Source organism: Gigantopelta aegis, chromosome 14 (assembly GCF_016097555.1).
Source record: "Gigantopelta aegis isolate Gae_Host chromosome 14, Gae_host_genome, whole genome shotgun sequence".
Lineage (NCBI taxonomy): Eukaryota > Metazoa > Mollusca > Gastropoda > Neomphalida > Peltospiridae > Gigantopelta > Gigantopelta aegis.
Window position 1 is genome coordinate 34,958,900 of NC_054712.1, and position 142,334 is coordinate 35,101,233.

The following is a 142,334-nucleotide window of genomic DNA, read 5'->3' on the forward strand; positions in this document are numbered from 1 at the left end:
GGACTCTCTGGCATCCCAAGTTGAATCAGATTGTGGTTGGCTGTGCTGATGGCAAGGTGCATCTGTTTTATGATCCAAAGATAAGTCAACGAGGAGCCATGCTCTGTGCTGTGAAACAAAAGAAAAAGTCGAAACAGGTTCAAGTTATGGCCTCGCAAACCATAATAACACCTTACGCTTTACCAATGTTCCGAGTCTCCAGACCTTCTAACACAAGGAAACATGAAGAAAGGCTCAGAAAGGATCCAGTTAAGAGTCACAGACCAGATCTGCCCATTTATGGGCCCGGTACTGGAGGAAGAGTTGGTGCCAAGGGCGCCACTTTGTCACAGTATGTAGCTCAGACTCTTGCTAAAAGAAAACCAGATGTGTGGGAGAATGATCCCCGTGGTGCTATTTTGAGACATGCAGAAGAAGCTGCTAAAAACCCATACTGGGTAGATCCAGCTTATAAAAAAACACAGCCAAATCCGGTGTTCCAGGAACCAGAAAAAGAAAAAAAAGATGATGACTGTGCTCCAGTGTGGAAAAAGATGAAGAAGACATAATTTTATTGACTGCTTAATTAGGACATCATTAGATGAAATTAAAAAATTGGTGTTTTTTATGATGATGTAACAACTGTTACCATTTGTTTGGCACCAGTATTTATATGCCATCCAAAAACATTTATAAAAATTTGTAAAAAACATTTGAGACATGTTCTATTTTTAAATGATGAATGTGTCAATGTATATGATATAATGATAGCACAGTAATAAATTTATATTCCAATCTACAGTGTAGATATGAAAAGTTCAAAACATTATTTTGTTTTCTTTCATTGATGTGCATGCAAGGCAGATGTTTAACTTGCATGTTTTTAAATGTATTTTTAAATTACAATACAAAACAGGCCTTTGAAAATTGTGTGAAGATTGTTTCATTCTTGCATTACTCATGCAAAACTTGATTTTTCATTTACACATTAAGTTTAGGACATCATTTATATGGACATTAGGAGCGGCACGTAGCCCAGTGGTAAAGCATTCGCTTGATGTGCAGTTGGTCTAAGATCGATCCCCGTCGGTGACCCTATTGAGCTATTTTCCGTTCCAGCTAGTGCACCACAGCTGGTGTAACAAAGGCCGTGGTATGTACTATTCTGTCTGTGGGATGGTGCATATAAAAGATCCCTTGCTGCTAACTGAAAAGAGTAGCCCATAAAGTGGCAACAGCGGGTTTCCTCTCTCAATATCTGTGCGGTCCTTAATCATATGTCTGATGCCATATAACCTTAAATAAAATGTGTTGAGTGTGTCGTTAAATAAAACATTTCCTTCCTTCTTTATATGGGCATAATGGTTTAATACTGGAAAAGGAAATGGTTAACCTGAATAAATTGTTTGCAAATGTTTAGATCTCCGAGGCCTGCAAAAGACAAACATGATAATGTTGTAGGTAGCAGTTTTTAGGTTCACTATGTTGTTCATCAGTGGATTTGTGCATGGTCCGTTCACTTTTCTCATAACTAATTATTTAGGACCATTCATGAATGGATCAATGATTCTACAGGGCAGTTTACCAAGAGGTTTTATTGAATCGTTCTGAAATTGTTACATTTATTCTAGTGGAAAGTCTCAACAAACTAACCTATGTTTAACAAAAATTTAATTTGTGTTAAAATTGATTTTTAACATTGAATATTTTCAAGTCTATCTGCTTTGATTGGATCCTTCTGAAACTTTTTACTCGCAATCCTTTGGGAAATCTTCACAAATTAACCAGTTTTTTTTTTTTTTTTAATCATTAAATTAAAAATAAATTAAAATTATTTTTAACATTGAAAATTTCAAATTATTAATTTATGAATTATTGAAGTTTAATAAATTAAAATTGAAGTTTAATATTAAAATGTCTACTTCCTTCATGAGTTTTGATTGGATCGTTTTGAAACTTGTACTGTCTACGATAATAAATAGGCAGTGGGCTCACTTATGGGAATCGATTCCATATTGACCGCACATCAAGTGAACGTTTTACCACTGGGCTATGTCCTTCCCCTGGTATCTTTTATATGCACCATCCCACAAACAGAATAACACATACCATGGCCTTTGATCTGTACATGTCAGTGGCGAATCCCAGTGACAGGTGGAATGCCAAGGAACTTTGGGGGAGGTTTGGAGGAAGATCGTAAAAAAATAAAAATAAATTAATATATAATAGAATTATAACTATTGCAAACTTTAGCGCGCCCCCCCCCCCCCCCCCCCCCCATTTACAAGCATGGGCGCCATTTGCTGAAGAAAATCGGTGGTGGTTGGGGGCTTATGACAATTATTTTTGTTGAGCAACCTCTGTTCACCCAGAAGAAACATGTCTGGTGCATTCCAGAGTTGTAGCTGGGGGTGGGGGGGTGGGGTAAGGAAGGCAGTTCCCTACCCCCCCCCCAAAAAAAAATACATTGGGTAAACATAATAGAAATTTTCGTTCCAAAAATTCATCTGCCCCCCCCCCCCCTTAAAAAAAAAAAAAATCCTAGCTACGGCCGTGCATTCTGGTTGCAATACATTACTGCGTAATAATGTTATTTATACTAAAATACATTGTAAACTACTCGAAATTAACATTTAAAATATTTTTATAATTTGCACAGATTTATGTAGGCCTATATATGACTTAAATGTAGCATTATATACTATTATCATTGTGACGCAAATGCGATCTTTCATTTGTAACCGGTATTTTTAATACATGTGTTCAATATCTGTTTTCAAGTAAAGCACAGATATATCATTTGTATAGATTACAGTGGTTGAAAGCCATATAAATAAAATAAACAGCATAATTACAATAACTGCTATCATGTCACCGTTTTATTTGGAATTTTAATTAGACAACTCGTGTTGTAGGTATATAAGAGCCCAATGAACATAATTTATAGCTTTCCAAAGGGGGGGGGGGGGGGGGGGGGCATATGTTCCCGTCCCCCACCAAGTGCCACCCACTCAAAGTTTTCAGCTTGGCATTCAAAAACAATATAAATACAACACAATAGCTTATATAATGATGTGGTGCTTTAGTAAATATAATACTACCACGTACATACATACACAACGGGGCGGATGCAGGAATTTTAAGGTTTGAAAACGGCACCTACTGCAGAGGCGGATCCAGAAAATCCATTTAGGGGGGCCCAATGACATGAGGCAAAATGCCAAGGGAACTTTAGGGGAGGTTTAGAGGGGGTCGTAAAAAAATGAAAATTAATAGGCCTGTATAATAAAATATATAACTGTCGCAAATTTTAAGGGGGGCGGGCCACAGCCCCCTTAGATCCGCCTCTGTACTGTACTGGGAGTGGGTTGCAAGGTTTTAAAAGGGCACCTATGAATTTCACAAGTTTACTGACGACTGGGAGGATTCGGCCCTGCAAGCCTCATTAGTTCACTATTCTTAGTAGCCCGAGTACTCTGCCGTTGGAGAGCTAGACGGATAATGGGACGGTTGTGCAGGCCTCTGAAAATTGAGAGAACGATCGTTTCGTTCGCGCAGGTATAGTTTGCGTAACCCATTTTTTCGTTCTCGTCAAAATAAATAAACAAATTAAAAATGTTTTACACTATCATTTGTCACTATTCACATGATGATATATTTGTAGGCCTAACTGTTACGCCAAATGAAATGGGTTACCTGAAGAAAAAAAAATGCCTGTTATGATTGCTCTCAGATGGTGAAAAGCTACCTACAACCGGGAAGGAAAGATTCCCGTCGTAATACAACAATAGCCCTGTTTGACGCTAAACACCATTAAATTTATCATCTTCTAATTCGCTAACAACAAATATTTCACATATTAATCACTAATACACTCACTACAGGAAGAAACCCGTCGGCACCTGCGTATTTAACCGGAACATTAATGAAAGGGTGTGCTGTCGGGTTTCTTCCTGTAGTGTGTGTATTAGTGTATGAAATATTTGTTATCGGCGAACTCGAAATTATAAATGTAATGGTATTTAATTGTTGTATTAAAGCGGGAATCTTTGTCTACCCGGTGGTAGGCAGCAATTCTGTGTTTTTGCTATAGAGTTATCTCTGGCTTAGAGAGCGATCATAACTGTCCAAAATGTTCGTCTAGCCCTCGAATGACAGAGTAGGCCTACGTTGGATATATTTTGCTCAAAATGTGTATTTTATTATGGTTTTGGCGAATTTTTTTATTCTGTAGATTGTGTCTTCTGTAGGGATATATGATGCAGGGCTGGTTATTGATACTGATGTTTTAAGTATGTAACCTCCCTGGAATGGCTGCAAAATTGTATTTCAGAGCCTCGTTCGTTCCAAGAATTCATGTGTCCCCTCCCCTCCCCCCAAAAAAATCCTAACTACGGCCCTGTGATGTTTACACAAAAGTGGATTTGAACCATATTAAATGAACTCTTGTTCTTGCAAGCTAGCTATAATATAATACACACGGTCTTTTCCGATCGTTCTGACCGCTTCTCCTCTTTTGATGTGTACTGCTGATAGTCTTCTTTGTATTTACCCGATGTCGCATTTCACACGGATCATGTTCACTCAGTTCCAGTCGATTATCTAACAGTTACACACGTGCTAAAATTTAATATTGCTTATAAAAATGAATTCCATAAATACAACCGTAATGGAGGCCGCCATCTTTGATACAAGTTTAACACAGAAGTAGCTTTATACATGGCGGCTGTATAAGAGGGCTGGCTATTTATTCGGCGGTTTGTTTGTTTGTTTTTTTCCCCTTTTGTGTGTGTGTGTGTGTGTGTGTGGGGGGGGGGGGGTTTGTGGGTTTTTTGTGTGCTTTTGTGGGGGGGTTGGGTTTTTTTTTTGGGGGGGGGAGGTCCCCAACTCCCGTCTAACCTTTCCCTTGTTCAGCTACATCAATGTGCTCTAGTGGCGTCGTTAAATAAAACAAAAGCTACATCTTACATTATAGTAACAGAATGATGAATTAATAGAACTGTGGGTTGAGATCTTATAAGTCGTTATAAATCAAGACAGGTCTGAAACATATCCAATGTGTTAAACATGATATAAAAGGCGGTATCCTACTTTCTGAAAAAGAAGAAGATAATTAAATCTTCAAATAGTTGACAAACTTTGTAATACGATTTTACGACTACCATTATACAAAATGAGTTCTTATACTTCATTTTCAAACCTCCCAAGTAAAAGAGTGCTGTGTCTAATTTTCACGTTCACAAACTTGTATGTTTATGTGTTTGTTTAGTTTTTGTTTACAGTAACCTTGGCGTAGCTGGAGAAGGGAGGAAGGGGTCGTGTGACAACGACCCACCCCTCGATCACATATCCCCCCTCCAACTTGTATACTGGCCTATCTTAAATCCTAAACTCTTTCGAAGTTCAAACATGCATGCCATGGGTGATGGGAGTGGTGAATACACACACACACACACACACACACAAACACACAAACTAAAATATAGCCTGAATACTCTGCCATTCGAGAACTAGACGGATGTTACTCTATAGTGAAAACGCAGAATGGCCGGACTACCACATGGTGGACTGATACCTGCTCTAATACTGAAAAAAAATTTCTAAGTTTGATGCTAAATACCTTTACATTAATCATTTTTGAGTTTGCTGATCACAAATATTTTGCGTATTCACCACACTCACTACAGGAAGAAACCCATCAGCACCTACGTATTTAACAGGAACATATTGAAAGGGAGTTCTGTCAGGTTTCTTAATGTAGTACACTGTCAAACCTAGAATTTTTGTCATATTAGCAGTGGCATAGGAAGGTGCCAAAAAGTGTGTTGGGGGGGGGGGGGGGGCACACTTTTATATTTACACCCCTTTACACTATTATAAAGCAAATATAAAGCAAAATATCTGAAAAGTGGGGGCACGTGTCCCCCTTGCCCCCTCCCCAGCTTCCTACGCCAGTGATTAGAGCGGAAAACTTTGTCTACTGTGTAGTAGTTGGCCATTCCATGTTTTTGCTATAGAGTAACATCTGACAGAGAGAGTGATGATAACCGTACAAATGACTGTGAAGCTCTCAAAGGGCAGAGTACTCGTGCTAGTATCAATATAATCATGATTATAATAATGGGGGGGGGGGGGGGTGTGTAACTGTTAAACAGGTGCATATCTTTTCCATATTGCAACTACAACAATTGCCATCATTAAGTTTAAGCCCTGGTTTTTACTAATTCCAAATTTCTGCTTTCATTATAAACATTTTTAAAACCCCAAACAGAATTAGTTATATAGTTTGAAAATTTATAATTTTTTCACCTGTGTGACACTATTTTAATTTTCCATATTATTTTTGTTAGGGTGAGTGACTAATAATTGCATGCACACTTAGCCTCACAGAAATTGAACATGGGCATAATATATACATGCATTATGAGTATAATATTGTAGAAAAATAAACCAATCAATGAAAATACACTTCGATATATAGTCATAAGGCTCATAAAGCCTGGATGTGGCATGTGTTTGCAGTCCGACTGTTTCGTCTTGTGTGTCTGCGTCTTGTGTTTCGGGCACATACACCATATACAGTTATTTCATTGTGGCTGGCCGCATGCGTTTTTAGAAGCACGTATCCCATCTGGATGCTGTCATTGAAAGTAATATATTTTGTTTTATTTGTTGCCACACTGCACACAGGCGCCACATCCAGTCTACATGAGCCTATATTCATTTAGTTGGGGGGTTTTATATCCTGGACGGAGGAGCCGGCCGAGGCCAGCACTTGTGCCCAGGACAGGCATGTGCTACAAAAGCTTGCTCTGAATGTCCACGTTAAACACTTTGGTCTTGGTCTTGTTTTTATATATATATTTTTTATTTTACAGATCAAAAATGCATTTCCCAAGGATAAGCATACTGCAAGCTGTATCTCAGCATGTGACATCAAGAGGCTGTTTTCGTAACCATCACAGCAGAGTGTGCTGTATTTCTCTGCTTGAATCAAATCGCCACAAACCTGGACCACGAGAAATTAATATGAGACAGTTGTGTACTCAGCCTGGCGTGACTTTTGCCTCAACTAATCCTCGCAGAGACATCATTTCTTTTACATCGGGATGGACAAAACGAACATTCTGTTCCTCCAAACCGGAAGTGGATTCTATAACAGGAATGCCGTTCCATGATCCCGAAAAGGGGAAATTAATTTATGGTGGTCCTCTTGCACAAATGATCAAGGTGGTGAAGACATTTTCTATAACGACGAGCGCCATTGGATTATGCCTGCAGCCGTATTTACTCCTTCACTCTGAAGGTCATTCTATCATAGCGAAGGTTGCCGTAGGAATAACACTCAGTTTCTTCGTGTTTGTTACGCCATTGCTGATTCACTTCATATCGAAAAAGTATGTCACGGATTGTTATTGGAATAAGGATACCAACGAATTTAGGGCCACCACTATCAGCCTGCTGTTGCGACGGAAGGTGTTGAAGTTCACGCCAGAGGACGTCGTGGTTCCAGACGTCCCAGGAATGTTTACGTCCATCATCATCAAGGGGAGACCACTCTTCATGGACCCGAAGTTTTTTTACAGTCGGGAAGCTTACATCCAGATGATGGGTTATGACAAGCCGTTAGAGTGGGAACTCCCGAACACAGATGAAAACCAGTCCGCACAGAAACCTGAAAAGTCTTGACTCATTTTTTCAGATGTTTTGAAAATTGAATATATGCTAAGCGGCAAAAGAAATGTGAAGGGCAAAATAATAATAAAATATTTTGCTGTAGACAGTGGGATGAAATAGAAGAACATTGGTGTAGTGGTTAAGCTATTGGGCTTATGGCTGGTAGGTACTGGGTTTGCATCCTGGTCCCAGCTTCCTTGCTGGGTAAGTTTAACAACTGATTGAGTAGGTGTAAGGCCATTACATCGACTTGTCTCTCACAATCCACTAATCCACTATCCTGGACAGACAGTTCAGATAGCTGAGGTGTTTGCCATGACTAGCATGCTTGAATCTTAAATGGATATAAGCACAAAAATAACTATAAATGAAATTAATTTGGCAGTTTCATGATTTCAAAGTAATAAATTAAAAATAATATTTTTTTTTTTAATATATTTGAAAATTAACATGGTGATTATGTACAGGATGTATATATTTTTTTGTCGCTCAGTATATTATTTTGCATTTATAATTGGTGAAATAATAAACATGTCTTCATGACAAACACAATTTCTTCATTGTAATCATGAGATATACATGTATCTCACAATGGAAAGGAAAGGAAATGTTTTATTTAATGATGCACTCAACACATTTTATTTATGGTTATATGGCTTCGGACATATGGTTAAGGACCACACAGATATTGAGAGAGAAAACCCACTGTCGCCACTTTGTGGGCTACTCTTTTCGATTAGCAGCACAGGATCTTTTATATGCACCATCCCATAGACAGGATAGCACATACCACGTCCTTTGATGTACCAGTCTTGGTACACTGGCTGGAGCGAGAAATAGCCCAATGGGCCCACCGACGGGGATCGATCCCAGACCGACCACGCATCGAGCAAATGCTTTACCACTGGGCTATGTCCCGCCCCATTATTTCACAATGGTTAAGCGTGGTCAGACCACAAATCGGAGAGCAAAAAGACGGGAAAGGAATGTATGTTAACGACAGCTTTGCACATTTATTTTGACCGTTTAAAGCAGTCATAAACTGCCACTTAAAGTGGATGACAGTCACTCTTCGCACCCTTGTTTTGGCTTCTTACCATAATTTCATTTGAAATCCGTATTTCATAAAAAGGTACAATTTATTAATCACAAGATTTTCTTCAAATATATTACCATTATTACTGTTGGATATGTTTTATTTATTGTGTACAAATCCAAAACAAGGGTGCGAAAAGTGACTGTCGGCGACCTTAATAACTAGTAAGATATTGCTTGTCATGTGACCAGGCTCAACCTTTTTGCTTTGACTACATGTAGATATTCAATTGTGTTGTGGTGAATGTAACAAAAAAATTATATTTATTTATCGTAGAGAGGAAACCCGCTTCATTTTCCCATTAATAGCAAGGGATCTTTTATATGCACTTTCCCACAGACAGGATAGCACATATCACAGCCCCTGATTTACCAGTTGTGGTGTACTGGCTGGTATAAGAATTTTGAATTAGTTATGTGAAATGAAATAGCGATTTATCCCTGGACCTCAAACATGCTTGTTTGTTTATTACATCTCAACACAAAGTTCAATCTGCGGCCATTGGGTGTCTGTAATAGTAGTTGCAGCAGTATACAAAATACAAAACTGGAAACGAAACCAAGGGTTTAGCTCAGTCGATGGAACACTTGTCTTATGGAATACATTTGTACTTGTCTGATGGAAAACTTGTCAGATGGAACACTTGACTGATGGAACACATATCGAATGGAAAACATGTTGAATGGAACCCTTGTCCGGGGTGCTTGACTAGAAGGATAAAATCACCTTGTTTGACACATTTTGTTATTGTTTTATTTCGGTTTGAGATCGATCCCCGTTTGTGGGCCAATTGGGCTATTTCTCGTTCCAGCCAGTGCACCATGACTGGTATATCAAAGGCCATGGTATGTGCTATCCTGTTTGTGGGATGGTGCATATAAAAGATCCCTTGCTACTAAAGGAAAAATGGAGTGGGTTTCCTCTCTAATTAAGACTGTCAAAATAACCAAACCAATGATTAATAAATCAATGTGCTCTAATGGTGTCATATCTTTCATTGGTCCCCACCCCCCTCCTAACCAGTGCCTCACAACTTATATATTAATGGCAGAGGTACCGTATGTTTTGTGTGGTGTATTGGAAAATGCATATAAAAGATCCCTTGGTGTCAGTGGCAAGTTTCCTCTAATCATGTCAGAATTACCAAATGTTTAACATCCAATAGCTGATGCTTACTAAATCAATGTGCTCTAGTGGTGTCTTTTATCTTTCATTGGTCCCCACCCCCCTCCTAACCAGTGCCTCAACTTTTATATTAAAGGCAGAGGTACCATATGTTTTATGTGGTGTATTGGAAAATGCATATAAAATATCCCTTGGTGTCAGTGGCAAGTTTCCTCTAATATCATATTAGAATTACCAAATGTTTAACATTCAATAGCAGATGCTTACTAAATCAATGTGCTCTAGTGGTGTAGTGTGGTGGTGTTAAACAAAACAAACTTGAATTAAAAAAAATTCAGCAACTGTTTGGATGTATAATGGCAGCAAATGAAATGACTATTTGTATGACATGTCTGTACACTGTAAACCATGGCCATTTGTGTCCAGCAGTAACGTATGGCTATTTCTTGCCCACTGGACAAGGTTATCCACCTTTTGCATGGTGCTAGAAAAATCTGTCTGACCCTAGGGCTAGGTCTCACTACACAGATGTCATCTGCCATTGAAACCCATGTTACATTGCCCAACTTCAAACGAAGATTGCCGATAGAATGGGTTCTCATTGGCACTAACAACATACACCATTGCGAACATACATTATATAAGCATTTATTTTCATTCCAAAATTGAGAACATTTCCGTCTCAGTTTTTTGCTATATGACTGCATCTGGCTGTAGTACCGGTCCGAACAGGTGGTTCATTAACCGATTCACTCCGGCTGTCTCTTGCGCTGTACACCCATGTCCCAAAAGGTCAGTATTACAAAATAATATGGGTAAAATACAGCCAGTACAGCCAGAAGGCTTACCATTAAACATACATATTGTTTTAATTCTTCACCATTTCCTAGAAGTGAATATGTGAGCCATAACATGTGTCACAATTAGAAACTATAGTGGACCGTGATCAATCAATTCTCACCCGGAAGTGATCTGTGTAGTGAGACCTAGATAAATCTGTCTGACCTGAGGACTAGACGATTTCTACATACGCTTGACGTCATAACTCATGTTTTACGACAATTGACGTCATAATTCATGGTTTTCAAAATTCTGTTTGCCATTTCACATTGTATCATTGTTTTAAAAATATTTAAACAAATTAATATTTTCATCTTTATATTTATTGGCAAGTTGTTACATTTTTATGATGTTTTGCTACTGAAATTAAATGGGCAAGAAAAAGAATCAATCACTGTTGTGAGGTATAGATAAGGCAATTCCATCCCTCGGGGCAAAAAACATTTTGTCCCTCGAGTTGGAATTGCCGTATCTATACCTCACAACGGTGATAGATTCTATTATTCAATACTAGGTACATAGAAACAAGCTGCCACTACATAGGCTAGTCATCGCATAGCAACAAGGTATCTTTTATTTCCACTTTCTGGTATACAGAACAGGGTCCAATTTCACACAACATCGAAAGCCAAGTTTTGTATGCAAAAAAAGTTTGTTTTGTTTAACGACACCACTAGAGCACATTGATTTATTAAGAATCGGCTATTGGATGTCAAACATATGGTCATTTTGACAGTCATAGAGATTAAATCTGCTACATTTTTCCATTAGTAGCAAGGGATCTTTTATATGCACCATCCTACAGACAGGATAGCACATACCACAGCCTGTGATATACGTGGTGCACTGGCTAGAGCGAGAAATAGCCCAATAGTCCCCCATCGATGGGGATCGATCCTTGACAGACCGCACATCAAGCGAGCATTTTACCACTGGGTTACGTCGCGCCCGTACGTAAATCTGACTAAACCACGATTTTTATTTCTATTAGCAGTACAACAAATATATTTTGAAATAACTTTTTTTTTCGTTTTTTGTCCATAAAACACTCCACGTGGTAATTTTCTATGTGATATAGATGGCCCAGTATAACTGCTAGTTGCAGATGTAAATTTATGATGTACTGTGAAACGGACTCCAAAACTGGTACATTCAACAACAGTCATCTGGCACTTGGTTTCGATAGAAAAAAGAAGAGAGAAATGTTTTTACCAAGAGCAATCTCCTCTCTTGCTCCCACCCATGTGTACTAGACACATGATGATGATACATGTCTGTAACATGTTTTCCCTCCGAAGAAATACACATACAGATATCATGCACCTTGTAATTTTGGTAAGAGTGAAAGCTTGCCTTAGATTGCGATAGGGGGCTGGATATATCATGTAGCCCAATGGTAAAGCACTCGGTTGATTTGGGATTGATCCATGTTGATGGGCCCATTGGGCCATCTCTCGTTCCAGTCGGTGCACAACGGTCATGGCATATGCTATCCTGTCTGCGAGATGCTGCATATAAAAGATCCCTTGCTACTAATGGAAAAATGTAGCAGGTTTTCTAAGACTATATGTCAAAATTACCAAATGTAGCCAATGATTAAAAAATCAGTATGCTCTAGTGGTGTCGTTAAACAAAACAAACTTTTATCTCCTTTTTTTTTTTTGCATCCGCACCCAGTGTCCATTGTTCATCAAATTTGATTACACTGTGTAAATGTGCGGAAGCAAGGGCAGACAAAAGTTTTATTTGGATCATCCCACAGGCAGGACAGCGCATACTTGTACCACAGCCTTTGATATACCAGTCGTGATACACTGGCTGGAATGAGAAATAGTCCAATGATCAATCCCAAACCGACTGTGCATCAAGCAAGGGCTTTACCAGTGGGCTACGACTAGGCCCCCAGGGGCAGACAGGTCTGTTTTCTCTAACTGACAACAATAAAATCAAATTTGACAGACAATGGATGTGTGAAATAGGTGAGAATGCCAAAACAACACACACACACACACACCAGAATAAATCTGATTGTGGCAGACTTGAAATATCTGTTCCTCTGAAATACTGGACATTCAAAGTACATACAACAAAAGCCAAGATTTATTAATAAAGATTTTATTTTCAAAAATGAAAAAAAAAAAAGAGAAAAGAAGAGAAGACATCATTAAGGTACATGATCATTTATTGCCCATAAAAGGCATATCAACAAATGATCTCACAACCAACTTTTATTCACACACATACGACTTGCACAAATGAAAGGCTACAATCTACTGAAGTTGATCAACACTGTCAACAACAAGTTGTTGAGAAAGTACTATTGTCACTGATATGTTATATTACTAACGATTCCCACAGAGGGTTATGGGCAGGGTGCTTAGCTGGCGCCATTTTACACTGTAGTATCTTGTACTCTGCCATTGTACACTCGCACCTTTCATTTTGTGGCACCATGCTTTTTAAAAACATTTTTATTTGTGGAAGAGACAGCCTAGAAAAGTGATGCCGAAATAAGTGTGAATGTACTGATGGCATTTAACAAGCTCGCCTCGATCCTGTTTCGTTACATCAACCCTGCCCATTGCTCTACCTTATGGGGAAACAAATTCTGGATAATGCACCATATTTGCAGATATGTAAGTGAGCTACTACATTTGACCACACGATATACAGCATGTTTAAAGCAATAACTAGCATTGAGAACAACATTGCATTGTTGTAGAAGTGAACCGAAAATGGGTTTTGTACAAATTTTAGATTTTTTTACTGTTCAGTTCTACCCGTAACTATTGACAAAAAAAGATATATTGTTAAAATTATTAAATGGCCACAAATATCATTATTCAAATACTGAATTAAAAATTTTTAAAATAAATTTAATGCAGTTTCTGCTTTTCACATGTTTTCATTCAAAACAGTTTTGATGAGCCGTTTCTGTGTCCTAGATTACATTTTACGATAAAGTTTTTTGGGGGACATACACACAAACCGAACATTTAACATTAAATTAATTAAACACTTATCCAAACCTTCCATCCTAATTTTATTTAAAATACATGTAGGATGTGTTAATTTCTGTCAATTTTTTGTTTTAAATATCACAAGATTATTTGCATTACTGACATTCTTAATTCCTCTGAACGTCACAATATATCTTGTCCAAATTAATGTAGGTTCAACAGGTGATTTTGAATCAGTTACCCTACAAATAAGATTGACTTCCAACACAATGATCATAAAAATATACAGGTTTCACAGAGACAACTTCCAAAACAATAGGATTTTATCTATACTGAGCAACAAAAGTAAAAACTCAAATATGTTTCCCATAATCCCGAGTATAAAGCCCATAATCCCGAGTATAAAGCCCATAATCCCGAGTATAAAGCCCATAATCCCCAGTATAAAGCCCATAATCCCGAGTATAAAGTATCATACATTGTTAATTAAGATAGAATCTCTCTCCTTTCAAATGGTTATTGTCTTGGAAATACAAAATAGGAACATTTGATGTTCTTCTATTTCATATTACCACCTCAAACAACACATATATTAAAATTATTCTTTTGTACCACAGGTTTCTTTGGTTGCTCAGTACAGTAAAACAGTTAAATTTGGATATATCACAAGAATTGAGAACCTTTATGCAAAAAGGCTTTTGCAAGTCAAGTATGGATGGATATTTCTGTTATTCCGATATGATGGCATGCTGGTATAGACCTATATCTGATGGTTCTACCGACCAGCATAAATAACAGTAGGTGATATGGCATTTCAATATTAGGCCTGTTCATTTATTAAGAGTAATGCATTCACATTATTACAATAATCTTTTTTTCTTCTTAATTCTTTTTTTTCTTTTTTCTTTTTGTAATGTGTGCCGAAAACTATTTTCATAAATGTTATATTTGTACTTATTTTTTCTTTGAAATAAGATTTTAAAATATATTTTAAAATAAATTTCATGTATTTCATACAATCACTAATGAAGCTATCGAGAGTAACTTCAAAATGTTTTAGTATGCATCATCATGTATATATTTTAAATGGTTTAGCAATGTATATTGTGCATTCAAATGAAAACGAAGTCGACTCCCACAACCTAAATTACAACACCACTGATTTGATCATAAAATGAAGAGACCGATATGACTGGGCTTTAATACACAATGACATGAAACACGCACGCACCCATGACACAATAAATTAATCATAAAAACAAGATCATCATTAAATTAATATACAAGTCCCATCACATGACAAAGGTCACTGGTAAAATCTGCTTGCTAAAACAATTGCTTAATTTGTTAGTGAATGAGCCTTTAATTGATTTCTTAAATTATTTAAAATAGGAGTGAGGAAGAGGCAAAAAAACTTCAAATATTCAAACTATACTAACAAAAAACAACAATGTAGTACAGTCTTTTCCAACTACTGTGAATATTATACGATAAATATAAATAAAATTATACATTTTTGATTTTCACTAGTACACAAAACAATTACTTTAAATTAAAAGGATGATAAGGAAGATATGGTTCTGCTTATGTATGATACACCAACTTAAAAACAAAATCATTAAAAAAAGGGAAAAAAAGTTACATATGATTTCTTAATCTGGTGGGACATTTTAAATGATAAAAAACAAAAAACCTTGTCACCTCAATTCTATAAATGGTAATTGGCTGTGCAGCCCATCACATCTCAGGAGAGTGCCTCTGTATAACCGAGTTTTAACAGTTTAGTTGGATGAACAATTAAGGGTTCCAGGTGGTGCTTGGAAATTACTGACATTGCAAGAAAACAACAACATGCAACTAGATAACTTCATCATTTTATTGTGTAATGTAAGTTAAAAACACCAATTTAAGGAACAAAAATGTAAAAAGCTTTTATTTTTTTATTTTTTTTTCATGAATACACTTAACCTCACCTCAGACCTGTGATAAGAAACCATGGGACTGAGGTCAGGTTAAGGATAAAAAGACATGTAAATTCAACTGATATTAATATTACCATGCTTAGTCACATCCTGATAAGATATTCAGATGGCATAGGCTTATCATGGTCTCAACCTGGTGGGATGGTGGTGGTGTGTATGTATGTGGGGGGGGGGGGGGGGGGGGGGAGGAGGTCGAACACGAACCTAGAGGATCCATTTGTTTACAATTTCCCTGGACACCTGTATGGATAGTCTAATTGTTAAAAATGTGTTTTAGCTCCCAACCTAAACCTGTGGATGAGCATGATATGTATTGAGAATGACAAGTTGTGTTTCTCTTACTCACAGAAAAAAATAAAAGGGTGAAGATAATGGTCTTAATTTATATACAGCCAGCATCATTTTATTCAAAGCAAACCACTTTTTTTCGTCACCGTCTATAATTATATATTCTGCCAATCATACTTTATAAACTATTTTATGAAAACTATCTAAAGCTATAAATCTATGTGTGTAGTTTCTGCAGTAACAAAAGACATAAGTAAAGCAAAACTAATATAAAAGGCACAACCGCAAACAAAAGTTTGGCATGATATGTTGTCTTTTTAAGTGTGGCTCAAAATAAACATGCATATACCTTTAGTATGATGGTGGTGACATAAACACAGTGCTGTAAAAAATAAAATCATTATGTCTGATTTGAATGATCTATAATTATTAAGAAAACCAATGATCTATTCAGATTTCACAATATGAAACTCTGTGCTTATATATGTATATACACAAACACAATTAGAACTTGATGCTTGAATTTCTTCGTAGACTCAAGCTGCATAAAATTTGTACGGCTTTAGACTTGGACATCTCAACACAACTCCCTAGATTCTAAGAAAAACATACATATAAAGCAGACCAGTACCAAAGTATGACTTCAGTAAAATCATCACAACCTTTTCATGACTAACATCCTAATTAAATTAGATCTAAATAAATTATTAATGTTATGATAAAATTATTAAATTAAATCCAACATCAGAAGTTAAAAACTATATTTTTTTTCATATCAAAAAACAAAAGAAGAAAAAAAGAAGAAGATATAAATATGGGACTCAAACATACACAGCAGGGGAAATGCATCTACATTTCCAATGGCAATTATTTCATTTGACAATCAAAAGATTGTGAAATACCTATCTTGGACAAAAAGTTTCAAAAACATAGTCACATAAATCACACCAAAAAAGAGAAAGAGAATAAAAACAGTAGAACCTGCAAGTGATCTCTTTTCTATATACAGCCATTAAGGTAACTGAGGTGAGGTTTGTAGTGAATAGTATGTAAAAATTTGACAGTCTTTCCTTATTATTTAAACATTGAAAATTACACCTATACATACCACAAAGTGGACAAAACCATTACGGTAGTTGCACAAGAATGTATGTGTCAAATCCAAATAATATTATGTAAATATGATTGTATACAGCAATAAAGACTGACCAAACCTAAAATTAGTTAATAATAAATCAATTATCTTTACAATCTGACAAATTGAAATCAGAAGTTATTAATATAATGTTTGTATATATATATTTTTTTTTTTAATTTTCCATCAACATGCATAGCATACTTTTTTAATGTCTAAACCAAAATGGCTGCTGTATATGTAATATTATTGCTTACATCTTGCAGGTCATGTTTAGAATTTAATTATTTACAAATATTCTTAAATAATTCTAAAACAATAAAATACAATCCCACATATATAACACATCTGTATACGCAAAAGCAAGCCTATCTGAAGATTACAAGCACCGTATGCCTTCAAGTAATAAAATAAAACACATCAAAATTACAAAAATAAATCATTAGATTTTTAAAAAACCAGAATCAACTGGTTTTCTTGTCGACATGTCTAGCATGCTCAAAACAAAAAGATGTTTGAAAATGTAATAAAAACATAATGCAGGTGACTCCATGCAGACACAAATTTATGTATAGTTGCCAATAATAGTAGATAGTGTGTATATAGACAAACATATCCAAACAAACAATATTATCATAACAATGTATAAAATTATTACAGAAAAGTAAAGAAAAGAAAATCAAACTCTTCAATATGATAGTATGAACAGAATGACAAGCTCATGTGAAATATTTGTATTTTCAGTTTAGTACCAAAAATAGTTTGAATAAATGTCAAGGTCAACTGACATAATTATTGTGATCATCTGGCAGTTCATATATTTGTTCCAACAAGTATCAAAATGCTGTTATTTTAAACTTTTCATAAAATAAATGCCACAAGCAAACAAAAATAAAACTCAATTTAATTACTCAATAAATCAATATTTAAAAAGACAAAAAGGTAATAAAACTACATATATGGCACCATGACATTGCAGGTTGATTCAAGCACAATGAAACAGCAATGACTTTTAAAAAGTGTGTAGGTAGTCAAAATTTTAGATTTAAATGTACGGTACTAAAAATGTTTCAATGACAAATAATTAAATGGAAATTTTGAATATTTTATCATTATCCTAAGAGGTTAAAACATTACAAAAAAAAGAAGAAAAAAAAAAAAGTTGAGCAAACTTAAAGGTATATTTTTTGTAGCTTCACCTCTTAAGGCCCTGCCACACAATACGAGTGACTCGTACAAGTGACTCGGTCCGATTCTATCGTATTGTGTAGCAGGGCCTTTAGCTATTTTAAGGAATGTGCTAATTCTGGACTGAAATAAGGAAAACTCCTGGCCTATTTAATAAAATATTTCACACAAGCTTGTAAAACGAACATACATGTAGATTTATGTGTGGTCCACGGTCGTTACCAATGCATATAAGTTGTAACACGGGTCATCACCATGGTAGTAACTGATCAGACCAATGACCCATGCAAGGCCACCTAACTTGGAAGAGAGGTCAAATCATCAACAGCTTGAGCCCGTTGTTGAATCAGATAAATCAGTGATCCATCCAAATGCACATCACAAGACTAAAGTTCTATAATTAATTAGTTAACCACACAAACTTCTACAACTAGTCACTTGACAGTACAATATGCAGTTTTGAAATCAACTACTAGATAAGTGTAAGTAGTTGTTCGATAATCAAGAAACTTTAAACTTGAAAAAAAAATTCTGTACCATGTTGTAAAAGGTTAACGTACCTTTAATGGTGCAGGTACTGACAGTGCTGTGACAACTCAAAATGAGACAATTTCACTAGGTTCTCACTTTCATGGCTCACTCTGAAAATGTTTCCTTTTACATGTAGGTCATTCGACATCGAAGAAACTTGTTAGAAGAACAGTCCTGAGTTTACATCCACTGTAAAATGTTTCCGACCAATAGAGCCTTTTCGATGACGTAACAATCAAATTAAATACATTTTCTTAGTTAAAATATCAGTGTCTGTATTTACAAGGTGTTTGCAGACGTATACTAATGTTTATTATATACCTATTCAATCTTACTATAGTGATAAAGACATGTTCAAATCATGTGATAAATTTATCTTGTATTGCACATATGTGCAATCTGGACCGAAACTTTTAAATGGGGAATTCCCTTTTTATCTTTACCGGAGTTAGTGCTTTTTTGTTAGTGACATCATATATGATTTACAAATTATGTCACATCATATTTGAAACATTACACAAGATTTCCGCAGAGTAAGATTCTTAATGTTACATAAATCCATGAAAGGAGTTTTGATCATAATTAAAACCCGTCTTTGTAAAACATAAAAGAAGGTATGTAATAAATACAGAACTTCACATATGTTGTTTTCGCTTCCTATTTACTGCACTCGTTTATTTTGCGAAAGAACATACCACTTGACAGCTATGCGGTCTCATGGTATATATTCTTGTGCAAAATAAACTTGTGCAATAAATAGCAAGCGAAAACAATGTATGTGAAGTTCTGTATATTTGTAGCACTCAGTTTTCACTTTAATTCGTGAAATATATTTTTTCGTACACACAAAATTACTGGGAGGTAAAATCCGGTTTGGGCTACTACAAGCATTGGGACAACAACAAACACCTTGTAAATACAGACACTTATTCTATATAAGAAAATGTATTTAATTTGTATGTTACGTTATCAAAAGGCTCTATTGGTCTGAAACATTTTACAATGGTTGTAAACTCAGGACTGTCCCATTTAAAAATTATAATTAATTAAAAAAAATTGGCAACTGGCATGGTGATTTCTTGGCAGTTCATGCTGATTTGCATAACAAATTATAGTAAACATGATATGTGATGGAAAATTCTCTTTCGGCCAACGTATTTGAAAACTGGTTCAAATAAAATCAGTGTTTATTCCCTATGGACCAGCCAATATGATATACGAAAGGGAATCCAGATAATATATTTCACCAAAATGGAATGTGTACATATGTTTGTTGGAAACTGATGGCAAAATTTAACCATGAAAAAAAGAACCCTAGAAAACATTCGACTAGAATGGATCACTGTAATCATGAATATGTTTGGAAAATGAATATAATAAACATGAAGATTTAACCAATACAAATCATACAAATTATTTTGTTAACCTTTTTGTTTTAAACTACAAGAATAGAACACAAATCTGGATGCATTTTATTTTTTTTGTTTTCCAAATATCTTTTTCACCCCAACCCCCCCCCCCCCCCCCCAAACCCAAATAACACTTTCTTTAAAATTACTGCTGCATAGATTTAGTTCTTTTCAACATTGCAAATTATACATAGTAGATGCAATTTAGGCATAATCAGAATATTAATATTAAGGATTTATTGTTTCTTCATAAAATGATGCTCATCGAATAGAAGTCATCTACACATATTAAAAAATTAAAACCATCAAAATATTCATGATTATTCAGTAAAAACAAACTTACAAAATTCATGGTACATAGCAGCTGGTACATATATATATTCCACTTAATATTCCATAGTGAAAACATTGGATGACACTACTGTTATTGGTAATACACATCTAGTATTGTTGTGTATTCACCACAATTCGAATATTCAACGACAATGCCATGCTCATCTAGAATTGTGTATCAAAATTAGGATATCCACCAACACTCATACTATTCATACACACCTACTTCTATCTTGTATGTGTTAACACTGGGCTATTCGCTGGCACTGTTTTACAGTTCATATGCATCTAGCGCCATATCATACAGTTCATATGCATCTAGCATTGTATATAAAAAAAAAAACTTACGATTTTCATCAACTCAGTTGCATTGTTCATACATGTCCGGTATGTTTAGTACATATAAAAACTAGAATATTCAATGACACTGTCATTTGTGTCTAGCATTTGTTTCCCACATATATCTCAGCACTGGGGATATCTAGTGACAATGTCAAGCATATATGACACATCTCAAAACTAGGATATTCCTCAACACTGTTAAACATGTCAAACATAGGATATGCAGTGACAATGCTTTACGCATCTAGCATTCCATTTGTCTCAAAATTAGGACATTCATCAAAACATTTCATACATGTTAAGCATCATTTAGCGTATATCTTGAAACTAGGATATCCATTGACAATGCTTGATGTGTCTAGCCTTTAATTTGTCTAAACATTAGGATATTCACAACACTTTTCATACATGTCAAGCATTATTTAGCACATATCAAAACTAGGATATCCAATAACACTGACAAATTTGTCTAGCGTTATTTTTTATATGTATCAAAACTAGACTGTCCACTGATACTGTTCCTAAATGTCTAGTATCACATTGTATGTATCAAAAGTGGAAATATTCATTAAGCACATTATATTGTTCCAATAACGGTCATGGCAAGTTCTGCCTGGAATAAGGTAAAAAATAATCAATCAGTCTTACGCTTCCCATTAAATGGGTAGTCAATGTTTCTCTTTACTGCCGCTTCAAACAGATACACAACAGATCTCTTTGTTTGTTCCAATGTACAGTACGTGTACCAACAATAAAGTCAACTGGGCACAGATGGTTGGCTGGGTGGTTTCCAGTCTTTCACTGAATTCATGGTGTTAATAGTGTAACCAAGAGTTAAAGGTCTAACAGTTTTCTAGTCTTTCACTGAATTCATGGTGTTTATAGTGTAACAAGGATGAAAGTCTTAAAGGGACATACCCTAGTTTCAACCCGAGAAAATTAACATTAAGTTAAGTTAATCTACAAACCTGTAACACATTTGGATAAAATTACAATTGAGTGAAACATGAGTCTGTGACTTTGAAATGGTGAAATACCCTTAAAAACAGACTAAAACTCTACTCCATGACCATTACTTCTGAGACGCACATGTATGCGTTTTCAAAAATATGAAACTTGCATTTTATGTTATTAGAAACACCAAGATGACCAGAAACACTTCGGTTGTACGGAAATGGATAATTTAAACAATAAAATATAAGTAATGTTTGATTTCAGTGATCATAAACGGGTCTATTAGTGAAAAACATGCCATAATGCTTATAAACTAAGGTCTGTCCCTTTACACAGTTTTAATAAGGCAAAACCAGCAATGTTTCTAGAAGATGCTCGGTAACTAACCAGGTTTTAAGGTTTTATATTTGAAATTAAGATGCCATGTGAACAAATCTGGCAATAAGCATGTACGGAGTGCAGTGAAGTGTATAAACTGTAAGCAGGTGACAGTAGAAAGTCACAGCAAAATTAAAACAAAAATAAATTCTGCCTATTAATGAACACTGTATTTTGTTACGCATTGGCCATTATGGCCAGACTTCGAAGTTCAATTTAATATTAGTGATGATGTGCAAGCCCACATATGGCATCCTTTCACATATGAACATTATTTTTTCAGTGTTCAGTCCATGTTTAAGAAAGTGTCTAGCTCTATGTATTATAGTAAGACAGTTGATAATTTCCACTAGCCCAGATAAACAAACATTCACTACATGGGACCAACAGCTTGTGTCAAACCCTATTTTATGCATTTATAAACTTTTAAAGCAAAAAATATGTGTGCAAAAGCTATACTTGTAACCCTCAATGTGTCTTTTGTCAAAAGATTAATTCAGTGGTTTAAAATACAAGAAAACCAACTATCGGTGGCCAGTTGACATTACTGTTGTGTCAGATACTGTAAAATAAGTCATGATGATTTCTGTCATGTATGTTTTTTTAGCAGCAGATACACATTGGTTTAGTCTTCCAAGTGTGATGGTAATGACATTGGTTTAGTCTTCCTCAGCCTCTTGGCCAGCTCCGTACATGTCTGCGAGCTTGGCGAACTTTGGCCCCCAGTCATTGAGATAGTCGTAGTCCTGGCTACGCGTTGATGATGTTGTGTTCAGGGAACTGAGGGACCCAGCGTCACTGTCGCCACCCTCATGCGCGAACTCTCTCACACTGTCGTGGGGTGGAGCTCCGCCATCTTGGTCGGCGTCGCCAAGGCGATCGTTGATAAAGTTTCCCACATCTGGGGTCTCACCAGGTGCATCTGTTGAAGCAACAAAAAGAGTTTAGTTAATTATATTAATTTGTACACTGGCCTGGTGCTTATAAAACCTTTTAAGAGTCTGAGACTATACTGTAGAGGCACTGATTTTCCATTTTTCCGTTTCAGTATTAAACAAATTCTGTTTTTGTTTCACACACACACACACACAGTGACACACACACACCGCAATTAATTGCTGGTATAAAATAAATATGCAATGAGGCAAAACATGTCAGTAGTTTGTATTTATTTTTGGTTTAAATTTAAACACAAATATGCCACGACACAGACTTCGGACATTTTCGGTTTTCTTTACGATATAATCGGGAAAATAATTACAAACGATTACACTAGTGTCACTATAAACCACTTCCCTTGTATAATTTATTTTGAACAAAGCCTGGCATACAATATGCAATTATTGCATTCCTTTGTGAGATCGGAAATATGGCAATGCCGCAAATGTTAAAAGTTAATAAGCAAACATAACATAATATATCTTTCACTTGAGTAAATATCAGACAATTTTAGCTCACAATGTTCGGTTTTTCCCGTTAAATCGCCGGGAATAAGCGAAGAAAACACGACAGGTAAAACGTCTAGATACTCTACATTAAACATTTGGCGCAACATACAAAGGTACTAGTGTCGTAGTGTAGCACAGGCAGATGTCGGTGTCCATAGTTTCTAGTTCGAAAAATAAATTTTAATTAATCAAATGCGCTAATTAAAGTTAAATAATGTTTTGGAAAAAAATCGGGAATTCCGTTTCAGATAGGTATTTCCGCGATTCCGTCCGCGATTCCGCGATCGCGGAAAATCAGTGCCTCTAATACTGTCATGGCATACAAACTGCATGCATGTGACATCATTTTAGATTGAGTCTGGACTCTAAAACGTTTTATAAGCATGGGCCCTGTTCATAACAGTTTTGTTTCAGAGGTACACAGGTATTCATTTTCATATAACATTAAACCAACTTACCTGTGAATGGCACATCTCTGTCAATGGGATTAGAGGGCATTTATACAGTGATTGTGATGGTAATGACATTGGTAAACTTATTAGTGATTGGCACATTTCTCTACAGATCATGGGGTCAAAAGGAGGTTTATAAAGAGAGTGTGATGGTAATGACATTGGTAAATTTATTTGTAATTGGCACATCTCTTTATAAATCATGGGATCAAGAGGTTGTTTATAAAGAGAATATGATGGTAATGACATTGGTAAATTTATTTGTGATTGTCATATCTCTCAGCAAATCATGGAGTCAAGAGATTTATAGAGTGTCTGATGGTAATGACATTAACTAGTAACTTACTTGTGAGTAGCACATCACCTTAGTATCATGGGATCGTGAGGTTTATAAAGTGAGAGTGATGGTAATGACATTGGTATTATTAGCTAGCAACTTACTTGTGAGTGGCAGATACCTTTGCATCATGGGATCATGAGGTTTATAAAGTGAGAATGATGGTAATGACATTGGTATTATTAGCTAGTAACTTACTTGTGAGTGGCACATCCCTTCGCATCATGGGATCATGAGGTTTACAAAGTGAGAGTGATGGTAATGACATTGGTATTATTAGCTAGTAACTTACTTGTGAGTAGCACATCACCTTAGTATCATGGGATCGTGAGGTTTATAAAGTGAGAGTGATGGTAATGACATTGGTATTATTAGCTAGCAACTTACTTGTGAGTGGCACATCCCTTCGCATCATGGGATCATGAGGTTTATAAAGTGAGAGTGATGGTAATGACATTGGTATTATTAGCTAGTAACTTACTTGTGAGTGGCACATCCCTTCGCATCATGAGGTTTATAAAGTGAGAGTGATGGTAATGACATTGGTATTATTAGCTAGTAACTTACTTGTGAGTAGCACATCACCTTAGTATCATGGGATCATGAGGTTTATAAAGTGAGAGTGATGGTAATGACATTGGTATTATTAGCTAGCAACTTACTTGTGAGTGGCAGATCCCTTCGCATCATGGGATCATGAGGTTTATAAAGTGAGAGTGATGGTAATGACATTGGTATTATTAGCTAGTAACTTACTTGTGAGTGGCACATCCCTTCGCATCATGGGATCATGAGGTTTATAAAGTGAGAGTGATGGTAATGACATTGGTATTATTAGCTAGTAACTTACTTGTGAGTAGCACATCACCTTAGTATCATGGGATCGTGAGGTTTATAAAGTGAGAGTGATGGTAATGACATTGGTATTATTAGCTAGCAACTTACTTGTGAGTGGCACATCCCTTCGCATCATGGGATCATGAGGTTTATAAAGTGAGAGTGATGGTAATGACATTGGTATTATTAGCTAGCAACTTACTTGTGAGTGGCACATCCCTTCGCATCATGGGCTCAAGAGGTTTATAAAGTGAGAGTGATGGTAATGACATTGGTATTATTAGCTAGTAACTTACTTGTGAGTGGCACATCCCTTCGCATCATGAGGTTTATAAAGTGAGAGTGATGGTAATGACATTGGTATTATTAGCTAGTAACTTACTTGTGAGTAGCACATCACCTTAGTATCATGGGATCGTGAGGTTTATAAAGTGAGAGTGATGGTAATGACATTGGTATTATTAGCTAGCAACTTACTTGTGAGTGGCACATCCCTTCGCATCATGGGATCATGAGGTTTATAAAGTGAGAGTGATGGTAATGACATTGGTATTATTAGCTAGCAACTTACTTGTGAGTGGCACATCCCTTCGCATCATGGGCTCAAGAGGTTTATAAAGTGAGAGTGATGGTAATGACATTGGTATTATTAGCTAGTAACTTACTTGTGAGTGGCACATCCCTTCGCATCATGAGGTTTATAAAGTGAGAGTGATGGTAATGACATTGGTATTATTAGCTAGTAACTTACTTGTGAGTAGCACATCACCTTAGTATCATGGGATCGTGAGGTTTATAAAGTGAGAGTGATGGTAATGACATTGGTATTATTAGCTAGCAACTTACTTGTGAGTGGCACATCCCTTCTCATCATGGGATCATGAGGTTTATAAAGTGAATCTTCTGGTTTTCTCAGTCGGTTTATGTCGTAGCCTTCCTGGTCTTCTTCACCTAAACATAACACATGAAACATATTGTTAATCCAGATTCCAGTAATATGAAAATCCACCTATTAGGAAAGGAAAACCTTAAAAAGTTAAAGTTTGTTTTTATGTAACGACACCACTAGAGCACACTGATTTAGTAATCATCAGCTACTGGATGTCGAACATTAGTCTTAGAGAGGAAACCTGCTACATTTTTCCATTAGTAGCTAGGGATCTTTTATATGGACCATCCCACAGACGCAACATCACATACGACTGCCTTTGATATACTAGTCACTGTGCACTGGCTAGAATGAGCAATAGTCCAATGGGCTGCCGATGGGGATCGATCCTAGACTGAACGCGCTTCAGGTGAGCACTTTACAATTTCGCTACATCCAGCCCCCCAGATCAGGGGATGAAAAATCCCATCACCTGACGCCTGACGGCAAGTAGAATTATGTTAACTACATATGCCCGATGACATGTGACTAATGTAACACATGAATTTTTTTTTTTTTAATTTGTTACAAATCTCGGTAAAACACCTTTGGAATAGAGTTCCGATCATCTGACTATTTAAATAGCTCTAAGGAGAACTAACCCTAACCCTAAATGCTGGAACGATCGGAACTCTTGCTTTAACACACCAAAACGGAAAACAGTGTGTTGAAAAGTTTGATAACAATTTAAGAGTTATTCTCCTTTTACTATCGACTACGATCGGTTCGATGATCTTCAAACTTGGAAATAACGTCCTATAAACTTTACAGCTTATATAAAAATAAAGCATACATTGTGTGTGCAATCAAAACGTTTAATCCTTGTTGTATTCAAATTAAATTAGACGTTAATGCGGTTCTGGAATCTACTCTTTGCAAATGAACCGGGGCGTAAAGCAAGTGCTACTAACACGTTTATAATTTTCGAGTTCATTTTAACAAAACATACATATATTGTATTCTAATGAAAGTTGCAAGATATTTTAGTTTAGATATATAATAAACCTTGTAGCAGAACATACTTAATGTTTTGCAGTACTTTGCAAATGTAAATCTACGTGTAAAATGAACGTGTAAGGTGAAGATTTCATTAGCCCTATGTCATAATCGTGACAAGTTAGATTTGATTAGCCCTGTGCCATAATCGTGATAGTGCGATACCCACTGACCATACATGAATATATTCTTTTTTTCTGTTTTATTAATAGTTTTTAACAAATAAATTATGATCAATAAATTAAAAATACAAGGCTGCAATCGACGTACACAACTCCCCAGCTGTTTACCAAGCCTGCACTATTTAAAAACATTTGCAGAATAAAAGAGCTCATGTTTACTTTGAGCCTAGACATGGCTGTTTGCAAGAAACTTTTCTTAGCTATGAACAGGGTAAAAACATCCCTGAGAAGTATTTTGGGGCAGAGAGTGTTAAATAATCACAACATGGGCAAAATCCCTAAATAATTTTGAACCAATGCCAGCCATAAAAGAATGGCTCACAAGTGGAAAGGGATCTCGCCATATCCACGGCCATACAACAAGTGATCACTAAGACATACATGGACACAATAATTATATTTAGATGAACAAGTGGACACTACCAAACAAATAAAGTTTAAATCAACAAATGGACACTATTTAAAAAATAAAGTTTAAATCAACAAGTAAAGAAGACAGTGGATACTACTGGACAGACACATAAATTTACTACTTCCTGGATAAGTGTTGTAACCTACTGCCATGTTTTTTTATTTGTGCAATAAAACCAATTACTTTCAAGATTATTACATTACTAATCACTGTATTAAATTAAATAGGAGAAACACAATTGGTTACCTTAAGAAGTTCGGACAAGTGGAAAAATATATGGGGCAAGTGAATATCTGATTGACACTTGCCCTGTGGCAAGTAACTTTTTTGAAATTTTTTGAACCCCTGCAGATAGTGAAAAAAAAGAAAAAGAAGAGAAAATGGGATGGCACATACCATGGCCTTTGATATATCAGTCGTGGGAACACTTACCGTATTTTCCCCGTGTATTATGCGCACTTTTTTCCCAGAAAATACAGGTTAAAAATGGGGGTGCGCACTATACATAGCAATAGAAAAAATATCTTTTAAAAATGTCCAGCGATCACCCATGAAAAATCGCCGATCGGTAGTTTACGGTACTTTACAGGTTATTGACAGTGTTCATTACAACGAAACGTCAAAACCCTCTTAAAAATCGCTTTTCACTTGTGATGGTTGTAATAAATGCAAAATAAATCTACAAAAGTATCCATACCTCGCCAAAAAGTACACAAAAATTACAAAACTGGACAGTAAATATTTATAATTTCCATGAGATTTAATTCGGCCATTTCCGGCAAACCAGAAATATACCACACTATTATAAATTTAGAAATCTCGCGCATTCACGTTAGCCACGAGAACGAAATGTAATATGCTATATTTTTGTTTTCATATATTTATTAGTAATTTACAGTGTATGGGGTATATAACTGTTTTGATTTATGCACGTGTGAGTCGGTGACATGTAAGTACGCAAGTACTAGCCTTTGTTTAATGTGACATGTAGGTCTATGTACTCAAATACCTAACTTAAGTTTTGTTTCTTGAATATACCGCTTCTTTCGCTTTTTGTTAATTTTGATGACGGGGGAAAACGGTACATCTTGCATTCACTGTCGATTTTGTGGTTTAAAAAAACGGTGCGCATTATATTGTGGTTTATGTTTTTTTTCTTGGAATAAACATTCAAAGTGGGGGGTGCGCATTATACACCGGTGCGCATAATACATAGGAAAATACGGTATTTGAGAAAGTAATAAACAATGTATAAGATACCAACATACCAGCGCCTTCCTCATCATAATTGATCACATTTTCACGGATATCATCATACGAGTCGACTTCTAAGATGTATTTGTCATCAGCTTTCTTTGTTTCTACGAACTTCACAAACAGTATAACGACAAGAGCAAGAACTGGAGAAGAAAAGAAAGAAAAAATTCCAAATTAATTTCATATTGTTTTAGAAAATTTTTTTTTTTTTTTTATAAAGACAGCTTATGTAACAGGACAAGCAAACCGATAACAATAGCTTCTTTTTTTTTAATGTGTAAACACCGATAAAGACAACTCACCTAACTTGACAAAAACACTAATAACAATGGCATTTAAAAAAAAAAAAAAAATTATAAAGACAATTTTACTTAACATGACAAACAAACTGATAACAATGGCACCAATAGTGTTTTAAATAAATATTGTACAAAAAATTATAAAAATAATTTTATGTAACAGGACAAACAAACCGATAACAATAGCAGCAATGGCTTTTTGGAATAGAAAACGTGTAAAACACCCAGATAAAGATAACTTACCTAAGAGGACAAACAAACTGATAACAATGGCAGCAATGTGTCTTTCTTTTGGGGGGTGGGGGGGTGGGGGAATGTGTAAAAAACCCAATAAAGACAACTTACCTAATAGGACAAAGACACTGATAACAATGGCAACAATGGCTGCCGTTGTTATTCCTGCCGTGAGTGGTCCTGGTGCCTGTTGGTTACAGAAATCTCCTGTCCAGCCCGGTGGACACTCACACCGATAGCCTCTGTCCATGCTGAGATCCTCCACACAGGTGGAGCCACTGAAGCAGTTGTGGCTATTACAGTACACAATCATCTGGCACAGGCCATTGATTCTCTCATAGTGTTTTGGACATCTGAAAAAACAACAAATAACATTTAAAGTTAAAAATTCCTATAAAAATATATCATTAAGTTTTAAATCCATACCAAATCAATTTTTTTTTTTTTAAACATTTCAGCGTATATAAAAAAAAAGTTTCTTTACAAATTATCATCATATCGCATAGGTTGTCTTATTTTACAATGCAGGTATGAAGACAACTGATGGAACAGCCAATGTAAGGCACACACAGTTCTGCCTTTATTCTCTGTATGTATACTGCACTATCGATTACTTCGATTATTTGGAGTTAGTATGGGTTTAAAACTCAACAATATGTTTTAATATAGAGATATATGTCAATTCATCAGTTCCCTTTCTATGCAAATGGATTATAATACAACAAAAAGTTAAAAAGTTTCTTTTGTTTAACACCACCACTAGAGCACATCATCGGCTATTGGATGTAAAACATTTGGTAATTTTGACATTTAGTCTTAGAGAGAAAACCTGCTACATTTTTCCATAAATAGCAAGGAATCTTTTATATACACCAACCCACAGACAGGATAGCACATACCACGGCCTTTGATATACCAGTCGTGGTGTACTGGCTGGAATGAGAAATAACCCAATGGGCCCACCTACGGGGATCGATCCTAGACCAACCATGCATCAGTTAAGTGCTTTACCACTGGGATATACGTCCAACCCCTGCAATACAACAAACCTGCACTCTTTATCACCCCACAGTGGATAGCAGACTTCTGGCGGAGGGCAAACAACGCCCAAACAGTCATCCCGATGGCAGCCGTCGGCAATGTTCGGGTTCTTGGTAAGTGACGCGGCTAAATTAATGTCGTTGTTTTCGTTGTACTGCATGGGAAAGTAACGGTTGTTCATCCGGATGTCATTCACACATGCTGTAGTGAAGAAAAAACCCACACTATTATTCACACATACCTATGGTAGCCGTATGTTATTATTCACACATACCTACGGTAGTCGTATGTTGTTATTCACACCCACCTATGGTAGCTGTATGTTGTTATTCACACCTACGGTAGCCGTATGTTATTATTCACACCTACGGTAGCCTTATGTTATTATTCACACCTACGGTAGCCTTATGTTATTATTCACACCTACGGTAGCCTTATGTTATTATTCATACCCACCTACTTTTTGGTGTGTTTTTTTTTCAATGGAAAATACCTGGGGATTTTGAGTTGAAAAAGTGGTTTTCGACAAGTATTTTTGCTTGACAACAATGGCGTTCATTTTCAGGAATCGATAGCTGATTGTGATAGCTTCTCAGACGCATATGCATTTTTAGAATTATGAAAAAATTAATTTTGTGACATTACAAACACCAAATAACCATAATCAGTTTGGATGTACAGAAATCGATATTCTGAACAATAAAATGAATGTATTTAATGTCGGATATAAATTTATCGAAAACGGCTTTAATAGTGAAGAATATGTCGTAGTGTTTAAAAAACTAGGGTCTGCCACTTTAATACGATCATTACAAAATATGAACAAATCACTTACTGTCTTCCAAGTTCTTTGTCAAAGACCGTGACGCCAAAACAAATAAGAGAAAATCCTTAAAATACGAACAAATGACGCACTGTCTTCAAGGTTTTTGTCAATGACCGTGATCCCCCAAAAATCCCAAATAACAGAAAATCCTTAAAATACAAACAAATCACTTACTGTCTTCCAGGTCTTTGTCAACGACCGTGACGCCAGAAGACTGTGAAGGAATGGCCCCCGCGTGCACGGTTGTCGATATTGTCATCTTGTCCTTGTCGTCTTCACTGAAGGTTCTGTTGTAGTTGTTCTCTTCCCCATTGTCCATCGTGAGAATGAATTCCTTTCCAAATCGCTGCATCTCGACCGTGTGCCACTGTCCGTTACTGACATGGCGGTAATACAGCTCGAGGTTTCGGCTCACCCCGTCCAGCATGTATGTCAGTATCAGACGAGTCTTAATGATCTATACAGTCAAAAAAACAAGAGAGAGAAAAGAAAAGGTAAGTTTGTTTTGTTCATTAAGCCTAGATCACATGAAGAAAACTTAAAGAGGACGAATTTACGAAGCCTGTTTTGCTTAAACTTAAAGGTGAATAAGTATTGTAAATGTATGTAGTTACACGCGCGTAAAGTCCTAAACATGCTTTGTAAATTTGGCCCATGGTGTTTTTTCAGTCATGGTGCACTGGCTGGAACAAGAAATAACCCAATGGGTCCACCGACAGGGATCGATCACAAGCCGACAGCGAATCATGCGAGTGCTTTACCACTGGGCTAAAACCACCCTCGATACAAGCACCTCAAGTGAATCTGTACCAACTCTGCTACATCTCAACCCTACTGATGACTGAAGCAAAGAAGAAAGAAATGTTTTATTTAACGATGCACTCAACACATTTTGTTTACGGTTATATGGCATCGGATATATGGTTAAGGACCACCCAGATATTGAGAGAGGAAACCCGCTGTCACCACTTCATGGGCTACTCTTTTCGATTACCAGCAAGTGATCTTTTATATGCACCATCCCACAGACAGGGTAGTACACACCACTGCCTTTGATATATACCAGTCATGGTGCACTGGCTGGAATGTGTCCCGAGTCAGACCCCCAATCCTATTGGAGGTCGGACTCGGGATAGGCATGTTCAAAACCCTAGTGGTATATGGACACGTTAAACCAATTACTAAGCTAAGCTGGAATGTGAAATAGCCCAATGGGCCCACTGACGGGGATCGATCTCAAACCGACCGCACATCAAGCGAGCACTTTACCACTGGGCAAAGTCCCGCCCCAATTCTTCTAAAAACAATGTCACTCTGTAATTTCGAGGTACACAAACAAACTTTTACGGTACAGATTTTCACCCATTTAAAAACAAGTTGTTCCTACATCTGTATGCAAGATGTGGTCCGGACAAGAAAAAGTTAACAGACGGACCCGTACGGACGGACGGACAATGCCATACCATAATACAGTGAAACCTCTCAAGACCGGACCCTCTGTAAACTGGAATTCCCTCAAAACCGGACGTTTCACAAAGTCCCTTTTTAAAAACGAGGACAGAACTTAACCTCTGTAAACTGGATCCCTCTAAAAGCAGACATTTGTCTTGGTCTCAAGGGTGTCCGGTTTAGAGAGGTTTCACTGTACGACTCATCATAGATGGGCGTATAAAAATCAGGCTCGATCCTATGACCACATCCCTCCGCCTGTTACCGATCACTGTGGGACTGCAAGTGCTCCCTTACACCTGACAGGGCAGGTGGCCCCCCTTCACCCTCCCCACCCCTTTCCTGTCCTGGATGTGGAGGAACCGGCTGAGGCCAACATCTGCGCCCAGGACAGACATGTGCCACAACAGCTTGCTCTGAATGTGCATGTTAAGCTCTCTGACCTGACCCGACCTGTACAGTGTTTTCCTGTCCTGGACGGAGGAGCCGGCTAAAGTCGACATCTGCACCCAGGACAGGCGTGTGCTACAACAGCTTGCTCTGAATCTGATCTGACCTGACCTGACCTGATGACCGTGTGTGTGTGTGTGTTACCTGCAACGTGATGGCCTGGTGCCCATCGGCCGAGGACAGGGTGAGGAGGACGCCGTCCTCGTCGCGCGTGCGGAACATGATGTGCAGCTGCAGCTTCCAGTCACCGACGCCGTGCAGCTTGTTGTAGAAACTGTTGTTGAGGTGCCACTCGAAGTAACTCTGAGATTTCATGTCCTTCACCGTCGTCTCTGTAAGGAAAAATAACTATAAAATCAGACTTAAATTACTACAGTATATTCATAGTGGCTAAATTACTACAGTATATTCATAGTGGCTAAATTACTACAGTATATTCATAGCAGCTAAATTACTACAGAATAAAATGATGTTGCTTCTCCAGTCCTAGCTCAGACTGTGCATTTGAAATATGAATGATGTCATTTTGTTGTCGTCTCCTAGTTGTGGCTGAAACATTTTGAGTTGGGTCTTATTGTTCATAAAGAAAACAACAATAATAATATGGATAATAAAGAAATTATTACACTTGCGTGTGGGTCATACTGATTTTACGAAACTCGTGTTAGGATTCATGTATTACCCCATCTCTGATATAAAAATCCTGACACTCGTTTCGTAAAATCAGTATGACACACAAGCTTGTATAATAATTTTTATATATAAAATGATGTGGTCGGTTAATATCACAACATCTGATTTATATTACTGACCAATAATGTTCATGAATCACATAAAAAAACAAAAAAACAAACACATTTAATGTTTATTTTGTTTAACGACACCACTAAAGTATCAATTTTTACGGGTTGAAACTAGGTCTGTGACTTTACGGGTTGAAACTAGGTCTGTGACTTTACGGGTTGAAACTAGGTCTGTGACTTTACGGGTTGAAACTAGGTCTGTGAGTTTACGGGTTGAAAATAGGTCTGTGACTTTACGGGTTGAAACTAGGTCTGTGAGTTTACGGGTTGAAACTAGGTCTGTGACTTTACGGGTTGAAACTAGGTCTGTGACTTTACGGGTTGAAACTAGGTCTGTGACTTTACGGGTTGAAACTAGGTCTGTGAGTTTACGGGTTGAAAATAGGTCTGTGACTTTACGGGTTGAAACTAGGTCTGTGACTTTACGGGTTGAAACTAGGTCTGTGACTTTACGGGTTAAAACTAGGTCTGTCACTTTATGGGTTAAAACTAGGTCTGTAACTTTATGGGTTGAAACTAGGTCTGTGACTTTATGGGTTGAAACTAGGTCTGTGACTTTACAGGTTAAAACTAGGTCTGTGATTTTATGGGTTAAAACTAGGTCTGTGAGTTTACGGGTTGAATATAGGTCTGTGACTTTAAAGTGTTAAAATTAGGTCTGTGAGTTTACGGGTTAAAACTAGGTCTGTGACTTTATGGGTTGAAACTAGGTTTGTGACTTTACAGATTAAAACTAGGTCTGTGACTTTATGGGTTAAAACTAGGTCTGTAACTTTATGGGTTGAAACTAGGTCTGTGACATTACAGGTTAAAACTAGGTCTGTGACATTACAGGTTAAAACTAGGTCTGTGACATTACAGGTTAAAACTAGGTCTGTGACTTTATGGGTTAAAACTAGGTCTGTGACTTTAAAACTACACACCTATACTGCACTGTCTTCCTCGCCACATTGGTTTACAGATGCAGACGTAGGAACTGGGTTTCCACGACGACACACACAGACCGTTTTTGCCACAGACGCTCTCACCACAGGGCGGCGTCACACCACAGATGCTGTCCTCACGTTGGCAGCCAGGTTTACCGGACGAGTAACCCAAAGATTGCTTCACTGTCAGATCGTACAACTGTGGAAAGGAATGAAGGAATGTCTTATTTAACGATGCACTAAATACATTTTGGGGGCGGGACATAGCCCAGTGGTAACGTGCTTGCCTGATGCACGGTCAGTGGGCCCATTGGGCTATTTCTCATTCCAGCCACTGCACCATGACTGGTATATCAAAGGTTGTGGTATATGCCATCCTGTCTATGGGATGGTGCATATTAAAGCAGCCTTGCTACTAATGGAAAAATGAAGAGGGTTTCCTTTCTAAGACTTGGATGTCAAGCATTTAATAATTTTGACATAGTTTATGAGAGGAAACCAGCTATATTTTTCCATTAATAGCAAGGGATCTTTTATATGCACCATCCCACACACAGGATAGCACATACCACAGTTGTGGTGCACTGGCAGGAATGAGAAATAGCCCAATGGGCCCACTGATGGGGATTGATCTCAAACCGACCGCGCATCAGGCGAATGCTTTACAACAGGGCTACGTCCTACCCCTAAAATTGTAAACAAATTAAAAAAACCCACAAAAAAACCTAACACCCCCCCCCCCCCCCGATGCACTTGAATTTTTTTTTAGGAAGGACTGGCCCCCTGTTGTTTCTCCTTGGATTCACTCTTAGTAATAGCATTGAACATTTTGTTCAGTATCGCGCCACGATTAGCTATGCAAGTTTCAGAGATCGCTACACAATTTTAAAACACTAAATAGAAGTTGCAAATCAATTTTCCTATTGACTAGAAATATCACTATTAAGATTTTGAAAACAAAATGTTCCTTGAAGAGCAAAAAAGGTTGTTTTGTTTAACGACACCACTAGAGAACATTGATTTATTAATCATCGGCTCTTGGATGTCAAACATTTGATAATTTTGACATGTACTCTTAGAGTTAGAGAGGAAACCCGCTACATTTGGTCCATTAGTAGCGAGGAATCTTTTATATGCACCATCCCACAGACAGGACAGCATGGCCTTTGATATACCAGTCGTGGTGCACTGGCTGGAACGAGAAATAGTCCAATGGATCCACCGATGGGGATCGATCTCAAACCAACCGCGTATCAAGCGAACGCTTTACCACTGGGCTATGTCCCCTCCCCCCCCCCCCCACCCCCGTAGAGCACCATGAACATTTAAACTTTGAGGTGCACTACTCACCCGTCCATTGTGCATCAACCTCTTGACGCAACCATCAAACCCGGCAGGCTGGAGATTCGCTGGGTAGATAGGCTTGGCGTTCGTTCCACCCAGGTGTAACATGGAGCCAACGTTCAAGAACTCGTTTATGCCGGGAGTCGTTCCTGACTTTTCACACACCATTTTATCTGTACTCTGCCATGCCGATTCACAGTGGTCCACAATTAGTTTAACTTCCTGTGTGAAAAAAACACAAAAAACATATTTGTTTTTAAGTACTGAAATTGGAAGATATACACTCCCACCCCCAAAAAACATTCATGCCTGGAGTTGTTCCAGACTTAAGACACACCATTTTATCTGTATGCTATATAATATAATATAATGTACACACATATATATATCTATGTATCTATATATATATATATATATATATATATATAAGAATGAAAAAAATATATAAACAACACCACTTGTCTTAAATATAAATATGTATTTATTTACGCTTAAATAGGCCTTTCACCCAGTGGTGCTAACAATAAAAGACCTTGAAAAAGAAAGAAAGAAAGAAATGTTTTATTTAATGACGCACTCAACACATTTTATTTACGGTTATATGGCGTCAGACATATGGTTAGGGACCACACAGATTTTGAGAGGAAACCCGCTGTCGCCACTACAGGGGCTACTCTTTCCGATTAGCAGCAAGGGATCATAAAAGACCTTGAAATGCAGGGCGTTTATCAAAGAAACATAATGGTGCAATTTGTACTTAATGACTAGCACTTGTGTACTAAGTCATGATATCAGGATCAAAGTACATTCTAAGTGTCTATCATAACACTTTACTAACATATTCAGGAGGCCTTGATTGTAACACTGGCGTAGGAAATTTGGGGGGGGGGGGTCAAGGGGGACATGTGCCCCCCACTTTTTAGATATTTTGCTTTATATTTGCTTTATAATAGTATAAAACAGAGTATGACAAATATTTTGAAAGTCACTAGCCACAGGGCTAGTGGGTTTGTGAAAACCACTAGCCCACCAAGATAAAGCACTAGCCCAAATTCCTGATCAATTATAACTGGATTTTTATAAAAAAAATTGTAACATTACACATTTACGAGTATAACAGTAAAATAAAACAAACACTTAAATCATGTTATAACTTTCAGTTTTTTGTCGTGTTGTACGTTTGGTTTTTTGTCGAGTGTGATCCATCGTCATTCGCATTTTCGCGTTTGCCCTCCCCCAGGGGAAAAATAATTGAGCAAACTCATGGTTGATATCTAAACCCACTATCAAAATAATTAAATTTAAATGAGGGTACGACAGTGTGACACACGGTAATCGATGGTTCAGTGTATTCGGTAGCGGGTTATACATTTAGGGCCCTACTATTTATGTCGCCAGGAACGGTGATGCCAATTGCTCAAATACTGGGCATTATCCCGTGTCAGACCAATATCAAAAGAATATAACGGCGACATCTAATCCGTTGTTAATTGATGAACAAAAAAGGTATCATCTTCTATGGGCAGCTGTGACGCATTATCCAGACCGATACACAAATAGGTCAAGCAGAGTCATTGCATGTGCGTTACCATTAAAGTAAATTGTTTTCCTGATTGCCGATAACCACATGTCAGCGAAGTGTAAAATTAGAAAACAACAGCTCAATAAAACAAACACTGAAATTCAAAGCATGACCGGGGTTTACTTGATTGAGATTAACCTGTCGTCGCAATTGGTGATTTCCAAGCTCTTAAGTGCGAGATTTCCAAGTTCATATGTGCGAGATTAACTACCACATGACGTGTCCAACCAATCAAAACACGCATGTCATTAAACTTATTTCCTGTGCCAGAAACTTGAAAGGGAAAAGTAAACAATGCATGCTGTAACTGTGGCGATGTAGAGATAGCATGTTACTGCAGTTTGCAGACCTAGTTCAAGTGGATTATCATTATATACTGATTGCATTGTTGATATTATTCGATGACAAACGTCACAATCAAATTTATTAAACGAAATTTCAGCTGAGAGAAAAACAAAAAACCCACGATCAAGCGATAAGGAGGGGGGTGGAAACCACAAGCCCTGTGGGCTAGTGGTTTTGCGGTTCTCACTAGCCCGAACTTAAAAACCACTAGCCACGGGCATCGGGCTAGCGGATTTGTCGAACTCTGTATAAAAGTGTGTAAATATAAAAGTGTGTGCCCCCCCCCCCCCCCCCCCCCCCCACACACACACTTTTTGACACCTTCCTACGCCACTGTGTAATATTAATCCTAATGAAACAGCTTTACTAAAATGCCATGGACAGCGGCAGTCGTTCTATTTACGAAACACATAATAGTATCTCTTTGATTCAAGTGAAACATTTCTCAAGTCCGTGATAAGAAGAAACACAAGTTTGAAAATGTTTGATTTTGTTTTTCTTTTGTCACTTGCACATAAAAAATTACAAAGTTTTATGGAATTAAAGAGTTTAATTAAGTTAATGTATACATGTACACACATTAATATTATATCAATTATTCCTCTCCCTCCTCTGCTTTTCATGGAAAAGGGGAAAATGTGCCTTGTTTCCAATCATGAACCATGCAACAGACAGGATAGCACATACCACATAATTATAATCTTAAGAGAGAAAACCTGCTACATTATTCCATTAGTAGCATGGGATCTTTTATATGCACTATCCCACAGACAGGATAGCACATACCACGGCCTTTGGTATACCAGTCATGGTGCACTGGCTGGAATGAGAAATGGCCCAAAGCACGCACCCACCCACCCTCCCAAGAACACCCCCACCCCCACCGCTTCCCCCACTCCCGACGGTTATCAATCCTAGACTGACCACACATCAGAAGAGCGCTGTACCACCAGACAATACACTTTATTAGCCAAATAAAGGTGATTATACATACCCGTCCTTTACGGATTACTTCAATGTGATGCCACTTTCCGTCGCTCAGCTTCTGCATTATGACAGTACCGTGCGAGTCTCGCCCGTTGACATACAACTCGAGCTCTCCCGTTCCGAGGTCGATCCTCAGTTTCGGGTATCCGTTCAGCAGTTCGAGGGAGATGAAATCCCTAGGCTGGTCCTTTGCCAGGACTCCCTCGGGGCCATTGTATAGGATCAAGCCGTTCTCCTTCGTGGTGATGATGGAGATGGAGGTCGTCGCACCCTCACACTGCTCCAGTGTCGGGAACATGGAGAAGCTGTTTCCGTCGAAGCTGTGGCGGGTCTCCTGACAGCGAGGTCCATTCAAACAGGAGGAAGGAGGAGGAGGGCATTCACAGCTGTGAAAAGATAAATACAGTGAAATAAGGAGGGCATTCACAGCTGCGGAAATATAAATACAGTAAACAAGGAGGGCATTCACAGCTGCGGAAAGATAAATACAGTGAAACAAGGAGGGCATTCACAGCTGTGGAAATATAAATACAGTGAAACAAGGAGGGCATTCACAGCTGTGGAAAGATAAATACAGTGAAACAAGGAGGGCATTCACAGCTGTGGAAAATTATTATAAAAAAGCTAAAACTTTTACTCAGGCAAGCATTCTATTATCAAGCTATACCCTGCCAAAAACTCCCAACATCTAAAGTTGTTGTTTTTTACCAATACCACTAGAGCACATCGGCTATTGGATGTCAAACATTTGGTAATTTGACAAATAGACTTAGATAGGAAACTTGCTACATTTTTCCATTAGTAGCAGGATATATTTTATATGCACCATCCCACAGACAGGATAGCACATACAACAGCCTTTGAAATACCAGTCGTGGTGCACTGGCTGGAACGAGAAATAGCCAATGAGCCCACCAATGGGGATCGATCCCGAACTGGCGCTTTACCACTGGGCTACGTCCTGCCACCCCCCAGCTACATCTATTTTAGCCATCAGCTTTTAACAAATACCTGGGATCATGTCCGTCGTTTACGCTGCAAGTGCCTCCGTTCAGACAGTAGTTCGGAGAGCACGTTGTAAGTGGGGGACGACATCCCTCTGTTGCCTGGACGAACGTCTCCACACCAATAAGTGATGTCCCATTCGTGTTGACGAGTTTCGGCCGGCCCGTCACATTCAGGAAGTTGTAGCAGCCGCCTACAAACACTTCTTTGAGGCACTCGTTTATTGGTACCATGGCTATAGTGATGCCAACATCCGACTCAAACTGGAAAAAAAAAAAGAAAAGAAGAGAATAATTATACAAAATAAAAAGATTTAAAAAAACCCCAGTCTACAAACATCAACCCAAACGTATATTTTGGTATTTTATTGATGTACAGAGCTGTAGGCATCAAAAGAAGAGGCATTATACCCTGTTGTTAAATAAATGAGTAGTGGTTGGTTACAGGACAATTCGTTTGCCCCCAGATTAAGAGATAACGAAGAATTTTTTTTATTTAACGACACACTCAACACATTTTGTTTATGTTTATATGGCGTCAAACATATGGTTAAGGACCACACAGATATAGAGAGGAAACCTGCTGTCGCCACTTCATAGGCTACTCTTTTCAATTAGCAGCAAGGGATCTTTTATATCCACCATCCCACAGACAGGATAACACATACCACGGCCTTTGATGTACCAGTCGTGGTGCACTGGCTGGATCGAGAAATAGCACAATGAGCCCACCGACGGGGATCGATCCCAAACAAACAGTGCATCAAGCGAGTGCTTTACCACTGGGCTACGTCTCGCCCCGATTAAGAGATAAATGCACATACTGTAGATCAGGAAATGTTAACAAGTGTAACATTTTAGCGAATTAGGTGAGGCCATACAAGACGCTAATATTTCATTAAAGAATGAATGAATGAATGAATGTTTAACGACACCCCAGCACCAAAAATACATCGGCTATTGGGTGTCACACTACGGTAAAGTAAATTTAAAGATACACACAATACACTATTTCTACAAACTTTCGCAAATCTAAATGGGCAGGCAGGGCAGGGCAGGGCAGGGCTAGGCAGGGCAGGGCAGGGCAGGGCAGGGCAGGGCAGGGCAGGGGCAGACAGACAGGACATAGACAAGACAAGACAAGACAAACAGGACAAGACAGAGAGAGACACAACAGACAGAGACAAGAGAGACAGACAGAGACAAGACAGAAAGACAGAGACTAGAGAGACAAGACAGAGACAAGAGAGACAAGACAGAAATACGGATACTAGTAGGTGAATACTGATAAGCAACATACCTGCTTCTTGTTGAGTACTAAGACAGTGTCCGTTCTTTCAGACGGGTAGTATGGCGACCCATGGGCGCTGTATCGGACGTCTGTGAACTGACCGTTGTTCATGATGCTGAAAATGTCCACATTCTCTGTTGGCACATTAAGCTTATCGGCCAACAGTCTTCGAAATTTGTCCAGCTTACTATCTTCATATTCTTTTATGTTATCCGTTTGTTTCTTCTTTCTCTCCACAAATTCTTCTGCAGTGATTCCTAAAATAAACATATATATATATTTACATGTGTGTGTGTGTGTGTGTCTATATATATATATATTATTTATTTATTTATTATAATGTTTAACATAAAAAAATGCTAATATTTTTATCTTACATTGAACTTTGTTTGTTTGCAAAGTAGGATTTTTACGATTAAGAATGTAAATAGCAAAATGTGTTGGTGTAACATGTATGGAAAGATAAGTATTTTTGGGTACAAAGTCACACTTATAATGTTAATATTTGTGTTCGAGTACAGAAATGGTCTCTAGAGATACACATGTAGGGTTGCACCATGGTCTAAAATGGCTGTCCCCATTCAGAATGTACGCAAAATATCAGCCAAAATCTCAAGTTTTGGATGCAGAATATGGAACATTGCGGGCAAACGGCAGAAAATCTGGAAACATTGTACACATGATTAAAATTCTGCAAAACTTTCATCTCTATATTTATTATTCACATGGTTCAACATAACCGAGTTACAAAAATCATATGAAGCACATACGTGTAATAACAAGTGTAATGGCGTAATTGTGGGAAGCGACATGTATGTGAAATATGATGTCATTTTGTCATGTTCTTCTAGTTATAGATGAAACATTTTGAGACTGACTTTGTTATTTATAATAAAAAAAACAAAAAACAATACTAATATGGATAATAAGGAAGTTGTACTGATTTTATGAAACTCTTGTCATGATTCATGTATTACCCTCGCTCTTACTTGGACAATACAAAAATCCTGACACTCGTTTCGTAAAATCAGTACAACACACAAGCTCGTATAATAATCATTATATACCCACCCTCACTCTCACTCGGGCAATACAATAATCCTGACACTCGTTTCATAAAATCAGTATGACACACAAGCTAATAGAATAATCTCTTTGTACTACCCTCACTCTCTCTCTCTTGGGCAATACAAGAATCCTGACACTTGTGTGATAAAATAAATACGACACACAAGCTCGTGTAATAATCTCTATATACACACCTGATAGACGCACAGCTCCCGAGTTATACACCGCCTCTTCTGGAAGGTCCTGGATCGTCACGGTAACAGAGCAGTCCGCTGCTAGGCCTTGCCACTTTTCGTCAACTACACGAACCGTGAACGTGTACTCATCTGATGGTACGCCCTTCTGCATTGTGATAATACCTGTACCCTCGTTCACCCTGTGAACAAAATAGTTTTAAAAAACCCATTAAAGTTTTGTTTTGTTTAACGACACCAATAGAGCACAATGATTTATTAATCATCAGCTAATGGATGTCAAAATATTTGTTTTTTTAGTTAATGCGTGTCACACACTCAAGATTCCACCCTAAATTTAAAACAATTTTGCTAGTAAATGGAATTATTTAGTTGTAATTTTTTTACAGGTGTATAGCTGAAGGTATAAACTTTATGTTTCAAAGCAAACATTTATAAATATTTTGGCAGGAACCGCAATTATTGCAGCTCTGGCATAGCACCTTTAAAGTTTGTTTTGTTTATGCTAGGGTCAGACTATCAACTGTTGGCCAACTCGCCGATCTTATGACAGATAGAATGGAGGTAAAACCTATAGTCCCTTCAGGTTGAATAGACAGATAGATGGACAATCGGACAGACAGACAGACAGAATGGAGGTAAAGCCTATAGTCCCTTCTAGTTAAATAGACAGATAGACAGACAGTTGGACAGACAGACAGACAGTTGGACAGACAGAGAGACAGACACACAGACAGACAGACAGAAACAGACAGACTGGAGGTCTGAGGTTGGACTGGTAGGGTACTTAAATTATTATTATTTTTTTTTTTTTTTTTTTTAAACTTACACAAAATATTTCTTCATGAACTCTGGTCCGGTGTATATGAATGTCTTGTCCACTCTGTCCCAGTCATCAGGGTCAGTAGCATACACATTGCCGATCTCGATGTCTCCAAACAGACCTACAGCATCAACATTACACTAGGTTAAAGTTTGCATTTGTTTAACAAAACCACTAGAGCACATTGATTTGTTCATTATCGCCTCTTGGATGTCAAACATGTGGTCATTTTGACATCTAGTCTTAGAGAGGAAACCCGCTACCTTTTTCCTTTAGTAACAAGGCATCTTTTACATGCACCATCCCACAGACAGGATAACACATGTATACCACAGCCTTTGATATACCAGTTGTGGAGCACTGGCTGAAGTGAAAAATAGCATTTCAACAATAGGAAACAACCAAATTCAGTAATTTATCCAGCTATCACTATATGTATTGCCAAAATATGACGACTGGATAAATTTCTATACTTTCGGTCACTGTAAAAAAAATACAGCTTTTTGTGATGGAACTACTAGTTATGATCAGAAAAGGAATGTTGTATTGTTGAAAGTTATTTATTTTTTAGCTTCCAATTCTTCTTCTTCTGCTTCTTGTTCTTTGTTATCGGACCAGTCATTCTCACAAAAGAGGTGGTGTCCATTAGTTCATTGACTGTTCCATGCAGTTTTGTTAAAAACCGTTTTGAACATTATTTTTATTTAAAAAAATAAGAAACAAATTGTTGTTATTTAAGAACTATTTTGTTTTGGTGTATAGTTATTGTAGGCGACAAGGCATTCAACACGGTTGAACATACTACTCTGGAAAACGGTAAAGTTGTGAATTAAAACAGTTCATTTCATTAATATTTCGTTTTGTGTGGATTGCATAATAAATAAAATAACACGTTACTGCCTTAAGATTTAGACTTGATCCTAACCATCGCAGGATAAAGCTGATATCTAAAGACAGTACCAGTTATTCTCTATGTATTGTAGAAGATTTTAGTTTACGAAAAACATTTTATTCTTCAGAAACTATTGCTATAATACAAACTGAACCAGGCATCAAAGCAAACAGTGTCTAGTAGGCCTACATTACGGTTATATTGGTGGAATTCATCTTTGTACACATTATTTCTGGCACATGCAGCCCACCTGTCCCCACCTGTCCCTTCTCCCCCAGATTGGAGCAGTTACTTGTAACCAGGTATCTGTGACTAATAACCCCCTCAAAAAACCCACCAACCCAACCACATGATTTCTGGATCATGTTAGACTACCTGTCCCTTTTTCCCTGGATTGAGGCAATTACTTGTAAAAGGGTATCTATGAATAATGATAATAAAACCCCCCAACAAAACCCTCCCACAAAACCCCCAGGTCAGGTCATATGGCTTAACATGCACATTCAGAGCAAGCTGTTTAGTGCACGGCTGTCCTGGGCACAGGTGTCGACCCATACTGGCTCCTCTGTCCAGGACAGGAAGTGGTTTGGGGTGGGTGGGAGAAGGGAGCACCTGCACTAGCAAGTACTAGAGAGTACCAACAGCCCGATCAGGGTTGGTAGTGGGTGTTATATATTTGTGAGAAAAAAAAAACCCCAACCCAACAACATACCTTTATAGTTGTACACAAATATCTCTTTGTGGCCAGGGCCATGCTTGTTGTCGTTTTCGTCGCCGATCTCTATGGTGAGGGTGTTGGTACCTGTCATGGCAAGCCTCGGGGCGTCTTTGTGGCCCCGCATGTCCCACATCACAATGGGCATGTAGTAGTATTTGGTCTTCTCTCGGTCGTACTCCGCCTTTGTGCTAACCAGCGCCCAACCGTTACCACCATCTCCATCTGAAACAAAGAATCAAACAATCAGCATCATACAAATGTTTTTTTTCTGTTTTAAGAGGCGTTCTCATAATGCAGGTAGTCGCACCGACTTGTCGCGTTTGAATGAATCGTACTGTGAGAATATCTACATGAGAAATAAAGAATCCAACAATCTTCATCATACAAACTTGGATAATTTGTTCTGTTTTAACCTGCAGGTGGGAGATCTAGTGCATTCCCCAATTCATATTTCCCGCCGTTTTGCACATGGCACTCACAGGAAATGGAAATATAATAAAAGAAAAAAAGATTTCTTTTCAAAATGGTGGCTTTTATTTTGATTTTTTTCAACTGAAAATACATGTACCTAGAAATGTTTAGTTCAAAAAGTGGTTTTCAGCAAGTATTTTCGCTTGACAACAATGGCGCCATGTCATTGTGACAGCTAATTTGATAATAAATTTGATAGTTTTACCATCAACGAAAATCACCAAATACTGCAATATGAATCTTAGTTCGAGTTTAAAAAAAAATTCTGGTGAGAAAACCACTGTTATCAGGAATAATGGACATAAATACTGGACAGCTGGCCACAAATGCCCATAAGTAAATGCGACTTTTTCAATTTTTTGCCTAATTTTAGATCACCACGTTCCGATTTTTGTAGGGCCGGCAAATCACATGTGACAAGTCAGTGCAACTAATCGCATAATGAGAATGTCCCCTTTATGAATACTTAGCCTCACCTCAACTAATGGCATATTCCATCTATGTTAGTAGACTGGTCCGAACATCCCAACAGCCAATGGGATGGCTTAAAATCTCCCAAGTTGAAAAGACAATGGTGGGTTTTTTGTTGGTTTTTTGTTGGTTTTTTTAGGAAAGGAATATTTATTATTTGTATGGTTATTTCAACACTGGGTTCAAAGAATGGTGAGAAGAAATCACTACCGCAACTAAACTACTGCATAACATATGAGGGATCTTTTACACAGTTTCCCCATAGACAAGAGGTACATATACCGTGGCCATTTATTGGCCCATACCAATGATGATCTCCCTTTACAGCATCAACTATTATCTTGTTCAACAGAACCGGCCTCTGTGGTGTCGTGGTTAGGCCATCGGACATAAGGCTGGTAAGTACAGGGTTTGCAGCCCAGTACCGGCTCCCACCCAGAGTGAGTTTTAACGACTCAGTGGGTAGGTGTAAGGCCACTACACCCTCTTTTCTCTCACTAACCACTAACAATTAACAACTAACCCACTGTCCTGGACAGACAGCCCAGATAGCTGAAGTGTGTGCCCAGGACAGCGTGCCTGAACTTTAATTGGATATAAGCACGAAAATAAGTTTCACAGAAACAATTTCAAAGTGAAAAAAAGATAACAAGTAACAAAATGATGATGGATAACAAGATTATCAATTTGAAGATGAAAGTGGATTATATAAAAAAAAAAACCAAGAGTACCGGTGTGGTACATGATACGCCCATCTGAAGTTTGATGGAAAACCATATCTATATTAATCAATATGTTACGGGTATGATTCAAGTCTAATTATGTGAAATGTTTGCAACTGGATGGATGAACAGTTTGTTTAGGACCAACCACCATCCCAAGTTATACCTACATGTGGTTTGATGGTCCTGTATGCATCTGTATGCAAGATATGATCTGGACAAAGATTTACTGTTATGTAGACAGTGAAAAGTAGGTCACAGTGACCTAGTAATAGAATGTGACACACCACCATCCCAAGTTGTTCATATATGTGAGGTTTGATGGTCCTGTATGCATCTGTATGCAAGATATGGTCTGGACAAGAGTAAGTCAACAGACGGACGTACGGACGGATGGACAATGCCATACCATAATACAACCCATCATAGATGGGCGTATAAAAAAATAATAATAAAAAAATAAAACATCCTGTAAGTTTAATATTGGTAGTCAGCTACTGAAATTGGCTTTAGGGTCGAGTTGCACAATGGTCTAAACTGGTGACACCCCCCCCCACCCCACCCCTATTCAGAATGTATGCATGCAAAATATCAGACAAAAATATATCGTAAGTTTTGGGCAGAGAATATGGAAATTTTTGTCAGACAAACTGCGGAAAAACCAAGGGTGGATCCAAGGGAGGGGGGACCAGGGGGACTTGTCCAATCCCTAAAAAATTAAAGTGCTCCTTTGTGAAGAATTTATTTACAACTTTCACTGAAGTGCCCTTTTCAGGAAGTTGCTCCATGTGCCTTTTTTCCCTTGGTCCCCTACCTAAAATGTTTTGCTGGGTCTGTCCTTGAAAAACTGTACAGACAACTAAAATTCCGGGCATTTTTCAACAACTAAATCAACTAAATCATGCAGCATCACTCACTTCGCTGGAACTGTAGACTGAAAAAGGCACATACTGGACTGAATATTGAATTTTTTATTAAACTTTTTTTAATTTTGGTTTAGTACTACCTTCAGAAGGCCCCTTGAAGAGCATTCCATAAACAAGCAAAATGGCAGACAGTAAAAACATTACAGGTGTTTTGTCCTAGCACATCTTAGTAAAGTCGATATAGGTGACATGGTTCAGTTTGGAATCTATCATTGTAATGGTTTTTTCACAATTTCTATCTGGACAAAATGTGATGAAAATCTATCTATAATTGAAGGTAGGAGAGCAGGGCTCGAAACGGCTTGTGGCCAGGTCACCAAATGCGACCTATGTTCTGTATGGGCGACTTAAATATTAAAAAATAATGGGGTTAGTCGCCCAAGTAATATTATCTTCTTTAGAGCTATAACATATGAGCCACTATTAATATTTGTATTCCACATTAAAATTTTGCTCGTGGTTCACTTACCATAATTTGCCAACATGCATTATTATTTTTTGGGCCACCATATATTTTTGCAAGTTTCGAACCCTGGGAAAGTAGTTTATCTTTAGTTGTTAACAAAGTGGTCCGGACTTTAAATCATGCAGCATCACTTACTTGGTTGGAACTGTAGACTGAAAAAGGCACAGACTGGATCTTTGGGACAGAGGTCGGCGAAACCAAATGGAGGCCCAAAGGGATTGGCGTCTCTGTCGGTTCCATTGACCTTGATGATCAGCTTCGGGTAGTTCTGATCGTTCTCCATGACAACCGGATGGTAGTCGGCGGCAAAGATGGGAGCGTTGTCATTGACATCCAGCACCGTTAGTGACAGCGTGGCCGTGCCAGTGAGAGCGGGGTCACCTGAACAAAATACACAAACATACACATAAACAATTTAAAAGAAAGGAATGCTCGAGGTTTCCGAGAATTTGAAATTGACGTGAACCATTTATGGGTACCACAAAAACATATAGTGGTACAGACTGGCATTGTGTTTAAGCGAAACCCACACGAAACATGTCATGACCATGTAAATGATGTCAAAAATTTAAAACTTTGTTTTTGTTTAACGACACCACTAGAGCACATTGATTTATTAATTATTGGCTGTTGAATGTCAAACATTTCATAATTTTGACATACAGTCTTGGAGGGGAAACCAGCCAAATTTTTCCATTAGTAGCAAGAGATCTTTTATATGCACCATCCCAGACAGGATAGCACATACCACGGCCTTTGATATACCAGCCATGATTTACCAGCTAGAACGAGAAGACCTTGCTGTGCTCAGAATAGACAAAAAAACTTGTGCCCAAACTAAAGCCCTGTTGGGTGGGACGTAGCCTAGTGGTAAAGTGTTGCCCTGATGCTCAAACTAGTGACATCTAAAGCACTGTTGCCCTGATACTCAAACTAGTGACATCTAAAGCGCTGTTGCCCTGATGCTCAAACTAGTGACATCTAAAGCGCTGTTGCCCTGATGCTCAAACTAGTGACATCTAAAGCGCTGTTGTCCTGATGCTCAAACTCGTGACATCTAAAGCGCTGTTGCCCTTATGCTCAAACTAGTGACATCTCAAGTGCTGTTGCCCTGATACTCAAACTAGTGACATCTAAAGCGCTGTTGCCCTGATACTCAAACTTGTGACATCTAAAGTGCTGTTGCCCTGATGCTCAAACTTGTGACATCTAAAGTGCTGTTGCCCTGATACTCAAACTTGTGACATCTAAAGCGTTGTTGCCCTAATGCTCAAACTAGTGACATCTAAAGCGCTGTTGCCCTGATACTCAAACTAGTGACATCTAAAGCGCTGTTGCCCTGATGCTCAAACTAGTGACATCTAAAGCGCTGTTGCTCAAACTAGTGACATCTAAAGCTCTGTTGCTCAAACTAGTGACATCTAAAGACCTGTTGCCCTGATGCTCAAACTAGTGACATCTAAAGCCCTGTTGCTCAAACTAGTGACATCTAAAGCCCTGTTGCTCAAACTAGTGACATCTAAAGACCTGTTGCCCTGATACTCAAACTAGTGACATCTAAAGCACTGTTGCCCTGATGCTCAAATTAGTGACATCTAAAGCGCTGTTGGCCGGGACATAGCCTAGTGGTAAAGTGTTAGCCTGATGCCCAAACTAGTGACATCTAAAGCCCTGTTGCTCAAACTAGTGACATCTAAAGACCTGTTGCCCTGATGCTCAAACTAGTGACATCTAAAGCACTGTGGCCCTGATACTCAAACTAGTGACATCTAAAGTGCTGTTGCCCCGATGCTCAAACTAGTGACATCTAAAGCGCTGTTGCCCCGATGCTCAAACTCGTGACATCTAAAGCGCTGTTGCCCTGATGCTAAAACTCGTGACATCTAAAGCGCTGTTGCCCTGATGCTCAAACTCGTGACATCTAAAGCACGGTTGCCCTGATGCTCAAACTCGTGACATCTAAAGTGCGGTTGCCCTGATGCTCAAACTCGTGACATCTAAAGCGCTGTTGCCCTGATGCTCAAACTCGTGACATCTAAAGCACTGTTGGGTGGGACATAGCCTAGTGGTAAAGTGTTAGCCTGATGCCCAAACTAGTGACATCTAAAACCCAGGAGCCTATTTCACTAAACATCGTAAATTTATGTCTGCAACTAGCCGTTATACCGGACATTCATTTACATGTGTTTGACATCTATTTTACGCTTGAAATTACAGCATTACAGAAAATGGAGCATTTTAACCTTCTGACTACTGCAGGCGATAGCTGATTGTGACAGCTAATTTGATAATAAATTTGATTGTTTTACCAACAACGAAAATCACAAAATATTGATATATGAATCGTAGTTCTTTTAAAAAAAATTGTGAACAGAAAGCCACTGTTATTGGGAATAATGGACATAAATACTGGACAGCTAGCTACAAATGCCCATAAGTAAACAGGACTTTTTTTTAACTTTTTGCCTAATTTTAATCAACATTAATTGATTTAAAATATCATAGGAATTAGAAAAATACACAAAAATAATTAATCAACATTAATTGATTTAAAATATCATAGGAATTAGAAAAATACACAAAAATAATACTTATCCAATTGAAATATGAACTTTATTTTATGTAATTATAAAACATTTATGTGAATATATGTGAGTAAAAATTATAAACTTGTACCCAATCAACGTGGTTTTTGTAAAAAATTAATCCAGTATTCTAAAAGTTAAGGAAAAGAAAGGAACATGAAATATGCATATTTTTAACTATATTTGTTGTACTATAATAGTAATAAGAATTGTGGTTTAGTCCTAGATTTATGTTAATGTGTGAAACTAGGCTTACGATGTTTTGTGAAACCAGGGCCCTGTATGTGAACACCATCTGGCATCAGTTTTTCTGCCAGAAAGAAATTTTTGGGTATGGTGCTATGGAACTGAATGCAACCACAGTCAACAGGGGGTATTGGGGGGGGGGGGGGGGGGGGGGGGGCGCTCCCCCAGAAATAAAATGGGTTATGTTTAGGTTCAGAAAATCATACAGTGATGATAAAGAGTCATTAATTTTGTCAAAAGGTTAACTTTAAACAATAAAATGTGCAAAACATTTGTTTATGGTGCCATACCCGTTTTAACCTCTGGCAGAAACCCTGAGTGTCTTATGCCTACCTTTGTCAATGGCCAAGATGTGCAGAACATGCAGCGCCTGTGTTTCCCGGTCCAACTCGTTGCGGATCGTGATGTTTCCTTCCTCGCCATACTGTGTGATGGTGAACAGTTTATGTGGATCAGTTTTGCGGTCAATGGAAAAACTGTGGAAAAAAATGTTAGGTTAATGGGACAATGGTTAGGTTAATGAGACAATGGTTAAAATGTTTTTGCCTAACAGGCCCCATGCTTATAATGAGACAATTTTTAAAATGGTTTTGCCTATTGAGACAATGGTTGAAATGTTTTTGCCCAACAGGCCCAATGCTTATAATGAGACAATGGTTAAAACGTTTTTGCCCAACAGGCCCAATGCTTATAATGAGACAATGGTTGAAATGTTTTTGCCCAACAGGCCCCATGCTTATAATGAGACAATGGTTAAAACGTTTTTGCCTAACAGGCCCAATGCTTATAATGAGACCATGAGACCATGGTTGAAACGTTTTTGCCTAACAGGCCCAATGCTTATAATGAGACCATGGTTAAAACGTTTTTGCCTAACAGGCCCAATGCTTATAATGAGACCATGAGACAATGGTTGAAATGTTTTTGCCTAACAGGCCCAATGCTTATAATGAGACAATGGTTGAAACATTTTTGCCTAACAGGCCCCATGCTTATAAAGAGACAATGGTTGAAATGTTTTTGCCTAACAGGCTCCATGCTTATAATGAGACAATGGTTGAAATGTTTTTGCCTAACAGGCTCCATGCTTATAATGAGACAATGGTTGAAACGTTTTTGCCTAACAAGCCCCATGCTTATAATGAGACAATGGTTGAAATGTTTTTGCCTAACAGGCTCCATGCTTATATATAAAACTCTCAAGAGTCTAGACTCGAGACTCTAATAGAGTCTGAGACAGTAACGTCATGGCAATGCCATATAAATCGCATGCATGTGACATCATTAAAGATAAAGAGTCTAGACTCTAAAAGTGTTATAAGCACAGGCCCCAAGCCTTTTTTAACATCTAAAATGACATATTAAATACATCGTATCATGACCAACATGTATCGAAAGAAAAAAATGTTTTATGTAACGACGCACTCAACACATTTTATTTATGGTTATATGATGTCAGACATATGGTTAAGGAAAGAAAGAAAGAAATGTTTTATTTAACGACACACTCAACACATTTTATTTACGGTTATATGGCGTCAGATATATGGTTAAGGACCACACAGATTTTGAGAGGAAAACCGCTGTCGCCACTACATGGGCTACTCTTCCGATTAGCAGCAAGGGATCTTTTATTTGCACTTCCCACAGGCAGGATAGCACAAACCATGGCCTTTGTTGAACCAGTTATGGATCACTGGTCGGTGCAAGTGGTTTACACCTACCCACTGAGCCTTGCGGAGCACTTACTCAGTGTTTGGAGTCGTTATTTGGATTAAAAATCCCATGCCTCGATTGGGATCCGAACCCAGTACCTACCAACCTGTAGACTGATGGCCTGCCACGACGCCACCGAGGCCGGTCTATGGTTAAGGATAACACAGATATATATAGATAAATAGTTTTCATTTAATTAGTTGCATATGACACCCCCCCCCCCCCCCCCCACACCCCAGCAAAAATTAAATTCTGGATCTGCACCTGTATAGTCTTAGAGAGGAAACCTGTGATATATTTTCATTAGTAGCAAAGAATCTTTTATATGCACCATCCCAAGACAGGATAGCACATATCACAGACATTCATATATCAATCGTGGTGCACTGGCTTTACTTACACGAACTCCTTGTTAATACTGCTGTCCTTGTCTGAAGCAGAGAAGTGGGCAATGGACGTCCCGACAGGTATGTTTTCCAGAACACTCTTAACCTGCAGCGGAATCGAGAACTTGGGCTCGTTGTCGTTGAAATCAATAACGGTCACCTGCACGTAAGCCTCGTCATAATGTGAGGGTTCTGGATCCTGAACTCGGACAGTGATGTTGAAAAAGCGCTGTGATACATCCTCATAGTCCACAGGCTAATAACAGAAAGGAAAGGAACATTTGTTTTAATTTAAACTACAGCCATTTGGTATCCGATATGAGAGAGAGAGAGAGAGAGAGAGAGAGAGAGAGAGAGAGAGAGAGAGAGAGAGAGAGAGAGAGAGAGAGAGAGAGAGAGAGTGAGAGAGAGAGTCAGACAGACAGACAGCGAGACAGAGACAGTAACAGCGAGAGAGAGAGAGAGAGAGAGAGAGAGAGAGAGAGAGAGAGAGTCAGACAGACAGACAGTGAGACAGAGACAGTAACAGCGAGAGAGAGAGAGAGAGAGAGAGAGAGAGAGAGAGAGAGAGAGAGAGAGAGAGAGAGAGAGAGAGAGAGAGAGAGAGAGAGAGAGAGAGAGAGAGCGAGAGAGAGAGAGAGAGTCAGACAGACAGACTCCATAAAAGTTTTATAACCACCAGGCCAGTTGTGTCTTACCTGAAAGACGTTCATGATTCCTTCATTGTTGACGGTGTCGATTCTGAAGATTTCGGCACTGTTGACCAAAGAATACTGCAACTTGGCATTGTTGCCAACATCCCTGTCAGTGGCAACCACACGTCCGATCCGGCCCGACTTTTGATTTTCAGACAGCGTCATCTTTTAACACAATAAAATGAATGAATGAATGAACAAAAAAAGAATGAATGAATGAAGAAAGAATGAAATAATGAAAGAAAGAATTAATTAATGAATAAATAAATGAATGAATGAATGAATGAATGAATGAATGAATGAATGAATGAATGAAAGGATGAAAGGATGAATGCTGAGAGTACTGCTAAAGCAATATATGTCAACTACCGCGCCCAAAATTAGAAAATTTGTTTCTATTTTCATTATTATTCATACTTACCTAGTACTAGCACAACAACAATGCTATACAACCCCGAGTTATAACCTCCACTGCAGAATTATCTCCCCTTGCCGGATGTATAACCTACACCCGCGTATGGATAGACCGTATATCCTCGTTATCAATCCAAAGTCCAGAATGACTGAATAAAAAAACATCTCCCTCGGGGTGGGTGGGAGGTAACGGTTGTTGTGCTAGTACTAGGTAAGTATGAATAATAATGAAAATTAGAAACAAATTTTCTAATAGTTATATTCAACCGTACTAGCACAACAACAATGCTATAACAGATGTGATACAACACCGTTATAGCAAGAGAATTTAACATTAAAGGGAGGAGGTAAAAAAACAAGGAGGACTTACCCATTCAACCAGTAGTGTTCGTCTCAAGTAATGATACAGTGAAAAGCAACCCATATCATACGTGGTATAAAATGTCAGTGACTTTTAAATTGAAGGACTACAACCCCAATTAAAAGTAAACCAACTTAACAAGGTGAGGAAACCCGCACACCAAGTAATGGTAAAAGACACTTGACTGCCCCAGATAGCCAACCATCCACCCCCCACTCTCCAAACAGGAGGTGGAGAATTATCTCCCAGAAAGACTGCCGCTAGCGACCGGACGAAATAAGGGTCACCCCTACTCGTGGCCCTGTGCACTGAAATGACTTGCTGCCCTGTAATGACTGATTGAATCCGCCAAGTTCTGTCCGGACCAACAGCCATGTCACAGAAATAGAACCGGTCAAACATGTGTCGACCTTTCCAAAACCCCACACTCATGACCCTGAAAATGTCCAAAGAATCATGGAAATTAAGGGAAGCAGAAATCGCCCGAATCTCATGAGTTCGAACGTAGAAATTCTGCAGAACATGTTCACCCGCCTTCTCATATGCCAGTTTGATAGTTGCAGCAATCCATCTCGACAACGCATTCTTCGTAATGTCTCCCGTTTGGCGCATGAAAGAGATAAACAGTCTCTTAGTGTTTTGCCAGAGATTTCTAGTACGCTCCAAATAGAATTTCAAAGCCCACACCAGACAATGAAGTCTATCAGAATTATCCACAGAAAGCATATGAGATAAACACTGAATGATGGCCGGAGGAAACTTTTCCCCTCGCCCCTGGTTCTTAACCATGAAAAAAGGATCAGTACAATATGTAACTGACCCCATGAAAAAAGGATCAGTACAATATGTAACTGACCCCATGATAAAAGGATCAGTACAATATGTAACTGACCCCATGAAAAAAGGATCAGTACAATATGTAACTGACCCCATGAAAAAAGGATCAGTACAATATGTAACTGACCCCATGAAAAAAGGATCAGTACAATATGTAACTGACCCCATCAAAAAAGGATCAGTACAATATGTAACTGACCCCATCAAAAAAGGATCAGTACAATATGTAACTGACCCCATCAAAAAAGGATCAGTACAATATGTAACTGACCCCATGAAAAAAGGATCAGTACAATATGTAACTGACCCGTCCGTATTGTAATCCACCAAACCATGCAAAAAAGCAGGAATCTCACTAATACAATGGCATACCGCTAGTGAGACCAGAAACAAAGTTTTCCACGTCAAGTCATGCAACACAAGATTCGCTGAGAAATCTTGACGTCCACACTGCCTCAGAGTAGTGAAAATGGACGACTGGTGACGTCTCACTGTTTGAACCTTCAGCTGTCTTTCCTGGACAAGAGCCAGAAAGTACTCAGCTAAGTCATTAACAGTAGGCGACAAGGGATCCACGTCCCTCTCAGTCGCCCAACGAACTCAAGTGCGCCAGTGACACTGGTAGACCCTCTCCCTAGACTGGTGCTTCGAAGAGAAGACGAGCTCAGCAACCCATTTAGAAAAGCCTTGGTTTTGGAGGGAAACCCCAACAACCGCCACACGTGAAGTCGGAAAACCTCCGGCTTCCGATGCCACTCTGTCTGACGCAGTCTCTGACTGAGCAGATCGGGTATCAACGGCAACCGCACCGGCTCCTGCACTAAAAGTGACAGGAACGGAGGAAACCAGGCTTGAGCTGCCCAACTCGGGGCTACGAGCGCGACACGACAAGGTTGCTGTCTGATCTATGCCAGAACCTTGCCAAGCAGAACCGGAGGGGGAAAGGCGTAAAAATCCAGTCCCGTCCAGTCCATGCTCAACGCATCGTACTCCAGTGCCAGTGGGTCTAAACCGGTGATACAAACACTGGCAATAGACTGTTCAGGCAAGTGGCAAACATATCGAGGTGAGGACTCCCCCACAACTGAAGAACTCGATAAGCCACTGTCCGGTGCAACATTCACTCCGTCTTAACAGGGGAACGACGACTCAAAGTGTCTGCCAAGACGTTCACGGATGAAGGAATGTGTTTGGCCGATAACACCACTCCCTAGTCGTCACACCATTCAAGAATCTCCAAAGCCGCATGACTCAACGACAGGGATTTGGTGCCTCCCCACCGATTGAGGTACGCAACAACTGACGTGTTGTCCGACCTCAACAAAATTTGACCATGTTGAATAACAGTCTCCTGAAATGAAGACAAGCGCGACGCACCACTTCCATCTCCAACAGGTTGACATGACGACTCCTCTCTGATGGAGTCCACACCCCTGACAGATGTTGATCCAAAAGGTGTGCACCGAATCCCTCGAGGGAAGCATTGGTAAACAGGACCAACTCTGGAGAAAAAGGGTGTAAAGGACACTCTTGGATCAAGGCCCCAATGGTATCACCAAATCCCAGTTGAGACCATCCCACACTCGGGACAAATGCCATTGAAGCGGTCTCTTGAACTGTCTGATTCGAGATGGCCTATCAACACATGAAACGTGCACACCGACGCACTTTGCTCCACCAGAAGATGATGTGCCAATGTCGTGAAATTGTGCAGTCGCGAATCCATCGGAAGAATGGACGCCTCCACAAGGTTGAAAACCACCCCGAGATAAGTGAAAACCGTAACAGAAACGAAACTGCATGGGTAGGACGATGCAGAATGGCCGAATCCGCAAACTGGTCCAATCCCAGTCTCGCTGGAAACCCCAGCGGTGGAGGGACTGGTGGAGATGATTCCCCTAGCCAGGCCATGAAATTCTCAAAAAGAGAAACATAGTCCCCCTGAGTCCACCCCTGTAGAAAGCTGCAGTTTCCCGGATCCCTGCCGAAGCAGACAATGGGACTGGTGGTCCCGGTTGAACCGGACCATCAGGAAATTTGTACACGTACGAATACTGCGCCGAATTCTGCACCCAACGTACCAGATGTGGATTAGCCAACCCAGTTGACGTAGCCACATGCGAACGATCTAAAAGCTGATGACGCTGTACAGGCACCCCAACAACAGAAGGGACGCCCACTGGTGTCACACCCGAAACAACGCCACCTGGCTCCGTGACCGAGACAACATTGTGAGATTTCACAATTTCGCCAAGTGGCTCGATCACCGAAGTAGCGTATAGGCCGAAACAGCGCCCTCGGACGCCACGACCAACCTTCCACCAGAAGTCTGGTGAGACAAACGGCGCCGCGAAGCGGACTTCATTCTAGAGCTAATCGACCCCTCCACAAAAGGACCGATAACCCTGCCCCCATCAGCAAGATGGGAGTCAGAACTGAGAGACACAGTCATTCCTGCCATGACTGCACTCCCTCTGACTGATGCCCCCGTTACAACTGTAACAGGCGCCGCCTCCACCAACAGAGGCAAAATCAAATCCCCAGGTGGAACGGAGCCCGACCTGGAAGAAACCTTTCCTTGCTTCAGTGGAAGCAACAGCGCCCCCTCCACGCCAAGCGGCACTTCGGGTTTACTGGTATCACCATGAAGATGGCAAACAGATGAGGAAGCGCCCTTGCGCCTACCATTTGTCTGCAAGCTCTTTGAACTGGACACTGATTTGCTGACTGACGGCAAGTCAGTATGGAGCACAACCCTGAAGGTTGCCACTGTGCTCCACCCGTCCTGTTCACGTCTAATCATCCTCTTACTCTCAGCGTCTTTTGACAGCTTCTTAACCTTCCCCCACGTGGAGGGGGACCAAGTTACACAGATATGACACTGGCGCTCAAAACAACAAGAACGGCATGCCCGACATAACAAATGCTGGTCAAACTGGGGAAGTCGTTTAAGACAACCCCCCTTGGCACACATAAACAACCGGTTGGAGCTCGAGGAAGCCATGTCAGACATTAAACCACCTGTGTAAACCACCCAAAAGACCTCGTATGACAGAGTAAAACAAAATTACAAATTAATAAACAATTTGACAAACGTTTACTAGAGCAAAACTTGAACACAACTGTAATGGAGGACTGCAGAATCAAAAACGAGGATATACAATCTACCCTTGCGCGGGTGTAGGTTATACATCTGGCATGGGGAGATAATTCTGCATTGGAGATTATAACTCAGGGTCGTATAGCATTGTTGTTGTGCTAGTACGATAAGTTGAATAAGACTATTGTTTTGTATCTCCTAATTTCTAGGACCATAACTCTGATCTGGGCTAACTTTTCATCTTTTAACACAATAAAAATGAATGAATGAATGAATGAATGGAAGAAGGAATGAACAAAGAAAGAATGAACAAATGAAGAAGAATGAAATAATAAATGAAAGAAAGAATAAAAGAATGAAGAAATAAAAAAATAAAAAAATGAATGAATGAATGAATGAATGAATGTGATGAATGAATAAATGAATGAATGAAAGGATGAATGCTGAGAGTACTGCTAAAGCAATATATGTCAACTACCGCGCCCAAAATTGTTTTGTATCTCCTAAGTCCAAGGACCATAATGAATGGAAGAAGGAATGAACAAAGAAAGAAAGAATGAATGAATGAACGAAGAAAGAATGAAATAATAAATGAAAGAAAGAATGAATGAATAAAATGAAAGATGAATGAATGCTGAGTACTGCTAAAGCAATACATGCCAACTACCAGGCCCAAAATTGTTTCCTATCTCCTAAGTTCAAGGACCATAACTTTGTGAAAAATTGGTAAATCGCCATGAAAGTTAAACTTGCTCTGTGACTGAACATGATAAAGCTATAGACAAATTTCAGTTCAGTATCTTTAAGCGTTGCAAAAATGAAGCACAAAAGACAAATTTTCATCTCACTTAAGTTCAAGGGCATAACTCTGTAAATAATAGGTAAATTACCATGAAAGTAAAGCTCGATTTGTACCAGAACACAATAAAGCTAAGCACAAAATTTTAGCTCAATATCTTACAGCATTGCAAATTTTTATATTTCCTATGTTCAAGGGCTATGATCGACTTCTAGGCTGACTCTCCAATGATGCAGTTGTGTTGCGAGAACGTGCTGATTTCTCCTCCTCCCCCCCCCCCCCCCCCCCCCCGCACCCTAGTGGCTGTTTTGCGTGTCTTTGGTCATTTGGCCAAGTACCGCATTGAGCACAATGGAGACAACGCGACGGTGACTTTGTGTTACGGCGGTCCCAAGCCACGACGTTCAGCGAACGGAAGGAGGATGAGGCGACCTAAGGCTATTCAGGGAGGGCCTAACCTGACAGTGGCAGCCCCTCTTGCTACAGTTCCAACGCGGATGGACACCGGGCACGTGGTCATTAGTGACCCGCCTGCGAGCCCACCAGCACCTCCGGTTGTTGTTGCGGTTCCAGCGGCAGTCCAGCGGGAGACCAAGAGAAGGAAGGTGTCGGCGGCCACCATACCGAAGACATCCGACCAAACCGAGTGGACTCTCGTCTGTGACAAGCTGCCAGCGAAGTACCGACAGGCAGTAGAGGGCGACTTTACCCCCACCACGCAAATCAGGGGTCAACTTCCAAGTGGACAAGGGAAGTACCAGATTCAGCAAAGCCAAGCACTCAGACAAGCTCTACGTGACCGCGGAACGGGATGGACTGTTCAGGCAGGGACTCCTGAACCCAGTCATGGGTAATACGACTCTGCATCGTATTTTTAAGCTGGTGCTTCAAGACATCTACCAAGGAGTCGTAGAACGGAACCGAGATTTCCTGACTGAAACACTCCCCAACTTTAGGCCTGAGCAGTCCATCACTTTGCCATGAGTCCTGCGGCGCCAACCTTAACTAGGACAGGTAACCTCCTTTTTTGGGCTTATTTGGACTTTAAATTTTTTGGCCGTTGTCTCAAAATTCTTATGTTTATTTTTTTATAAATAGTCCAACGCACTTTACTTTGGCGCCCATTCAATTGCTCAAATCACTTTAAAACCTTTTAGGTCGAGCAGTCAAATATATTTTTTGGATTTAATTTCTTAGTACGGACATGATTGGGGTGCAGATTATTCTCCGTAGACTTAGACTTTTTAGACTTCACTAAAAAAAATTATTCCAAATTCCGCCCACTTCAAACTTACCCCCCCCCCCCCCCCTTCCTGTCCTGGACTTAGTCACTGACAAAAGTCAGAGATTAAGCCCGTGACAGGTGTGCGTGAAGCCTTCATGGCATATATTCACGTAAATACTTTACCTACCTATCAAGGGCTATAAGAGGCCATTCAAATATTACGTAATGCTTAGGGGGGGTGGGGGGTGTAAGTTCAACCGTTATGTGGCGCTACAAGGGGTGGGGGGTGTATTGAACAGCGTTACGTAACACAATTTTGTTTTCTCTTAAACGTGAAAGCCATGACAACAATATATAATAATAATATTCAATTAGGGTCTGGTATAATTTTTCTTTGTCAACCATGATGGTGATCAATTAAAATGGCGCAAGTGAAAACCTGTGGGGGTTTTCCCCATCACTTAAATGACGTAATCATAGTACACATGGGTATACACATTGCCACGTTGCTTTGTCTGTCTTGGGAGGGGGGAAGGGGGGTATCTCCGAGTGTTACGTAATTATTATTTTTGGGGGGGGGTATATGGCAGACCTGTCAACCCTCCCGGATTCCGCGGGAGTCTCCCGGTATTTGATCAAATCTCCTTTCCCCTGTGCGGGAGACAGTTTCTCCTGTTAAATGACATTTTTGTAAGCATAAAAAAAAAATCGATCCTCTTTTGTCAAAATAACAGAAGGGAAGTAACTCTGCCTTTTTTTCTCATTCGGAAAATGTCGACTACTTTCGGTTTCCGAGAATGTAACAGGCCGAATTGTCCCGACTGTTTAACCTTTGCCGAAGTGAGAATTGTGGGATAGCCTATTTATATTGTTAAAAAAGCACATGGAGTTTATAAAATGATGTGTTATTATAATGTTTGTTGTCATCGTAATGGCTACGAAGCGTGTTGCCGCTAATTAAACAGGCTGTGAATTGACATTCAGTGTTGCCATATAAAATAAAAAAACTATCCAATTTAGTTCCAATAGCCGATGATAAGATTAAAAATCAATGTGCTCTAGTGGCGTCGTTAAATAAAACAAACTTTACTTTTAATAACACCTCTGAATTGTAAAATGTCTTCCCACTGGATTACATAATGCAACTATGACAAATCTGAGTTGACAGCGATACACACGATGCATGTTAAAATCACATGTCACAGCAAGACAACGAAAAGACCAATTAGCTGTATAAACATACTTGTGTCAGTTAATTTTGTATGTTTGTGCGGTAAAATGTTGGTTATAAGGGTACACTTCAAGAAATTATTTTTGTACAATTAAAAAATGTTGTTTGACATTGACATAAAGTTACTCACGGAAATGGGTATAATTCCGGTATATTTCACACGATGTCCGTAATGAGGTTTTACTTATGATTAATGAAAATACAATGTTTATTGCATCATTATAATGATTTTAAATCAGTCCCACGCCACTGTTCCTCATTATAGTAAAAACTGAATATTAATTTATAAGATTTATATAAATTTGTCTTTGGTACTTAGGTACACTAACCACAAATGATAATGTAACGCAACCTGTAAGGCTGTAAGTGTAATACCGTAAATGTACTAATGAAATTTTTTATTTCTTGTTCATGTTCTTAACATTTTTGGATAAAATATTTTTTTTTTTTTAAATATGTATTAAATCATAATAATATTTAAACTTAAAAAAAAAAAAAAATAATAATAATAATTTTTTTTTTTTTTTTTTTTAATGCCAAGATCTAAAGTTAAGAAGTATATATGACATTATAAAGTATTCATATAACTTATTGTAATAATGTTTTTTTTTAAATCTTGCGATTTTGGGTTAAATTGTGTGAATTTAAAAAATCTCCTGCTTTTTGACCAAATCTCCTGCTTTTTCAACACACACCTCCTGCTTTCTCTTGACTAAAGGTTGACAGGTCTGGTATATGGTATAGCGTTACGGGGCATTACAAGGGGGTGGGTGGGTGGGTGTCTAAATAGCGTTATGTAATATATGAACGGCCCCATACTGTCAAAAATGGGTAAATCATCATCTAAGTCAAACTTGATCTGTAACAGTACATGATAAAGCTATACACAAAATGTTTGCTCAATATCTCAACTATATATGGGACAGATGGTCAGACAGACAAACGGTTGGACGAGCAACCTATAGTTGTTTATTAAAAGATCATAAAATCAGATACAATCAAAGGTACAGTGCATGACATAACAAGAAAACCAACTAGCAGATTATTTTTCAGAGCACGTACATGAACAGGTCCATGTGCATGGAGGGGTGTGTGTGTGTGTGTGTGTGCGTGTGCGTGCGACCGGTGCACATTAAAAAACATTCTATAATACATAATACGTAATGTAATTTTTTTTTTTTTTTTGTCTATTCACAAGGAATTTGCACACACATAAACACACACGCCACTTAAAAACCGTGTGTGCGGGCCTGGGACCTAATTCACTAAACTCTCGGGACTTTGCGATCTCGCAGTGCAATGCTAAAAGACTTGCAAAGAGGATGCTTTGTTGCCTAGCAGAGCCTAAGAGAGCTTTGTGAATTAGGCCCCTAGTGTATTACTTCGCAGTACTTTCAGAATACTTATTATATTTAAAATCATGCAGAGAATCTGTCATCGACCTTAATAACCATTTTTATTGTTTATGAGATATGATTACCTTATATGGCTGGTCCTGAAATTCAGGTTTGTTGTCATTAATGTCGCTCAATTGGATGGTGAGAGTGGCTGTGGTACTTCGCTTCGTGTTTCCAGGGCCACCATCTTCCACCAAGATAATCGGCTTATACTGGGCTGTCGTCTCCCGGTCCAGATTGTTTTCGTTTGTGTTTGTCCTAATTATTCCATCAGCATCAATGCTGAATAATTCTCTTTGACCGGCACTCTCCCATTCGACAAATCGGTACGTGAGACCAGTTGAACCATTTCGGCCTTCGTCATAGTCTTCAAAGGCAACAGTCATAACAACCGTACCTGAAAAGAAAACAAATACATTAGAACATTTGTAAGACTACAATTCCACACATTTATATGGCTTGCCTACTATAAAAATGCTTCGGTGAATATATAAATAAAATGTGATGTAAAATTCTGAATTAATGTAGTCATTTTAAAAAAACAAAAAACAAAAAAAATTGTTTTTTAAATTTTAACATGCATTAAGATGAACATTCATAAATGCAACTATAAACCAAGTATCATTCAACTAGGATGCAGATATCATGAGAAATGGCACTAAATGCTTGTCTTGTTTAATGACATAACTAGAGCACATTGATTTATTAATCATCGGCTAATGGGTGTTAAACATTTGATAAGGAAGGAAAGAAATGGTTTATTTAACGATGCACTCAACACATGTTATTTACGGTTATATGGTTAAGGACCACACAGATATTAAGGGAGGAAACCCCTTGTCGCCACTTCCTGGGCTACTCTTTTCAATTAGCAGCAAGGGATCTTTTATATATGTACCATCCCACAGACAGGATAGCACATACCACGGCCTTTGATGTATCAGTCGTGGTGCACTGGCTGGAGCGAGAAATAGCGCAATGGGCCCACTGATAGGGATCGATCCCAAACTGACCGCGCATCAAGTGAGCGCTTTATCACTGGGCTATGTCTCGCCCCAACATTTGGTAATTTTGACATATAGTTTCACATAGGAAACCTGCTACATTTTTCCATTAACATCAAGGGATCTTTTATATGCACCATCCCACAGACAAGACAGCACATACCACAGCCTTTGATAAATAAGACCTAGACCAACTGCACATCAAGCAGGCACTTAAATTACTACTGTATATTTATAGTAGCTAAATTACTACTGTATATTTATAGTAGCTAAATTACTACTGTATATTTATAGTAGCTAAATTACTACTGTATATTTATAGTAGCTAAATTACTACTGTATATTTATAGTAGCTAAATTACTACTGTATATTTATAGTAGCCAAATTACTACTGTATATTTACAGTAGCCAAATTACTACTGTATATTCACAGCAGCTAAATTACTACTGTATATTTATAGTAGCCAAATTACTACTGTATATTTATAGTAGCCAAATTACTACTGTATATTTATAGTAGCCAAATTACTACTGTATATTTATAGTAGCCAAATTACTACTGTATATTTATAGTAGCCAAATTACTACTGTATATTTATAGTAGCCAAATTACTACTGTATATTTATAGTAGCCAAATTACTACTGTATATTTATAGTAGCCAAATTACTACTGTATATTTATAGTAGCTAAATTACTACTGTATATTTATAGTAGCCAAATTACTACTGTATATTTATAGTAGCCAAATTACTACTGTATATTTACAGTAGCCAAATTACTACTGTATATTCACAGCAGCTAAATTACTACTGTATATTTATAGTAGCTAAATTACTACTGTATATTTATAGTAGCCAAATTACTACTGTATATTTATAGTAGCCAAATTACTACTGTATATTTATAGTAGCTAAATTACTACTGTATATTTATAGTAGCCAAATTACTACTGTATATTTATAGTAGCCAAATTACTACTGTATATTTATAGTAGCCAAATTACTACTGTATATTTATAGTAGCCAAATTACTACTGTATATTTATAGTAGCCAAATTACTACTGTATATTTATAGTAGCCAAATTACTACTGTATATTTATAGTAGCCAAATTACTACTGTATATTTATAGTAGCCAAATTACTACTGTATATTTATAGTAGCCAAATTACTACTGTATATTTATAGTAGCCAAATTACTACTGTATATTTATAGTAGCCAAATTACTACTGTATATTTATAGTAGCTAAATTACTACTGTATATTTATAGTAGCCAAATTACTACTGTATATTTATAGTAGCTAAATTACTACTGTATATTTACAGTAGCCAAATTACTACTGTATATTCACAGCAGCTGTATATTAAATTACTACTGTATATTTATAGTAGCCAAATTACTACTGTATATTTATAGTAGCCAAATTACTACTGTATATTTATAGTAGCCAAATTACTACTGTATATTTATAGTAGCCAAATTACTACTGTATATTCACAGCAGCTAAATTACTACTGTATATTTATAGTAGCCAAATTACTACTGTATATTTATAGTAGCTAAATTACTACTGTATATTTATAGTAGCCAAATTACTACTGTATATTTATAGTAGCTAAATTACTACTGTATATTCACAGCAGCTAAATTACTACTGTATATTCACAGCAGCTAAATTACTACTGTATATTTATAGTAGCCAAATTACTACTGTATATTCACAGCAGCTAAATTACTACTGTATATTTATAGTAGCTAAATTACTACTGTATATTCACAGCAGCTAAATTACTACTGTATATTCACAGCAGCTAAATTACTACTGTATATTTATAGTAGCCAAATTACTACTGTATATTTATAGTAGCCAAATTACTACTGTATATTTATAGTAGCTAAATTACTACTGTATATTCACAGCAGCTAAATTACTACTGTATATTTATAGTAGCCAAATTACTACTGTATATTTATAGTAGCTAAATTACTACTGTATATTCACAGTAGCTAAATTACTACTGTATATTCACAGCAGCTAAATTACTACTGTATATTTATAGTAGCCGTTAGACCTCATGTCCTTCACTGTGGTTTTTGTAACGAATATAAATCAATTTAAAGTTTGTTTTGTTTAACAATACAATTAGAGCTCATTGATTTATTAATCATCGGCTATTGGATGTCAAACATTTGGTCATTTTGACATTTAGTCTTAGAGAGGAAACCTGCTACATTTTTCCTTTAGTAACAAGGCATCTTTTACATGCACCATCCTACAGACAGGATGTATATTTGATATATCAGTTGTAGTGCACTGGCTGGAACGAGAAATAGCCCAATTGGCTCACAGATGGGGATCAGTCCTAGACCGACTGTGCATTGAGCGAGCACTTTAGCACTGGGCTATGTCCTGGCCCCCCACCCTCCCCCACAGAAAACAAATCGGAGACTAAAAGTACTAAAGTAATGTCCTTCAGCAGCCTTTTGATGATAAGAGTTTCTGCAAAAATACAGCATATACCAGTACCGGTCCAAGTATTGTTACAGTGACAAGATTCCCTCAATACAGATTTCACAACAATATCAGCGCTCTCTCTGAATGATCATGAAATTTTGCCAAATTATCTCAAAAATGCAAAGCCTATAGCTATTTCACAACAAAAATATCAATTACTACACAAACAATTTTCGCCAAATTAAAATACCTAAAATTAGCAACTGGCGAATTTGACGAGTGAGAGAGCTATCCTTGCTGAAAATGAAGCCCACCGCGGAACAATCTAATTAAAATTAGCTCAGATTGATGACAGAATACTTACCTTGCTTGGAATGTTCAGGAACTCTTCCCGTGAGTGAGTTCTTCCTGATGGGGCTGTTATCATTGATGTCAATCAGTCTGATCTGTACCGAGGTGTAGCCGTAGTTGGGATGGATATCTTCATCTTGGGCTTGCACGTTGAACTGATACAGCGCTTTACCGTTGGGCTCATCTCGATCTAGAGGTTTCAGCAAAAACAACTCTCCCGAGGTCTCATCTATTTGAAAGGTGTTCACAGCATTTCCCGGGATTTTGTAGCGAATTCGTGTCGGTCGGTTTTTATCTGCATCCGTTGCACTAACCTGAAATTAAATTAAAATTCTAATACATTTACTAATAATTAAATTTCCGTTACATTTATTACAATATAATGTCATCCCAATGGTCCAGACGTAGCAACGGGAGTTTGTTCATTTCTAGATGAACATAAAAATCACGTCATCAGGGAATGCATACTCCATTTATTAATGATAGTTTGTAAAAAAATAATTGAATTACGGCAATGGTCCATAATTCCAAAACTAAAATTGCCAAGAGGGATGACATGGATTTCCCGCCATCATGGTTCAGTTAAGGTGATGCGATAGCTAGATTTGGTTTCCAACAATTAATGTAATTTTTATTTATTATCCATTTTTTCGGAGAAATAAGGTCCTTAAATCCGTGACAGTATGCCTTTAATTGCAGTGAAACCCGTGTAAACCCGATTACGACAGAGGATCTAATATTTATCCAATTTAGTTAAGATCCAATGTTTAGAAGATCGCGTTTTAGAATTCAGAAAAATTGTGACCATGAAACTTGGTCAGTTTTGATAGGACTCCAATTTAGACAGCCTTCACTGCTATTTTTTTTAAAAGTGCTTGCTTGAGGTGCTTGCGTCATAGGATCGAACCACCGTGGTGGATCCATTGAGCTGATTGGGTTTTTTCTCTCGTTCCAACCAGAGCACCATAACCGGTCAAAAGGCTGTGGTATATGCTTTACTGTCTGTGGTAAAGTGCATATAAAAGATCCCTTGCTGCATTAGGAAAAATGTAGCAGGTTTTCTCTAATGATGTGTCACAATTACCAAATGTTCGACATCCAATAGCCAATGATTGATTAATTAATCAATGTGCTCTAGTGGTGTCGTTAAACAAAACAAACTTTAAACTTTTAATAAATCAATCAAAACAAACATTAAAAAGACACTGGCCTCAGTGGTGTACTGGTCATGCCATCGGACTTCTGGCTGGTAGGTACTGGGTTCGTATCCCATCTGAGGCAATGGGAAATTTTTCATGCCAGTACTGGCTCCAACTCAGAGTGAGTTTTACCCACTTCACGGGTGCGATTATGGGTGTGTCTCCCGAGTGTATGACCCCACATGGGGGATGATTACTCGGCATGCACTGCAGGTTCCGTGTACCCCAGGGGATCGGGTGATACCGAGATAGCTCAGCTGACAGCAAGCATGGAGCACGGACCTGTCAAGTAGTCCCATACCGAAATGGAAATACTGCGACTTCACCATTCATATCATCATCATCCATGTTTTTAATGTCCAAAAATACAAAAAAATTCTTTGTCTCTGTGTTCAATGTTTGTGGCGTTTAAAAAAAAAAAAAAAAAAAAAAAAAAAAAAAAAAAAAACCCAACAAACATTAAAAAGACAAATGTGCTGACCGTAAGGAGGTAGCGCTTGTTGGATGGGCTTATGTTGGGATCTTCTTCAACCACATCGTCCACAATGTATGTGTTCTCCGTGAACATCGGTGGGTTGTCGTTCACATCTCTTACTTTAATGTTGACCGTGGTACTACTAGTGTATATACCATCATACACCTCCATCACAAGCGGATAGACCTAAAAATGACAAAAAATAAACATCTTATGGAACAGCAAGCATCAATTTATCCATGCGTTCTGTGGGTCCGAAAATAGGCCCCTTCCCAAAAGAAAGTGGCATTGAAAATTCACAATTTGTCTGCTTAAAATTCCTGATATATATATATATACTCTTCAAAAAAAGAAACGCAAAAGGGTACAAATGGGTTATAACTCCGATTTTATGTTTCCTACCGGTTCATGCTTTGTGAATATAAGGTCATTGCATGTCCCAAACACATTCCCACGGTTACATTCGATAAAACGCAGCTACTGTACAATAAAGTTCCAAAATGTGAATATTCGCAAAAACGCAGCCACGTGCAAACCATGTCACCACTGCACGTGCGTTGTCTGCACGTGCAACATGAACACCGACAGTATAAAAGTGCAGGGTGTTCGCTTGCCTGGCCTCTGTATCTGGCCGACAGTTGACAATCCAGGACATGCCACGTCTCAGTGAACCGCAGAGAAAAAATGCCATCGGCCGACTAGACGCAGGCGAATCCAGAACGGCCGTTGCCAGGGCATTCCGTGTGTCCCCAAGCACCATCTCCAGACTGTGGTACCGTTACCAGCAACATGGATCAACACGTGACCTCCCTAGATCCGGTCGACCACGGGTCACTACCCCCGGGCAGGACCGCTACATCCGGGTACGCCACCTTCGGGAACGATTGACTACTGCCACCTCCACAGCCGCAGCAATACCAGGTTTGCGCAGGATATCCGACCAGACCGTACGGAACCGCCTACGTGAGGTACGAATTCGTGCCAGACGTCCAGTTCGAGGTGTCATCTTAACACCACAACACCGTCGACTCCGACTGCAGTGGTGCCAGATTCATCGACAATGGCCTCAACTGCGATGGAGACAGGTGTGGTTCAGTGACGAGTCCCGATTTCTGCTCCGACGTCATGATGGAAGATGTCGCGTGTATAGGCGTCGTGGTGAACGTTATGCGGCAAACTGCGTGCAGGAAGTGGACAGATTCGGCGGGGGTAGTGTCATGGTGTGGGCAGCCATCTCACACACTGGCAGAACTGACCTGGTCCACGTGCAGGGCAACCTGAATGCACAGGGCTACATTGACCAGATCCTCCGGCCACACATCGTTCCAGTTATGGCCAACGCCAACGCAGTGTTCCAACATGACAACGCCAGGCCTCACACAGCACGTCTCACAACGGCTTTCCTACAGAACAACAACATTAATGTCCTTCCTTGGCCATCGATATCACCGGATTTGAACCCAATTGAGCATCTATGGGACGAGTTGGACCGACGCCTCCGACAGCGACAACCACAGCCCCAGACCCTGCCCGAGCTGGCAGCAGTCTTGCAGGCTGAGTGGGCCACCATCCCCCGGGACGTCATCCGTACTCTGGTTGCTTCAATGGGCAGGCGGTGCCAGGCAGTTGTCAACACACGCGGAGGCCACACCCGGTATTGACTCCAGATGACCTTGACCTTGGTGGTGTGTCCTATCACTTACTCACAATGGACTAGAGTGAATTGTGAACAATCCTACAACATTTGGTAATTATCGGACTCACCATTCAATAATTAAATCAATTCTCCAAATGTTACGACAATGTGGTTTTGCGTTTCTTCTTTTGAAGAGTATATATACAATAGAATCTCGTTGGGTCAAATGCGGAAGGGTCGAATACATCGCAATGCTTGAACCAAAAATCGACGTCCCAAGTTACACTTACACGTTATTGACCGAATGGTTAGGTTGAACTACCCGATGGGTTGAACACTTTCTCAAGCACCGACGGGGTTCGAACCAACAGGATTCAGTTGTATATCTAATTGTAAACTGATGGCGAGTGAGTGCTGTATTGTGATTAGTTAATTACATTCCCCCCCCCCCCCCCCCCCCCCCCCCCGAGATCAAAATCAAATAAAAATAACACCCGGAGAGCTAATGAAACATTCTCTTTTAAAAATTTTGATTAGTGATATTTTTAGTCAATTGATTAGATATTACTGTTTAATGTTTTAAAATTGTGTTGATATCTCTGAAATTTGTGTAGTGAATCGTGATGTGATAGTGGACAAAATGTCCGCCCCGACAGCTGTCACGGTATATGTACATGTACCTTTTTCTGTTAAAACATAAAGATGGGGATGGGACACTGCATTTGCTAAAACTAATAATATATGCAAGAAGTTGTATTTTACAGTGAAACCTGTCTTAAACGGTCACGCATGGGAGTAGTCAAAATGGGTAATTTGTAACTTCTCGTAGTGAGTTGGTTATTCTCTTTATTACCCATTGTCACTTTTAATTGGTTTTTAATATAAAAATTCCTCTGCTGTCGACCACAAAGACTTCAGCCATTACGTCATATAAAAAGAAAAGAAAGAAATGTTTTATTTAACGACGCACTCAACACAGTTTAATTACGGTTATATGGCGTCAGACATATGGTTAATGGCCACACAGCTATAGAGAGGGGAAACCCGCTGTCGCCACTTCATGGGCTACTCTTTCCGATTAGCAGCAATGGATCTTTTATATGCACCACCCCACAGACAGGATAGCACATACCACAGCTTTTGATATACACTGTGGTGCATTGGTTGGAACGAGAAATAGCCCAATGGGCCCACTGACGGGGATCGATCCCAGACCGACCGCGCATCGAGCGAGCTCTGTACCACTAAGTCATACATCTTACATGCATTACATGATGTAATGTAAATGTAAGTGATGTCATGGCATAACAGCATTCTTTTTACAGCCAAATGTTTTCAGTACAAAATATGATGGTGGTTGCATTAGAAAATAATAAATCTTTTATGTTACTAAAGCTGATGCTTATGAAAATATACCATTTCATATTTATAAAGCAAATGAGTCAACATTTTTTGTAAATCTTTGTATAACGTATGAGTAATCTGACTCATGAATGAAAACCCATATATTTGAGACCATATTAGAAAATTTGTTTCTAATTTTCATTATTATTCATACTTACCTAGTGCTAGCACAACAAATATGCTATTCAACCTGAGTCATACCTACACACTGCAGAATTCTCTCCCTTGCCGGATAAGTTGAATAAGACTATGGGTAATAAAAGACTTGCTAACATTGTGAAACAAATATTATTTAATTACTGATGATACTACCACTTACTTTTGGATCACTGCTTTCATAATCAAGCTGACGCCCCACCATAATTTGTCCATCTTTCTCTTGCACCTTAAAAGCATTGCGAGTATTCCCACTCTTGATGGAGTACAGAAGTGTGGCAGCTGAAATGAACACGCAACATTAACAGAAAACATTTAGATTTGTTGAAACACATCAAATTTTGTATATAAATAAATTTTGCTGTGTTCAAAACATGCTGTCAATCTGAAAAATAATCCTATCTCAAATTTGACTCTATTGACAGAGAGAGAAAGAGGGGAAGAGAGGCACAGAAAGAGGGGAAGAGAAGCAGAGAAAGAGAGGGAGAGGGTATGAGAGAGAATGACAGAGGGAAGGGCAGGACAGAGTGTATTATGACAAGACAGGGGAGGGCAGGAGAGACACAAAGAGAGAGACAGACAGACACACACAACACACACACACAGAGAGAGAGAGAGAGAGAGAGAGAGAGAGAGAGAGAGAGAGAGAGAGAGAGAGAGAGAGAGAGAGAGAGAGAGAGAGAGAGAGAGAGAGAGGAGGGAGGAAGGTAGAGAGAGAGAGAGAGAGAGAGAGAGAGAGAGAGAGAGAGAGAGAGAGAGAGAGAGAGAGAGAGAGAGAGAGAGAGAGAGAGAGAGAGAGAGAGAGAGAGAGAGAGAGAGAGAGAGAGAGAGAGACACACACAGAGAGATAGAGATAGAGATAGAGAGAGAGAGAGACAAAGAGAGAGAAATAGAGGACATAAGAGTTACTCTGACTTACTACTGTGTCGATATCCCTTGCTAGAACTAGTATCACTTTGACTTACAGGTCCGTAGCCAATGGGGGTACGGGGGGGTGTCCGAACCCCCCCCCCCCCCCCCCCCCCGTGACTTTGTTTTTAATATTCGTCAATGCAAAATTGCAGCTCAGGCGCATTGTGCCCTCATGTGAGGCACTTCATGCCTCACCATAAGACTAAACGACACCCCTCTCAAAATCCTGGCTACAAGCCTGACTTACCACTGTCGACATCCCTTGCTTGAACTAGTATCACTTTGGATCCGATAACAGCATCTTCATCCACTGTGGCATTGTAGACATTTTGTGGAAAGACAGGCGGATTGTCATTCATGTCAGTTATTGTCACCTCAATTGTGGCTACGGCTGAAAAATAAAAAAACAATATATACATTTATATAAAGTTAAAAGTCAAAAGTTTGTTTTGTTTAACAACACCACTAGAGCACATTGATTTATTCATCATCGGCTATTGGATGTCAAACATCTGGTCATTCTGACACAAAGTTATCAGAGGAAATCCGCTACATTTTTTCCTTATGCAGAAAAGGATGTTTTATATGCACTTTCTCAGACAGGAAAGCACATACCACAGCCTTTGACCAGATGTGGTGCACTGGTTGGAACGAGAAAAATCTTTTTAAAAATAGCAGGCATGTAAGCCCTTTCGACATTGTTCTGAAAATGCAGTTTCTAAGAACAGTAGCCAGACAGTCCCTTTGACTTTGTCCTATTTTTCAACAGAATATATTCTAACATAATTTGCATTGAAATGCATGCAAAAGTGTGGAATGGTGCATATAAAAGATCCCGTGCTAATAATGGTTTCCTCTTTAAGAATATATATCAGAATTATTAAATGTCTGACATCCAATAGTCGAAGATTAACAAATCAATGTGCTCTAATGGTGTTATTAAACAAAACAAATTGTAGCTTTTAGCATGCAAAAGTCAAAGGTGGTGCCGTAATCACCCTGTCTATTGCAAAATTAGCCAATTGCCAATTTTCATAAAAAGTGGTAAATAAAAGTTTCTTTAAATTAATCACGTTGAATAAAATTTTAAGAATGGGCTAAAACAAAATTTGTTGCCATGACGATAAAGGCTCAGGTCTACTTCTATTCTATTCTATTCTATTGTCAACTTATTTTCGAGCTTATATCAAATTAAGATTCAGGCATACAGTCCTGAGCACACACTTCAGCTATCTGGTCTGTCTGTCCAGGACAGTGGGTTAGTTGTTAGTGAGAGAAAAGAGGGTGTAGTGGTCTTACACCTACCCACCGAGTCATTAAAACTCACTCTGGGTGAGAGCTGGTACTGGGCTGTGAACCCAGTACCTACCAGCCTTATGTTTGATGGCTTAACCACGACACCACCGAGACTGGTAGGTCTAGTCCATTAAGAGTCTTGATGTTTATAAGTAAAGTTTGTTTTATTTAACGACGCCGCTAGAGCACATTGATTTTTTATCTTATCATCGGCTATTGGACGTCAAACATATGGTCATTCTGACACTGTTTTTAGAGGAAACCCGCTGTCGCCACATAGGCTACTCTTTTTACGACAGGCAGCAAGGGATCTTTTATTTGCGCTTCCCACAGACAGGATAGCACAAACCATGGCCTTTGTTGAACCAGTTATGGATCACTGGTCGGTGCAAGTGGTTTACACCTACCCATTGAGCCTTGCGGAGCACTCACTCAGGGTTTGGAGTCGGTATCTCGATTAAAAATCCCATGCCTCGACTGGGATCCGAACCCAGTACCTACCAGCCTGTAGACCGATGGCCTGCCACGACGCCACCGAGGCCGGTTTGATGTTTATAAGAGCCAGTCATGGAGGTGGTCCAGACTCAGTCTACCCGGCCGCAATACGATTCTCACCTGAGTTAGGGAGTCCATTGGTGTTGAGAGTGGACGGAGCTCCATCCTGAACCATGATGTCGACATAGACTTTAGAGTTGGGAATAGCCTCCCTGTCAAACGATGCGTTCGATCTCACTATCACCGTGTTGTTGTCCACCACATCCAGATAAAACTTCTTTGAAATGCCCGGAGCATTGGATGGATCCTGCAGCGTGTATTTCAACTAGAAACAAGAACACGGAATGAATCGGCGAATGAGTGAGTGATGAGTGAGTGAATGAGTGATGAGTGAGCAAGTGAGTGATGAGTAAGCGAGTGATGAGTGAGTGAGTGAGTGAGTGAGTGAGTGATGAGTGAGTGAGTGAGTGAGTGAGTAGGTAAAAACAGTGCATAATATAATTGTGGTGAATTTTAGAGCTGGACGGTATTGAAATTTCAGTTTCGGTATCAGTATCTTTGGGGTGATTTACCGCAGTATCGGCACGGTATTCGGTATCGGTACAATACCTATATCGATTGGTATTTTCAGTATACCCGGTACTAGGCTTTAAATGCATGCCGGAGTTAGTCTCACCCTCTAATTTCATCAAACTAAAATTAAATTCCATACACAAGGCCCTCATCGCTCTCTTCTTTTCAGCTATTTTGTGTTCGTCAGATATATTGTTAATGCTTTACCAAATGGTGTAAAATATTTTTAAATACTGAAATTTAAGTATTTTGAGATTTGCTCGGTACGGTAAATTGTTATTGACATGATACCGATACCGAATGGTATATATGGTATACCACCCAGTTCTAGTGAATTTTATTCAAACAAGTATGAAATTAAACCAAATCTAAAACACTGACAATGCATCAGATGAGTGCTTTACTACTGGGCTATGACCCAAACCAATCACTACAAAATACAGAACTAAACAGTACTAAACTAGCTTACCACACTGTTTGACTTCGATACAGGATACATTACTAAACTAGTTTACCACACTGTTTGCTTCGATACAGGATACATTACTAAACTAGCTTACCACATTGTTTGCTTCGATACAGGATACATTACTAAACTAGCTTACTACACGTTTGCTTCGATACAGGATACATTACTAAACTAGCTTACCACACTGTTTGACTTCGATACAGGATACATTACTAAACTAGCTTACCACACTGTTTGCTTCGATACAGGATACATTACTAAACTAGCTTACCACACTGTTTGCTTCGATACAGGATACAGTACTAAACTAGCTTACCACACTGTTTGCTTCGATACAGGATACATTACTAAACTAGCTTACCACACTGTTTGCTTCGATACAGGATACATTACTCTATACTGTTTGGATACAGGATTACTAAACTACTTACACATTGTTTGACTTCGATACAGGATACATTACTAAACTAGCTTAACACATTGTTTGACTTCGATACAGGATACATTACTAAACTAGCTTACCACACTGTTTGCTTCGATACAGGATACATTAATAAACTAGCTAACCACATTGTTTGACTTCGATACAGGATACATGACTAAACTAGCTTAACACATTTTTAGACTTCAATACAGGATACAGTTATAAATTAGCTTACTATATTGTTTGACTTCAATAGAGGGACCAGTTATAAACTAGGTTACCATATTCTTTGACTTTGATGCAGGGTACAGTTATAGACTAGCTTACGATATTGTTTGACCTTGATACAGAGTAGTTATAAATTAGCTTACCATATTGTTCGACCTCGATACTGGGGACATTTATAAACTAAATTACCATATTGTTTGACTTCGATACAGGGTACAGTACTAAACTAGCTTACCATATTATTTGACTTTGATATGGGATAGTTATAAACTAGCTTACCACATTGTTTGACTTCAATACAGGATACAGTACTAATAAACTAGCGTACCACATTGTTTGACTTTGATACAGGATACAGTACTAAATTAGCTAACCACAGTGTTTGACTTTGATACAGGATATAGTACTAAACTAGCTTACTATCTTGGTTGACTTCGATGCAAGATACAGTACTAAACTAGCTTACTATCTTGTTTGACTTCGATACAGGATACAGTACTAAATTAGCTTACTACATTGTTTGGCGGATTCTGATCAGCATCATAGGCTTTGACCTCAATGACCCGTTGTCCTTTTTCCATATTCTCTGCCACACTACCAGGATAATATCCTGTATTCTTGTCCAACCCATCAAACACTGGTATCTGATTATTTGTGTCAATCAGGTGAATTGTGGGATGAATTTCAGAACTCAATGATACTGCTCCACGATTCTGTAAAAAAACACAAACAAATTTTTATTTTTTAAATAACATGAAAAATTAGTTTGATAAAACAAAACAATTGTTCGATGTAACACATCCTAAGTTTCCTACAAAATAGAGGCTTTTTAACGACTGAAATTACAAACAAATAAAGGGGGTTTTTTTGGTCCAAAATATTGGTGTTTCCGATCATCTTAATGCAGGCCCGTAGCAGGGTGGTGGCCAGGGGGGCCTGCCCCCCCCCCCAATAATATTGGCTGGGTTTTTTTTTATTTTTATAACCTTTAGATCTTGACTGAATGTAAAAGTTGTAGCGAGACTAACGGATTGAGATTAACGGCGAGAGTTACATTAACGGGCAAATAACCTTTGAATCATGCCCCTGGACCCCCCAAATAACTAGCGCCTTTGGTGCTCATTCAGTTGGACCCCCCCCCCCCCAATAATGTCCACCATGCTACAGGCCTGTAATGTTTGTGATGACTCAAATTTCATATCACTTCCTAATATAACAGCCATTCCCACGGCCTTTCCCCACTCGAGAATGAAAATGTAATTTTTTTGTCCTATTCTATATAAATCAAGATAAAAATATGAAAAACAAATGGACATTAGTTTTCACTATCCTAATCCAGGGCTTCTGGATTAGGGTAGCCCCAATCCCATGGCTAGTGATATTCAATGTTGGGCTACAAAATAACTACTATTGCCATGCCCGGTGGCTAGTGAAAAAAATGATGTCAAATGCTGTGTTTAAGTATATTTTGAATATGAATATCCTGTCCCTACCCCCATATCCAAAATCTTAGTGCTTTTAAGCTCCATCTCCCTCTTTAGGTGACATTATTACTTTAGTAAAATTGTATTAACTTAAAGTAAAGTAGGGCTAGTGAATTTTTAATCGTGGCCAGTAAATATTAAAACTCAATGATCCCATGGCTAGAGGATTTAATAATTTTTTTAAAAGCCCTGCCTAATCTATTGACAAGATAGTTTCATTGTGTATTTGTGAAACAGGTTAAATTGTTATGTTTTTCTACTAGGTTCCCACATATCAAGGCAGTAGAGAAAGGTGCTTCGTCCTTCTCAAAAATCTTATAAAATTAAAAATACAGCAACTAAATTGTGATCAATTGAGTGTTATTTAGATACACATACAGTATCAGTACAGTGCAATCGGTGGGCCTATTGGACCATTTCTTGTTCCAGCCAGTGCACCACGACTGGTATATTAAAGGCCATGGTATGTCCTATCCTGTCTGTAAAGATAAAGATACCTGAGACCATATGTCAAAATTACCAAATGTTTGACATCCAATAGCCGATGATTAATAAATCAATGTACTCTAGTGGTGTCATTAAACAAAACAAACAAACTTTAACAGTACAGTGAAAAACAGTGGTACATGTATGAATGAATAACAAAGTATAGTGTGTCTGAAGTACTGGTGTGTCTGTGAAGGACACACTGCTATAACAAGACTGGAACGGGGCCCTGGTCTGTTACCGGACACACTGCCATAACAAGACTGGAACGGGGCCCTGGTCTGTTACTGGACACACTGCTATAACAAGACTGGAACAGGGCCTTGGTCTGTTACCGGACACACTGCTATAACAAGACTGGAACAGGGCCCTGGTCTGTTACTGGACACACTGCTATAACAAGACTGGAACAGGGCCCTGGTCTATTACCAGACACACTGCTATATAACAAGACTGGAACAGGGCCCTGGTCTGTTACTGGACACACTGCTATAACAAGACTGGAACAGGGCCTTGGTCTGTTACCAGACACACTGCTATAACAAGACTGGAACAGGGCCCTGGTCTGTTACTGGACACACTGCTATAACAAGACTGGAACAGGGCCCTGATCTATTACCAGACACACTGCTATAACAAGACTGGAACAGGGCCCTGGTCTGTTACTGGACACACTGCTATAACAAGACTGGAACAGGGCCCTGGTCTATTACCAGACACACTGCTATAACAAGACTGGAACAGGGCCCTGGTCTGTTACCAGACACATTGCTATAACAAGACTGGAACGGGGCCCTGGTCTGTTACCGGACACACTGCTATAACAAGACTGGAACAGGGCCCTGGTCTGTTACCGGACACACTGCTATAACAAGACTGGAACAGGGCCCTGGTCTGTTACTGGACACACTGCTATAACAAGACTGGAACAGGGCCCTGGTCTATTACCAGACACACTGCTATAACAAGACTGGAACAGGGCCCTGGTCTGTTACTGGACACACTGCTATAACAAGACTGGAACGGGGCCCTGGTCTGTTACCGGACACACTGCTATAACAAGACTGGAACAGGGCCCTGGTCTGTTACCGGACACACTGCTATAACAAGACCTCAATGTCACTTACCGTTACCCGTAGACGCAGTTGGTATTTGTCTTTTTGATTAATGTCCATCCTTCCATATACGCTCAAAGTTGCACTGTTTCTGTTTGTCTGCACCCTAAAGGGGTCCACAATTTCTCTAGGATTGCCAGTGTCGTCTATCAAATGAAATGTCAGAATTGGGTTATCCACATTGGAAGTTGCAGAGAATACTGTTATGATCTGACTAAAACTCGCAGTTTCATTAATTGTATACGGTGTCGTGTCATAGTTCGGATCATCCCAAGATGGCGGGACACTGGTTCGATTTGCGACCTTAATAGTAACTCGGGCAGTGCTGTTGAGAGGGGGATTACCATGGTCTTTCGCCATCACAGAGAAAATGTAGGTTTCCTTCTGTAATATAGAGAACAAGCATTCTATGAGTAATACCAAAGCCATACATGTATGTCTCCACAAATGTTCATATCTCCTAAGTTCAAGGGCCATAACGCTGTCAAATATGGATGAATTCCAATTTTCCACAGTTATGGCCCTTGAATAGATTCTCATAAAATAATTAAACTTGATCTGTAATTGTACTGTAAAGCTATATAAAAAATTTGATTTCAAAATCTTGAGGCATTATTTATTATTATTAGGTTCCCAAGCCTTTTCGGCTGGGAACCTATTGTTTTTGCTGGGATTGTTATTATTATTATTATTATTATTATTATTATTAGGTTCCCAAGCCCTTTCAGATGGGAACCTATTGTTTTTGCTGGGAATGTTATTTTTTTGGTCACCTCTGTTGTGTCATTTTGTAAGAAACGTTCTGGGCCAATTTAGTTGACATTTACGTAGATACTTGGGTACTTCAGGGGGATTGATTACATCAAAAATGTGTGCGTATAAGCGATAGGTATTGGCCTCTATTTGTACGGCAGTTTCTGTGAATCCGACAGGTGAAATGTCTTAAAATAGTACATTTAATTTCTACTGCCTATCTACAAAAAAGTATCAAAATATTGAATTAATCTCATGCCTACTTTCAATGGACTAGGTATTTCTAATGTTGACCCAAGCATATTTCAGGCAATTTTTTTTCTTTCTAAAACCCCAAAATCAGTCTAACTAGACAAGTTTTCAACTCAAATATTATATTCACTGTTGTAATCTACCCGTTCGAGGGCAATAAACTGTCAATTTAACTTTTTTAGTTTTTTAACTTTTTTCAGATAGACTCTTCAAATGAAAGATACACATTTTTGCACTGTTTTATCTTTAAATCTATGACATTGACTGAAAAAAGTTATACGTTAGGATTAATCATTTACTGCTTTATTAACGTATAAAATATGAAACAAGTGTAATATTATTTGTTAATATGGCAAGACAAAATAAAACAGCACTACCAAAATACAGTCTGCATGAGTGGCTACTGCAGTCTGCTGAGTCGGCTAAAATTTGGTAGTTGGATAGAAGGAAGGAAATGTTTTATTTAACGACGCACTCAACACATTTTATTTACGGATATATGGCGTCAGACATATGCTTAAGGACCACACAGATATTGAGAGAGGAAAGCTGCTGTCGCCACTTCATGGGCTACTCTTTTTCGATTAGCAGCAAGGGATCGTTTATATGCACCATCCCACAGACAGGATAGTACATACCACGGCCTCTGATACACCAGTTGTTGAGCACTGGCTGGAATGAGAAATGGGTCAACCGATGAGGATCGATCCTAGACCGACCGCGCATCAAGTGAACACTTTACCAGTGGGCTACATCCCACCCCTGATAGTTGGATAGGTGAGTGTGTGTGCGTGTAAGGGGGGAGGAGGGGGGGGGGGTACGGGTAATTATTGTTATAATTAAATAATGTATAAATATGTCTTGAGTAATGTACATCTATTATAGTTTGGGAATCTGTCATTATCGCTTGTTATTATAGTCAAGGTTTTTAATTAACAAAATATCTTACCAGTGCAGACTTATTAAGTTTAATTAATCCAATATCCGTGTCTATCTTGAAGAACCTACTGTCTTCATTGGCAACGAAGAAGTATGACAGACTTGCGTTTTCCCCTATATCAATATCGGAAGCTCGGACGGTTATAACGGACCGTTCCGTCCCATAAGACTGTGGAATGGTAGCATGGTATTCCGTCTGGTCAAATTTTGGAGCATTGTCATTCTCATCTTCGATGATAACTCTAAACGTACAGTAACCCTCGAGAGACGGTTTTCCGCCGTCGCGAGCCAATATCGTCAGCGAGATAAAACGGTCCTTCTCTCGATCAAACACTGCCGCCGTGGTAACCTCTCCAGACATTGGGTCCGTGATGGCAAACAACGGCTGTTGGTTATCGCTACGTAAAACGGAGTAGCTCACTTTGCCGTTATCCCCTCTGTCACCATCTTGAGCAGATACCTAAAATTAAAATATAAATTTAAAAATTTTAAAATTTAATTTATTATTAAATATAATGAACTCCAGTGTGAACTCACCAGTCAGGTCTGTATTTGTAAAAAGAGTATTAGAAGAAAGTTAAAGTTTGTTTTGTTTAACGACACCACTGGAGCACACTGATAATTAATCGTCAGCTATTGTATGTCAAACATTTGGTGATTCTAACACGAAGTCATCAGAGGAAACCCGTTATATTTTTCCTAATGCAACAAGGGATTTTTTATATGCACTTTCCCTTTTAAGTAAATAAATGTTTGAACCAACCTTCCCTATTAAATTTTAAAATTAAATATTCCCTGAGCTACAATATGCCTCAGGTTACAGCAATGGAAAAATATTCTGAAAGACAACTTAAACTATATATACTGACGTCCAAAAGAAAGTTTACAGACATAAAATTTGAATAATTTGATAAATATTGTTGCTAATTGAAAAGAACCAATTTAGAAACCACCTTACAAACATGTATCATGAAGTGCATTGTCACGTTTAAGTGTTGAACTTCATGATACTTTCATATCCCATTGTACAGTTTGTTGGTTTTCTATAATACAATTTCAAGCCTTGTAAAGTTTTCTGTTGGACGTCAGTATATTTAACAGCAAACATACCCTAATTACGCTGGTGCCCACTTGCTGGTTCTCTGCAACTTTAGCCAATTTCGTGTATCCATTACAATTTATGAAGGTCGGCTTTTGATCATTGATATCCGTTATTTCGATCACAATGTATGAGTTATGCTGCTGTATGTCGGGACCTGAACAGCAAGAACCATCGTCTATTACAGAGATATTCAACGTGTACGAGTTCTTATCTTGCGGAATTGTTGCAGTTGTTTTGATCAAGCCAGAATCGGGAATTATTTCAAATATTTCAGAAGTAGTTTTCTGAGCTGAAATAAGAAGAGAAAAGACATTTTTGTTATTGAAATAATAATAATAATATGCAGGTATTTCAGGATTGAAAGTTATAGTTTGTTTTGTTTAACGATACCACTAGGGCACAATGATTTACTAAACATCGGCTACTGGATGTCAAACTTTTGGTGATTCTAACACGTAATAATCAGAGGAAATCCGCTACATTTTTCCTAATGCAGCAAGGGATCTTTTATATGCACTTTCCCTTTTTAATCTTGACAATGGTGTAGGAAAGTGCCAAAAGGTGTGTGTGTGTGCTCAAGCCCCCCCCCCCCCCCCCCCCCGCCCCGCCCACACTTCCTACGTCAGTGCTGGACATAGTCGAAGGGAATTTTTAGAGAGAAAACCTGCTACATTTTCCCATTAGTAGCAAGGGATATTTTATGTATGCACCACCCACAGACAGGCTATACCAGAAGTAGTGCACTGCCTAATGTGCCCACTGATGGGGACTGATCCCAGCTCGACTGTGCATTTTTCCATTGGGATACATCCCGCCCTTGTCAAAAATAGGTAAATCGCCATGCAAAAAGTTTGTTTTGTTTAATGACACCACTAGAACACACTGATTTATTAATCATCGGCTATTGGATGTCAAACATTTGGTCATTCTGAGATAGTCTTAGAGAGGAAACCCACAACATTTTTCTATTATTAGCAAGGGATCTTTTATATGCACCATCTCATAGACAGGACAGCTCATACCATGGCCTTTGATGTACCAATCATGGCGCACTGGCTGGAGTGAGAAATAGCCCAATGGGCCCACTGATGGAGATTGATACCAGATGACCATGCATCGAATACGCGCTTTACCACTAGGCTACATCTCACCCAAACTGTCATGTAAGTCAAAACTTTCTGCAACAGTACATGATAAAGCTATATACACAATTTCTGCTCAATACCTTGAGGTACTTTGAAAAACTACATATGGGACAGACAGACAGACAGACAGACAGACAGACAGACAGACCGACAACAAAACCGTAAGTCCCCTCCGATTAGACCAGTATGGGACTAAACACAAAGCAAGTAATCTTACGTGAGAAATAAAATTTAAAATTGTCGCCATCCAAATCGACAGCAACCAACATGGTGACTTGTTTCCCGACTTCAGCATCTTCCATCAAGTGTCTGATCGTTGGCGGTTGCAGCATTGGCTTGTTGTCGTTGACGTTTGTGGTAAAGACCCGAATAATTGCCGTACCAGTACGGATTGGCGCGCCTTTGTCCTGTGCCTTGACATTAATGATGTACATATGACTAGGGACTTCATCATAGTCCAAGGGCCTGTGAAAGGAAATAGAGAGAGATTATTTCAAAATTCAAATAATTTTTTTTTTATTTGTTCTATGGTTGGCCACCCCATGTAAATAGAGATTATTTCAAACTTTAAAGAGACATTCATGAGTTTTCTGCAATTTTTAAGATGTTATCGACTAACAGAGACTTTTTAACGATTGTAATTACATATCAAATATAAAAAATATTTTATTTGTTCTAGGGTAGACTACTTAGTAAATAGAATATTTAAAAATGCAAATTCAAAAATAAAAATTATTTGTTCTGGGGTTGACCACCCATAAATAGATTATTTCAAAATTCAATATATCTATATCTATATCTATATCTATATATATATATATAGAGTGGGGTTGGAGGAAAAAAAGAAAAGAATAAAAATTGAAATCATTTAATAGGCAATATTTGCCAAATAGTGTTTTTAAAAAATCATAGTGGCGTTTGTCTACATACAGCAAAATAACCTTTGAATCTTATTTATTTTCTGCAAAAACTCTTCTTTTTTCCCCCATTGCCATGGGCAGGCTTTAAATTGCTATCAGTGGGCCATTTCACCCACAGCAATTTACTTTTTAAATTGCTATGGGAGACAAAATTCTTACATTCGAGTAATCAGAAGATTAAAAGAAATGCAACTTACGCTTTAACTTTGACGACACCGATCCAACTCCCTCCTTCCTTTACAGTTTGCACCATAAACAACTCATGGTCTATGCTGTACTCCAGTTCTGCATTCGTCCCACTGTCATCATCCGTAGCCGTCACTGAAATATTTTTCAGCAGTAAATTAAAGTTATGAAGTTAAAGTTGTTTTGTTTAATGACACCATTAGAGCACATTGATTTACTAATCATCGGCTATTGGATGTCAAACATTTGTTAATTCTGACATATTAAGTTTGTTTTAACGACACCACTAGAGCACATTGATTTACTAACCTATGGCTATTGGATGTCAAACATTTGGTAATTCTGACATATTAAGTTTGTTTTAACGACACCACTAGAGCACATTGATTTACTAACCTATGGCTATTGGATGTCAAACATTTGTTAATTCTGACATATTAAGTTTGTTTTAACGACACCACTAGAGCACATTGATTTACTAATCATCGGCTATTGGATGTCAAACATTTAATAATTCTGACATATTAAGTTTGTTTTAACGACACCACTAGAGCACATTGATTTACTAACCTATGGCTATTGGATGTCAAACATTTGGTAATTCTGACATATTAAGTTTGTTTTAACGACACCACTAGAGCACATTGATTTACTAACCTATGGCTATTGGATGTCAAACATTTGTTAATTCTGACATATTAAGTTTGTTTTAACGACACCACTAGAGCACATTGATTTACTAACCTATGGCTATTGGATGTCAAACATTTGTTAATTCTGACATATTAAGTTTGTTTTAACGACACCACTAGAGCACATTGATTTACTAACCTATGGCTATTGGATGTCAAACATTTGGTAATTCTGACATATTAAGTTTGTTTTAACGACACCACTAGAGCACATTGATTTACTAATCATCGGCTATTGGATGTCAAACATTTAATAATTCTGGCATATTAAGTTTGTTTTAACGACACCACTAGAGCACATTGATTTACTAACCTATGGCTATTGGATGTCAAACATTTGTTAATTCTGACATATTAAGTTTGTTTTAACGACACCACTAGAGCACATTGATTTACTAATCATCGGCTATTGGATGTCAAACATTTGGTATTTCTGACATATTAAGTTTGTTTTAACGACACCACTAGAGCACATTGATTTACTAATCATCGGCTATTGGATGTCAAACATTTGGTAATTCTGACATATTAAATTTGTTTTAACGACACCACTAGAGCACATTGATTTACTAATCATCGGCTATTGGATGTCAAACATTTAATAATTCTGGCATATTAAGTTTGTTTTAACGACACCACTAGAGCACATTGATTTACTAACCTATGGCTATTGGATGTCAAACATTTGTTAATTCTGACATATTAAGTTTGTTTTAACGACACCACTAGAGCACATTGATTTACTAATCATCGGCTATTGGATGTCAAACATTTGGTATTTCTGACATATTAAGTTTGTTTTAACGACACCACTAGAGCACATTGATTTACTAACCTATGGCTATTGGATGTCAAACATTTGGTAATTCTGACATATTAAGTTTGTTTTAACGACACCACTAGAGCACATTGATTTACTAATCATCGGCTATTGGATGTCAAACATTTGGTATTTCTGACATATTAAGTTTGTTTTAACGACACCACTAGAGCACATTGATTTACTAACCTATGGCTATTGGATGTCAAACATTTGGTAATTCTGACATATTAAGTTTGTTTTAACGACACCACTAGAGCACATTGATTTACTAACCTATGGCTATTGGATGTCAAACATTTGGTAATTCTGACATATTAAGTTTGTTTTAACGACACCACTAGAGCACATTGATTTACTAACCTATGGCTATTGGATGTCAAACAATTAATTATTCTGACATACAGCCTCAAGATAGGAAACCCGCTACTTTTTTTCCATTAGTAGCAAAGGATCTTTTATATGCACCATCCCATAGACAGAATAGCACATACCATGGCCTTTGATATACCAGTTGAGGTGCACTGGTTGGAAGGAGAAATAGCCCAATAGGGATTGATCGCAAACTGACCGCACATCAAGCGACCACTTTACCACTGGGGCTACGTCCCACAACTAAAGTTATAAGCACACCTCTTCATATAATAGTGAAGTATTGGAACCACACCGTTAGTTACGGATAGTGATAGGTCACCATTTATCAGTTTAGTTGGTGACAACACAGCAATTTTTCGTCCTGCTCTTATGATAAAAAGCCTGCGACACATAATAAATTTCTTGACCAATATATAATTTTTTATAATGTCAAAATGACTAAATCCAGTAGCCGTTGATTAATAAGTAAATGTGCTCTCGTGGTGTTGTTAAACAAAAGAAACTTCTTCTTGTTTTTCTCAAACAAAAATAATTTTCTTATTTACGTGTATGACATACAATTTGCGTAATAATAATTTAAAAAAATAACAATATATATATATATTTTTTTAAACCCACACACACACCAGGAATCACTCCCCTTGCTATATATCTAGAGGAGTAATTTCCACAATCACCTAATCAAGTTTAAGAGAGCTGTTTACCAACCTCCGTGAGGCAAGGGCACACCCAGGAAATATTTTAGGGAGGGAACGAAGGGGAAAAGGGCACATAGACCAAATTCTAGAAAGCACAATTCAATAAAAGTTTGTAAAATGCAAATTGTAAACAAATTGCTAAAAAAACGGGGGCACTTGAAAAAATGTTCAGGGGAGGAAAGACATGTCTCTCTTAGGGTCTCCATGAGTACTCAAGCAATCAGGTCGAGACTAGCAAGACTTGAGTTCGTTCACAAGACTCGTGTACTCGTGTAAGAAAGAAAAAGAAAGAAAGAAATGTTTTATTTAACGACGCACTCAACACATTTTATTTACGGTTATATGGCGTCAGACATATGGTTAAGGACCACACAGATTTTGAGAGGAAAGCCGCTGTCGCCACTACATGAGCTACTCTTTCCGATTAGCAGCAAGGGATCTTTTATTTAGGCTTCCCACTGGCAGGATAGTACAAACCATGGCCTTTGTTGAACCAGTTATGGATCACTGGTCGGTGCAAGTGGTTTACACCTACTCATTGAGCCTTGCGGAGCACTCACTCAGGTTTTGGAGTCGGTATCTGGATTAAAAATCCCATGCCTTGACTGGGATCCGAACCCAGTACCTACCAGCCTGTAGACCAATGGCCTAACCACGACGCCAGTCCGTGTAAGAAAGAGCACTCTTATTTCATTATATATGTTTTGCCATATGCTTGCTGCTATGACATATGGATGGAAAACAAAAAGTCTAATATGTAGAATGCAATACAATGGCATGATTTGGCATTCGTCCATGTTCAGCACTGGAATTAAGATGCATGATGCTATTTCACTTTATTCCTTAGTCTCATTATCATCATCGTGTCTAGGATGAGTTTGACCCTCAAGTGTAATATTTTGGAGTTTTAGAAGACCTAGTCCATCTCATTCTTTTTCTTATTGAATCCGTCATTGATATGACTGATCATTTTTCACTACAGGGTCTGAAATAGGGCCTCCACGAGTCCGAAATATTGGACGCAAGTGTGAAACTCGACCCGGTCCTGAGTACCCGCCACTTACACTCGATAATAATGAGACTAAGAAATAAAGTAATTTAGAAAATTGTGTTTCTAATTTTCATCATTATTCATACTTACCAATTAACCACAAAACATAATGTATGTCTTGATAATGGCTAGGAAAAAGACAAACAACTATTACAATTTAATAACAAGTTAAATCGAAAAAACACAAAAAAGTTTTGCAGAGCTTGTAATTTTTACTATCGTAATGGAGTACTGCAGAATTGACAACGATGGTTTGCCCGTGCACAGATATGGATATACATCCGGCAAGGGAAGACAATTCTGCAATGGAAGAGAAGACTCAGGCTGTATAGCATTATTGATGTGCTAGTCAGTAAATTGTATAAGACTAATGGCATTATACATCTTAATTCCAGTGCTGAACATGGAAGAAAGGAAATGTTTTATTTAACGACACACTAAACACATTTTATTTACGGTTATATGGCTTCATGGGCTACTCTTTTCAATTAGCAGCAAGGGATTGTTTATATGCACCATCCCAAAGAAAGAACAGTACATACCACGGCCTTATACCAGTTGTGGTGCACTGGCTGGAATGAGAAATAGCCCAATGGGTCCACCGATGCTTTACCCCTGGACAACGTCCTGCCCACGCTGAACATGGATGCCAAATCATACCTAAATCATACCACTGTATTGCATTTCACACATTCGACTTTTTTTTACCTTCATGTCTCAAAGCACTATAATTTAACCAAAAATTATATTAAAAAAATATAATCAATGAGAGTGCTTTTCTTTGCATGGGTACTCGAGTCCTGTAAACGGACTCGAGTCTTGCTAGACTCGGCCCATGCCTGAATACTCGATAACTCCTGGAGACCCTATACCTCACGATACAATACGATTCTGTGGGTAGTCTCGAGTCTTGCTAGACTCATGCCCGAGTACTCAAGAACTCCTGGAGACCCTACACCTTACGATACAATACGATTCTGTGAGTAGTCTCAAGTCTTGCTAGACTCGGCCCGTGCCCAAGTACTCGAGAACTCCTGGAGACCCTATACTTTACGATACAATACGATTCTGACAGTAGATTCGAGTCTTGCTAGACTCATGCCCGAGTACTCAAGAACTCCTGGAGACCCTACACCTTACGATACAATACGATTCTGACAGTAGACTCGAGTCTTGCTAGATTCGGCCCATGCCCGAGTACTCAAGAACTCCTGGAGACCCTATACCTTACGATACAATACGATTCTGACAGTAGACTCGAGTCTTGCTAGATTCGGCCCATGCCCGAGTACTCGAGAACTCCTGGAGACCCTATACTTTACGATACAATACGATTCTGACAGTAGACTCGAGTCTTGCTAGATTCGGCCCATGCCCGAGTACTCGAGAACTCCTGGAGACCCTATACTTTACGATACAATACGATTCTGACAGTAGACTCGAGTCTTGCTAGATTCGGCCCATGCCCAAGTACTCAAGAACTCCTGGAGACTCTATACCTCATGATACGATACGATTCTGTGAGTAGTAATCGTGGAGATCCTAGTCTGAAATAAAACAAAGGCGTCATTTAACAGGCATTGCTTGCCTTTCCCTCACCTCTGAGAACGCTGTCACCGACAGGGTGATCTTCCTGGACACTTGCTTGATACTGGGACAGACTGAAGATAGGATCGTTATCATTCATGTCTTTTACCTGCACTTCCAGCTGAAAAGTATATACACGTATATAAAGATTTTGTCAAACTGATTTTATGAAACGAGTGTCAGGATTTTTGTATTTCCCGAGAGAGAGAAAGAGGGTATTACATGAATTCTGACAAGAGATTCATAAAAATCGGGTTAATGTATGCTTTGTTAGTCTGTGAATGGTCAGGTTAATGTATGCTTTGCCACTTGGTGGGTTGTTGGGTTAATGTATGCTTTGTTAGTCTGTGAATGGTCAGGTTAATGTATGCTTTGCCACTTGGTGAGTGGTCGGGTTAATGTATGCTTTGTTAGTCTGTGAATGGTCAGGTTAATCTATGCTTTGCCACTTGGTGGGTTGTCGGGTTAATGTATGCTTTGCCACTTGATGAGTAGTTGGGTTAATGTATGCTTTGCCACTTGCTGAGTAATCAGATTAATGTATGCTTTGCCACTCTGAGAGTGGTTGGGTGAATGTATGCTTTGCCAGTCGGTGAATGGTCAGGTTAATGTATGCTTTGCCACTCGGCGAGTAGTCGGGTTAATGTATGCTTTGCCACTACGTGAGTAGTCGGATTAATGTATGCTTTGTCACTCAGTGAGTGGTCAGGTTATTGTATGCTTTGCCAGTTGGAGAGTGGTCAGGTTAATGTACGATTTGCCACCCGGCGAGTGGTCGGGTTAATGTATGATTTGCCACTTAGTGCGTGGTCGGGTTAATGTATGCTTTGCCACTTGGCGAGTGGGCGGGTTAATGTATGCTTTGCCACTTGGTGAGTGGTCAGGTTAATGTATGCTTTGCTAGTCAGTGAAAGGTCAGGTTGATGTATGTTTTCCCACTTGGTGAGTGGTCAGGTTAATGTATGCTTTGCCAATCGGTGAGTGGTCAGATTAATGAATGCTTTGCCCCTCAGAGATTGGTCGGGTTAATGTATGCTTTGCCACTCGGTGAGTGAGTGGTGAGTGGTCGAGTTAATGCATATAAAATGAAATTCACTCACCGGGGCCAGTGCGTACAAGTTGGTTTCCGCCTCGATGGCCTTGATCTGCAGGTTGTATGTAGGGGGTCGCTGCTGTCGTGGCACCGACTCATAGTCGAGCAGTTGCTGCGTGAGGACGGTGCCGTCACCGTCGATGCGGAACAGGACCGACGTGCGGTTGTTCTCATCCAGCAGCTGATATGTGATCGTCTTGTCCTGGAACGGCTTTGCTCGCACCTTCAACTCACCTTGCAGCCTAGAACGAAGGAAGAAAATGTTTTATTTAATGATGCACTCAACACATTTTATTTACGGTTATATGGCGTCGGACATATGGTTAAAGGAAGGAAGGAAATGTTTTATTTAATGATGCACTCAACACATTTTATTTACGGTTATATGGCGTCAGACGTATGGTTAAAGGAAGGAAGGAAATGTTTTATTTAATGATGCACTCAACACATTTTATTTACGGTTATATGGCGTCGGACATATGGTTAAGGACCACACAGATATTGAGAGAGGAAACCGGCTGTTGCCACATCAAGGTTTTCATAGTGAGGATATTCAGTCTTTACCATGAGCAGAATCAAGTTGAGGAAGAAAGGAAGGAAGGAAGGAAGGAAGGAAGGAAGGAAATGTTTTATATAATGACACACTCAACACATTTTATTTATGGTTATATGGTATCGGACATATGGTTACGGACCACACAGATATTGAGAGGAAGGAAGGAAATGATTTATTTAACACATTTTATTTACAGTTATATGGCGTCAGACATATGGTTAAAGGAAGGAATTGCCCAACTTCAAACGAAGATTACCGATAGAACGGGTTCTCGTTGGCACTAACAACATACACCATCGCGAATATACATTATATACGGTCTCACTACACAGATGTCATCTGCCATTGAAACCCATGTTAAATTGCCCAACTTCAAATGAAGATTACCGATAGAACGGGTTCTCGTTGGCACTAACAACATACACCATTGCGAACATACATTATACAAGCATTTAATTTCACTCCATTGAGAATATTTCCGTCTCAGTTTTTTTGCATCTGGCTGTAATACCGGTCCGAACTGGTGGTTCATTTACCGATTCACTTCGGCTGTCTCTTACGCTATACACTCATGTCCCAAAAGGTCAATGCACAATATTACAAAATAGCATGGGCAAAATACAGCCAGAAGGCTTACCATTACACGTACATATCGTTTTAATTCTTCACCATTTCCTAGAAGTGAATATGTGAACCATAACTTGTGTCACAATTAGGAACTATAGTGGACTGTGATGAATGAACTCTCACCCGGAAGTGATCTGTGTAGTGAGACCTAACAAAACAGAATGCTACTTACGTCTGACCAATGCCGTTGTTTTCAAACACAGAACCATGGTAGGCTTCCTTATAAAACTGTGGAGGCCGCACTCCCACCAAAACTTGGACCGTTTTCAGCGTCCGCTGTGGAGGAAAGGTGCTGACGTCCTGGGCGACCACGACCAGATCATACCGTCTGCCATCAGCAAACTGACCCTGACCTTCAGTCAAGATCCTCCCAACCTTGATGTTGGCTCGCATGTCTTCATCGTACACATTCACGGTCTCTATACGGAACCTTCCTTCACCACCTGCAGTAGAAATGACGTTAAAGGTATATTGTATGCAATGTATGATTTTGAAGAGAGTCCGGGCGCCCCGAGGCTCGCAAAAATCATATAAGACTCTCTAGCTTGGCTAGCATACGAACCTGCATGGCTCGTAAAAATTATTTATACAAATTACATTGATTCTTCGAAGTAACAGTCAACATATATCTCAAAATCTTGGGAAACCGCAATCTTGAACAGCAATTTTTCCATGGTTTCATGCAAAACATTTAGTGTATCTTCTGTTCTACTGGAGATAAGTGGTAGGGCTCACTGGGTTGGTGGTGGGCTCTCAAACATTTGCAAACAGGGAGTCCTTATGACACTTAAATTTTTTTCAACCAAAATTGCACACTGGTATGTATATATAGAAGAGGGCCTAGTAAATTGGCAAACTTGTGCCCAATCCTTTTGTTGTTTATGCAATAAAATATGTTTTCAATTAAAAAAAGGTAAGTACTGCGTGCACAACCCCTGCAAATGCCCATGGCAATCGGCAATACCGTGGAGATTGCAGACAAGTTTTAAATTCTCCATGGCCCTTTTTTGCCATTAGACTATATTCATGGTGTTTATCAATGGTATGTTTTCTTGCCGTGGGCATTTTCTTAATTGCAGGGGTCAGTGCAAACAAATAGGGTCGAATTCACAAAGCCTGTTTATGTCTTACACGCGTGTAACTACATACATTTACAATTCTTAAACACGTGCATTTAAGAAAAACAGGCTTCGTAAATTTTGCGCACGATGTATAGACAGTAAAGGCTAGATTTGCCACTTGCCAAATGCAGGAATAATAGACAAGTTTTTATTTTAATCTGGCGAACAAATTGCATGTAATAATTGATATTTGTTGAAAAATAACTGGGGGTTTTTTCTTCTCATTTTTTGTTGTTGATAATTTGGCGAAATGTTTTTCTCGAGAAGGTTAATCAGAGTCATGCTGTCCTGAGATTAAATAAGCCTTTTTCAATCATTAATTCTGAAATTTCCTTTATAAAACAGGGAACATTTTGTTCTGCATCGCATCGAGATTCACTACGCAAGTTTCAGTGATCGTTGCACAATTTTAATAAAACATTAAACAGTAATTCCTAATCAATTTTTAATTGACTAGAAATATCACTAATCAAGATTTTGAAAACAAAATGTTCCCTGTAAAACACTCAGAACATACATTATTAATTAATAAAATATGCCTATTATATATTTTGCTATTCATTTATAAATAAAAGCAAGCATATTAATTACATTTATTTTTATTGCAATAATTTTTTTGTCTTTAATGAAAACAAATTATCATTTCCAGTAGCGCATTCGCAAAATCATGCAATTGAAAGTTTGTTGCTCATTATGATGTAACATCCATCATATAATAAGCAACGGCATTTTAACAGTTTCTGATCATTCTGATCGCTTTTACTTTTTTGATCTGCACTATTGACAGCCTGGGGATCGATCCTAAACCGACTGTGCATCCCCCAACTCCCTTCACCAAATGGTCAAATACAAAATAGTTATCCCAGGCACCCCCCCCCCCCCCCATAATTTTGGCTTTTTAAACAAAAATTCATAACCTTTACATCTCGACTGAATGTAAAAGTTTTAGCGAGACTAACGGATCGAGATTAACGGCAAGAGTTACAGTAATGGGCAAATAGCCCCCAGACCCCCCAAATACCTCGCGCCTTCAGTGCTTGTTCAACTGCCCCCCCCCCCCCCCCCGCAAATAATGTCCACCATGCTACGGGCCTGTATTCCCTAATTATCGTTACCCGATTCCAGTGCGTATGTGACGTTTGAGTTTGGGTCGGAGTCCTCAGCGATAACTTCGTACACCTTGACGTTTGGGCCGGTGTTGAGGCCCACGGTGGCCAGGAATGGCACCGGCTGGTTCTTGAACACTGGATACTCATCATTCACGTTGGTCACCGTTATCGTCAACTCTGTCTGTACGACATCTGTAATTAGACAAAACAAAAAGATATGAATAGTATGTAAACCAACAAATACAGCAGGGTTCTAAATATCTAGGAAAAGAAAGAAAGAAATGTTTTATTTAACAACGCACTCAACACATTTTATTTACGGCTATATGGCGTCGGTTAAGGACCACACAGATATTGAGGGAGAAAACCCGCTGTCGCCACTTCATGGGCTACTCTTTTTGATTAACAGCAAGGGATCTTTTATATGCACCATCCCACAGACAAGATAGCACATACCACAGCCTTTGATGTACCAGTCGTGATGCACTGGCTGGAGTGAGAAATAGCCCAATGGGCCCACTGACAAGGATCGATCCCAAACTGACCGTGCATCAAGCGAACTCTTTACCACTGGGCTACGTCTCGCCCCCAAATATCCAGGAAGTAAAAAAAAAAAAAATTGAAGTTTTTTTTTGTTTAATGACACCACTAGAGCACATTGATTTACTAATCATCGGCTACTGGATGTCAAACATTTGGTAATTTTGACATGTAGTCTTAGAGATGAAACCCGCTACATTTTCCATTAGTAGCAAGGGATCTTTTATATGCACCATACCACAGACAGGATAGTACATACCACAACATTTGATATACCAGTCATGGTGCACTTGCTGGAATGAACCGGCCTCAGTGGCGTTGTGGTTAGATCATCGGTCTACAGGCTGGTAGGTACTGGGTTTGGATCCCAGTCGAGGCATGGGATTTTTAATCCAGTCCACTGACAGGGATCGATCCCAAACCGACCACACATCAAGTGAGCATTTTACCACTGGGCTACATTCCGTCCCTAGGAAGTAAAATATGACCTACTGTTATTTAATTTTTTATAAATTGAAAAAAATATGGCCTGCTGGAAGTAAAAAGACACCAGGGTGCCCCTATACCCACAAAATCACTAAACTCACTCTAGGTAGGAGCTGGTACCAAGATGTGAACCCAGTACCTATCAACCTTAAACCTGATGACTTAACCACTACACTATCAAAACTGGTTTGAAAAAAACAAAAAAAACTGAGCCCGAAGCTGCCAGGCTATGATTGTTCAGATGTCATGCACCAATGAACAAACATAAAGCCAATGTTGGAAAATACTTTTCCTGCCAGTGACTCCAAAGGCTGGGCAAATGGTGATTCAGATGTACATAATGCATTGTATCTATAACTGCTGTGATGTCGTCATCATCAGAGAATGTTTTTCTGTTTCATTAGTCCGCTAGTCCAGCAGGCGTTGATTAATAAAACACTTCATTAGTTCCTAACCAGGTTTGTCTAATGTCCTCTTTCTAAATCCACACAACTCACTCCAGCTTTGTACACATATCATATTTAATTGACCATGTGTGAAATGAACTGCTTACGTAATGCAAACAGGAATAAAGGCATTTTCCATGTGCCTGGTTTCTCGCTATTATTGCAGATGTTTTTGGTCATTAACTGGCATAAAATGATAAATGTTGTCAAATCCAACAGATGTGCTTCTGGTTGTTTTTGTTATGTTTTTAAGCTATCAAATTTTTTATTTGGGATGGGGGGGTGGAGGGGGGTAGAGCACAGCATCTTTGGTTTAAAACAAATATTGGCAAGTTGACATAATAGCAAGTTGGAGAGATACCAAAGCAAAATTTTCCTTCAAAAGAGGGGCACACTGGCAAGATACTTTCTATCAAGTTTTCTCAGACAGAAATTATTTCACCCTGGGCTCCGCAAGGCTCAATGGGTAGGTGTAAACCACTTGCACCGACCAGTGATCCATAACTGGTTCAACAAAGGCCATGGTTTGTGCTATCCTGCCTGTTGGAAGCGCAAATAAAAGATTCCTTGCTGCTAATTAGAAAGAGTAGCCCATGTAGTGGCGACAGCTGGTTTCCTCTCAAAATCTGTATGGTCCATAACCATATGTCTGACGCCATATAACCATAAATAAAATGTGTTGAGTGCGTCATTAAATAAAACATTTCTTTCTTTCTTTCATTTCACCATGGGGTGTTGGGATCTAGCCTACACAATTTGTTGGATATGGATGCCTTTTATCATATTACTCATAACAATTTTACTGTTGTTTACACACACAACATAAAATGTATGGGAAGGTCACGGTGACATACCAGGTAATGCATCACAGCATTTTTCCATGCTGTCCACAATGCCTGATTTTCGGGGCTCAACAGCAAGTAATCAGGGTAACCAAGCCACTTGCCCTCATTGCCTTGGTGAAATTCAAACACTGTTCGATGTGAAATAGAAGAGGTATGCACATGTACCTCAAAGACTAGAGTCAGTGGGTTTAAAGTGAATTTATACAGCCTTGGGAATCAGCTACAATGTCATCATGGATCATTGGTCATAATCGGTTTGAATCAATTGATCAACTTTCGATTATACAATAGTTTAGAATGCTGAAATGTATAATTTACAGGGTATTAAACGAGCTTCCATTTCATATCATATTTATGTCCCAAGTGAAATAATTTTCAGTTGTCACGAGCTTTAGAAACTTATTACACGAGGGACATAAACCTGATACGAAATGGTAGCGAGTTTAATATACTATTTATTACCCATAATCGATCTTAATTTATATCACTCAACTCATTTGGTTGATGTTCCTGTAAGGTTCTAGTGTGCCAATCAATGACATCACGAAGTGTTACATCCCACTTGGCGTTCTAGATTATGACGTATCACTTTGATGTGTACCAAAATATTTTTAACCATATGGGTAATACTATTATATATAGTACATGTAACTTATGAAGGATCTGAATTACTAGGACTATTATATATAGTATACATCTAATGTTGTGTTCTCCAGGATAAACTACAAATTTTACCTTTAATATCCTCTAATATACATTGTCTTTACTAAGGCACGAAAACAAACCCATACTCCTGCATATATTTCAAATACACTTAATCAGAGACAGTTGATGTGTACCCAGGACTTAACTGGAAGTCATACAAGAATAACAATTAAGAATAAAAAAAATACCAGAAACCACGACCTGGCCCCGTGCTTATAAACCTTAAAGTCTAGACTTTAATAAAGTCCAGACTTTAAAGTCATGGCAACGCCATTCAAATAGCATTACGTTAAAGTCTGGACTTTATTAAAGTCTAGACTTTAAGTTTTATAAGCATGGGGCCTGGTGCTTTAAAAACTTTTACAGTCTAGACTCGAAACTCTAACAGAGTTTGAGACACTAATGTCATAACAACGCCATACAAACTATATGTGTGTGACCTCATTAGAGATAGAAAGAAAGAAAGAAGTGTTTTATTTAACGACGCACTCAACACATTTTATTTACGGTTATATGGCGTCAGACATATGGTTCAGGACCACACAGATTTTGAGAGGAAACCCGCTGTCGCCACTACATGGGCTACTCTTCCGATTAGCAACAAGGGATTTTTTATTTGCGCTTCCCACAGGCAGGATAGCACAAACCATGGCCTTTGTTGAACCAGTTATGGATCACTGGTCGGTGCAAGTGGTTTACACCTACCCATTGAGCCTTGCGGAGCACTCACTCAGGGTTTGGAGTCGGTATCTGGATTAAAAATCCCATGCTTCGACTGGGATCCGAACCCAGTACCTACCAGCCTGTTCATTAGAGATAAGAGTCTGGACTCTAAAAACATTTTATAAGCACGGGCCCAGGTTTTATTTAGTCTCAGGCTAAATGGAACTAATGGAGATAATTCAATTTGAACAAAATCAGAAAGAGCCTTAATTAATAGCAAACAGGACACCTTAAGGAATTATGGATTACAAATAACTATAGCACTGATGAAATTCTTAAAGGCTTTATCGTAATCTGTTAAAATCCCCTTGATAAATAAAATACTTAAAATAAAATTACAATAAATACATACAATAATCAATTGTTAATGTCAACGTACATGAACATAAAACAAAATGTGGCTAAGCAATTGCCTTTGTGATTTAAACAAGGAATCATGAAATGCTGATTTCCTTGTGGAAGTTTACAGGGATCAAACTTAAGAATTTGACTCTCACACCAATTTTTAAAAGAACTGCCATGGGTGAAACACACCAATGATGGCAATTTTCAGCCTGTCTATGGCAATTTTTTTTAAAGTGACATTTGCAGCAAATAAACCTGACTGAAAGGCTATCTTGTTGTATGTAGCCATCTTTTAAATGTGCAAATGTTAAATATTGGCAGATAATGTACACCAGGTGTACACAAAAGTGCCATCGGTGATGCTCCCGACCCACAGTAATTTATATCTCAGCGGCGGCAATTGCCATCGGTGCTGCCGTTAATTTCGAGCCCTGAGTTTAAATAATATACATATTACACATGTATGTACATGTATCTTATAATACTATAATGCTGCATATATTACAATGTATAAACACACATGCGTAATAGACGATCAACTTGGTATCCAAAATCAGTAACCAATTTCTCTGTCAGCATTACTACTATTACCAGAGCTATATTATTATCTATTAAATAGAGAATAACTAGTTCTCATTTGGCCTGAACAGGATAAAGCAAATATCCCACGTCATTAACCAGTTATTATCTTTATCTTGCAGAAAAGCTATTATTTCAGTTATTTCAGACACATTGTACGATGACCTCTAGAATGAGCGATTTTGTAATGTAGATATGCATGTGACATCACACGAGTGCTGTCAAAAGTCATATCCTACTACTATACGGATATGACTGTTTTATCCGTCATCATAATGAATAGACTGTAGTAGTGACATACATGTATGTGTATATATGTAAAAATATAGTCATTAATTGTTTGTTGATATTGCAACTTTCTAATGTTATTTTGTGCACTCTGTTCCCATGTGGAATGTTTAAATGCAATAAATTTTATCTATCTTATCTTATCATATTCTGTCAATAGAAATGGTGGTTGCAGGATGAAAAAACAGAGTAGCTAGCTGTCATTGATTTGGTTTCCAACCGCCAATGGGGGAACTGGAGATTTTCTGTTTGGTATTACAACTTTTCTAGACTACAAGTTCCCCCCCCCCCCCCCCCCCCCCCCCCCCCCCAACAGGCTGCTAAAAATATGTCTACCTTTGCACATATAATCTGATTGCACAGATCATAACTGACAGCCCGACAGCTTGAACTCAAGCCTTTCACCCCTGAAGCTACAAGGTGCGTGTACATGCATGAACTGTTAACAGCTCTGGAGCATTTAAAATATGCGGTATCTTTGAAGGTGTTTACAGGCTAGTTCTCTGGAGCTATTAGTACATTTTACAGTGCAATAATTTGTCAATGATATTATCAACATTACATGTATGTGTACTTACTGACTCCAAACTAGTTTAACTGTATGTTAAACACCCAAAATACTATTATAAACCTCATTACACTTTTAACAATAGAAAGAAAGAAATGTTTTATTTAACGACGCACTCAACACATTTTATTTACGGTTATATGGTGTCAGACATATGGTTAAGGACCACACAGATTTTGAGAGGAAACCCGCTGTCGCCACTACATGGGCTACTCTTTTTGATTAGCAGCAAGGGATCTTTTATTTGTGCTTCCCACAGGCAGGATAGCACAAACCATGGCCTTTGTTGAACCAGTTATGGATCACTGGTCGGTGCAAGTGGTTTACACCTACCCATTGAGCCTTGCGGAGCACTCACTCAGGGTTTGGAGTCGGTATCTGGATTAAAAATCCCATGCCTCGACTGGGATCCGAACCCAGTACCTACCAGCCTGTAGACCGATGGCCTAACCACGACACCAACGAGGCCGGTTTTTAACAATAGAGATAACTTTCATCTAATAATTACAGGTTCAACATACAAGATGTGACATAAGTCTTAAAAAATTTTAACTGAAATATGCTGACATTATATTTTTATACACCGTTAGCTGTGAAATTGTTTTTCTATTTTGACATATTTCCTCATATCATCAGTACCCTTTTTATAGATATGATTATTAATAAAAAAAAAAAAAAAAAAAAAGAGTACATGGTACATAAATTACATTGTGTAATCACTGTACATATATGTATACATGTATGTACATTACACAATGTAATACAGTGTACATTTGTATGTATAATATAATAAAACAATGTACAATGCAAAATCTGTAAATTGTATAGCAATATACTATACACACAATGTAATACACCTACATACATGTATGCAACACAATAAAACCATGTAATATTCTTAAAGTTAATCTGCTTTAAAATGGCACTATGATTTGTTTTTTTACAAGTATTTAATTAATTTCCCAAATCATTTTACAATGACACAGAAAGCGCTGATCGTATAAGCATACCGGTTTACAGTCGAGAGTATTGTGAAGACTTTTATGTATTTGGAGCAGGAGATCCACAGACACAGGCGCTCTTGAACTAAACCAATTAATCTCTCCTGGTTATCATCACTTATCATTTTCTGTTTCACCATTATTGCCTTTGTTTATCAGAGTGCAAGATAAGACAGTATTGCTAAGTCTGCAGTGAGTTGGATATTCTATTTATCACCCATGGTCATTCCTGTAACATTTCATGGAACATTTTCAAAACAATATTGAAATGTACTTGTAAGTTTGTCAAGCTGAGAACAAGAAACAGTAAATCGCCATCACGGTGTTGCATCGCTAATGACGTAAATACACTCCTCCCTCCATCCAGAATCAATTCCCAACACTTGGTTTGGGCCTAAGAATAGTAAGACCACTTATTCTCATACCAGTGTATAGCTAGGAAAGAAGGAAATGTTTTATTTAAATGACGCACTCAACACATTTTATTTACGGTTATATGGCATTGGACATATGGTTAAGGATCACACAGATACCTAGAGTGAGGAAACCCGCTATCGCCACATCACGGGCTACTCTTTTTGATTAGCAGCAAGGGATATTTTATATGCACCATCCTACAGACAGGATAGCACATACCACAGCATTTGATATACCAGTCATGGTGCACTGGCTGGAACGAGAAATAGCCTAGACCGACTGTGCATCAAGCGAGCGCCTTACCACTGGGCTACGTCTCGTCACCGTATAGCTAGGATTCAACAGGCTGTGAATACACTGACATCATCACCACACTACTAAATGAAAAATAATTGTAAGTTTTCTTGCACATTGTTACAGCACTAAAACACTGAATTTTAATTTATTAAATTATAATGAAAGGCTTGAACTTAACAACAATTTGTCTTTTTAACAAAAGCAATTTATAAATTGCCCCGGGTGAAACAACCCACTATTTCAACTTATTTTCGTGTTTATATCTAATTAAGGTTTACGAACCCGCCAACAGCAATTTTGAGCCTGCCAAATGCAATTTTTTTTTTTTTCAAGTAAGTTCTGCAGCAAATACATGTTTACAAACATGACTGAAAGGTTATTTTGCTGAACATTACTTTGTGTTAACAAATTGTTAAATACTGGCAGACCAAGTGTATACATTTTCCCGTCATTGAGGAGTTTTACCTATGACACTCAGTAATTTGTATTCTGCAGCACCAAAGTGCTGTTCCCACCCTATCATCTCTGGTCCTGTCATTATGTTTGAGCCCTGTCATGTTGAAAAAATCTTAGCTTTTTCTAATGAAAGGTAACAAAACCATAACCGTATTCCCGTTTCCCCACCCACCCCACATCTCTCTACCTGTGTGGGTAACTAAATACAGGTACTAGCACGTACAAGTAAAAATATGTACATGATGTACATGTATCTTCTGTGGGTTCGTCCTGGTTTTTATCTTGAACCCCTGGTCTTGTTGACAATTTCACCATGTTTTCACCCTGGTAGGGTAGGGCCTTTGTAACAGGGAATAGTCAATAATAAAAATAATAATTAAAAACATATATATGTATGTGTATACATATACACACATCAGCAAGAAGCTATCAGATCTCTAGAGCACGTACTATGTATATACACACTACATGCATGTGGGGCTGGGGTCGCAATCACTCACGGTGCGCATGATTAAATTCCCACCAAGCTTAGCGGAGATCAATGGAAATTCTCCCCCAGTTAGCATGTGACCATGAACAGAGTTCTAAATGCTAATCAATAACAGGGAGAAAAAAAAGAGAAGAGAGAGAGTCTTCATTATAAACACAAACTGTCTGCCTTCCTTAAACATCTCTATTGCTGTAAACAATCTGCATGGGCTTCTTATTTACAGGGCCAGGACCCATATTCACAAAAAAGTGTAAATTTACGTCTACGACTAGCACTTACGTCTGCCGTAGATTTACGTTTACGTGCAAGAAGCACCTTATTCTCAAAGATGGTCGTAAATATAAACGTAACTTAGTTGGACATAAATCTACGATTTAACATTCTCACTGGAGTAATTAATAAAAACACATTAGAAACGATGGCTACCGGGTAAATAACAAATGCGCAAAACGCAATTTTGTTTGTCGGTCTGCTAACAATAACATTGCGAACAGTGAACCAAGGCATTTTGGTATTGGTGGGGATCCGCGTTTTGGTACGCACTTGAGGACATTTCTTAAAAAGGAAAAGATAACTCAGGAGAAATTGGCCAAGTCGAAAAAATCTGTTCGATCACGAACAAAAATATGTTCAATCCGTGGGCGTTCGCCATAGCAAACTGCTTCATTTATTGGAAATGCTGCTAGTTTCCGTAAATAATAGTAAATAACGGCGATCATGCTTGATTTATTATATGTACACAACTTACGTGCAGCGTTAGTTGCAACCTGAGGCACTATTATATTTACGTCCAACTTTACAATGTAACTTACGTTTTTGTTCGTTTCGTGAATAGCTCTTCAGTCGTAGATTTACGTTTACGTGTAAAACTAGGCTTACGATATTTTGTGAATATGGGTCCAGCTCTGGCACTTACCAAATTCACCAGCTGAGAATTTAAAAAATCAATTGGCAAATTTTATTTTAATTTGGCGAAAGAATTTCATGACCCTACTAAAATAAACAACAATGTGATACTCATTTAAAACTAAAAGCTGAAATGATCTTTTAAAGGGGCATTCCTGAGTTTGTTGCATTGATGTTTCCGACTAATAAAATATTTCTACGATTAAACTTACATATTAAATATATTTTCTTGTTTAGAATATCAATTTCTGTATATTCAATGTGTTTCTGGTAGTCATAATATTTGTAAGAAGCCCAAACTGGATTTTGTCTTCAAATAATTTTGTATGTATGAAAAAAATTATTTTAGGATATAAAATTAAATTTAACCTAGTACAAATATTAGAATGATCAGAAACACGTTTAATATACAGCCACTACTATTTTATGCAGAAAAATATATTTGATATGTAATTAAAATCTTTAAAAAGTCTCTGTTAGTTGATAACATCTTAAAAACTGCAGCAAACTCAGGAATATCCCTTTAACTTAAAGTTTAAGAGCTGAAATCTCTATATTATAGTTTTATACCTAAGTAAAGGTTACTGTGCAGAATTTAAGATCAAATATACAGTCCATCCAACAGGGAATGCTTTATTTTCCTGCTATTGTAATTACTACAAGTTATTTATTTCGGTGCTAACGTTTTTCTAAATTGGGATACAAAAATAGTATTTTTTATTTATTTTTTGGTTATTTTTAACACTTTTACTTTTCTTCTTACATCAAACAAAATGAAATTTACAAAAAAAATATTTTTGTAGGATGGGATGGACTATAATTTACTTTGTGAAAATTACATGCGTATTTCATTTAAAAAAAACAAAAACAATTTACAAATAATAATAAAAATAAATAAATAAATAAAAAAAAAATAAATAAAAATAAAATCTAATAAAAATCACAAAGAAGAAAATGCCTCAGTCAAAACCGATGAAACAAGAAAGGGGAAAAGGAAAACACCACACAGGAAACACAGGGCAGAATTTACACAACTGATAAGATGTTTAAACATTGTAAATACATAAGAGAACTTTACACATTTGTGAGTCAAAAACAGGCTTTGTATATTTGGCCCTTTTTGTTTCAAAACGTTTCATTAGCGACAGTTGTTATGAATCGGTATGGAAATCAATTAGGCCTACCCGCTGTTTATCACTTCACATATCGAAATGTGTAACGATCTCTAAAACCTGTTTACGAATAAATCACAATGTTATACTTAACAAAATGTTTTCTGTAGTAACAGAAAGCATGTCACATGACATTTCAAAAAAGCAATAAAAAAAGCTTTTAGTTCTACATTTTGAAACATACGGTTTCCATTTAATAACTCAACAATGGCCGAATAAAAACACTGCCAGACATGCCCACGTTTCTACAACTTCAAGCACAGGGACCTTCTGGAGAAAGCCAACTGCGTTAATAGGGGTAGTGTTGTCAATAAAAGCCACTTAGAGTTGTAGGGCGGCAGCGGCATGCCTGCACAAATTGGCACTCTCAATCAATGTGGAAATCTGTAATGCTCGCTCACACGAGCTGGCAGCAGTGCTATAATTGTGTTTAGGAGATGCTTCTTGTGATGAAGACCTAAATGCCATTTTTTCAGTGTTAAATGATATCAAAACACGTGTGCATCACTCGTTCACTTTATAATTACAATGTCACTATACAGAGCTATCTCATGAAGGGATGTTGGGAGTCCAAAGTGCAAGACTAGCTCCGTCATTTGCCAAAGGAAAATTTTAAAAACAATTGATAAATTTTATTTTAATTTGGCGAAATAATTTCATGTAATTCAATTGACATTTTGTAAGAAAATAACTGGGTGTGTGCTATTTAAATATTTAAGAGATAATTTGGCAAATTGTTCTGTTTACTCAGAGCTAGTCATGGCGTAGTAAGCGAGGGGGGGGGAGGGGGGAGGGGGGGCATGTGTCCCCCCCACTTTGTGTTAGGAATGTGTTTTTTTATATATTTATACATGTATTTATATATATATATATATGTGTGTGTGTGTGCCCCCCCCCCCAACACTTTTTGGCACCTTCCTACGCCCGTGGGGCCCTAGTCCTGGTAGTCCCTGGTGCAAGCTGGAATGGACTAGCCTCTTGAATGTTAGTCAATAGGCATGCCTCATTACGAAGATATTTAAAAAGTTAAAAGGTTTCTTTGTTTAACGAAGGAAGGAAATGTTTTATTTAACGATGCACTCAACACATTTTATTTACAGTTATCTGGCGTCAGACGTATGGTTACGGACCACACAGATCTTGAGAGGAAACCCGCTGTCGTCACTACATGGGCTACTCTTTTCGATTAGCAGCAAGGGATCTTTTATATGCACAATCCCATAGAAAGGATAGCACATACCATGGCCTTTGATATACCAGTTGTGGTGCACTGGCTGGAACGAGAAATAGCCCACTGGGCCCATTTAAAAAGTTAAAGTTTGCTTTGTTTAACAACACCACTAGAGCATATTTATTTATTTATTTATTATTGGTTATTGTATGTCAAACATTTGGTAACTGGTCCTTAACCATATGTCTGATACCATATAACAGTAACTTAAATGTGTTGAGTGTGTCGTAAAATAAAACATTTCCTTCCATTTTGACAGTCTTAGAGAGAAAACGTATATTAGTGCTTGATATATCTTTTAAATGCACCATCGTTTCCCTAAATGCCACTAGGCATGACAGGAAATGATGATGATCCCAGACAGGATAGTACATACATGTACCACAGTCTTTAACATACCAGTCGTGGCTGGAACAAGAAACAGCCCAAGGGCCCCTACGAAGATATTTAATACTTAAATTAGAGGCTGTCTTTGTTTGTTACAAAACCTTCTCCAATGAGTCTGCCTGACTGACACATACATATACACACACATATTTATATAGCATTTATGTGTGAAGGATTAACATATCAGTGGTTGCAAAATGAAGTACTAGCAGGCGTTGGAACTGACAGAGTAGGAGTTGGGGGTTTATCAAGAGCTACAGACACTCAGTAATGGGGGCACACGGGGGGGGGGGGGGGGGGGGGGGGGGGCGGCAATGTAGTCCACTTGTAATGTATATAGTTGGTGAAATTGTTGGCCCAAGAATAGAACGAGTATGACTCAGTGGTTTTCCGTTTAAAAAAAAAAGAACCTATTTTCCGTTTCATGTTTTTGTAAATTCCGTTTCATTTCTGTTTCAGACTACAATATGTAATGAACAATTGAATAAACTTAAGTTGTGACAAATTAAAGGGTCTGAAAATTGACTCAGTGACTGGTGTCGACATGTGTCGCTATTCCTCATTAAATCAAAGTAAGCCTACATATTAGTAGCGAAAAATCACATCAGGAGCAAAGGCTACAATTATAATAACTACATAAAGCATGATTGTCCAACAATTAAGTGCACTGCTTTATTCAACGAGGCTTAGGGTTCACAAAACGTAAACATTTATTTTATCATCTCTTTGATAGTCTAACGTCGTCTGCAAATTGAAGTGTGCGCATGACACAGCGGAAATAAAGTAACATTGCAACGTTCAGCCAGCCGTTTTTTTGCTAAACGTTTGCAAACATATTTTGACTGGTGGTTCCCGAAATGGTCATTCGGTTTAATGTGTAGCGTAAAAATCTGTCTTCCAAGACAAGCGTTAGCGACAAACCGCTGGCTAAATTTACTCCTGAAAAAAAAAAAACTGTCCCATCTGCGCAGGCGCAACAGACTAAGCAGTAAACCAGCCACAAGTTCAGCCAGCAAACGTTTCGCTGACGTTCGAGAAGTATTTGATTGGTTCCCAATGTGACCATTTGGTTTACCGTGAAGCACATAATCCAGTCTAGCGTTTGCCAATAGTACTGCGTACGGGTAAATTGTCAGTTTTACAGCGTGTGGCAATAGTAAAATAGTATTAATTTTTTTAAGTTTGCGGGAAATCGTAATTCCGTTTCACAATGGGAATTTGGTCCATTTTCCGCGATCGCAGAAAATCACTGGGTCTACTGTGCACATGAATCAAAACAAAATATATTTTAAAAACAAAGGCAATGAGCAGTAATGGACGCTGTATTCGTGGGAAACTCAAAGTTTTCCTGAAGAAATTAACCCACAGAAGCCAAGCTATACATTCAGACAAGAACCAAGAAAATATGAACTGGAGTCTGAGCAACTGTGGCGGAAATAGACGTCGGAAATGAGGGTAGTAAACGTCGCATGCGACGCGCGACGCCTTGTTTTGCAACCACTGCATATACAAGGGACATTAAATATTAGAGATTTATATACTAACCCACTCTCTCCCACCCCCACCCCGTTCTCAAAATGTTCTCCAGTGTGATATACAGCAAACATTACAGCTGTTTTTACAATACATAGCCACAGTTGTTAATAAAATAAAAACTGATTAACATGTTTTGTACACATATACTATTACCGTAAACCTATCTAAGAATTGCACAGATCTATAGCATTAAAGGGACATACCCTAGTTTTTAAACACTATCGAAGGTGAATTTTTTTACTATTAAGCCATTTGTGATAACTGAAATCATACTTCACTTAGACTTTATGGTTTAGATTATCAGTTTCCGTATATTGGAAGTGTTTTGGGGTCATCCTGGTGTTTTTAATATCACAAAATGCATTTCTCATATTTTTTAAACCGCACGTGCGTCTGAGAAGCAACAGTTATGGAGTCGAGTTTTAGTCTATTTTAGAGGGTATTTCACCATTTCAGAGTTACAGACTTATGTTTCACTCAGTTGTAACTTTATCCAAATGTGTTACAGGTTTGTAGATTAAATAAACTTAATGTTAATTTTCACGGGTTAAAAGTAGGGTCTGTCCTATTGATGAAAACCGCAACTTGATATTGAACAAAATATTAATTGGTATACAAGTTTTGGAAATATTAAATAATAGATCACTGCAATGGGTCAAACAATATATATTTTTTAATAATCAATGTGTTCTGTGATGTTGTTAAACAAAACAAACTTTATAATAATCAATTATTAAAACATTGCTATTGTTGTATGAGACAAACCCATGTATATGTACATAAGATCTGCAGTCACCCAGTACCTGTACCTGTTTGTATACATGTATGCATTTGTGTTCATATACACACATGTAATTCATAGGGTTAAATCCAACTTCAGACTTCCAAGAATTGAAAATCTGCATGATCCATTTATCGGTTACGAAGAAATAAATTCAGGTAACCCATTTCCTTTTTGCATAATCTGTTATATTCAAGTAAATGGTGCTCCAAATTCTGTGCGAGCAAAAAATAGGTTATATGCAAAATTAGATTTGCGTGAGTAACGCACTAACAAAACGATCATTCTCACCAGCTTCAGAGGCCTGCAGTTTAAACATAAACCTTTTGCTAAAATCTGCAACTCCAAAGTATTTGTAATGAACATTCCAATAAATGTATGTAGTGTCATGAAATCCGTCATAAGGTTAGTTACTGCTAAATAAATGTACAACATATTACATGTAAACAGCACTGTTACAAGAAGGAAGGAAGGAAATGTTTTATTTAACGACACACTCAACACATTTTATTTATGGTTATATGGCGTCAGACATGTGGTTAAGGACCACACAGATATTGAGAGAGGATACCTGCTGTTGCTACTTCATGGGCTACTCTTTTCGATTAGCAGCAAGGGATCTTTTATATGCACCATCCCACAGACAGGATAACACATACCACGGCAGGCAATGGCTGGAGCAAGAAATAGCCCAATGGGTCACTGTTACATGTACATCGTACAATATATGAGCACCTGTACAATACACAGGTCTGTATATTTCATTTCAACTTATTTTCATGCTTATATCCAATTAAGGTTCAAGCACGCTGTTCTGGAAACACACCTCAGCTAGCTGGCCTGTCTTCCCAGGACAGTCCGTTAGTTGTTACTTGGTTAGTGGTCACTGAGAGAGGAGAGTGTAGTGGCCTTACACCTACCCATTGAGCCCTTAAGAACTCACTCTGGGTTAGAGCCAGTACCGGGCTGTGAACCCTGTACCTACCCGCCTGTAGTCCAATGGCTTAACCACTGCACCACTGAGGCTGGTACAGGTCTGTATAACACACAACACAGAGATGACAAAACAATTAAATTATGAAACAAAGTAAGCACTGAAGCCCTGTCAGTTAATAAAGTGGAGCTGTCAACATTTTCTGTGACTGTGAATGGAAGAGGTCAAAGATCACGAACACTATAAAAATATATCCAATGACATTACTGTAACTCAAATTGACTGACAAGAAATAATGTTGGCATCATATTCCCCCAAAAAGGAAATTTTACACAGAAACAACAAGGTGATAATGCAGTGTTCGAGATTAAAATTTTGGGCCAGTATCCCAGTTGGATACTAACATTTCAAAATCTGGTATCCCACCTGAGAATTTAGTATTATATGGTATCCCGGTGGGATACTGGGTTCTTGAAGTCTGGTATCCAAAATTAAATTCTGGTATCCCCGGGATATCGGGATACTGTTAATCTCGAACACTGTAATGGATTACGAAATAATATGAACATTATGGAAGCATGCGTTTAGAGCCTGTAGAACACACACAACCCCATGGCTCGAACTTAAGAATTTGTCTCCCACGGAAATTTCTAAAAGAATTGCCATGGGTGAAACAGTCCGACAGCAATTCTGAGCCTGCCTATGGCAATTTTTTTTAAAGTAACATTTGCAGCAAATAAACCTGACTGAAAGGCTATCATGTTATATGTAGACATCTTTTAAATGTGCAAATGCTAAATATTGGCAGATAATGTACACAAGGTGTATACATTTTGCCATTGTTGAGGAGCTTTATCGACGGCAATTGCCATTGGTGCCGCCGTTAAGTTCGAGGCCTACCCCCACCAAAAAAACCCTGCTCGATATCAGTTTAGGTATGGTATTGGGTTTTTGTCAATTGCTACCGAATACCAGTGATACCGAGGTAAATTACCCCCAAAATAGTGATACCAAACATGCAATGTTGATAGTGCCCAGCTCTAAAGACCACTATATCAGTGTTTTAGATCTCACTAATTTGGGCACAACAGACTTTTTGTCTGTTCTGAGCACACTGGGGTATTTTTAGTCGAGTATTGTTAATAATAGCTGTTAAAGAGTTGTACATATATACACGTGTGTCACAGTGTGCATTATTTGTCGCAATACAATAATATCATGACATATTATTTTTTATCATTTAGAAAACAATTGTATATATCGAAGGTTGATCAGTTAGTGCAACCTGATCTTAATCAATGATTGATTTCGATTGTTAACACTAATCAAGTCTTTTATATACTACAATTAGAGCATTAAAAAAAATCTATAGAACTTGCCATTCATCAATGCCTGCACATAACGAAAAAATGCTTTAAAGAATAAAGAAATTCCTACACAAAGAGAGAAATTTAATTATGATTTGCCTCGTTTACGGTTTAGTGGAGGAAGAACAGTGCCTGGAATTAACGCTGTCAAGACCGGGCCTGGGTTGAAGCAGGTTTTCTTCTTCTCCCTGTATTGATCAATCCGAGGCTTCGCACTTGGATAAACTCAATGTCTGTGAGCACGACATGCAAATCAATGGATTGCAGTCATCGGGGAAGTGGTGGAACTCCAATTGTTGGAGGCCCATTGGGACTGTCATCACATCATTTTGCAGAAACAAGGTCAAGGTTGTGTGAAGACAACTCTCTCTCTCTCTCTCTCTCTCTCTCTCTCTCTCTCTCAGTGAAATCAGTTGTCTGTGTTGTCAATATATATATATATATAACTGGTGAGTGGTTAGTCAGTACCCTTGGTGGTGCTGTGGTAAAGCCATCGGACATAAGGTACTGGGTTCGCAGCCCGGTACCGGCTCCACCCAGAGTGAGTTTTAACGACTCAATGGGTAGGTGTAAGACCACTACACTGACTTCTCTCTCACTATCCATCAACCCACTGTCCTGTACAGACAGCCCAGATAGCCAAGGTGTGTGCCCAGGACAGCGTAGCTTGAACCTTATTTTGATAAAATCCCAACAATACTGTTACATTGAAATGAAATTAATGAAAAGTGCTTAGTCCACTACATGTACATGCATCTGTTGTCAAAATGAATTTGGAATAGTTCTTGAAAGTAAACCCTCTAATTACTGAAGAGATGGTCACTAAATTAAGTCTTCATGTACCAACAGCCACACTAATTTTTCGAAACATTTTTTCCCCATGTTCTAACATTTTAAGTGAAACGTGGCAAATCGCAATGTTTTATTGAACAAAATATTTGCTCAGTGTTATGACAAGGCTCCTGCACACCGATGAATAAAACCTGATGGGCACGAAACAGAGAAAGTTTTTGTTTTGTTTAACGACACCACTGGAGCACATTGATTAATCAATCATCGGCTATTGCATGTCAAACTTTTAGTAATTCTGACTCGTAGCCATCAGAGGAAACATGCTACATTTTTCCAAATGCAGCAAGGGATCTTTAATATGCACCTTCTCACAGACAGGAGGAAACAACACACCACGGCCTTTGACCAGTTGTGGTGCACTGGTTGGAATGAAAAAAAACCCAATCAGTTGAATGGATCCATCATGGTGGTTCGATCCTGCGATGCAAGCACCTCAGGCGAGCACTCAACCGACTGAGCTAAATCCTGCCCCCAGAGAAAGCAATTCCAGTCCAACATTTTAACTAACTGTATTTTCCTTCTAGATAACAAGTGATTGTCCCACAAAATGTTTTGAAAAATATGATGTTTTACAAACATACACTTTCTAAGCCTACCAGTTTCAGATGTAAAAATGTTTCACCAAAGATGTACCTACATCAGGGCTCGAACTTAATGATGGCAATCGTTGTTGTTGACATATGAATGTTCGTGCTGTCCATAAAGATCCTCAACAATAGTAAAATCTATACACCTGGTGTACATTATCTGCATATATTTAACACTTGCACATCTGAAATATGTCTACATACAGCAAAATAACCTTTCAGTCAGGTTTATTCGCTGCAAATGTCACTTTTTTCAAATACTATAGGCAGATTTACATTTGCTGTCAGTGAGCCGTTTCACCCATGGCTGTTTAGGAAGTAAAATTAACAGACAAAAGAAATTTCCTGTTGTAATAACATATATATGTATATATGGTCTAATGAAAGTAAGGCACAGAACTGGATACGGTGAGAATTTGAGACATGAACTCTAAGATGTATTTTAAATATAACAATTTACATGTATGTATGACTGTTAATAACTTACATACTGTTATACAGTATGTAATAATCGTGCAGGGATATAAATTTATGGGGATATGCAGGTCAACTTCTATTTTTAACAATATTTTAAAATCTTTGGCAAACAGAAGTTGGTTCACATGATTTCTACTTTGATAACCAATTGTTGATATTAATCATCGGGTATTTGATACATGTCAAACACTGGGTAATTTTGACATATACAAATTATGTACATACAGTCTTACTTTAATAGTGAGAAACCCTGTTTCAGTCTTCCATTAGTAACAAGGGATCTCAAAAGTTACAATTACAAATTCAGGGCTAGCTCTGGCACTCACCAAATTCACCAATTGCGAATTTTGAAAGTAGTTGATGAATTTTATTTTAATTTGGCAAAATAATTTCATGTAAAAATTGACATTTTTTTTTAGAAAGTAACTGTGATTTCTGCAATTTTTTAAGTTTAATAGACAATTTGGCGAAATATTTGTTGCTCACCCAGAGCTAGCCCTGAAATGTATATGCACCATCCCACAGACAGGATAGCACATACCACAGCCTTTGATATACCAGTCGCAGTGCACTGGCTGAGAAATATTCAAATGGGCCCACCAACGTGGATCGATCCTAGACCGACTGTGCATGAGGCGAGCACTTTACCATTTGGCTACATCCCGTCCCCTACATGGGTTAGGCAAAAACCATGTCCCATGTTTTTATTAGTTTCCCAGTCGAGGCATGGGATTTTTAATCCAGATACCGACTCCAAACCCTGAGTGAGTGCTCCGCAAGGCTCAATGGGTAGGTGTAAACCACTTGCATCGACCAGTGATCCATAACTGGTTCAATAAAGGCCATGGTTTGTGCTATCCTGTCTGTGGGAAGCGCAAATAAAAGATCCCTTGCTGCTAATCAGAAAGAGTAGCCCATGAAGTGGTGACAGTGGGTTTTCTCTCAAAATATGTGTGGTCCTTAACCATATGTCCGTAAATAAAATGTGTTGAGTGTGTCGTTAAATAAAACATTTCTTTCTGTCTTTATTAGAGTCTGAATCAAACAATGCAAATTTATTGGGTCTGCCGTGGACTATTTTCATTACAAGAGTTATCTCTGAAATTTTGTTTTGTTTAATGATACCACTAGAGCACATTTATTTATTAATCATTGGCTATTGAATATAGTGATTTCCCTAGAAATTTGGCAAGGCACGGTAGACCGAACATTTTTGGGGCATTTTCACCATTTTCGGGACACTTGTTTTTCATTAAAAATTCACAAAAATTTATTGAAAAAAACATTAATGTAATTTATGTGCTTGCTTTAATAAATGAATGGCAAAAGATATAAAAGGCATATTTTACTAATTAATAATACCTTTTGTGGTGTTTTATAAAGGCAATTTTAGAATTAATTAGTGAAAAAGGCTTGTTTAATCTCAGGGCAGCATGGTGCTGATTAAGGCAAGATGGTGCTAGACTATTGAGGCATGGTGCTGCACCATGCTAAAACAAGCTAGGGAAAACACTAGAATGTGAAACATTTGGAAATTTTTACATATATATATATAGTCTTAGAGGAAACCCACTACATTTATCTACTAGTAGTAAGCAGTGTTCGAGATAAAAAAAAGTTGGCCACTATCCCAGTTGGATACCAACATTTCAAAATCTGGTATCCCACCAGAGAATTTAGTATTATATGGTATGCTGGTGGGATACTGGGTTCTTGAAGTCTGGTATCCAAAATTAAATTCTGGTATCCCCGGGATATAGGGATACCGTTAATCTCAAACACTGGTAAGGGATCTTTTATATGCACTATCCCATAGAGATGATAGCACATACTATGGTCTTTGATATATACCAGTTGTGGTGCACTGGCTGGGACAAGAAATAGACCAATGGGCCCACCGACGGTGATCGATCCGACTGACCGCGCATCAAGCGAGCACTTAACAACTGGGCTATGTCCCGCCCCTGGTTGGAACAAAAAGAAAACCAATCAGCTGAATGGAACCACCGAGGTGGAGATTCGACCCTGCGATGCAAGCACCTCTGGCGAACACTCAACCAACTGACCTAAATCCTGCTCCAGTTATATCTGATGGCAGAAAGCGATTATAACCTTCAAAATGTCACTCTAGCAGTGTTAATATACAGTATAAACTCACCATCATTATTTTTGGTTCCATTGACAATAACTGTGATGGTTCTATGAGCAGGGTCTTCATAATCCAATTTCATAGAAGTGTTGCGATTCAGCGAGTTTCCATTCAGAATCAACAAATACTTTACTGTCGAACTCACAAAGTCGTAATTTCGGGTCGTATCTGAAAACTCAAACAACACGTTTTTCTTATCTTCTGGTATCGTTATACTTTCTGAAACCTTTCTAAATGTTTCCCTCTTGTGCCTATTATTATTATGGTATAATCCTACGGATCTGATACTGCGATGAGCGTTAATAAAAGGACTAAATTCCAGATATGAATCGTCATGTACAACTATTAACTTGTGGTCCCGTGATGTTAACTGCTTAACGCAGAAAACGTCGGAATGTAGTAAGAAGCTTAAACACACGGTAAAAATAATCGCCTTCATGGGGGCCGCCATCTTGGAAGTTGGAAGCCGTAACAGCTATCGCCTCTGGTAGCCGGGGGATTATATCTCTAGACCTACGAAACACAACGATGCTAAACAGCACAACACCTAAAACATTAATTAGATGGTTTCTTTGGCCTACATTCTTTGAATGGCGAAAAGACGCGTCTGCTTTTTTAAAAATTCCTCTGCACTAATACACACGTCCAAACGGTGGCAATTTTTTGACAACAAAGATGCGTCGATTGCTTTATTGGAACTCGAACGAGTCTTGGAAGATCTATTCCTTAAGAATTCCACCAGCGTTAATCCAATTAGTAAACACCACACTGGTCCAGTTTCCCTTGTCTTCGATTAAATCCACTCAAATGCTTTACGTCATGTTACCCGTTTTGTTGTCAACCTTCTCAAACCAACCCCATTTCCCGTTCAAAACCTTAGGACAGATATTTGCGCTGTTCCATTCACCTCCCGCTGAGAAGGTTAATAGAAAATCATTGATTTCGTCGTATTAATGACAATTAAGAAATATATATATATAAAGTCTTTACTTAAAATATAAAAAATACAAATTACTCAGGTATTTTTAGCGATATTTTTGAGTAAATGAAATAAAGGTAAATTCAAAGGGGGTGTCAGTAGAAACGACAACAGCGGTTGTAAATTCTTTGGTTGACCAATAACGGGCGTGGGAGTGTGATGTCATGCACACCTTTCTATGAAATACCTGTGAGTTGACTGGGTTTTAAATGGAGTTAATATCCAAAGCAGTGATTAATTATGACTATTTTTATCTCAATTCTACACTGTTTTCTTCTTAAAAATACATACACGCCAATAATCTTTTAAAGAAGTGATTTTGTTTTCATAAGTTTAACACCTGTAGACATCACTTTCTATATTTGGAACATAAGCATGTATGATTCAGCGAGGAAGCGCGCGCCATTGGATTAAACACACGGAGACAGATTTATGTGTGTCAGTTGTGAAAATGAAATCAGAATGACATATTCAAATCACTATAATTTTAAATTTTATTATGCTGCGAATGTGTTGATAACTTTTTTTTAAATTAAAAGATGTTAGGATACGTCATAATTTTGTGTTGTATAATAATAATAATAATAATAATAATAATAATATATTATAATAATAAAAGAAATAATTCGTTGATTGATTGAAACATATTTGATTGCTTTTGAAAGAAAAAAAATGTAATAGGCACCAAGTTTTCAAAGTTACTAAAATAAGTAAAAGTTTATCTGTTTAACAACACCACTACAGCACATTGATTTATTAATCATCGGCTACTGCATGTCAAACAATTGGTAATTTTTTACTTTTGGTCTCAGAGGGGACGGGACGTAGCTCAGTGGTACAGAGCTCGCCCGATACGCGATCGATCTAGGACGATCCCTGTCAGTGGATCCATTGGGCTATTTCTCGTTCCATCCATCCAGTGCTCCACAACTGGTGTAACAAAGGCCGTGATATATACTATCCTGTCCGTGGGATGGTGCATATAAAAGATCCCTTGCTGCTAATCGAAAAGAGTAGCCCATGAAATGGCAACAGCAGGTTTCCTCTTTCAATATCTGTGTAGTCCTTAACCATAGGTCTGATACCATATAACCGTAAATAAAATGTGTTGAGTGCGTCGTTAAATAAAACATTTCCTTCCTTGGTCTTAGGGAAAACCCGAAGCCTTGTTGTTGTTTTAAAAAAAAAAATTTTTTATTATTAGCAGCAAGGGGTATTTTATATGCACTTTTCCATAGAAAGGACATCACGTACCACGATTTTTTATATACAGGTATATCCCTGTGCTAACTACACTCTGTATACAGTTTTCAACGCTAAATTATAAATTGTAACAAAAGAATAATGACACCCCATCTACGCCTCGTTTTGTCCATCCACCCGTCCGACACCCTTCCGTTAGTTCAACACTCCCCTCTACCCTTCACATATTTATCCACCCGCTTATGAATCCACTGGTGATTTCGCCGACTCACAAACCTAGTTTTTTTCTGGGTTTTTTTAAAGAAGAAAAGGGAAAAAAGTTTCTATATAAGAATGCTATGTCCAAAACAAGCAATTTCAGACAGAACGCTAACCGCACGTTTTGCCATTTTCTCGATAATTTTACTTGGAGCAGGTAAAGCTACTAAAGCACGTATAGAATGTCAAAAGGGTTGTTTGAAAGAGAAGAACACCAAAGAGAAAAGGACGAGTTATTGTTATAAAGTGACACTGTTTTACTGAAGTCGAATTCCCCCCATGTAAGTGATTTTGTCATTTTGTTTTTCTGTAATTCCAGGGATGGGGCCGGTCGTAGCCCGATGGTAAAGCGCTCGCTTGATGCGCGGTCGGTCGAGGATCGATCCCAATCGGTGGGCCCATTGGGCTATTTCTCGTTCTAGCCAGTGCAACACGACTGGAATATCAAAGTCCGTGGTATGTGCTATCCTGGCTGTGGAATGGTGCATATAAAAGATGCCTCGCTACTAATGGAAAAATATAGCGGGTTTCCTCTCTAAGACTGTGTATGTCAAAACCCAATAGCCGATGTATTTTTCGTGCTGGGGCGTCGTTAAACATTCATTCATTCATTCTTATGTCAAAATTCCCAAATGTTTGACATAAAATAGCCGATGATTAACAAATCAATGTGCTCTAGTTGTGTTGTTAAACAAAACAAATTTTAAATTTGTTTTACTTAAGTCGAATTTCGCATATGCAAGTGATTCTGCTATTTTGTTTCACTTTCATTCCAGGGTCTTTTTTGTTTAAAAACAGTGTGCTCTAGTGATGTCGTTAAACAAAAACGTTTTAAATTTAAATACCTGATGAAGACCATATATTAAAGAACAATACAATTAAATGAAATATATACTCAACAACGAAAGTTTAGCTAATGTTAAAAGAAATGGCATAACATTTTATAGATCAAGCTATTTTTATTAATTAGTATTCACATCTGAAATGTTTACCATTTACAAACAACATAAACTCATCAACCTTTTCCTTAACACAACAGGAGGACCAGGGGCCTAATTCACAAAGGTCTCTTAGGCTCTGCTAGGCAACAAAGCATCTTCTTTGCAAGTCTTTTAGCATTGCACTGCGATATCGCAAAGCTACGAGAGTTTAGTGGGCCTAATTCACAAAGGTCTCTTAGGCTCTGCTAGGCAACAAAGCATCTTCTTTGCAAGTCTTTTAGCATTGCACTGCGATATCGCAAAGCTACGAGAGTTTAGTGGGCCTAATTCACAAAGGTCTCTTAGGCTCTGCTAGACAACAAAGCATCTTCTTTGCAAGTCTTTTAGCATTGCACTGCGAGATCGCAAAGTTGCGAGAGTTTAGTGAATTAGACCCCTGGTTTTCTTTTTAAAATTTAGTCAACCATGGCAAATTTAGACGTCATAAAAGATATTTGCTAAACTTTTGTTGTTGAGTATATATATATATGTATATTTTGTTAAAACCTGTAGACGTCCACTTAACGTGTATTGCATTTTATTCATATTGCGTATCAGTAATTGCGCATGTGCAAGTATTATTTGGTGCAATATAACCGTCATGTCAGATCGTTCTTTATGGCAATGTTGAGCTCTCCAATGTCGTTCATGACACGCCTCTGCACTCAATATTTTGTAAATCATACACGAACTTCACTTGGGTGTAACTGTGTACGTATTTGATTTTTACATCGATTACAACTAATTGTGATGGTAGAATAGTGGAAATACATGGTAAAAAGGTCTCAGGTTAGCACAATTTTTCCGAATACCTGTACAATTTTTGCCCGAATTTGACGTTTTGCTCCAGCACTAGGGGGGCAGTTGGCCGAATGTTGAATCCTGCCCCACCCTCCCCTCCCCGTCTCGTACGCTTATGATGACATCGTTTCCCAATGCAGAAAAACATAATTTTTCAATGCAAAATACATTTAGATTTCTTTTCAACTTATTTTCGTGCTTATATTCATTTAGGGTTCATGCACGCTGTCCTGGGTATACACTTCAGCTATCTGGGCTGTCTGTCCAGGACAGTATGTTAGTTGTTAGTGAATAGTGAGAAAGAAGATGGTGTAGTCGTTAAAACTCGCTATGGGTGGGAGCCGGTACTTGACTATGAACACAATACCTACCAGCCAGCCTTATGTTCGCTGGCTTAACCACGACACCACCGAGGCCGGTCAATTAGGTTTAAAATAATAAACTGGAGTACTTTTAAGCGTATGAAACAGGGGGGTTTGGGGGGGGGGGGGGAGGGGGAGATGCAACTGCCCACCCTAGTACTGTGACTAATCCTGAAATTCGGGCAAAAAAGATAGATATATTGAGGCAAAATCAGTCTGCCTGAAACCTTTTCACCATATATTTCCATCATTCTACCACAAATGGGAGACCGTACGCCTATATCCCCACCGGGCCTTTAAACACTGTTTTCATTTTGTAGCATAGTTTCCCAATGCATCCCCCCCCCCCCCCCCACCCTCAGCATTTTCCAAATGCAAAATACAAACACAATTTAAGATCATAATCAGGAGTACTTTTACCGTATGACCAATTCCATAAGGACGTACACTTCGCACAACGTAAGGAAGAACCACAAACCAGTAGCGGATCCAGGGAGGGGGTCCAGGGGACCGGACCCCTCCCCCACCCCCCGTTTTTGAAAACCGACAATAACCTTTATGGGGAAATGTTATCATATTTAACTGTTCTGTGTAAAAGGAGAGATCAGTCATCACATTTGGACTCCTTCCCCCACTTTCAGAAATCCTGCATCCGCGCCTGCAAATACTTACACTTTTTACCGTTTCATTTTTAGATAGCTTACATGTGTAACATATATTATGTACATATTTTAAATTTTTTTCCCAATTATTCACTTGCTGGGCTTCAAATATATATCATCAGTGGTGTTCAACGTATGAAGAAAATCGCCTTTTTGTAAAGGGAATCTTGTATTCCAATTCAAATTTCCGTAAAGTATTTAAGGATTTGTCAGTGATATCAATCACAGTTAGTCCGTGCATCTAGTGTACTTTAAAAAAAAGAGAGATTACTTTATGTAAAGGGCACGTATGGCTGAAAACAGAAAGCGAACATGTTCAAACTGGCAGATGATTTCATTAAAAAAAACCAGAAAAGAAAAAAGGGTTATATAATTTCAAGCACGCTGTCCTGGGCACACACCTCAGCTATCTGGGCTGTCTGTCCAGGACAGTGTATTAGTTGTTAGTGGTTAGTGAGAGAGAAGAGGGTGTAGTGGTCTTACACCTACCAACTGAGTCGTTAAAACTCGCTCTGGGTGTAACCCGGTACCGAGCTGCGAACCCTGTACATACCAGCCTGATGCGCGGTCGGTCTAGGATCGATCCCCGTCGGTGGGCCGATTGGGCTATTTCTCGTTCCAGCCAGTGCACCACGATTGGTAGGCCTATATCAAAGGCCGTGGTATGTGCTATCCTGTCTGTGGGATGGTGCATATAAAAGATCCTTTGCTACCAATGGAAAAATGTAGTGGGTTTCCTCTCTAAGACTAGCCTATTGACATCCAATAGCCGATGATTAATAAATCACTCTACTCTAATGGTGTCGTTGATCAATACGAACTTTAACATTCAAACGGACGGGGTCACGAGACTTTTGTGACACCCCCCCCCCCCCCCCCCCCAACACCCCCACCCCGGATCCGCCAATGACCACATGTGGATTTCCTGGCCAAATCAGGTTTGGTTCGGAAGGATCCGATCGCTTTGGGTTATTAGTTGTGTAAATTATTTGCCATTTTAACCAATATTTCCATTGAATCATTTTTGACAAATCTACACCTCCTCGTACATTCCCCATTACTGAAAAGTCACATCATGAAGCAGTCTGATTGAAATAAGCTTTACTGGTAATAGTTATTAATCAGACTGATCATGAAGTTTGTTTTGTTAAACGACACAACTAGAGCACATTGATTTATTAATCATCGGCTATTGGATGTCAAACATTTGGTAATTTTGACATATAGTCTTAGAAAGGAAACCTGCAATTTTTTTCCATTAGTAGCAAGAGGTCTTTTATATGCACCACCCCACAGGCAGGATAGCACATACCACGGCCTTTGATATACCAGTTGTGGTGCACTGTCTGGAACGAGAAATAGCCAAATGGGTCCGCTGACGGGGATCGATCCCAAACCGACCGCGCATCAAGCGAGCGCTTTACCACTGGGCTACGTCCCCCCCCCCCCCCCCCCCCCCCCCCCCCCCCCATTGATCATGAAAACTATCTCATGATAAATTAGTTGCTGCCATTGCTATGTTTGGGTTAGTCCAAAAAGCCTTTTGTAATTTTCGAAGTGTCAACATTCAAGTAGTTATGGATGTGTTCATGTCAGTGTTTCAAAGGCTCCACTGTAACCAGACGAGATGACATTGAAAAGGGGAGGCGAAACAGGTGAGGGCCGCGGGGACCATGCCCACAAAACCCCCACCCCCACTCCTACTGTTTCCTATTATTGAGCTGGAAATGCTGGAAATGCCGTATTTCAACACCTGGAATTCAAACATTTTTCAGTGGCGTAGGAAGGTGCCAAAAAGGGGGTGGGGGCACACTTTTATATTTACACACTTTTATACTATTATAAAGCAAATATAAAGCAAAATATCTGAAAAGTGGGGGGAGGGGGGGGGGGGGGGGCATGTGCTTCCTACGCCAGTGTATATATGTGTGTGTGTGTGTGTGTGCCCTCACCCCCACACCTTTTGTCACCTTCCTACGCCCGTGAACGTAAAGAAGTATTTTTTCTTCTTTCCATTTGAAACGAGCATCCGTTTCACCGCGTCTGTTAATAAAGCCAAGTCGAATTCGAAAGTATCTGTGATAGCGTTTAAGCTTCCCTTTTTTTCCCCTTCACTTTTTTATATTTTAAAATATTGCTTTCTAGTTGGGGGTTTTTCTCTCTCTCACGAACTTCACACATCTGTCAGTAGGATCTTTATGGAACGAGAACACGGTTCGGGTTGCCAGAAAGCGAAAGACAGCTCTGCCAATTGCAAGGAGAGTTTGATAACCGATTGATGTAAAACACAGACACGAGTGAGATAAAAGGTAAAAATAAACTATTTCATATAAACACTTCGCATTAGGAAAGGTAAGGGGTGGTTGTTGTGAAGACCCACTATATGTAACCTCGTTAGAGCTGTACTAGATCTAAAATAGATAGTAAAAGAAAAGAAGAAGAAGAAAGAGAAAGAATGAAAGAAAGAAAGAAATATTTTATACTACGGCTATATGTATATACACATGTATGTACACATGTATGTACACATGTACACATACATACATACATACATACATACATACATACATACATACATACATACATACATACATACATACATATATATATACATACATACATACATACATACATACATACATAAATACATAAATATATAAATACATACATACATACATACATACATACATACATACATACATACATACATACATACATACATACATACATACATACATATATATATATATTTATCTACTTTTAATTTCGATATTTTTACATTTGGTCGATAGAAAGAGAGAAAATCCGTTGCCGATTTATAGTCTTCCATGCTCATAAGGTTGATCTTGAAATGGTGTGTGGGGGGAGGGGGCGGGTCTGTAAGTTTTGTGAGCGAAGTGAGGGGAAAACGTTTTGGTGTTCACCTTGAAGTCTTTGCGTCGTAGGATCGAACCACCTCAGTGGACTCATTCTCTGATTGGCTATCACACAGTCCCAAAATATGTCTCGCAACTGGTATATCAAAGGCTGTGGTATGTACTGTCATGTCTATGGGGAAAATACATATACAATATCCCTTGCTGTTAATAAAGAAAAGTGTAGCGTGTTTCCTCTGATGACTACTTGTCAGAATTAACAAATGTTTCTCTTTCAATACCCGATGATGAATCAATCAATGTAAAGCGCTCGTCTGATGCGCGGTCGGTATAGTATCGATCCCCGTTGGTAGGCCCATTTGGGCTATTTCTCATTCTAGCCATTACACCAGGACTGGTATATCAAAGACCGTGGTATGTGTTATCCTGTATGTAGGATGGTGCATATAAAAGATCCCTTGCTACTAATGGAAAAAAATGTAGCGTTTTTCCTGTCAGAATTACCAAATGTTTGACATCCAGTAGCTAATGATTTTGTTGCATCGTAAGATATTTCCGACTAATAAAATATTTCTACGATTAAATTTACATATTAAATATTTTTTCTTGTTTAGAATATCAGTGTCTGTATATTCAATGTGTTTCTGGTCGTCTTAATATTTGTAACAAGCACAAACTGCATTTTGTCTTCAAATAATTTCATACGAACGAAAACACAATATTTTAGGAAATAAGATGAAATTTAACCTAGTACAAATATTAGAACGATCAGAAACACGTTTAATATACAGTCACTAATATTTTATGCAGAAAAATGTATTTGATAAGTAATTACAATCGTTAAAAAGTCTGTTAGTCGATAACATCTTAAAAAGTGCAGCAAACTCAGGAATGTCCCTTTAATAAATCAATGTGCTCTGGTGGTGTCGTTAAACAAAACACACTTTAGCGTCAGCGTGCATTGGTCGGCGACCTGCATATATTTTATGGATTCCAGGCGTACACGTTTCAACCTCAACCAGGACGTTTAAAGTTTCTTTCACATTTCTCATCATATATACGTTTTGCGCATACATGTAGATGACATTTGCCCAGTATATTGTATTGGTATATTAAAACATTTATGTTTTTTTTTCTAATTTCTTGCACATTGTAAAGATAACGACATACATTAAAGTATACGTCCAAATCTTTTGATGTCATAATAGCTATAAAGGTTTGCAATGAATGATTTTTCAAAGATTTACAAATATGGAGATCTCTTAATACGTCATAATGCTTACAAAGAAGCAAACTATCGAGTTCATCCTCAGTGTAACTTAAAAACCTTTGTCCAGATAATATGGACATTGTCTTTCAATATAGGCTATATTGTTATAATATTGTTATATCTTCCTTGGTCAACACCGGCCTCGGTGGCGTCGTGGTTAGGGAATCGGTCTACAGGCTGGTAGGTACTGGGTTCGGATCACAGTCGAGGCATGGGATTTTTAATCCAGATACCAACTCCAAACCCTGAGTGAATGCTCCGCAAGGCTCAATGGGTAGGTGTAAACCACTTGCACCGACCAGTGATCCATAACTGGTTCAACAAAGGCCATGGTTTGTGCTATCCTGCCTGTGGGAAGCGCAAATAAAAGATCCCTTGCTGCTAATCGGAAAGAGTAGCCCATGTAGTGGCGACAGCGGGTTTCCTCTCAAAATCTGTGTGGTCCTTAACCATATGTCTGACGCCATATAACCGTAAATAAAATGTGTTGAGTGCGTCGTTAAATAAAACATTTCTTTCTTTTCCTTGGTCAACAGCAATACTATAATAATAGTATAGTAATAATAATAACTTTATTTAATGAGGGTGACAGGTTTAGCACAAGGTAATCTTCCACCAAGCCCTCAACAATACATTGAAACACTGGAACAGAACATACATGTATACCAATTACTATACTATTATAATAAATGCATACATACTGACTAGAGAAATCTTATATTTAAAGGGACACTCCTGAGTTTGCTGCATTGTAAGATGTTTCCGACTAATAAAATATTTCTACGATTAAACTTACATATTAAATATATTTTCTTGTTTAGAATATCAGTGTCTGTATATTCAATGTGTTTCTGACCGTCTTAATATTGGTAAGAAACCCAAACTGGATTTTGTTTTCAAATAATTTCGTACGTATGAAAAAATTATATTTTGGAAATAAAATGAAATTTAGCCTACTACAAATATTAGAACGATCAGAAACGCGTTTAATATACAGCCACTAATATGTTGTGCATAAAGATATATTTGATATGTAATTACAATCGTTAAAAAGTCTTTGTCAGTCGATAACATCTTAAAAAGTTCAGCAAACTCAGGAAAGTCCCTTTAACAGACGTCTGTTAGTTGTGTAAACTAACCAACTTGTGTAAATAACTAAAGTTACTACATCGAAATATTGTATACATATTACTCTAATATAAGCTTTGTATAGGCCTATATTGAACGCTAAGCCACACTCCTGATCTGGATTAGAACTAACCTTTAAAAAACCGGGTGTGGGGTGGGAGTAGTGGTTAAAAGGATTGAGAACTTTTAAACTAAAATTTAAAAGGCAACGCTTTAATATTTTTCGGGATGGGTAGTTAGTCGTGATGGCAACGGCCCCCTTTCCCTTCTCGTTACAGCTATGTTGAGATAGTAGGAAACAGTACAACATGGGGTAATTAATATATATTAACTCTCTTATTACAACCACCACACGAAGCGCATGGGTGTAACTGCGTACTTGTGACTGTCTGCAAAAACTCGAAGCAGACGATTTCCAGATCGCCTGTCAAAGACTAGACTTTCACCAGGTTTGTTAGATTTTCATTTTCCTTCTCGAATGAGTAAGGCACCGTCCACATCATTGGAGGTCTGGCGACAGCGGGTTTCCTCTCTCAATATCTGTGTGGTCCTTAATCATATGTCTGACGCCATATAACCGTAAATAAATTGTGTTGAGTGCGTCGTTAAATAAAACGTCTTTCTATTTTTTTTTATCAGGTGAGGTCAGGTCATAGGGTTTTACGTGTACATTCAGAACAAGCTGTTGAAGCGCACGCCTATCATGGGCACAAGAGCCGGCTCCTCCGTCCATTTTTTTATCATTGGAGGTCATCCTTATATATATCCTTATATGGTATATAAGGATGACCTTTTTTATCATTGGAGGTCATCCTTATATACCATACCACCTCCGACGAAATGGACAGATAAACAAAATGTATTGCATACATTCCACATACGGAACTGCATGCAAAACATATATTACATATTTGAACAAACAAGACATCCAAACATCATTCTATTCCAACTAAACAAGGACTAATTATTGGCAACACATGTAAAATCGTCATTGGCAATACCTGTGTCTGTTTCTTTACATAGTTTTGTTGTTATTTAAATCAAGTATGTACAGTGAAAACATTTGCAGCAGCATGGGTGGATCCATGGGAGGAGACCGGGGGCTGACTTCCCCCTCCCTAATTTAAAAAGAAGAAAAAAAAAAAAACCCAACACTTTTTAACAATATATCTTTATAATTTTCATCGAAGTGAATTTCCTTTTCAGGGAGTTAGTCCCCTTTCTAAACTATTTCCTGGGTCTTCCCTTGCAGAATATCAACTAAGCATATAGTACATTAAAAAATTAAAATATTAAAGATGCGGGCCGCCTCCAGGATGTCGCCTCTCCATTCTAAAAGAAAAAAAAGTCCTAACCAAAAAAACCCACCCGACAACCCGGAAACAGTCTATGTGGATGGTGGCACAATGGCAGGCTGCAGGCTCCGTTGTTTAGTTGGTTCCCAGTCGGCCATCAGTGACACATTGTCAAAACAATGCTGGCTGTTGGTCAGTGTTCCTGTGAGAATCACGAGCTCTGAGCGCAACGGGCCACTGGCATTTAATTAATTACCACTGCAAATCTCTCGTCGCCGTGTTTATCAAGTGTCGCTGTTAATCGTCCCTTCCTAGCCAAAAACACTGGAGTTGGGAGAGCGCTGTACTTCAAGTCACAGCTAGCATGCTGCCGGGGGTGCGTCGTCAAAGGCATCATCGTTGGTATGACGTGTGATTGGTCACAGGATCGATCTCTCTCGATGCATTATGCTTTTGCCCCCGTCCCAACCAGTGTTCAACAATTGGTACACCAAAGACCGTGGTATGTATTGTGCTGTCTTTGGGAAAGATCCTGTGCTGCTTTATCGGTAGGTGTAATGGCAGCTCTCTCTCACAAAATATTCTCAACGGATCTCTCTCTCTCTCTCTCTCTCTCTCTCTCTCTCTCTCTCTCTCTCTCTCTCTAACTCTCTCTCTCTCTCACACAAAACATCCAGTGGATCTCTCTTCCCCCCGTCTCTCTCTCTCTCTCTCTCTCTCTCTCTCTCTCTCTCTCTCTCTCTCTCTCTCTCTCTCTCTCTCTCTCTCTCTCTCTCTCTCTCTCTCTCTCTCTCAGTCGCAAGTCCCAAAATCAATCTGATTAAAATTAGCTCTCCTGGTCTAATAGTGGAGCTAATTTTAATTAGATTTGTCCCAAAATAATCTTATATTTAACACATCAAATATTATAGATTGAAATGTGCACTGTTGAATATGCCTTTCCTTTCTCTCTCCACCAGCTGATAAAGCACTGATTGTCATTGTAAGTATGTGGGTCGGGTCGCTTCTTATCGCTTGTGTGTTACGAACAGAACAGTCAGCAGGAAAATTACCTTTCGTTTCATCTACAAAGAAACACTCGCTGTTTAAACAATGGCCACTGCTCCGGGCAATACGATAACTTGGTTTGTATATTAGTATGTGAACCGTTACACGTATATACTCTAAACTCCATTGAAAACGCAACAGTCAAATTGTAGTTGAAGAAAGGATATGGAAAATAAAATATAATATTTTGTATAATTGGGTGCATTCTGGTAATAAATAAATAAATAACCCCAAAAGTGTGTACAAGAGTTAGGGTTATTATGTGTTTTGTAGCAACTCGTATATATATATGCGATAATAATAACAATTGGATATTGGGTGGTGCATTTTCACTGGAGGTCAGTATAGTGCGTACTGACGTGTTCAAAACAAAAGTATCAGTCGCCAGTCGGTGTATGTCATTCATTTCATTCATTTACATGCTTTTGTTACACACCTGTTGGAGAGAACACCGTGCGATATATTTTTTGTATTACACGGCGATGTCCAACGTACGGTGTGACATCGATTATAAAGACATCTGATTCGCTGTTCTACCATGATGACCAAGTCGCCACAGACATACCATCTAATGAAATAAGCACGACTGAAATGGATTTCTCTATGATGTAGAAATTAACCTGAAACCAATTGCTTTGTGCGCATCAATTTCCAATATGACCATGCTGGACAGTTGTATGTAAAGTTAAATCTGGTTTTTGAGGATATGTAAGAAATAGAAAGAAAGACATGTTTTATTTAACGACGCACTCAACACATTTTATTTACGGTTATATGGCGTCAGACATATGGTTAAAGACCACACAGATATTGAGAGAGGAAACCCGCTGTCGCCACTTCATGGGCTACTCTTTCCGATTAGCAACAAGGGATCTTTTATATGCACCATCCCACAGACAGGGTAGTACATACCACGGCCTTTGATATTCCAGTCATGGTAAGAAATAGAATATTATCGGACACACATATTGAATTTTGCTACAATATCAATTGATTAATAGTAGTAAGATAAATTATTTGGATGCAAAAAGAAAGAAAGAAATGTTTTATTTAACGACGCACTCAACACATTTTATTTACGGTTATATGGCGTCAGACATATGGTTAAGGACCACACAGATTTTGAGAGGAAACCCGCTGTCGCCACTACATGGGCTACTCTTTCCGATTAACAGCAAGGGATCTTTTATTTGCGCTTCCCACAGGCAGGATAGCGCAAACCATGGTCTTTGTTGAACCAGTTATGGATCACTGGTCGGTGTAAGTGGTTTACACCTACCCAATGAGCCTTGCGGAGCACTCACTCAGGGTTTGGAGTCAGTATCTGGATTAAAAATCCCATGCCTCGACTGGGATCCGAACCCAGTACCTGCAAGCCTGTAGACCGATGGCCTAACCACGACGCCACCGAGGCCGGTATATTTGGATGCAGTTTGCTTTGTGAACATACTTTGGTTATAATTTTTACATTTCACAAGTGTGTGTGTGTGTGCGCGCGTGGTGTGTGTGTGTGTGTGTGTGTGTGTGTGTGGTATATACTGTGTTGTGTTATATCAAGACTATGGCGATTGATGTTTTTAGCGGGGTCGGGTCACGCTCACCTTAAAAATACAATAAAAAAGAAAATATTCTTGAACTTGAAGCATGGGAGTCACACGTGACATTTTTTTTTTTTCGGGGGTGTTTGTTTGGCTTTGCTTTGTAGCTTTTGTTTCGGTTTATTTTGTTATGTTTTGTTACAAAGGTCATTCAAGGTAAATCCTTTGTCGTTTGCGTCGGAATTTAGGCCGTGCATTTCCCCCCCACTGTGCAATGCAAATTCCTGTCACGTTAGTCATCATTATGAACCGCAATGACACCGGCGGTGATTTCACCATTAATTTTATACCTGTGACGTTCCCATTGAACCGGTAGTAACTAAGTTATAAATATACCCGACATTCACTGCGCCATGCTAAACACTGACTGACGCAGTATTAACTCGTTCATCACGCAATGTACATACGATTCGATGAAACGTTAACTGCACTGAAGCATTCTAAATGTAGGAACATGATCGTAATGATGCAAAGGAGAACCTATGGTTTAGTACAAGTGTGCGGTGGTGGTGGTTGGGGGGGGGGGGGGGGGGGGGGGGGGGGGGGGGGCGGAAAAACAAAACCCAAGGAAGGGCCGAAATAGTTGCTAACTGAAATCTTGGTGCTAATAGCAATAGTGAGGGACAATGAACACGTTAATCCTGAATTTTTCCATCAAAAGGAGTTGAAGGTTGGTGGGGTCCATATCTTACTCCCTAAATCCGGATATATATATATATATATATATATATATATATATATATATATATATATATATATATATATATATATATATATATATATAATTTTATATTCTGTATTAATTTAGATATTAACCAGAAATACTGGTACATTTATGAATATAACAAAGTTTATTAATCAAACACCACCACAGGCGCGTGTGTAGGGGTTGGGTTTTGGAGCGTCTAAATCTAAAATACTGAATTTAACAGCCTCTGTTGCATTGTGGTTGTTACCGGCCCAATGGCTGGTAGTTACTTGGTTCGCATCCCTGCACGGGTTCACAACTCGATGGGGAGGTTTAGGATCACTGCACCGACTTCTCAAATTCATTCATAGGCATCGGAAGATGACAGCAATTGGGGTGGTGGGGCGTGGGGTAGCTATTAATTGGATTTGTAACTGGGTGGCGATGTATTATGGCATGATGCAACTTTGTGTGTGTGTGTGTGTGTCTGTGTGTGTGTCTGTGTGTGTGTTAAAAGTTAGTTTTGTTTAACAACACCACTAGAACACATTAATTAATTGATCATCGGCTATTGGATGTCAAACATTTGGTAATTATGACTCGTATTCATCAGAGGAAACCCGCTACATTTTTCCATTAGGTCAGGTCAGGTCAAAGGGTTTTACGTGCACATTCAGAGCAAGCTGTTGTAGCGCACGCCTGTCATGGGCGCAGGTGCCGGCCTCGACCGGCTTCTTCGTCTAGGACAGGAAAGGGTTGGGGTGAAGAAGAGACCGCCCACACAGGCAGGTGCAAGAGAACACCAGCAGCCCGACCGGAAGTTTGCTTTTCCATTAGCAGCAAGGGCTCTTTTATATGCACTTTCCTACAAACAGGAAAGAACATACCACGGCCTTTGACCAGTTGTGATGCACTGGTTGGAACGATAAAGAATCGAAGCAATTGAATGGATCCACAGAGGTGGTTCGATCCTGCGACGCAAGCACCTCAGGCGCTGTGTGTATATGTGTATGTATTGATGTATGGATATCTATATATTGTATGTATGTCGAGGTTGACTATTACATAGATATTAACGCATTGGCGCATGGGGACAATTAAATCCTTTCTGGCCTCACAAATTGTCCCATGTCGTTGCTGGGACTTGAACCTGTGGCACCGAATCACCCGCAACTTGCAGACTTGACACGATACGTTCTGAACTATCCAGACATCCATAAAAAGGATACTGTTTAACTCAACCATATGCATGGGGCCTACAAGCTACGCGGTCGATCCCGCTTACGTACATGAAACAGTAGGCAGACCAGGCACTGGCTAGTATGTATTGATGTATGAATATCTATATATTGTATGTGTGTCGAGGTTGACTATTACATACAAAGATACGCACTGGCGCAGGGGATAATTAAATCCTTTCTGGCCTCACAGATTGTCCCATGCCGTTGTTGGGACTCGAACCTATGGCACCGAATCGACCGCATCTTGCAGACTTGCCACGATACGTTCTGAGCTATTGAGGCATCCATAAAAAGGATGGTCTTTAACTCAATCATATGCATGGGGCCTACAACAATGTATATGTGTGTATGTGTATGTATGTGCATGTATGTATGTGTTATCTGCATGTATGTATTTATGTATGTATGGATGGATGGATGGATGGATAGATGTCTGGATGGATGTCAGGATGTGTGTATGATGTGTGTATATGTATATATGTGCGTGTGCGCACGCGCGCGCGCGTGTGTGTATTGTGTGTGCACCTACAACCCTGATAATTAGACATTGCCCCCCCCCCCCCACACACACACCCGTCCCCGTTAAAAAATAAATTATTATATAAGTGCCCCTCCTACATCACTCATTGGCATCTTCCGATGCCATTTCCAGTTCTGACTTACAATGAGGCAAGACATTGTTACGTGCTCTTTCGACTCTCCCCCCCCCCCCCCACTACATCATCGCCGAATCCAGCATCTCCAGCGAAGACACCACCCCCTCGGAGGAAGAATGCCGCTGTTGAGACGCAGACCCGTCCAGTCGCCGTTGCCAAAAGGAAGGCAACCGCTCCCCCGAGCGGGCAACCAGCCAAGCCAGGCCCCCCACCCCTTCTGCCCCGGAATTGGTCACTGGCGATGTCAGAGGCTAAGTCCGGGGTGGGCGTGCCTGAACCTTTATTGGATATGGGCACGTGAAAAGAGTTCCCATCCACATCCACCTTCCGACGCCTTTGTATGGACGTCCTTTTTAAACATTACACCGTCTCTCCGGAGAACAATCCCTGCACCCGTCTTTGTACTTCTTACTAGTTAGTTAGGTCCAGTATAGCACTTCCGTGACCATTCTCTGGCTAACATGTTTTCACGATTGATTTACCTTCTATGGACCTTTTATTAAAAAATTAGCCCCCAGGTCCCTCCCAAAAGTTCCGGCATTTTTCACCAGAAGGCCAAATCCAAGATGGCCGCCGGCGCCATTGTGAAAAATTAACTTTTGAACAAGAGCACCTAGAATCATGTATGAAGATACTTTTTCAGGTAAACCGACAATGGGGATTCCGATTCTGACACCAGTTTGACGTTTTGACATTATTTTGACCCATAAATCCAAGATGGCCGCCGTCCGGTAGAGCAAAACATAACTTTTGAACGGGAAGGAAGACATGGGGTTTGTATGTCAGGAGAACTAATTATATTTCAAGATAAGCTCTTTTTAATAGCCGTACATCGAACAGCTATCAAATGAAACCACTTAAAGCATGTCAATAAAAAAAAATTACCCTGAAAATGATACTTTTTGGCCGTTTGTTTTACACAAAATACATTTAGAAGTCACCAACATGCTTTCGTGTCATGTTACACATTGTTATGACATATGACAGAGATGCGATTAGTCTGAATCAGAGCATTCTTCCTCACTTGAATCATCAGATTCCGATGAATCTCCCCTCCTCCTATGTACATCATCATCTCCCTCCTCATCATCACCCTCCTTACTCTCGTCGTCCTCGCTCTCTTCAGCTGGCCTTGGTGCTGGTAGATGCGTCGGAGAGCAGGTAGCGTGTGACGGACAGGGCGACAGCGACCACCCACCAGCTCCCACCCATGTCCGAGTATCGAGGGGTGGTGCTTTATGGAGGGGTGGCGCACTAGATAGGCCAATTAGTTGGCACGGAGGCAGTGTTGGCGTAGGCTATCTGCATCTGGAGGTAGGCGGATGAATGATTTGTTCTTCATTGTCTTCCACTTCGCCGAACGGGCCTCAGCCATGGTGCTACTCTTTTTGTCGCCATAGATGACATGTCGTGTGAACTGGAAGAGCTCCTCTACCACATCCTCCTCAAGGTCGAGGCTATCTCCGCACCATGAGAGCTGCCGTCGCGCCACAGGGCTCTTCGTCACCTGCTCATACACCGACTTCTTACCCTTGCCATAGAAGCCTGAATTGGCATCACAGCCTGCCATACAGTGCAGCTGCACAATACAGTCTGACATCTCGTCAGTCACCAGGCCACGGCAGAAGTATGTCTCATGCTTTCTCTTGATACAGAGCATACCGGGTAGCTGATGCGAGATGAACGCTGCCGCAACATAGGCATCAGTATCAGCGGCATCAATGACAACAGGACCACTGTAACCTGACTTGCGCAAAACTGCGTAAGCAGAGAAGAGGATAGTGTCAGCCTCAGACTGATCAAATCTGTAGCTCTGCATCGGTTGCTGGGTTGACAAGTTGGTGCAGTGTGAGCCAACAGAGTAGACAATTTCTGCAGCAAAACTCTGTGCAAGGTCGGTTAGGTAGTTGCATATCACTTTTTGCAGCCGCCCCTTGTTGCTGACACTACAAACAGTGTTTTGAACGCTTGGGTAGTGGGGAAGGGGTCGCCCAATTTCATGTAGGTGTTGGGGACATGTGCCTTACCCTGTACCCGCAGGTCTCGCTCGTCATCTTTAGTCGAGTATGCTGCGTTGTACGGATACGGTCAGCATTACCATGCCTGGCAAGGATGATTGATGACACCTTGTGGATGTAGTCTGACCACATGTATGGGGCGCCATCTTGCATCTGCCGATCTTCTGCTGATGGAGTTGCCATCCTCCAGATCATGCCCATGTCGAGGAAAGCGGTGTAGGGTTCCTGCAGATCTACAGATTGCAGAGAGAGCTTCTCAATGAGCTTGCTTTTCTGTGTCTTCCTATATGTGCCATTGAAGTTGAATAAGGCCACACTCCTCGACAACAACGATGTTCCAGCAACTTGGGGAGGTCCACAAGTTGACTGACCTCAACCAGGTCGATCACTGCCTTGAAAGTGCTCCGCTCCATCTCAGTAGCTTTCGCCTTTAGTTCCACCCCGGGCGTCTCCGTGACTGGCCTCTTGTAAAAGATAAAACGTTTGCTCAGAGGGACGGGTGCATGGAGGGAGATATTCTTACTGAACACCCGGTCTCGCAAGAAGTTGGTCAACTTTTCCTCTCCCACAGCACGGGCTGAGCTGAAGTCCGCAATGAGCTCATCAGAGGCAGGCATGGCTGATTGTAGGGTGCGGAGGGTGGGTGAGGCCGGGTCAAACGGGAAGGAGTCAAACTCGTGCATGCATGCGACCAGGTCCTGCACGCATTGCTCATCGTCTTGCATCCTTTTCGGGCCACATTCCATGTGCTTCCACTTGGCTTCGTTTCGGTTTGGCCAGGGCATTGTGAGCCGCCCGAATTTGGGACACATTGTTCACATTTCTTGAGTGCACCAGTAACTGCTTCTCATTCTGGAGGATGCCAGCCAGACTTCATTGTGCTGCCCTTGTTCATGGTACATTCGATCCACATGTCCCAGGCCATGTTGGAGTAGGGGTTCCCTGTGATGGACTGAGCGAAGTCAGTATGAAGGAAGGCGACCTGATCAGCAGGGAGAGCTGTCAGCATCGCCCAGAAGTGAGACAGCCACCTCCCGTACCTACTGTTGTCGTATGCTACCATCCATGGCAGCATGGCGCGCAGAGAGTTGAAATACTCGTCCCAGTTGCAGCTATGCACTGCATGCACGTTTTGCATGAGCGCGTCTGTCATGGACAGGAAGTCCCTCCAGTAGTCCGCCATGTCACTGGCTTCCACCTGGGTAAAGAAGTTGGTGATGAAGCTCTCGAGGTCAGCATCCTCCTCCAGTGCCGCATGAGCAGCTGCGCGGAATTCTTGGGAGAGACTCGTATCTCTCAAAATCTCAAGGTTCTCCCTAGTCTCATCAACCAGGTCGGGCCTCCCCTGCACCAGCCGACTCATTAGCGCCTCATACGTGAGCCTCAAGCAACGAAGCCCTCTTTTGCAATGCTTGCCTTTCAGCGCACGATCGACGGAGCCCTCGGCAATAACTCCTCCCGCCACGAGTACATCTCCGAGCTCACTCCCCTTGTAGCGCTTGTATATAGTGCTCATCATCACACACTGTGTATGGAAGGGGCCAAGAAATGGCATAATGTCATGGTACTTGTTTGGGTTCTCTGCCTTGAGCAGGGTGATGAGGACGTATACGGGATGATCTCCCACTATGAAGGCAAAGAGCATGCGCTTAGACATATGAAAATAAGCCTTGCTCTTCCCCAGCTCCATGTTCAAGCCAGTGTGAAACCCGTTGTAGGAAGGGATAGTCTGCTCAGCTGCATCAGGGCGGTCACCATTCATGTCCACGCGAGCAAGAGCATGAATAATGCTCCGCTTGCGCTGAGGCTCTGTACTTGAAGAGAATGTAGTGGGCATAGGGCGGATAGGAGGTTCACCACGCTGAATGGTCTTATATGGCGTAACTGCCTGCATCTCAGATGCCTTCTCGGTCAGTGCCTGCGACACAGTCTTGGCGTCTTTGATGCAAGCAGGCTCATCCGGGATGTTTGCCTCGTACTTGCGTACAAGACGTTCTAGACGCTGCACAAACATCCAGTTACAGCGGTGTGCGGTACCCACTCCTGTCAAGGTGTCATTGAGAAAGTCATCATTGTCAATGATACTGATGCTTGGTTCTCCCTCAGCGATCTCGTCAGGACACACCCAGCACCGCTCGAAGTCATGCATTGTCCAAACGTCACGCAGTAGAAGCACATTCGGGTAGCTGATGCCTATGCCCAGCTTGTAGTAAGAGTCGACAAGCTCCTTGCTGCGAGTCATGCCATGAAGAGTGACGGTGGCATTGATGGCGGTAGTGGTGGGTCGCTTTATGACGTACTGTGTGATGAGAGAGGCGAGAGATAGTGTGCTTGGAGACAGATCTACCCCCTTCTTCCCCCGCAAAGCAGATAGTAGATGCACCATAAGAGGCGAGAGCTCTTCCTCCCCCTCTAACTCCTCGACCCTCGGAGGCCATGGGATGATTTTGATTGATTTGATGTCATCCCTGAGCCGCTCAGCCACATTGCGCACCAGTTGCTTACTGCTGACACCGATGCAGCAGAGCTCTTCTTCGACATATGAACCACCCCCAGACGTGTCATAGACTAGGTCGCTCTGATTCCTCCGAGGGCGGTAGTGGAAACCGATCATGCTCTCAAATTTCCGGGTCAGGATGTCTTTGATATAGGATGACTTGACCCCGGATGTTAGGAAGCCATACTGATAAAGGATAGAGCTGTAGTCTCGGAGGAGGCTCTGCAGTGACCTTAGCTCATGTTCCTCAAAGATTACTGTTCTGGTGCGGTCGAAGAAGATAGTCTAAGCCTCATGGAGAGTTACATTGTGCATGCGTGGGAGTTTGTCATCTTCACTCATTTTCTGGTAACTACGCACATATTTCAACCAGCATTTCTGGTGATACCTGATCTCAAGCGCATATGGATCATCAGCTGCAGAATCGATCAGACAGTTGATTCTGTCTCGCATGCTCTGATCTTCCAGGACCACCATGCGTGATCGTACGAAATGAGGAACAGCTTCGATTTTGGATGCTTGACTGACTCCGTCTTGCAGCACCAGACACATTTTGTTTTATCATGTATCAGCACTACCAGACTCGATCGCAGCCGCTTGGCAGGGGGAGCCCCATCTGGAGGACAAACATCCGTCATAGACGAAGACTGAGATTGGCATTTATCAGCATCTCGTTTTTTCTGTCTTTTGATGGCCTGTTCCAGTTTCTTGCCATTACATAAGGCCAGCCTACATGTATCATGGACTCAATGTCCACCGTGACCCTTATACCAATCGACAGTTGCATGGATGTCTCCGAATTTGTCAAGACCGCTCCATAACAGGGCCTTTTTCTTGAGATTTTCCCATCTCTCAGCTGAGGCAATGGCATCGGTGGCTTTATCACAAAGCCCGCCACACTGGAGGACACATGAAACGGTGGACATTGTAAACAGGCACACTGAACACGTTGTATGTCGACACACTGTAGGATATGTTACAAGGGCGCCGCCAGGCCCTTAAAAAAGTTACGCACACATTGTCAACCGAGTGTACCGAAGGTATGTAAACAAAAATGCTAGCCCTGTTGAGGTTAGACAACTAATGGAATATTGGTACTGAATGACGTCAAATGTTGCGAGTGACGACAAATCCCTTTTGACGTGTTGTTGGATGTACTCTGTTGATGATATCCAGGCGCTTGCTTTTTCGTAGTTAGGCCTACCTTCCGGGCGGGGAAGACATTGACAGGTGCATTACTGGAACACGACCGTTTTGTATACTGTAGATATTAAGCGTAACTTTAAAAATAATTGTCCCTTCTGAATTTGTGTAGGCAATTGCATAATTTGCGTAATGGCAGCCGCGCCCTTGACAGTGATAAGAAATTATACAAAAAAGAGAACGATTCATTAACCTCAATTCCGTGACCATTATATATGACCTCGAAAATGACATTTGAAAGCCAAAATAATGTGTTCATTTGTGATCACATGTGCTCCCGTTCAAAAATTACATTTTTGCTCTACTGGATGGCGGCCATCTTGGATTTATGGGTCAAAATGACATCAAAACGTCAAACTGGTGCCAGAATCGGAATCCCCGTGGTCGATTTACCTGAAAAAGCGTCTTCATACATGATTCTAGGTGCTCTTGTTCAAATGTTAATTTTTCACGATAGCGCCGGCGGCCATCTTGGATTTGGCCTTCTGGCGAAAAATGCCAGAATTTTTGGGAGGGACCTGGTGGCTAATTTTTTTATAAAAGGTCCATATAAGGTAAATCAGTCGTCAAAACATGTTAGCCAGAGAATGGTCACGGAAGTTCTATACTGGACCTAACTAAGTATACCGTATACTGTGACGTGAACAGCTAGGAATATCTCTGTTCGCTGTGAGGGAAATGATTTCATTTCAATTGACATTCATCGGACTCCGCACTTGTTGAAAGAGGATGTAATTAAGCAGAGACAAGTGGACGTGCTTAAATAACGGGGAGTCGGCAAACACTTCAAAGGATCTAATTAGGCAGTGTCAATACTTAGAAGATTACACACATCTCGTTCCCATATAGAGAGTTTTAGAATAATTTTTATTGTATATTAGTAATCTTCAAATAAATACTAAACACATTCATAACATGTATTTTATTTGTAAGACCGGCCTCGGTGGTGTCATGGTTTAGCCATCAGGCATAAGGCTGGTAGGTACAGGGTTCGCAGCCCGGTACCGGCTCCCGCCCAGAGCGAGTTTTAATGACTCAATGGGTACGGTGTAGGACCACTACACCATCGTCTCTCTCACTAACCACTAACAACTAGCCCACTGTCCTGGACAGACAGCCCCAGGGCGACCAACCTAATGGAAATATTTTTCTGGAACTTTCTGGTATTTTCATTTTTAAGCGCACAAACGCCCCTTTCAAAACAATAGTTTAAAGCACTCAAAAACGCCATTTTCAAAAATATAAAAAATAATTTAAGAACCGCCACATTTGACATATTTAAAAAATAACAACAACCAAAGAGATACATAACAATTAAAAAAATTGTATTATTTATTGGAATGTTATGTATTCAATAATAAAAGTATAAATCAATACACGTAAGTGGCAGAATTTTTCTACTTCGCTTTTAAGCATAGCCCTACTTTATGGCTTGTCTAGTTTACAAAACATGATAAATATATTCATCAGTGTATAAAGTTACTATACCTAGTACAGCACTTAAGCCATCGAACTACAGGCCGGTAGGGTCCCCCCTAAATTTTGCGATAGTTATAATTTTATTATATATTAATTTTCATATTTTTTTTACGATCCCCTTCCAAACCTCCCCCAAAGTTCCACCTCATGTCACCCCCCCCCCCCCCCCCCAAATGGATTTTCTGAATCCGCCACTGAATAACAATAACATGTAAGCAAAAGTACGGCCAAAAAAAGAAGTAAAAAACAGTTGGACTCTGGTCGGTTTACTCCCATTTGGTCGAAGTCCCATTTGGTCGAAGTGCCATTTCTAAATGTTAAATAAACAGTAGAACCGGATGAGAGAGTCACTAATTACCTGCCTTTTGTCGGTAAAACGGAAAACTGGAACCAATCCACATTACATCATTAGACCCGCTACTATAGTCTAATTTATCCAAGGCGCAAACCCAAACGAGCTCATTAGGTCTGTGAAACAATACTGTACCTGGGCCCCAGACCTAAACAAGTCCATTTATTAAATAAGGAACGCTAGGTTTGTCATCTCAAGTAACCACTCTATTGTTTTCTACCAAATGGCACAACACCCTCTGGTCAGACCAAAGTTGCAGAATTGATGGGGCGATGCGGCGGCTTTTCTTTTTTTTGGCTTTGTTTTTTTAAAGCATCGATTGCACCGAAAAGTTAGGTATATTTGATACAGAAATAAGGGTCATATTAAAATTGAATTTTGGCTCCAAATGCGTTTTTTTTTTTTTTTTTTTACCTCGGTGGCGTCGTGGTTAGGCCATCAGTCTACAGGCTGGTATGTATTGGGTTCGGATCCCAGTCGAGGCATGGGATTTTTAATCCAGATACCGACTCCAAACCCTGAGTGAGTGCTCCACAATGCTCAATGGGTAGGTGTAAACCACTTGCACCGACCAGTGATCCATAACTGGTTCAACAAAGGCCATGGTTTGTGCTATCCTGCCTGTGGGAAGCGCAAATAAAAGATTCCTCGCTGCCTGTCGTAAAAGAGTAGCCTATGTGGCGACAGCGGGTTTCCTCTAAAAAAAAAAACAGTGTCAGAATGATAATATGTTTGACATCCAATAGCCGATGATAAGATAAAAATCAATGTGCTCTAGTGGCGTCGTTAAATAAAACAAACAAACCAAGTGCGGGTTTACGTCATAGCAAGAAAGGCCAGCAAAAATTGATGTCCTACCGCGGGAAATAAAAAAAAAAAGTTTAAAAATAATGACGCGCGAGGGTTAAAATCGACACGCGCGTTGACCAGAGACCAGAAATTTATTTTGTTTGGCCTGAAGTTCGTTTAGCATGGTTGAAAATAATGTAAAAAGTGTTTCCTTTTCATATCAGTTTCCAACATATCGGAACATCCAGCAAAACAGCGCTATGTTGAAACTATCATTTGTTATTATTTTAAAAATATACTTTAAAGGTAGAGTAAACTCAAACAAGAGATTTATGTGTTGGAAAGATGCATACCCGGACCACCAACACAAACTGACACTTTAACAAATGAAAAACGCGTAATTTTAGAGTTAATAAAAAAACATGATTATTCCTGCTAACTGGGGGCAGCCATTTGTTTCGTTTTTGTGACGTCCGGTGGTATATCTTGGGGCGAAGTGACGTCAGCTCCGTCCATCTGCTCTATGCACAGTGTAAACAAAAGCTCTAATTTACGACAAGGCGCTTCGCTTTCATCAACCTGACTTGTAAAACAACATCAATTACTTGATAGTATAATAAACTATTTAATTAAATATATTTCAATTTGCATCAATAGAAAGAAATGGAGTTATAGTATTTTTTTTTTTTTTTTTAAATCCAAAGAAAAAAATGCATATTATTTAGGCCTATTGGTATGCTACGTTCGAGCAAAAACGACCACTCACGATACCCACGTGATAATTTTCTTTTCTTTGGGACTACGTAATTGGTCAGTTTTGTGATTTTAGATGGGAAAGTCTACTTAATCAAGGGTTTTACAGAATTACTTACAGTAATAAAGCAGGACAGCTGATCGATTACGATTAGAGGGGCGTCCGTGTGGTTAACACACAATACCCTGTGATCTTAATAAAAGAGGCACGTCTTTTTAGTGTGTCTAGACACGGTGTCTGGGGACCGTCTAAATATACACCTGCCAATCAGGAACCACAGGTACAGGCCACGGAAAGAAAAGACCAATTAACTAAGAAAACACTCCGATTATTATTTCAGTACGTGGGTTAATTTATGTACTAACGATAATACAGTTATTTCAACACTGACAATGGTGGTTTATTTTGTATTAAAAATAATATATAATTGTTGCTGGCTTACTTGGATGACTATTATTACAGAATATTGCGATGCATCCGCATTATTCAGGTGTGTTTTGTTTCTTCATTTCGAAGACTAATTCCTGACGTGACACGTTAGGTATTACGTAACCACCAGCTCGCCAGAGGGCGTATTCACTGGGATGGTACAAAATGGCTGCGCCCGTTATATATAATAGCCGTCACATTTAACCGTTTTATTAATTAACTGTACGATTATACGTTAATATTAAGCAATAATGTGCATTATATATCGTTGAATATGCATACCAGGTCAAATGCCTTGATTGTCCCTTCCTCTTTTTCTAGATCAATAAAGAACATAATAAACAAAGGCTTTTGTCTCAGTGCAAACCCCCAAAACGAGACACCCATCAAAACCGGAGTTTATAGGGCTTTCACTGTATATGTAGTCAAACCTGGTCAAACAACAACCCTTATTATGCAGGCGCTTGTCTTCTAAATGATGCCGCCATTGTATTCTCCCAGATCATCTAATAGGATGTACGGGGCGGGCCAGCCCAGTGGTAAGGCGCTCGCTTGATGTGCGGTCGGTCTAGGATCGATCCACGTCAGTGGGACCAATGTTGGGCTATTTCTCGCTCCATC

The 142,334-nt window shown here is 39.1% G+C and overlaps 3 protein-coding genes across 3 annotated transcripts in view; 2 read left to right on the top strand and 1 right to left on the bottom strand.

The window, feature by feature from the left end:
* LOC121388246 (WD repeat-containing protein 70-like) overlaps positions 1–803 on the top strand; it is a 2,289-nt gene extending 1,486 nt beyond the window's left edge. The window contains exon 1 of the mRNA XM_041519514.1: positions 1–803. This exon is cut by the window's left edge and continues 1,486 nt beyond it. Within this exon, the coding sequence (XP_041375448.1) occupies positions 1–548 (548 nt within the window). The 3' untranslated portion in view covers positions 549–803.
* Positions 804–5,162: 4,359 nt separating this feature from the next.
* On the top strand, positions 5,163–8,051 carry LOC121388449 (transmembrane protein 70 homolog, mitochondrial-like). The gene is made up of 2 exons (XM_041519770.1): positions 5,163–5,226; positions 6,858–8,051. Exon 2 carries the CDS (start codon positions 6,865–6,867, stop codon positions 7,666–7,668), a length of 804 nt encoding a protein of 267 aa, XP_041375704.1. The 5' UTR covers positions 5,163–5,226; positions 6,858–6,864; the 3' UTR covers positions 7,669–8,051.
* Positions 8,052–22,507: 14,456 nt separating this feature from the next.
* On the bottom strand, positions 22,508–116,000 carry LOC121388268 (neural-cadherin-like). The gene is made up of 36 exons (XM_041519541.1): positions 115,158–116,000; positions 94,590–94,775; positions 92,526–92,796; positions 91,178–91,412; positions 90,090–90,198; positions 84,866–84,989; positions 83,966–84,213; positions 82,612–82,892; positions 81,512–81,961; positions 79,570–79,941; positions 76,985–77,185; positions 74,899–75,103; positions 73,235–73,378; positions 72,239–72,357; positions 68,886–69,065; positions 67,219–67,519; positions 63,474–63,787; positions 54,030–54,191; positions 53,346–53,587; positions 51,563–51,705; positions 48,534–48,779; positions 45,337–45,564; positions 43,739–43,853; positions 42,910–43,091; positions 41,657–41,904; positions 40,364–40,620; positions 39,360–39,738; positions 36,445–36,660; positions 35,092–35,293; positions 33,510–33,697; positions 31,641–31,923; positions 30,649–30,841; positions 29,711–29,952; positions 29,078–29,209; positions 26,138–26,242; positions 22,508–23,139 (listed from the first exon to the last, which is right to left on the bottom strand). The coding sequence occupies exons 1-36, from the start codon at positions 115,597–115,599 to the stop codon at positions 22,877–22,879; spliced, it is 8,208 nt and encodes a 2,735-aa protein (XP_041375475.1). The 5' UTR covers positions 115,600–116,000; the 3' UTR covers positions 22,508–22,876.
* Positions 116,001–142,334: the final 26,334 nt, after the last annotated feature.

Coding starts and splice junctions, on each gene's coding strand:
- LOC121388449 (XM_041519770.1), top strand. CDS start 6,865: ATGCATTTCCCAAGGATAAGCATACTGCAAGCTGTATCTCAGCATGTG.
- LOC121388268 (XM_041519541.1), bottom strand. CDS start 115,599: ATGGCGGCCCCCATGAAGGCGATTATTTTTACCGTGTGTTTAAGCTTC. Junction 53,588..54,029: donor GAATCATGAACGTCTTTCAG/GTAAGACACAAC, acceptor TTCTGTTATTAG/CCTGTGGACTATGAGGATGT. Junction 30,842..31,640: donor TGACAAAGACCTGGAAGACA/GTAAGTGATTTG, acceptor TCTTCACTACAG/CATGTGTGAATGACATCCGG.